Source organism: Pinus tabuliformis, chromosome 9, assembly GCF_031772625.1.
Source record: "Pinus tabuliformis cultivar Carrire ecotype Pingquan chromosome 9, CPIR1, whole genome shotgun sequence".
NCBI classification, from domain to species: Eukaryota; Viridiplantae; Streptophyta; class Pinopsida; order Pinales; family Pinaceae; genus Pinus; species Pinus tabuliformis.
Genome location: NC_142307.1, coordinates 481,973,876 through 482,118,054, shown reverse-complemented (window position 1 = coordinate 482,118,054; position 144,179 = coordinate 481,973,876). Strand labels below are relative to the sequence as shown.

At 38.3% G+C, this 144,179-nt stretch overlaps 3 pseudogenes across 2 annotated transcripts; 2 read left to right on the top strand and 1 right to left on the bottom strand.

Annotated features, from left to right (window-relative positions):
- The first annotated feature begins 81,997 nt into the window (after window positions 1–81,997).
- On the top strand, window positions 81,998–105,180 carry LOC149149313 (GDSL esterase/lipase At4g10955 pseudogene; annotated as a pseudogene). Its single transcript, XR_016263599.1, has 7 exons — window positions 81,998–82,498; window positions 82,829–83,942; window positions 89,627–89,705; window positions 93,919–94,047; window positions 94,228–94,328; window positions 103,579–103,662; window positions 103,763–105,180. The product of XR_016263599.1 is annotated as a GDSL esterase/lipase At4g10955 pseudogene (transcript).
- Window positions 105,181–105,338: 158 nt separating this feature from the next.
- LOC149149312 (GDSL esterase/lipase At4g10955 pseudogene) lies at window positions 105,339–106,725 on the bottom strand (annotated as a pseudogene).
- A 12,026-nt stretch (window positions 106,726–118,751) lies between these two features.
- LOC149149311 (uncharacterized) lies at window positions 118,752–128,304 on the top strand (annotated as a pseudogene). The gene is made up of 10 exons (XR_016263598.1): window positions 118,752–118,971; window positions 125,186–125,269; window positions 125,370–125,459; window positions 125,872–125,914; window positions 126,562–126,668; window positions 126,793–126,888; window positions 126,990–127,100; window positions 127,217–127,305; window positions 127,521–127,590; window positions 127,779–128,304. The product of XR_016263598.1 is annotated as an uncharacterized LOC149149311 (transcript).
- Window positions 128,305–144,179: the final 15,875 nt, after the last annotated feature.

Below are 144,179 nucleotides of genomic sequence, written 5' to 3'. Positions count from 1 at the left end.
GAATCATTCTTTGGCAACTTTGTTGCCCAATCTTCCCCTTTTTCAGTTAACCATTGTACATCTCAAGTAGAAAATTTTTCACAAACCAATTTATCCAAATGCTTCAACGCAAATCAAAAAGATGTAAATATTTTTGTTGATTCTCCTTTATTTTGGTCTTTGTATTTTGATGGCTCTAAGTCCAGTGAGGGGTCAGGAGCAGGTTGCATTTTGGTTAGTCCGCAAGGCGAAAAAACAATGCTATCCTGTCGATTAGAATTTGAATGCACCAATAACACGGCCGAATACGAAGCTCTAGTGCAGGGACTATATAAGGCAATTGACCTTAAAGTCCAATATATAAAAGTATTCGGTGATAGTGAGATCATTGTTAAACAGGTAAGAAATACAATTCATTGCCTTTCAAGCCACCTTAAGCATTATCAATCGCTTGTGCAAGATCTTACTTTGCATTTCTCAGCATTCAACATTTCTTCAATTCCAAGATCACAAAACTCGGCAGCTGATTTACTAGCCAACGTAGCTTCCAAACTCCTCCCTTCCGAAGACTATAGCCTTGATAGATTTTCTATAGAATTAATTTTCAGACCTTCAGTTCCCGATAACATCACTAACTGGAGGGTTTTCAACCATGACGAGGACATCTTGCAATTCTTAACCTCTGAAAAGTCTTATGACAATCAAATCATTGAAGAGCATGACCATGATTCTCAAATGAAAGAAACATCTCAAGATAACGCGATTCCTAAGCCTGTAGTAAAGCTCGAAGACCTTTATGACATTAAAGATAGGTTCAAACCTGTAATTAATGCAAAACTCCAAAGCTCTACTCTTAGGTTTGAATCGATCAATTTGGGAACAGATCAAGCTCCTCAAAATATCAATTTAGGACTAGGACTTTCTATAGAAGAAAAGGAAGCATTCATCAAACTCTTAAGGAAAAACAAACAAGTTTTTGCTTGGAAGTATGACGACCTCAAGACATATGATACATCTATCATACAACACACTATTCCTATGCTTCCCGATCAAAAACCGATCCAGCAGAAGTTAAGAAAAATACATCCAAATTTGGAGAGCCAGATAAAGTCGGAACTTAATAAGCTCTTAAAAGCTAAGATTATCTTCCCTGTCCGACACTCAAACTGGGTCTCCAATATGGTTCCAGTTAGGAAGAAAAACGGCGACATTCGAATCTGTATTGATTTCAGAAACTTGAATAGGGCAAGCTTGAAAGATAATTTCCCACTGCCTACCATGGAACAAATCCTCCAATCGGTAGCAGGATCTGAATTAATGTCCTTTCTCGACGGTTTCTCAGGATATAATCAAGTGTTGGTCCATCCTGACGACCAACTAAAGACTACATTCAGGACAAAATGGGGGACTTATGCATATCAAAAGATGCCTTTTGGACTCATAAATGCAGGAGCCACATTCCAAAGAGCCATGGATACAGCCTTTAGAGGGTTAATTAATCGCACAGTAGTCGTCTACCTCGATGATATTACTGTGTATTCTAAAAAGAGATATAACCACTTGCATGATTTAAAACAGATTTTTCAACGATGCAAAACATATGGTATCTCTCTCAACCCGAAAAAGTCTTTCTTTGCTCTCAACCAGGGTAAGCTTCTAGGGTTTATTGTATCTAAAGATGGCATTTATGTAGATCCTGATCGAATTAAGGAAATTTCTGAAATTCCTTTTCTGCACAACAAAAAATCGATGCAGTCGTTTCTAGGGCAGATTAATTTCGTTAAACGATTCGTTCCAGATTTTTCACAGATTGTACTACCACTACAAACGATGATTAAAAAGAATTCAACCTTCAGATGGGGAATAGAGGAAAAGCAAGCTTTTAATGATATTAAGCAATCAATAATCAATGTCCCAGCTCTGAATACTCCAAATCTTTCTAATCATTTTATATTATATACCATTGCATCCGACTTATCTTACGCAGCAGTGCTCACCCAGTTGAATGATGACAATTTGGAAGCGCCTATCTCGTTCTTCAGTTCAAACTTTCAAGGCGCCGAATTAAACTATTCCGATATTGAAAAACAAGCTTTTGCTGTCTTTAAAGCAGTCAAACATTATCGACCCTTTCTTTTAAAAACCCATACTAAAGTAATAGTTCCTTTCTCAGCAGTTAGGCAACTATTAATCCAAAAGGAATTGGGAGAAAAGAGGGCAAATTGGGTCGCAGCCCTCCAAGAATATGATCTAGAAATAAAGCCAGCAAAGTTTGTTAAAGGTCAAGGTTTTTGCAGGATATTAGCAGGAGCATCAAACATTCCTGAATCAAGTGATACAGAGCAAACCCAAGAAGTTAATCAGCTAAGTATACCGGATTCCGAATCTCAATATTCAGATCTGATCTTTTATTTAAAGAATGGTTATGCATCTACCAATTTGTCCTACAAGAACAAAAGAGCCATTAGATTGAAAGCTAAGAGTTTTTCCCTTATTAATGATGTGCTCTTCAGGAGAAACTATGATTCTGTCCTATTAAGATGCCTTGAGAAACCTGAAGCTCAAAAGGTTTTGCAGGAGCTACACGATGGACCGGCAGGAGGACATTTTGGAGCTGATACAACAGCTCATAAAGTCATTCATGCTGGATATTATTGGCCTACTTTGTTTAAGGACGCTCATGAATATGTAAGGAAATGCATCAAATGCCAAACTGCCAGTGGAAGACAACAAAAGCCAGCCTTCCCTTTGCAACCGATCAACATTGAACAACCTTTTGAACAATGGGGATTGGACATCATTGGAGAAATAAATCCTTCTTCTTCCAAGCAACACAAGTATATCCTTACAGCAACTGATTACTTTACAAAGTGGGTAGAAGCAGTTCCGTTAAAGACAACAAACTCTGAGGCGATCATTGAATTTATAGATCAGTTCATCATTACCAGGTTTGGTGTTCCAAACGCTCTCGTCTTTGATAATGCTTCTTACTTCTCAGGTAATACAATGATTGATTTCGCTATCAAAAGGGGATTTAAATTAAAGTATTCTGCTAATTACTATCCTCAGGGTAATGGCCTAGCAGAATCAACAAATAAAAACCTAATCAAGATCATTAAGCGAACAATCGAAGAGAATCATAAGAATTGGCATAAATCCTTGGTATTTGCATTATGGGCCGATAGGATAACACAGAAAGCTTCCATAGGGACCTCTCCGTTTAATCTCGTCTATGGAAAAGAAGCAATCGTACCAACCAACCTTCTTCTTCCATCTCTAGCCTTAGTGCAATTTATCGACGAAACTCCTTCTTCTTCTATACAGTATAGATATGATCAAATTCTTAAACTTGAAGAAGAAAGGGAAAAAGCCAAGGTTACACACGCTAAACATCAGCAAGTCATTAAAGCAGCTTTTGACCTGGCCTCATCTAGTCCTAAACAATTCCAAGTCGGAGATCTAGTCCTGAAATGGGACAAAGCCCATGAAGACAAAGGTAAACATACCAAATTTCAAAAACTGTGGCTAGGACCATTTCAGATCTGTGAAAAAGTAGGCCATTCCACGTTCATACTTCAAAATCTATCAGGGGTGAGGGATTCTCTCCCTGTCAATGGTCTAATCTTGAAGAAATTCTTTAATTGAGGAGGTAACCCCTTCTCTTTGTAGTTTGATAGTTTTTATATAGTTTGTAGGATTTGTAGAAATAAGAATGTGGGACATTTCCCATTGACCTTTCGCTGTAATTAAAAGCTGTCTCGCCATGACAATATTAGTATTTACTTTTGGATAATAGCGTCTTAAACCAAGAGAGATCATTTCTAGGAAATTAGATATCTTTTTATTCTGAACATCGCAGTCTAATCTTTGTAAACTTCACTCTGAACGAAGTTCTATGAGTTATCTTGGGTGTTCGAAATTAGTCACCAAAGGTTATCTATATGAAAATAGGAGCTAATTCATCTTCAGTATCTTTAACTCTTAAACCTGTCATCCATTTATTCTTAAGAAGATAGTTGTTCATCCCATTCACCAAAAAGTTTATGATTACTCAGAGTGTAATTCTAAAATATAGAAGATTAAAGATAAGAGGTCTTATTACAAGCCTGCTTACCATGTTCATAGGAAAATAATTTAACTGACATTACCAAAACTGCATATCAAACAGGGTAATGGCTTGAAATTTCAAGACAAGGGGTCTCATCACGAGCCAGCTTGTTCAGTTTAAATTACTACCCGTGAATGGCATTGTCATTTATCTGGCCACCAAACCAGGACAATGGCTTTTATCTTAAGCAAAGAAGAAAGTGAAATTCGAAAAATACGAAAATATCTTTTGAATTCATTCTGTTTAGTCACACTCTAAGGTGAATGGAACAATGGACAACAACATGGTTAAAAGGTAACCCTGCCGAGACTATGAATGTTTGCTGGCAGCAGAGGCTCTACCTGTGACAGAGGAGTTTATTTTAAAAAACTGATATGGAAAAGTTTTCTATTTTTACCTTTATAAACCAACAAGGACTTATTTTAATACTCAAAGTGCATTTATAAAAAGAGGAAGTCAAATGAAGAAACCTGTTTTATTCAGAATCAATAGACATCTAGTTATATTAGAAAGTTCCTTTCCTTTATAAAGACTCTATTTGAAAAGGTGTAAGTATATTTATTAGTCCAGAGATAACTGGTTCTGCCAGCGAATCGCCAATTGTTGTGCCCTACAACAACCCCCCATTTCATAACATTTTTATCACAAACAATTTACATATGAGATGGGTCCCTTTTAAAATTTTTAATTGGCATTAATAAACTTGTTCCGATAAGGTATGATAATCAAATGAATTTGTGCATAAAACCCTTGTTGAACAAATAATGAGCAATTTTTGAGGTTAATCGCAAAGTTGGTTACCATCTTGGTTCTTCCCGATGCGATATCACTATCGGCCATCGGCGATAGCCAATGCACACAAAGAAAAAGCACATACCTTTTCCCCGATGCGACACGATATCGGCGATCAACTATCGGCGCTATTTCTTGTGAAAAATGTTTTAAAGCTCCGACCCGATGCGATATCGCTATCGGCAGTCGGCAGAATCCTACGCAGTTTCATAAGGCGTTCATATCTTTTCCCGATGCGACATCGCTATCGGCATTCGGTAAATCAATTGATATACATTTCGGGATTATGTACGCGCGCTAATACAATGTCGCAATCGGCGTTCGCTAAAGATCTTTCCCAAATGATAATGTCATTCACACTTCCGATGCGATGCGATGACGCTTAATGATGACCTCAGTTTCCAAAAGGTGATTATTTCAAAGCATTAAAGTTATATTTAAATCCGATGTGACAAAAGCTCAGATTTCAAAATGCCGTTAAGTAAAGGGATAAGGTAATGCATGCGTATTTAAAGCTTTGCCCCTTCGAATTAACGAGCAATTACGATTAGACCTTTGAAAAAATCTATTGCACGCTTTAAGGGGTCATTCGGTTTAATAACTTAAGTAATGGTCATTTATGGAACTGCAGGCCGTAAAATCACCATCATTACGTCTACGGTGCCTTCTCAAATCATTAGATCCGCAGCCTCTTTTAGAAATAATCTCACCACGCTTCAAATAATATATCTATCCCGTTATGGATTGTCATTGTTATTTCTTTATTACGATTTCTCTTGCATTTGTGTAGAATTCAACTGTCGAGAGAAGTCTGAATATGATGGGAAAGAAGTTCAAGAAGGTGGCAGGTTCTACTGCGACACCTGCCTCAGGCCAAGCTGCTACAGTTTCAAAGAAAGGCTTAATCTCAGATACTACATGCACTGGTCTTACTGGTACTACATGGCAAGGGACATACAATTTGCTAGAAGCAGAACAACCAGAAACGACAGTAACGGAGGCAAGTGTAGATGAACTAAGAAAGTCTGAGGCAACTCTTAAAGATTTGGCTGACTCCTTTCTGCACAGAATAGCAGCCAGAGAACAAGTCTTGCCTTATACTGATGTGGTACGTTGGGCAATTGAAGAAATTACTCTCACTAATAGAACCTTCCATACTAAGGATGGAAGGATTTTCGGTTCCTTCAAGCCTGACGACTTGAGACGGATGTATCATTTGCCCAATCCCGAGCAAGTCTATAACAGAGCCTTTGTGGAGAAATTCGCCAGAGAGAATGAATCACCAGCCGAACCTCTCCGAGATTGGAGGCAAAATCCAGCAAAACACAAGCAGGATATGTCGGGTAAGTACTCCAATGCTTCTTTGGCTTCACCTTACTGTTATGCTGGAATTATGATGTGTAGATTGTGGGGATTTCATGATTCTGCAAATATCCATGTTGATATGGTTCCCTTAATGGAAGCGGCCGTCAATAGTATAATCATGGATTGGGCCACTATTCTGTCTGATAAGTTGGTCTTGGCTATTCGTGAGTTTAGGGCCAAAACCAGAGTCACCGAGAGAAAAATCCCACCCTTCTATTACTCTGCCTACATTATGGATACCCTTTGTTTTAATTCTGAGTTTCCTGTCCTTGGTTGGAGATGGACAACCCATGACCCAACACCTATTCATTTGTATCATCGTAAATTGTGGAAACCCTCTCACAAAGACCATTTGTATCAAATTTGCAATGGTTTTATGGTTCCCGTTCACTATTCTATTTTTGACAGACCTATCCCTAGAATTTCCTATGAAGCCTCTTTTGACCTACCAGCCGTAGCCCATTGGTTCGGCGAAGAATATTTTTCCTATGTCAGAGTTTTTGGAAGCAAGGCTAGGCCACATGTTCTTCCCTTGTACATCCCAGACAAATTGTTAGCCCGAGAAATCTCCTATCAGATCATGTCTGAGGGTGTCACACAAACTCTCAAAGAAGAGAAGAAGAGAGGATGGCCAGCTTTTCCTTTGAGAATTGGAGTTTACACGCTGCTAAATTATAAGCATGCAGAAAAGGAAGCAGCAAAACTCCAAATGGTATCTCTAGCTTCTATTCCCAACAGACTCTATGACCCGAAAAAGACTGCTTTCATTGCCTTGGAACAGGCTAAGCTGACAAAGGTTGTTCATCAAGAAGACCAGTTTGACGACCTGTTCATGGGCGCCGATTCAATAAGCCAAGTCAAACAACTTGCTGCAATGAGATATGAAGATGTGGAATTAACTGAATTTAATAAACTTAGAAAGCAAAGGTTGCAAACTTTGCCTCTAGATTTATTATCCACAACCCCAGCTTCATCCTCAAGCGAGCCTGATCAGCTGGAAATAAATTCACCTCCTGTTACAACTAGAGAACAGGAGGAAAGGCAAAACAAGCTGCAGGCAGAAAGGCAGCAAAAAGCTCAAATTGAACAAAAGCAAAGAAGGCAAAGGGAATTAGAAGAGCAAAGAAGGCAAAGGGAGCTAGAAGAACAGAGGAAAAGAGAGGAAGAAGAAAAAGCAAAGAAAGAACTGGAAGATAGGCAGAAAAAGGAATTGGAGGAACAGCAACGAAGAGCACAAGAGGAGCAACAGCGGGAGGCATTCGAGGAGCAGCAGAGGATTGAAAAAGAGAAAGAACAGAGTAAGCAAATCTCTGCTGATACTGAATTGATTAAAGAATGGAACCAATTCGATTCCATTATAAGTGGTAAGGAAGCCTCCAAAGACTCAGATGCCTCAAAGACTCCCGATACTATGTTTTCTCCGGTTCTTGAAGGAACCAGCGGCCCACCCATGGTACAGAATGTTGAGGAAATTACTCAAGAATCATCTGATCAAATTGATCTTCAGGTAGAGGAAATTCCTCCCTTAGACATTTTCTACAGCCCTAAGCATAAAGCCGTTGTAAGGCGCTCAAGGAAGAGACGAAGGATTGATCAACTTTCTGTTTCAACTGAGCAAACAGTCACGGGCAATGTCGTCCGGAAGGGAGAATTAGATCCCTCTGAAGATTTGACAAAGCTGTCGCAATTTGCGGGAGCTTATTCAGCGGCAACCATTGACAAAGCATCCGAGGTAAGTCTTCTTTTGAAGACTAAAGAGCATGAGGCATATGCATTGCAAGCAGAAGTGATAGAAGCAAGGAATAAGGCAGCACAGGCAGAAGAACAATTGCTGGCCCAACAACAAGAGAATCATTTGTTAACCCAGCAAATTGAAAAACTGAGGATAGACCAAAGTGACATTCAAAAAGCACAAGAATTGTCAGAAGCATTATCCCAGTTGGAGGCATCGAATGAGCTGTTGTTGAAATCTAAAGAGGAGCAAATAATTCAGCTGTCAACACAGCTTGAAAGTATCAAAGGTGCCAAGAGTATTGATGATTTCAGAACAGAGGCAACTCTCATAAACGGCGCATTGATATCTCAGACCAGACTCTTGTGCCAACAACTAGTTGAAGCTGAGATACTTTGTGACACATCTACAGCAGTATGTGAGCAAATCGAGAAAGCCAGGGGTAACTTGGATCAGGCCGAAGAAGATATAACAGAGTATATTGAATGGCAAGACACTCCAGAAGGGAAAGCGGCAAATTTTTCCCGAATCTGTGTAACATACAAAGACATACTTTTCATGGAATGGAACACACAGGTAATGAAGGCAGAAAGGGCAGCATCCAGATGCAAAACGATTGCCAGAAACATGATCGATCTAGTCAATGATACATTGTACCTAGCAAACATGATTTCACAATGTACACCTGGAAACATAACAACCGCCAACATGCTGGAGCACAGGAATTATCCTGAGCTGGAGACACAAGGGCGGTTAATTGCTGGAGTGAATACCTTGACTGCCGACGCATACTGGCTTTTCCTGATTAAACCACATTCTCAAAGGTCGGCTCTTAACTGCCTAACAGATGCTCTCCGATACCTGATTGCCGATTTCCGAGATGCCACATACGATGCACAGCTGACTTCACGCCTCAATACTCCACCAGAAGTAGAGCCAATGCTGGCGATATGTCAGCGAAGGAGTAAAGGCAAAGAGACCTCTGACTGAAGCATCGCCGCCGACTGCCGAATCACCCAAATGCACAATGATATTTGTTAATGCCGATTTAGTTGTTTTTCAGTTTTAGATATTTAGATATTTTTAGATTAGCATAGTATTTATAGACCCTTTCATTGTTTTGGAAAGGGTCGTAAAATTTTGTAAAAGACTTAAAGGCTGAAGTTTGCACTATTGTGCTTCAGTCTATATTCTTTTTGAAACTCGACCACTGGTCCTTAATTTTACTTGGAATGCTGTTTTAAGTAAATTGTGCACTATTGTCGTTTGCTTGGGATGCTTTCTGGTTAGAAGGAAGGACTGCGACATAGCGATTAATATATTGGATTGATCAAACAACTTGCATGGTACTATTATCTGTATCTGTTCTTTTTCTATTATATAAATTGTTGTGTTATTACTTTGCTATTATTGATTACATGTATGCGATATAACAGCAAATCTGCATTTCATATCACTATTGAATGTTTTGTGATTTGTTATCTCTTTTAATCATGCGTGTAACAATGATATAAATGACTGAGTGCAGTAATTCGCTATTATCGCTCTGCATAACTATTTATGCAGAGCAATCTTAAATGGTTTAAACATTTATGCTTACTGTTAGTGACATCTATATGCCTGCCATTAAGCATAGGTTATCAAACGCTGCATTATCTGAATTGATAAGTCCCGGGATTAGCTTATAGTTATTATATTTCTTTTATAGTTTAGTTATTTGTTTGTTATCACTTCATATCGTAAATCATTCATCCATCCCGTTTACTTATAATCTTTGGGAAACTGGTCCCATTATCCCCAGTCGGAGCCACTATTCCAAATGGAAAAGGAGCTGCACTAAGTTCCGGACCGGGTGGTTTCCCCGATGTTGTTGCAACGAATTTCGGGGCATCAACACTCCTCTGAGCTGATGTTGTAGTCTTCTACTTGATCATCTATCTCTGAGGCCATTGGTTTGGAGACTATGTCATCCTTATTAAGCCTTTCTAGTGGGACCAGTCCGCGAGGGATGGTATTCCCTTTCAATTGAAAAATTTTGTGCCCAACCACTGTGTCTTTCCATGAAGTGGCTTCTTGATTTGATTCTTATTCTTCTTGATCGATGGTGGAGTGGGTGAACTCCCCAACAAATTCTATGAATAATTTCACGTGCTCGTCATCCTCGAATACCTGCCAATGCTTGACATTATCAGGTATTGAGGGTCCGTATCTGACTTCTACCTCATACCTTAGGAGCAGATTTTGAGGGGGCCTGAAACTGCTTGCAACTATAATGAGGGAGTCAGCCATTTTGTTTCCTTCCTTGGGCAAAAATTGGATATTAAAAGCCAAAAATAAATTATCAAGTAGATCCCTTAGTTCATTTCGGTACATCCTCAGTCTAGGGTGTTTTGCCTGGCATTGATGCCTGATCTTCCTTATGACCAGCTCAGAGTCTCCATGGAACGTTAGGAATTCAATTTCATATTTTTTTCCATTTGTAACCCAAGGAGAAATGCTTCATACTCCGCCACGTTGTTGGTCGCCTCAAACTCCAGCTTGAAAGAGAGGGGTATCAGGCTGCCCTCCGGAGATACCAACAATATTCAAACTCCATTTCCCTTTTTTGAGTTTTCTCCGTCGAAGTATAATTTCCATACTTCCTTTTTATTTGCATGTTGGTGCTCTAACTACCTTGTTAGGCATAATTATGTTTCCTCTAAGAAGGTCTCATCTTCTTCTAGGAATAGGCAGGAGAGGTCACTTTCTTTCCCATGCATTAGGGAATTTTCTGAGCCTTTAGCTGGGGTCACGGTTTTTACAAACCTGGATTCTCTGTACAACCTCATTTGCTCACCTCCAAAAGTGGGAATAGTGGTGTAATTCAGGTCTAACTTGATAGAGCCCCCCACCTTGGAACCCCAAGATCTAGATAAGAGCATGCCGAACTGAGGAGGAATATTGACCACCACTATGTTCATTACGACACTCTTCATAGGGATTTGAACTAGGTTTATCACCAGATCATTTATCATCCCTCAATACTTGGCTCTATTAGAGTCAAAAGAGTATAGGTCCTTGTATGGTATGGTGATCTCCAAGCTCGGTTGTTCCATCATTATTAATGGCATGAGGTTGTGTGACACTCTGGAATCCAACATGCAATTATGTAGTAAGAGGTTGTGGATTACTAGGGTCATGTAGAAGGGTGTAGTAGAAGGATCCAAGTCTTACACGTGTGGCCCAAAAACAACCATTGGCCTCTCCTCTTGGAGGTTTAAACTATCATGGGTTGGTATTGAGGTAGATGGATGCATGAATTGAGAGTCTTGAGCTTTATAAGTAGGCTACTTTAGGAGCTTAGTTAGAGGAATAGGAATTTTTACCTTTTTAAGCTCCTTCTGGAGATTGAATGCAGGTTGGAATTTTTCTATGCCTCTTGGCTTTGTTCCTTCTTCCATACCACTGGAAGTTTTCATCAAAATAGGTGTCTCCTTTTGTCTAGGTCCCTTAGAACTATTGCCTTCATTATTGGAGGGGACTTTAATCTTAGAAGGGTTAGGATTTAGCTTGCCTTTCCCTTTATCTAGTACTGGAGGAATAACTTGGGGAGCAGTTCCCTCTTATTGCTCTGGTTCTCTTGGCCTCTTCTTTGAAGATCTTATATCATACTTATGTTGTGGCTATGTTTGCATGAAATCTGCAAACTGTTTGCAATAATAATCTATATCTTCCTCATCAGCTACTACTTCTCTATCATGACTGGCCTCTTGGTGATCCATATTCTCATGTTCTTCTCCAGAGAAAGAATAATACAAGTTTCCCTGCATCTCATGTGTATCTGACAATTGTTCATTGGGATCATCTTCTAAATATAGAGGATGAGGGATCTAGTCGATCTATTCCTTTCTCTCCCTTGGAAGTATTTGCAATGGAGGCCTTCTATACTGTGAGTTGTAACCCCGGTTGTTGACTTGAGAATTTTGTTTGGAGAGGCTCTTGTTCTCAATTTCAAGCTTTCCAACCTTCTATGATAAACTCCTAATGAGTTTTTCTAGTTCATCCAACTTCAAGTTTGGTGATTCTCTATCTCGACCAAAGGAGGATGCCTCTTCTTTCCCTCTTTTATTCTCAATAGGTTATTGCTTTCCTCTTGACTTTCCTGCTGAGGTGAAATTTGTTTCCACTTCAAGTGCATCGATTTGGAGTTGATATAGAGTGAGAGACTTCCTTTCCCTCAGATTAAAGCCAAAATAAGATTCAAAGGCTCCCAAAAAATCTACTGAAGCAGCAGTTGGAGGAGGCTTTATCTCAGCTAGCAGGTTATTGTACTGCTTGTTGAACCCTTTTATAAATTTCTAGATATCCTCTTTTTGCTTCTTTTTTATAGCATTAAACTTTGTGAGGAGGTACTCATGATTTCTCTTTTCACCCCATTTTTGTGTGAAAGAGTTTTCAAGTTCCTCCGAGGTAGTGATGGAGGCATTGGGTAGGGCTTTGAACCACTTTCTAGCCTCCTTTGAGGGATTGTACAAAAAGTCTCATGACCACATCCAGTTGTTCCACGTTTAGGTTCTCACCAAAGGCACAAAAGGTCTCAATGTGCCTCTGTGTAGTGTTGTCATCCTCCCCATCGAACCTAGTTAGAAGCTTTAGGTAGTCTTGGGGCATAACACTTAGGGGCTGAGGTAAATTAAGAGCGGCATATTTATTTAGAAAAAAACCCGGAAGATCCATCTGGATTAATGGAGGGGGATTGATGTTGGGCTGAGGAACTTGGGCCAAAAATACAGTGGTAGGAGTGGCTAGACTGAAAGCAGGGTATGTAAGGGTCTTAGGAGTAATCCCTAAGTAGTGAGTAATAGCGGGTTGAGATCTGGATGAGGAGGCCTCGAAGACTGATGAGATGGTAGTCCAGGAAGTAGGAGTTTTCAAATTCCAGACTTACTTGAAAATTATTTTCTCTAGGTCAGATACAAATGGTGATTTCTACTGAGCGAGTGCGAGGATTCTTAAAAGCTAGGATTATGAATGATGATGGGGTGTGTGTGTGGAGTTTCCAAGGTGATGTGGATGCAACCAGAGCTTTTTTTCTCACCTACACAAAGAGTGCTTAATTTGTCATATCCCAGGGGAAAAATCCTTCAATACGTTCCCCGACAACGGTGCCAAAAGTTGTTGTAGCTCCCAAAGACAACCTTGGATTACTTACAAGACTAGTCCCTGAGCACATATAGATTTTGAGTGTCTGAAATGATACTCAGTACGATGGAGACCTCACATATATTCTATATGTATATATAAGATAGAATGGGTTGGTTCATTCATCTAAAGGAATAAGACATGGATTTATGACACTCCTTCACATGTACAAATCTCATAGATATATGCATAAAATAGTGGAGGTCGAGTAGCTCGAGGACTTACAGTTTAATAAGCTTTAATATAGCAATGGGAGAGGACAAGAAGAAAAAACAACTCATCACATAGAGCTTAAAGCTTCAATAATTACACCTTTAACACATAGAGCTTGAAGCATTAAGGATTTCTACACTTGTTTGAGTTACAGGTAGAAATATGGATAAATGAGGGATTGAATGCTATGATTAATGGAGAGCAGCTTTTAAATATATAATTTCAATGATCCTTATAGGCACATGCATTAACATATCAATACAAATGAATCTGTGAGGCAGTTTGAATTATTTATAGAAGCCATGATTGCATGAATTCAGATAAGAACATGAATGTAATGGGTTTTCACAGAGGGATAACATGCTATAATACTTGAAGCGGGAATCACCACCATATGCTTGATATTCTGAAAAATCTGTATTATAAAGCCATAGAGTCTTAAAATAACATGTATATTTTTCTTTAGAATTTCGGAACCTTGGTTAAGTGTTGCTTCCCCCTATTTATCTAGAGAGGGGAGCAGGGACATTCATTATGATCCCAGACATATCATAAATTGGCAAGATGTACAAGTAAAATGTATGTTGAATTTTATGAATATATGTTTTAATTCAATGATTAAATAGAAATAATGACAGTGTTGTCATCGTAAAATAGGTTGAACCAGATGAAGAGTTTCTCGTAAAACCTCTGTATATTCTCAACCTAAGAAAAATAATGTTGCGGAGGCGAGGTATCACCCAAGTTAAAATGTAGTTGAGGAAATTTGGCTCAGAAGAGGCCACTTGGGAGGATGAAAGCTTTATGTGACAAGCATACCCTGACATGTTTCAAGGGCAAGAATAAAAACTGAGTATGGTGTTTCACACAAGGGGGGGGGATGTAACACCCCCAATTACTATAAATACTTTTCATTTACTTTTATTGTATGAAAATTTAGTAACTAAAGGCTTAGAGATACTTGTGGAACCTAAATATTTAAAGATGTATTTCTTATTTATTTTGTTAATAAAGGATTTTGATGAGTCTTGGAACTCTCAGAGAGAGCCTAAACAAATTCTTTTAACTTCTAAATAGTTGTGATAGTTATGATTCTCTCATTCCCTAGAGATAAAAAGATCTGAGTGGGAAAAAAAGGGGGTTGGAAAAAAATATAATAAGCTGAAGAAACCTTAAGAGAGAGAAAAAACTTGACCGATATGTTAGGAAGGTGTCGCAGGACGATGCTTGAGGAGTAATTCTTGGATGCCTATGAACTGACCTTGCTAAGTCATAGTTGAATTAATTGTTTTGGAAGTTAAGAAACTCGGGGAGAGAACTGAAGGTAATTTCCATTCTCATTGGAAGGGAGGAGGGAACTCTTCCATATGAGTTCCTCGACTATCTAAATCCACTTAGATAAGTGTGGATAAATTTCCTTGAACTTATGTTTTCTTGTAAACATTATAATCTTTGCAGAAATTGAAAGTTTGACTTTGTTTTAGATTTTGTGTTTGTGGCTATGAACATTGCATTACTAGAAATAGCTTTTTAAGAGATAAAGGAAAATAAAAGTTGAGTGGTACTTCTTTTATTTAAAGATGAATGAGGCCAAATGTTGTGTGTGAGTAAAAAACAAAAAAAAATGAAAAATCGAGTTGAGGTTGGTCATCTTGTGAAAAAAAATTGGGAACTTAGGAACATTCTAAATCTAGATGTAATAACTTGGATTCTGGTTAGTTCCGACTGATGGGTGGAAGCCCGTTGACCAGAACATAATTCTATCTGCAAGGAAAAGGAGATAAATCCCATGGGCTAGAGCAGATTCTGGAGGAATCAGATTCCACGAGACCCAGGATTGTCCAAAATAAAAATATGCATATACACAGAGAATACCAATAGAAACCCTTCAAGATGTTGTAATCAAAACATCCAACTGTGCTACAAGAGGTAGTTATAGAGAACAATGTTCCAATAATAAATCTCAATATACATACCATGTGAATAGTAACTAAAAATAAATTACCCCCGACAAGAACTCATGTTGAAACCATTTTATGAACATATAGATAACAAATATTGTGTAACAAATTATTAAGACAAAACCTCAAAAGGGAAGATATGGTTCATACCAAGATTTCAAGAAGAAAATACTTATATCCAAGTTGGAGCATAGGGGAGAAAAACTAGAAAACAATAGACAAATATAACAAGATTTAGGTTCATTTATTAACAATTCTACTAAAGTTAAAAGGAGCCATGGCATAACATCTATGAAAGAAGAGAATTTGAAATAAAACCTGAGATACATTATTTTAAAAAAATAAAAATAAAACAATCTTACATCCCACTTGAGGAGAGGGTTTGGAAACCCTTCATTCTCTAAATATTCAATTATACAAATATACAGAAAGACGGGAACCTCTGAATAATATCTCAAGGCTCATGCAATGACACTGGTTAGTAGCATGGGAAACTAAAAGAGCGCCTAGTTATGATAGAAGCAACAATAAAAATTTCTAAGTTGAGTTGGCCGGAAACCCACTTGTGGCCAAAATAAAGTTCAACCATAAGAAAACTATATATAACCCTAGAAAATACAAAGGTAGGGGAAATAAATATTCTAGTTAAGCGAGAGAAAGAAGAGTTACCTATAGATGAAGTCCTTTGAAATTGCCAAGGAAAACAAAAACCATGGTAGCCAAGAAAACCCAGTTAACCATGGAAAGGAAAGCTAAAAGAATAACCATTGAACCAAGGATAATTTTAGGGGCGAATGTTCGCCCTTTGGGGAAATTAAGAGGTTTTAAATTTTTAGTGGGCGAATATTTTGTATCATAGTACATTTTTACAAATCACCTCAAAATAGCCCACCTTATTTTAAGGGAGAGGGTAAAAAATGTAAATTTAGCCCCTGAAATTAGGACTTACAACTTACAACCTTCCATTCGCCCATTTTCAAGAATAGGTTTTATTTAAGTGAATCCATTCGCCCATTTTCAAGAATATGTTTTATTTAAGTAAATCTTATGGGCCAAATACCATATTTATAAAAGAGGTATGGTAAATTAATAAAAATATAAATAAATGAGAGGTATGGTAAATAAATAAAACATTTTTTATATTTACTCCATAAGTCACCTTATATACATGTAAGGGTGTAAACAAATAAAAATATAAGTAAAGTGGAGGTATGGTAAATAAATAAAACGTCTTTTTATACTTACTCAAAAGGTATGGTAAATAAATAAAAATATAAATAAACTAGACGTATCGTAAATAAATAAAACCTCTTTATATATTTAGTCCATAACCCTCGTTCTATTTATGAAGGCTCAAGAAAGAGGTTTTATTTAAGTGAATCCTATGGGCCAAATACCATATTTGTAAAAGAGCTATGGTAAATTAATAAAAACATAAATAAACCAGAGGTATGGTAAACAAATAAAACATTTTTTTATATTTACTCCATAAGTCACCTTATATTTACGAACACTTAAAAAATGGGTTATATTTAGGTGAAACCTATGGCCAAAATACTATGGGACAAATACCATGGACTAGATTGTTATTAATACCATGCAAAAAACCATTATTAACCCTAATATTAGAATTAATAAAAATAAAAATGGCACATGGTATTGACCCATGGTATTCACCAAAATGGCACATGGTATTGACCCATAGTATTCACCTGGAATGTAGCCTATTTAAATGGGGGAATTAAACCAGCATGTAGCCTATGCTAAGATTCACTAGGACTTTACAAAGTTTTATTATTTAGTGAAAGACTCGCCAAGATCTTACAAGATTTTATAATTGAGTAAAATATTCGCCATGCCTCGTGAGAGATTCGCCAAAAAAATTATATATAAATATTATATTATTGATAAAATCGCCTTCCATTTTTCCTATATACCATGGAGATTGGCCCATTTATTATACTTATTTCCCTGCATTGAACAAACAAACAATGAGGTGTTGGGGTCCTTGGTGCAATGAGCTAAGTCTCATCATATGAGTTCTTGAGCTGCCAATCCATAGCAAATATTTTCTGTAATAACAATAAATGGAGGAAAAATAAAATAAAATGAGTCTCTACTCGTGTGAAGGCACAAAGATCAACAATAGCTATCAGATAAAAAAAACATTTCTTTACATGAACAGACATGCCTGATAGCAAGCCTAATAGACCCATGATAACCTATGAATCATCTTGTTGTAGAGTTGCGCCTATTGAACTAGAAGGGTAGTGAATGACCTTCATCGGTGAGGGTTTGGGAGGGTTGTTAGCCTAACCACCCTCTGAGGAACCTGAGGATTGGATCCCCATTTGAAATCAACTTTGGAGATGTGGAAAAATGGCTAACAATCCCTCACCCTAGTACATAAGACATGTGATAGATGGAATTTGGGAAATGTCTGAAGTAAAATCCTAGACTTGATGGAGAAATATCTTAATTTTTCCTCTCACTCAAATGTACCAATGTGCAGTAGGGAGAACACCTTAATTCGTACTAAAGAGTACTAAGAATAAATCATAAAACAAATTTAAGTTTAAAGATTTATCCCTATGGGATTCCTAAGTATATGCTCGCACGTAGTCACATCATTGAACTTATGCAGGAATGAATCAAAATATAGATATAAACATAAACACAGAAATGCAGTAGAAATAAATCTTCATTTCAAAGAACTGAAAGATGCTTACATAAAAAATGGAAATAAACTAGCTCGGATGATGGTAGATTATCTATGAGAAGAGATATGGTGGCTAAATTATTATGAACTATGTTACAATGAGGCTCAAAGCCCTTTTTATTATTGAACAACAAAGGGAAAGACTAAACAACCAAAACCCTAACCCTAGGAGATGGAACAACAAGAGTTTGTGGGCCTCGTTGGGGTTAGTTGGGAAACCAAATTCTCAAGGTCATAACTTGGTCATATGATCTCCATTTGTCATTTATGATACCTCATTAGAAAGGTCTCTTTGAGCACTACAATATTTAGGGGGGTCAAAAAAACATTGGAAGTTCAAGGCCTAAACATTGCTAAAAATAATAAATTGTGTTGTAATCAGGAAAACTAATGAAACCAACTAGAGGTCTAGGTGGAATAGGTGTGTGGCCACCAATATACACCTAGATCAGTCCTCCACCCTTAGAAATAAATGGCCCCCATTTCGTTCATAACCTCCATGAGGTGAGGAAATTTCTATTGAACATGATCCCTTGTGAAGGAGTTGATCAACTCTGACAACTCGATATAACTCGATCATCTATTGATGAATGTTCTTGATCTATGTGCACATGATCCTGTCACTTGTGGCCTGTTCAATATATCTTGGGTTGAGCTATGTTGGTGTCATCTACTCAAAACCATCATATGTGTCCAGCAATGGGGGAAAGTATGTCCACAGTTTGTCCACATTGAATACTAGGTGCAAGCCAAGGAACATTGGAATGTTGAGCTCAAAAGTAGTGTCACCTATATCCTTAGTGATGGTGTAAGGCCCATATCAAAGCGGGGGGTACTTGTGGTGGGTCCCAATGAGGCACTCCTTTTGCAAATGTAACCAAAATTTGTTGCCCACCTGGAACTTGTATGGCACCCTGTTGTCGCTTTAAATGGAACCCACAGCACAAATGCTTCGGGAGACCTAGAAATATTCCTATAAAGATCCTCTAGGTCGATTTTAGTCCAGTGCCTAGGACATATTAAAGAGAGGAGTGCATTTGAGATTATTTGAGGGATTAGTTACACTCCAATTGTCATAAAGTTTTAAAAGCAGAATAAAAGGGGGGTTGGGTTCAATCGGCCTTCGTGAAGGTAGACTCAAGCCAATACATGGATCCAAATGTTGAGGGGGTAAATCGGGCCAACCTCAAAGAGAAATGTCTGGTTCTAGTGGCTGACACAAAAAAATGGGTAGCTTAGTAATGAAGTTGTAGTAAAGTGAAGAGGAGGAAAGGAAGGAGGGAATTCAATGCATAGGGTTGTAAGCAGGACAAAATCCTAAGCAGAAATGTTCTGGAAAAATGATGGAATTTGATAAGTAGGGCCATAAACAACACACAATCCTAAGCAATGATTTTCTAATAGAAATATGGAAGAGGCAAGAGATGAAAAAGCAGAAATAGTGGAGCACAAATTAAGGTTTCCAACAATAATCCTCATCGACACATTTCTCATCAAACAACATAAGTAAATCTGTGCACATTACAGGTACGTAAGTAAATTTGTAGCTAACATAGGTACTATTACTACTTTGTAAGAAATATACAATCATGAGCAAGGGTAGAACCTGCATCTTCATTTCACTATTTCAAAGGGAGAAAAACATACATGAAGTGATAAACAAATGGAGGAACATACTACGCATTACCATGATTGGAATCACCAAATAGTTCCATTAATCTTCAAAATGGGTCCAATTTCCAATCCATTACATTCATCAACATATCGCTCAAGTCCCTCATGCACAAGAAACTTAGAACAAAAAACGAAATCACAAAATTTGACCACTACAGGTGCAGAATTTTGGAACGCCTTTTAATTGTTTCTTCCCCCCTTTTATAAGAAGAGGGGGGAGCTTTGAATTAATAGTTACAAAATATTTGGAAAAGGACTAGCTATCCGATTGACCAGCTACCTAGGCCTGCGATGGTTTTGCTACCCAAAATGATTTCCAAGGATTTGATTCCTTTCTTGAAAACAAATAGAAATTACCGAAAATGAAAAGAAAAGGAAAAAGAACAGATGATGGAGGAAGTGTCCCTCTGTTGTTCCTGTGAAGGCCTCTGATCAAACCATGTCTCTGCCATGATGTGCCTTTCCTACTGCCCGACCAGTTACCATCACTTTAATCTTACTTTCCCGACTTCCCCACTCTCTGTAGCTGATAGTGATCAACTGTGGTTTCCAATTACAAAGTAGAGGTGGAGGTTGTCCTAGAAGTCCTTTGCTATGTATCTGAATGGAGCCCCATGTTGAGCCATTAAGTATTCTTGAGTCCCATACATCCATTTACTCTTTGAAGACGTGCAGTAAATAAAATCGAATTCATTTCTAAGGGGATTGTTGTCCTAGGTTTCTTGTTGCAGATGCTTCCACAGGATCGGTCCATATCGATTTGAAACTGCTCCATACCTCTATTCAAAGTATCGGTTTCCCACCCATCTAACTTTAAAGCATTGTACTACACTGTCAGAACATTACTGCATCGAGACTTTTCCTCTAGAGGACGTTACAAATAGCGAGTCTCGATGCTCCTTAGGCCCCCTTATGGTTTAGCCCCTTTCAGTATTTCTTCCTCATAGGACTGGAGACTATGACCAAGGCTCAGCCTTTCCATCGAAGGCTTCTTATTGGCATCCTACAATCAGGGACTTAACATGGAGTGCTGCGATATCATGTTTCATCGACTGTCAATCACTGACCAACCTCTATGCTTAGCCCTTTGTTTCTTTGACTCTTTATGTGACTGTGGGTCAACTCCCTGTATAGGAGATTGGAAATCGAGACTTTTCTAAACCATGCCTCTAGTTACACCCTCCTAACTCTTGCAATTGCGATATGTGATGAGCCGAGACCTCCGATTGTCGATTTGCGAGATGACGTCATACTTTTTCGTGTCACCTTGTGACTGGTGACATGTGTCACAATGTTTTGGCCCCTTATCACCCCTAAAAATGCCAAATATGCATGCCACATGTCCTCAGTACTCCCACATTATGATGACATCAACCACCACACAGTTTTATCACGACCAATAGTATTCAACCACATGGCCTATTGGAGGAGAGAGAAAGGCTTGCCCTTCTCTAGTTTTGCAACTGATTTCCTCTGTTAATCATAATCGACCCTCCCCAGCGCTTTAACACTAGAGGCTCGAATCTAGGGGATTTTTAATGTTATCATCCTTCACCAGTTTCATGATGCCGTATTAGGTTGTACCATCCAATACTTGCGATCGCTGATATTTTGATTCACCCCGAACCTCTAATTGCTTACTCATTTGTCGCTGCCAGGACCTCTGATCACCAATAGACCTTGGGCCATGGACCTACGGTTTGCGATTTATGATATCGGTGAATGACTGATCACAAATTTCACTATCTTCCCCTGTCGTTGTTTCAGAAAAACCCCATTACGGTTTGTGATGAGCCTTACCCTTAGTCACTTTTTCTTTATTTTCTAGCTTTCAAATGGTATCTTCAATATGTTCTAACTTCTGATCCAGAAGTCCATTTTTGGACATCCTCATACCATTGGAAATCTTATTCTGAGCACTATCCAATGGAGAGGGTCCAATTTAGCTTTGAGAGATTCTATGGCTTGAGAGATGACCTCAAAATTTTTGTTCTTTTGTGCTTTGGGCAACCTGAAAGCACTTTTTCCAATAAGTGACAACATTGGATCCAACTGGGGACAGTGCCTTGCTAGCAAGGTGCTGAGAACCTGAAGACTAGTAGCTTCCACCATTGGGAATGGATTTAAAATAATAATGTATCTTATATAACCATAAAATCTCCATGAAACTTTACTCTCAGAGAGTCCTTTCCTCGTCAAACTAAAATGCAGAAAATAAATTCTACCAACTAGAAAGTAAATGATCAGCTAGTGAGCTTATTTTTATACACTCCTACTTATGTATAGGGCTCAATTCACCTAAGTGAGTTCAACCCTCCAATGGAGCCAGGCCAACAATTGGGTGCTGGACCTAATGCCTCACTATTGCTGAAATTTAAAAATTAAAACAAGGATGCACCATGAAAAATCTTCAAACAAAAAACCTGGTACATGCTCTAGAAACAACCTCTGCTGCTGACTTAATAATGTCGTCATGTAGTCAACTACAGGGTTGTAGAACTGACAAGAGAAAATTGCAGTTGCCTCATTTTCTTGAAAAGTCCGTTGACCAATATCATCTTGGTTAGGGTAGCCACAAACATTACTTAGCTCTTTTCCTTTTTCACAGATGGGCCAGGAGGGGGAGGGTGACTTCTCTTCTTTGAGTACTTCAGGTTTAAATAACTTTGGATCTAAAAACCCCTTTCCCTTGTCATCTAGCTTGGGAGGCTCTTCAGAGGAAGTGCCTTTGTTTTGGTTGTGTCCCCTTGATCTCATTCTAGATGACCAAAGAAAATTCCTCTTGTGCAGTTGAGCCATCATGAAATCAAAGAACTACTTGCAGCAATCATCCATCCCATCATGATTTAGTGTTGCATAAATATCATCCTCCTCTTATTCATGCATCCTGGCTTCTTCTTCTTCAACAAAGAAAGAAGAATATTGTCATCGAAAGTTTATACTTTCTAACTCCAGTTTTATCGGGCTATATAAGGAGGTTTTTATTGAGTCATCCATCACTTCCATTGTCTCTAATGTAGTCACCTGAGTGTTTACAATTAGTATTCAGACAATGAAGTTGCTAGGGTGTTTATAATGAAATTGAGATAGTGGAGTCGCCAAGTTGAGAGATATTCAACCCATACTTCCCTTGCTCACCTAACAGAGGGAATGCAAAGATTTGTCGTACCTAGGGTAAAAATATTCTAATACATTCCTCGGAAATGGCACCAAAAAAGTTGTTGTCACTTTAAATGGCACCCGCAACATGAGCGCTTCGGGAGACATAGAAAGCTTCCTAGAGATAGCCTTTGGGTTAATTGTAGACCAGTGCCTAGGACATCTTAAAGAGAGGAGTGCATGTGAGATTATCTAAGGAATTAGTTACACTCCAATTGTCATGAAGTTTTAAAAGGAGAATAAAAGGGGGGTTTGGTTTAGTTGGTCTTCATGAAGGTAGACTCAAGCCAATACATGGATCAAAATGTCTAGGGGGGGAATCGAGCCAAACTCAAAGAGAAATTCCTAGTTCTAGTGGCCAACACACAACAACATTTAGCTTAGTATAGAAGTTGTAGCAAAGTGAAGTGGAGGAAAGGAAGGAGGGAATTCAATGCATAGAGTTGTAAATAGGACAGAATCCTAAGCAGTGCTGCTCTAGAAGAAGGATAGAATTTGATGCATAGGGTTGAAAACAACACAAAATCCTAAGCAACAGTTTTCCGATAGAAATGTGGAAGAGGGAGGAGATGAAAGAGTGGCAATAGTGGAGCGAAAATTAAGGTTCCTGCCATAATCCTCATGGGCACATTTCTCATCAAACAACATAAGTAAATCTATGCACATTATAGGTATGTAAGTAAATATGTAGCTAACACATGTATTGTTACTACTTTATAACAAATATACAATCATGAACAAGGGTGGAACCTACAACTTCATTTCACTATTTCATAGGGAGAAAAACATACATGAAGTGATAAAAAAAACGGGGGAACATACTGTGTGTTACCATGATTGGAATCACCAAATAGTTCCATTAATATTCAAAATGTATCCAACTACCAGTCCATTATATTCATCCGTATATCACTCAAGCCCCTCATGAACATGCAACTTAGAACCAAAAATGGAATCACATAATTTGACCACTGTGAATTCAGAATTCCATAACCCCTTTTAAGTGTTTCTTCCCCCCTTTTATAAGAAGAGGGGGGAGATTTGAATTAACATTTACAAAATATCCGGCCAAGGACCATCTACTTGGGCCTGCGATGGCTCTGTTGCCCAAAATAATTTCCAAGGATTTGATTCCTTTCTTGAAAACAAACAGAAATTATAGAAGAATGAAAAGAAAATGAAAATGGAAAGATGATGGAGGAAGTGTCCCTTTGTTGTTCCTGTGAAGGCCTATGATGAAGCCACTTCTTTTCCATGATGTGCCTTTCCTATTGCCCAACTGGTTCCAATCACTTTCATCTTACTTGCTCTACTGCCTCACTCTCTCTAGCTAATGGTGATCAACTGTGGTTGCCTATTACAAAGTAGAAGTGGAGGTTGTCCTCGCAATCCTTCAATTTGTATCTAAGTGGAGCTGCATACAGAGCCATTGAATCTTCATGAGTCCCATACCTTCATTTACTCTTTGAAGCCGTGCAATGAAGAAAATCGAATTAATTTCTGAGGGGATTGTTGTCCTTGGTTTCTTGTTGCAGAGGCTTCCACATGATCGGTCCATATCGATTTGCAACTACTCCATACCTCTATTCAAGGTCTTAGCTGCCGACCCATCCAAATTTAAATCACTATACTATGTTGTTGGAAAATTACTGCATCAAGACTTTTCTTCTAGAGGACATTACAAACAACGAGTCCCGATGCTCCTTAGGCCCCCTTATGGTTTAGCCCCTTTTAGTATTTCTTCCTCATAGGACCAGAGGCTATGACAGAGGCTTAGCCTTTCCATCGGAGGTTTTTTATTGGCATCCTACAATCGGGGACTTAACATGGAGTGCTGCGATATCTTGTTTCATTGATTGCCGATCACCGACCAACCTATGCGCTTAACCCTTGGTTTCATTGACTCTTTACATGATTGCAGACTAGCTCTCTGTATCGGAGATTGGCAATCAAGACTTTTCTAATCCATGCCTCTAGTTGCACCCTCCTAAATCTTGCGATTGTGATATGCGATGAGCTAGAACCTCTAATCGTTGATTTGCAAGATGACGTCACACTTCATTGCGTGTCACCTTGTGAGTGGTGACACGTGTCACCATGTTTTGACCCTTTATCACCCCTAAAAATTCCAAATATGCATGCCACATGTCCTCAGTACTACCACGTTATGAAGACGTCAGCTGCCACATGGGTTTATTAGGACCAATAGTATTATGCCACGTGGCCTATTGGAGGAGAGAGAAAAGGCCCACCCTTCTCTGGTTTTGCAACTACTTTCCTTTGTTAATTGCAATATACCTTCCCCGATGCTTTAACACTAGAGGCCCGAATTTTGGTGTTTTTTAATGTTATTAGCCTTCGGCGATTTCATGAAACCGTATTGGGTTGTACCCTCTGATACTTGTGATCACCGATATGCCGATTCACCCCAAACCTCCAAATGCTTAATCATTTGTCACTGCGAGGACCTCCGATTGCCAATAGATTGTGGGCCACGGACCTCCAATTTGCAATTTGCGATATTGACAATTGGCCAATCAAATATTTCACTATCTTCCCCTGTTGTTGTTTCAAAAAAAAACCCTAATTGCGATTTTCGAAGAGTCTTACCCTTAGTCATTTTTTCTTTGTTTTCCAGCTTTCAAAGGGTATCTTTAATCTGTTCTAACTTCTGGTCTAGAAGTCCATTTTTGGACTTCCTCATACCATTGGAAATCTTATTCCGAGCACTATCCAATGGAGAGGGTCTTATTTAGCTTTAAGAACTTCTATGGCTTGATAGATGGCCTCAAAAAATTTTGTTCTTTTGTGCTTTGGGCACCCTGAAAGCACTTTTTGCAGTGACTAACAACACACCCGATGTTGATCATGATGTTGTTTGTACTTAGCATTTACTCTATCCAATATGTCATGGACTTGCTAGCGGATGTGATGAATGCACTCAATGAAGTTGTCAGCTCTTTTAACTTTGGACTGTACATGACTAGAATCTTCCTAAGTAGTTGCAAGTGGTATGACAACATCAATGGGACATAGTGGTTGGAATCCCAATCCTATGTAAAAGGGGCTGTGGCCAGTTGAGCTATAGAGAGCTCTTTTGTAGCTGTGCTAGACATAGGGGACGCTTTCATCCCATGTGCATGGATACTTTGAGTTGTACACGTGCAGGATGTGCATGATCATCCTGTAGATGACCTTTGTTTGGCCATTAGTTTCGGGGTGGAAGGTCATGGACTTAGTGAGCTTGGTATCCAACAACAACCTAAGTCTTGACCAAAATGTACTTAGGAACCTACTATCCCAATCTGAGATAATGGACTGTGGGATCCCAAAGTGTACCCATAATCATTAAAAGAAGATTTTGGCAGTGGCTTCTGCTATGATTCTCTTCTTGCAGCCCACCAAAATGGTCATCTTAGAGGAATGGTCGATTACCATGAAAACACAGTTGTTTCCATACTCGGTAGAAGGAAGACCCAACATGTAATCCATGGATATGGATTCCCAAGGTTGACTAGGAGTAGGCAGAAGAGTACAGAGGCATTGCTTCTTGATTTTAGGTTTCGCCATGGTGCAGGAAGTGTGATATCTGATGCACTTCCAACATCCCGTCGAAGGTTCTGTTATCACTCAGGTTGTTCCCTTTGACTCCCAAGGGAATACGACCGAGGTAACCACTAACCAATCTTTTAGCTACAGGTCCTAGCCTACCTGCAACCAGAGAGGGCTCTCTCTTTATGTTTTAGCTTTGTTTTTGAAGTATTTTTTAGGCTAGTTATGATGTACAGGGTTTTGTTTTGAATTTGGTTGGATGATAATTTCAAATAGAACTGATATGCAGTTTTCAGAATAGCTTAGACCATTGGGAAATGGAGTCAATGATGGTGCACTGCTGAAAGTATTTCTTGGGAAAAAGGTAATGCTACAGAGCCAGACAGGCATCCATGGAACAATTCTTCAAATCTGGAATATGATGGCATGAAATCAGGGAATGAAAGGCAGCCAAGGATCTTTCACTATACTGATAGAGGGAAAATGTGGGAATATTATCTAGGAGAACTTAAGAATTCCTAAACAGCATTCATAATGAGAGAATCAATACAAACATGAGCAATTAAGAATTCATATTTATGATTAATTCTGAAGAAAACACAGTTAACAACAGAGATTGAGCAGGGGGTGCATTCAAGCAAGTCCTGAGCTATTCTTCTTCTCTATTGCTAAGATAATGAAACATATATGTGAATTAAGCAAACACAGAAAGACAAAACGTGGTTTACAATAACTTATTGTTCCATTAAACAACATAGGAATTCTGTAGCAGAATGCAGATCATCACTTTCACATCCAAACAGTGCAGAGACCATGAACTTTCCCAGCCATTTGTATTAGAGAGTCTGAAAATTTACAACGCAGTGTCTTAGAGAGAAAATCACCAACCCCAAATACGTTCTGTGGGGAGCTATATATACAAAAAATAAGATAGAAAATATCTAGTTGATGAGTTAATAGCTCATAACTTCTCTGCCAACTCTTAAGGAATAGTAGCTGAAAGAGTAAATGTTGCAGTAAATATTAATGTATTAGCTGTCCATTCTGTCAGAGAATTTTGACTTTTGTGACCAACTGAGTCGGCTGGGGCTGCGCTTTTAAATCTGCGTTTTTTCCTTTTCGGGCTTGTTGTCCTAGCATTTTGCTGAGTCACTGCTCCCACCTGCTCTACCTGTTGTCTTCATGTTGTGCCTGGTGCCTGCGTACTCAACTCTGTTGACCTGTAGATGACCTGAGGTTGACCAAAAAGAGAAAGGACCGAGATCACTTTGGCAAAATTTCCAGCATTGCTTGCCACCAATCTTCTTTAGGCAGTTGATGTCTTCGTATCTTTATCAATGTCTCATCTACCTCGGTATACCTGTAAAAATTGGGTGGGACCTCAAACAAGTGATTGATTTCATGCTCAATGTAAAATAAATTTTCCAGCTTATCATAAAGGCTCTGTCCTGATGGAGGTCCTGTTTCTTCTGAGGTACTTGTGGATGTTGTGATCTGATTTGAAATAAAGTTACTCATCCTGGTGGCATACTGCTCACGGGTCAGCAGTCTTCCAGTGCTGGTCAATAGGCTAGGCAATCCTTTGCCTTGCAATGCTCCCATCCTCAGCTTGTAATCATCTACCTCTGCTTGCATTTCCTGACACTTTCTCTCCAAACTTTGCACAAAATTTCTAAGGGTCAACACCTTTTTTGCTGTTAGAACAGTTTCTGTCCTGTTACTGATGTCTAAGGCTGCCAACTCCTCTTTGGTGTGAGTGTTCAGGAAATGAATCATTCTGCTAGCCTGCTCAGGCATATCTCCCAATGCTGCTCTAGCCTTTTGACTCTCAATTTGGGCTAGGCCTATTAATTCAATCTGTTCATGCACAGTTCGGATTGATTTCCATTGTCTAGTGATAGAGTGGTCAATTTTGTTCCACAAAATCATTTCTATTTCAGCTAGAGTCTTTTCTAAATTCAGCTCCTTCTCCAAGGCCTTTATTTTGTCGTTCAGGGCCTTAATTTCTCTTGTTTTTTCAGCTACTGTCACCTTGGACTTATCATATTTTCCTTCTAGATCGGCCAACTTTTCTTTGGCCTCTTTTATCTCTGTCGCTTGAAGCTCTAGCTCCTTGACAGCTTTCATCAATTCATCCATGCTCATGCTAGACTCAGGAGCTGTTGTTGTCGCTGTTGTAGCATCTGTAGCTGTTGTAGTCACTGGAATAATAGGTTGGGTTACTGCTGCTTGTGTAGGTGGAATAGCAACAACAGTTGGAACCATTTGAGGTGGCTGGGAGGTCGACTCTCCCTGCTTGCCCTGCAGTGCTCTCTCCAACTCTCCCTCCATTTGAATTATTCTCTGGTTCATTTGCATCAACAGGTCCATTGTATCCTCAGCTTCTTTCTCTTGCACCAGTTCTGCTGTTTGTGGGTGCATAGTCGAGGAGAGCCTCATTTGCTTTTTCAGAGCAGCAATATCATCCTCCTTTTTCTTCATTAGGGCCTTGATAGCTTTGGGATTCTTAGGATCATGCCCCAGGTCCACAATAATGTCCTCCAATGTTTTAATTCTGTTGTCTTTGGCTGTGGAGGACATTCTTTCCAAATCAAGTTGAGTATTTGTGTTCTTCAAAGATTCCTTCAATTCATGGGCCAGTGTGGCCTTGTCTGCCAGTGTGGCATAGAAAATTTCCCCTGTTTACTTATGTAACTCTATTTGATCCATGGGGTGAATGTCCTTGGCCAGGACCTCTAAATTTGTCTTGACATAGTCTGTAGTTGTCTGAGGCTGCTGAACCTTGGGCTTGAAGTGGCTGAGAATCATCTTTTCTTCTTTGATTGCATATGTTGCCATCAACCTTTCTTGCTTGGCAGGTGTTGCCTTAAGAAATTGGTCATACAATTGTACTCTTAATAGTTCATTTTGAGCCTTAATTTCTTTAAAGGTGGCTTTGATGCTAGCTGGCCTCTTACTTTGTTGTGTAGAGGAAGACACCTCCATGCCGTGTTGCCTGTCTTGCTCTTGTTGGAAAGAGCTTGTAGGTGTTTGTTGACTCCCTTCTCTGTCTCTCCTTGGACGTCCAAGGATTTCCTCACTGACTTCCTCCTCAAATGGAGGATTAACTCTTTGCCTTTTAGCTTCAGGCTGCTGTGTAGACCCACTAGCAAGTGTGGAGTCTTCTCGGTCTCGTTTTCTGCCTCTTTCCTCATGGGCAGGAGTCTGTAAAGCAAGCACTTGTGGTGCCTCTGTTTGCTGTGGAGGAGCCTGTCCTTGAGATCGTTCCATTGAAGTAGCAGGCTGCTCTGCGATCACTTCTTGCTCTGCATCCATTACCTCTTTCCCTTTTGTTGTACCTATTGCTCATGTAGATGGTCCCTGGGTGGCTTGTGTGGTTGCAGCAACAGATGTGCCTTCTCCAATTTTGTGTGGCAACTTGAATGTTACCTGCTGCAAAGAATCCAAGTCAAGAGTTTTTCTAAATCCTTGACATTTTTCTCCATTATTTCCTCTTGGGTCAATTCCTCAACTAATGTGTCTTGCAGCCACTCATCTTGGTTGGCATATTGTTCAATTTGTGGAAATTTACAATGGTCATAAGCCAGCAGCCTATATTTAACTCTTCTGGCACTAATAAAACCCTCTGGGTCATAAGGGACCCACTAGAAGCTCCTCTTTAACTTATATTTGTCCCTCAATATTTGATCAGCATCTTGCCAACCTTCTTTCTTGTTCATAATGAAGGGGCCTAGATGGTCTTTGAATTTCAGGTGAGCTTTCTTTTTGGCACTATGAAAATGAGTGAGATCAGAATTAATGAGTTGCCTATAGTACTCCAAGGCAAACAATCTCATTGGTACATATCTTGGGAGCCTGTAAGGACAGAGCTCACAGCCATAGATTCTAATGACAGTGTGATTTTGATAGAGATACCAATCACCTATTTTGTAACTCTTGGACAGCTGCAAGGTCTTATGTATGTCATATGACAATCTAGGAGGAGGGGATCTCATTAGGAGACAAGAGACTGGGTATACAAATTGGTCAATGAACTCACAGTAGGAAAATGGAGAGTTTTGAACCTCATGGAAAACTGATGACCAAAAGATGACAGACCTCCTTTCACCCTTAGAATCCAACTTCTTGATGGGGCATTGGAAGCATTCAGACTGGTAATACATGAACAAATGATAGATATATGATGAATATTTAAAGACTCCCTCCCTATCCAGTTTTACTAGCTGGTCATGTATTTTGTTGGCTATGAACTTGGCATAATTATACTTGAAAGCAGGAGGTTGTCCTGGACTGTATGCAGATAATAAGACCAACACTGTTTCATCAATGTGCTCACTTGTTTTGAAACCTAGCACATAGGAGATCATATCAACTAGCAGCTTGCCCACCTCATTGAAATGGACATAAAGGAATGGAGATGGTCCTGTAGGTTGGCAGTCTGCCCTCATGAATTTCTTGCCAACCCTTACAATTTCAGAGCTGGAGAGTTTAGAGCCTGCATCAAGCAAGTAGTTCATAGAGAAAGGGAACAACAGCTAAGTCTGTTTGAAGTTAAGCATCTGGTTGATGGAGTCAGGAGTAATATAAAAAAGTATGCTCCCAGATGGAGATTTAACAGCTCTCTGAGTTGGCTCATAGTTCTCAGCACATAGGTGGATGATCTCCAGAAAAATATTAACAGAGGGAAGAAAGTAAACAAGAAAATTAGATTCCCATATGCCATACATGTCACAGTTGTTTAGAAAGCTGTTTCTCAACTGGCAGAAGGTCCGCAAGTGATTTTTGTCCCCAACTAAATCTTTAATGAGGTAATCCTTATCAGCAAGAGGCATGGCTTCAAGCTCTCTGTTTGGTGGGTTCATAGGAGTGATACTTAGAGCTGTTGGAGTGGCCATTTTGAGACTTTCTGAGCTTATATTGGAAATGAGGTGTAGGATAGTAACGGACTGAGGATAACTGCTTTTGAGATTTTGCAAATGAGTTTGAAACTGAGTTAAGTGAAGCAGTAGTCTTGACTATCTGAAATTATGATGAAAGAGGTAAATTTCTGTAGAGTATAGATAGGTTTCTCTTCTCTTGAATGAATTCTATGGGTTAAGGGACTGTGGGAAAAATGCAGAGGGGAAAGGGGATTATTTTATCCGAAGGAGTGAAGTTTTTTGCAGAGGATTTGGCAAAAGGGGTGAATGCACGGTAAACACAAAAATTTGCCGGCAATACAAACTTAAAAACCGTTTTTTGATGGTGAAATTGCAGGTGGGCGTGGGTTCACCAGGTACTTTTTAGCTAGCGGTTTATCAAATGGATTTTAAGCAGCATTTAGGTGCATGAGGTGTCTTTAATTTGGGTACTTGCAGGTATTCAAGCAGCTAAAAAGGAGAAAATGGTGAAAAACAGGGCTGATGGGTGAAATTTGGCAAATACCTGGTTAAAGTTGCCGCGGGGAATTGAGCCGGTTCAATGGCGAGCAATGGCGTCGAATCTGCAGGTGGCGGCGGCTCAATTGTTTGAATTCGAATTCTGGAGGTAAAATGGCACAAAACAGGGTGCGTAGCTCTCCAACACGACCAATAACAATGAGTTAAAACGGTCGAAACATACGTTTTTTTAACAAAAATTTGGACTTTTAGCGCTTTTGGCGCTTTTCTGCGATGACATCAGCATGACGTCATTGGCGGGTCCCGGGTACGACAAGGTTATGTGGCATCTGACACGGGTGCCGACGTGGGGGTGACACAGTGGCAAGGTGTGGACGCAGGCGGACGAAGTGGCAATGACGTGGAGCAGTAGCGGGGACGCGGTGGTGACATCACAGATGATGTGGTTGCTGACGACAGGGGACGGAGGGTGGTATCTGGTTTTCCCCGCACCACCTTTGAACATAGGCAGTATTTGGGGAGGGGCCTTCGAACACGCCGGGAGGCCAACACGTGGCGGGGGTACGGCAGGGAAACCGCCCGTCCCCCGGACGTTAACCTCCGGCAGATCAGGGTTTCAAATTGACCGCCCACCCTTGGATCTGGAGTGCTGGCCATTAGACAGTTGGCGGGGTGATCGGGTGGCGTGCAGTTAGGCGCGGGACCCTCCCGCTATATTAAAATAATTATGCGCCAAAGGGGTCAAAAAAATTTGGAAATGTGGGTTTTGTGGGTTGGGTTTGTGCGGGGGGAACTAATAATTTAATGTTCAATGAAAACATTTAAACATTAACCTTGGGATAATGACTGCGGAGGGGTAAAATTGTAAAGTTTTGATGGGTAGAGGAGTGGGGAAAGAGGTTATTAACTTAACCAAATGTTAAGTTAACTCCGGAGTTAGGACGCGGAAGGGTTGATAATAGTCCCAAATGGATTATTATTTCCCAAAACTATATATACATAGCTATAATGTTATAGGGTGGGATTTTTAATATATTTTGGGGTTTTTTACATAGTTTTTGTAGAAAATAGGGGTGGGAAAGTAGTTAGGGAGCTATACAATAGAATTAGAAGTTAATATGAGTTTGTGAGGTGAAGGAGTAGGGCAGAGGCTAAGTTTATGAACTGAAACTTAGACATAGGGATGAATGGAATATGGAGAAATGACTTTTACACAAGAAATGTGGCTTCTCTTCATTGAGGAAAGCCAAAACTTGACTTGATTTTCTCAAGAATGAAGTGCAAGTAGGACTGGTTGGGCAGATCCCAAAGTCCTCAAGGGGGTGTTAGTGAGAAACTTTTAGGGGGAGTGAAGGGGAATTAGACATGCTTCCACAGTTCTACCATTAAACATCTGCTTTGAGATTTCTATTCCTTGATGAGATGGACCTTGTTTGACAATACAAATGTGATCCAAATCCTACTTCCGCAACCTCAAACTACCTACCCAGCCTAATACACCTAACATTTTTTCTTCCTTTTGAATGGGTGCACTTAGCCTTGCAAACCCTGATTATCCACTTTTCTTTTGACTGACCTCCTATCTAAATCTACCCTTATCTCTTCCAAGGGCCCGGATTAAGTAGTTGGGCTCCTTAATTTCTCTACCTAGCTAGTGATCTGCCAAGCTTGAACTGTTTGGACAAATATTTTTTCTCTATTCTACAACATCAATTTAAACATGGCATGGTCCAGATTGAACTGTTGGGCCATCCATGAAGCTAGAAGTGGCATCTTGGCTAGCCACTTTCCTGGTCATTCTTTGGGGTTCATTTTTATCTTTTTTTCTGACCAATTTACTCATTTTTCCCTTTGATAATTCTTTTAGGGCATACCCTCTTCACATTTTTTAACTTTCCTCTAATGCCTTTTTACAAAATATGGAACCTTTGCAGCATGAAAAGATGAACATATTTGGCACTTCCACTGTCAATCATGAAAAATGAAACCTATTGGTATAGGAACCTAACAGGTTCAACCAATAAAAAGACTTATGTTGGAAATTTGGCATTGTCTATATGTCTAATGGCCTAGTGAATATATCTGCAAGTGTGTTGGAATTTATTTCAGCAATCATTTTGGGGAGATGTGTTGGGAAGTTGGCATTGCATAACTGCTGGAATTCATGTCAACCAGACTAGCATGGATACTTGTCATAGAAGATGTTGGCAGTGATGGCCCAGGAGGAATCCCATGGTGCTATAATGCTCTGTAGAGAATCATCACAGTAGCAGGCTTATTGGAAAAGCCATAAAATGATGACTACTATGTTGGTCAAGATGGAATCCCATTGTAGCTACACTTCTCTGTAGAGAATCATCACAGTAGCAGGCTTATTGGAAAAGCCATAAAATGATGACTATTGTGTTGGTTAGGATGGAATCCCATGGTAGCTGTAGGCTTCATGTAGAGAATCATCATAGTAGCAGGCTTACTAGAGAATCCATAAAATGATGAATATGGTGGTTGGGAGTTCAGGATTCCAGGCACAAGAAAGAGAGTGAAGGAGAAAAGAGTGGCAGAGAGTTTTTTGCCATACTAAAGGTAGCAGGTGTACTCAAAGCTTATATTGAACCTTGTTCATTGAGAATTTCTTTGAAAGAGCTTTCCAATGGTGTGTGGAAGTCTGAAAATGGCCTCCTAGATCAAAACTTATGGTCTGTCGAAGTTAGGGTCTTGAAGTCCTAAGCAAGCCATACCAAAGCATTAGAGCATGTTGTATCGACGATATGAGCATATCGAGATGTCAAAACCTAAAGGTAATCAGAACATTGGAGGTCAGTGCATATCAGATATCAGGACCTCAAATATTAGAATATCAGAAGCTGGAGGTTATCGAAATATCAAAAATTTGAGGCCATCAGAACCTCAGAACTTTGTAACACTTGAAGTTATGATATATGGAGCTGTCGATATTGAAAAAATCATTGAAGGATGTGTAGCAAGATTAAGAAAGGATTTTTTTTCAAAACCAAAGTTTGTTGGAACCCCCTTTTCTCTCCTCTGGTAGGACACATGACAACATGAGTTTGGCTTCGAGAAGCTGCACTAGCATCTGAAGTCGGCATGATTTGGCAGTAAGGTGGACATGTGGCAACCTTATTTGGCATTTTTGGTGGCCCAATGGGGAAAATCAGAGTGACACTTGTCACCACTCAAAAGGTGCCATGTAGATAAGTGATGAGATCATGACATCATCTCGGAGGTAAGTATATCAAAGGTTGAGGACCTTGTAACTCCTGTGCATATGGTACTCAAGAAAGTTATGATAAAGGGGATTCCAATATCAACTAGGACATGGTCATGTGGAGACATAAAACACTGAGGGTACAAAGAGGGGCTACCACCTAAGTGATATGGAGTATATCGGAGGATGGACATCTTGTAGCTCCTGTGTAGATGCATATTTAAAGAGTTACAATCCTTAGAGAGTGCCTATATTACCTAGCACATGGTCATATGAAGCTCAAAGGGACCAAGGGTTGATCAAGTGGAGCTAAGGATACCAAGACTGAGTAATATTGTAACATCTTGTTTGCTGAAATTATGATAAATAAGGGCTCTGATATAGCCCTAAGCCGACTGTCACAGGTCTCAGTCCTATGAGAAAGAAAATGCCAAAGAAGTTAAGTGCCAAGGGGCTAAGGGTATCATAACTAAGTGACATCGTAACAACCCTCTTGTATGAGTTATGATATGTTGTGATTTCGATATGATAGTGCAAAGGTATATGGAAGATGAATGAGTCGATAGCAAGTACCATGATCATGTAGAGGATTTGGTCCGAGGAGTAATTGTGATTGTTAAAGATCACTGGGTCAAGGCAACAAGGACCACAATTTTTAGAAAAGAGTGTTGGGTTTGCCTTGATGTGAGACAAGCCATATCTATGCTCTAATGCATGCCTTAGTGAGTTAAATGGATGAATGTGTTGGAAGATGAAGAGCGAATGCAAATCAACAGAGTTGGTTCATGGAGTCAAATGGATCTACAAAAAGCTCTGAGACAAGGCAATGAGGACAACTGTCCACAAAAAATCCATGCCAAGGTACAACTAAGATGTGTGAAACCATGAATAATCTTGGAGAGCCTCAGTAATAGGAGTTTTGTTCATAGAGAGAATTGTGCTTGGTTGGAGTGTGTAGGTGGACTGAGAACTAATTCCTAGTATGGAGAAACAGTCAAGTCCACGTTTTCATGTTTAATGCAATGGTAGAGACAAAGTAAGATGAAACAACATAATGGAAGATCCATGTTGAGGTACACTCGAGGCAGTGTGAATGACAAAGATGATGTTCAGTAGGGGTCACATTGTGCAGTGTGCAGCAGAGGAACAAAACAACAGAGCCTAGTTGAGTAATTGGGGATATACAACATAGTAAAATGTGATGGGTTGAGAGCTCATTACTGAGAGAGCACTGCTATGTGTAAGGTTGAGAGAGCTAGATCTGCAAAGAAAGGTTGGAGAGTGCCTATGTAGAGGAAAGACCCCAAGAGAGTCAGTGTCATTATGAGAAAGCTCGAAGGTGCTTGTATAGTATGAAGAAGAGTGAGTTAGCCAATGCTATGGTGTATAAGGCCGAAGGTGGTTGTGTTGTGTGAAGAAGACCGAGTGAGCCAGTGCTATGGTGTGTAAGGTTGAGAGGTCCTAGTGAATAAAAGAGGCGGAGAGCTTACTGTATGCATTTGAAGAGTAGAGTGTAGAGAGGACTGTGTGGCTAGTGTGTGTTGGTGAGTGTTGTGAATGGAACAACAAGTTTCTGCAAATTGTACAGAGGATCGAGAACAATAGTGATGAGAGGGGCTGTCATGAGTGATTGTTGTTGATAAGAAAAATGAGCTACTATAGAGCAAGGAGAGTGTAAACAGTGTTGCGTGGGCCAAGGGATGTGAATAACAAAGATGATATCAAGCAGAGTGGCTTCCAAATTATAGAGAACATAGAGTTCCTTACTGAGTTTGGGTTGGAGCCCGCATACAGGAAGTTGGTGCTTCCATCTCCAGTGGGTGCTTGAGAAGGCTTGGGGGTTGGTGCCTCCTACAAGTTGGTTCTTACATAAATCCAAGGAGATGAAAGTTGGTGCTTCACATGGTTCTTCTAGTAAGCTGGATAGGTGTCTACAAAAGAGGAATTTGGTGCTTCCTGCTAATGGCTGCTAGCAAATAATAGAGTGGTGGATCACAAAACACATTGATGTAATAGAGTAGGTTCTCTTATTTTACATCAATCACAACAACAAGCTTTGGTGATTTTTTCCCAAAATGGTTTCCATGTAAAACCTCGTGTCTCATGTGTATGATGGTCATGGTGTGTGCTTGTATGTTGATTTCATATTTCTCCCATATTATATGTTGTTTTTGATTATATGGATGGTTGCCAGGTTTGAATAAGAAAATTAAATTGGCATAAAGTGTTTACAAATTAGCCTTAATACTGATTCATCCCCCCTCTCAGTATTAACATTGTTCCCAATAATTGGTATCAGAGCCAAGTTCCTTCAGAAATAGCTTATTCGCTAGAAGGTAGATCAGAGGGAAACAATGGTTAATCAAGTTTGGATAACATTAGAAGAAGTTCCATTTTTAAATGGATCATAGTATAAACTTTTGAAGGTTATAATGGTAGCCTACTTAATGGCCTTGGATGTTGATATGTAGCTCTCCATATTGAATGGAGAAAAGAGTGAGCAGAATGAAGAAGCCTAGAAGATTATCATAAAAGGGCTATCTAAGTCAGATGCTGATAAAGTGAGGCATTGTGAGTCAACAAAGGAAGTGTTGGATAGATTGTAATGTCTGTATGAAGGAGATAGACATGTGGCTCAAGAGAAGGATGAAGAACCTTGTTGCTCTAACAATGAATCAAAACATGCAAAAGTTATTTCTCATCACATTCGGGTTGATGATGAAGAAGTCTTGAAATGGAGATCATGCGACTCAGAAGGTAAGCTATTGTTGTGTGATAAATGCAAAGAGATAGGTCCTTCATTATCTATGTGTATCACTTGAAGATAGAGATATTTATGCATCTAGTAATTGTAATGAAGATAGAACCACTTTAGTAGCAATAACAAATGAGTAATCCTCAGAGGAAGAAGAGTGAAACCAGTGTTCCCATCCATAGGAGAAAATGTGAATACCCCAGGTAGTGATGAAGAAGGGATAAGCCTTAGACCTGTGGAAGACACCATGGATAAAAATATGGCTTTAGATCTCAGTGGTAACTCATCTAACACCTCTGATAGTGAAGAAAATGATCTAAATGAAAGTATATTTTTTAGAAAGAGGTTGATCTTGGCTCTAAAGGATATCAAGGACATATTAGATGAAAATATCAAGCGAGAGGAGAAACTGAAAATATATGAGCTTGAGAATGATAAGTTGAGCAAAACAATAGTAAATCTTAATGTTCAACAAGAGGAGGCTAGCAGGCTAAGTAGAATTTTGACCAATCAACTGAGTGAGAAGGAAGTTTACTGTGAGAGACTAGAAAATGAAGTAGTCTCATTGAGACATGACTTAGAAAATTCAAATAAAGAGTTGCCTCAATATCATAAGCTTGAGGAGTGAAAGAAATTATTGGATGAGAAGCTTGGCAAGAAAGTATTCCCTCTCATTAAGACTGGTTTTGGTTTCAAGGAAAACCTAAGCTCCAACATTGTGAAGGTTGAAGGGTCAAATTTTTGGCTTGAGGGGCCCTGACCCAGGTTCAGAGTTATTTCGCCAAACAAATCCCTATACTATTGGGCCTTTCAGCAATAGCTCGTGGAGCGTGCACTGAGGTCTCACCTGAAACAGTATGGGGGGATGTTGGAACCAAGTTTCCGCACCCTTGAGATGTCTAAGGGGTTGATTTAGTACAATTGTGGATACCTTCACACAGGTCACTTCGTGCACTTTCCTGACCTAGGAGGCCTTCGTGCTTTGTTATACTCACCTTCGCACACCCCTAACGAGGGGCTGAGGTGCTTTCGCACTGCCAAAGCAGCGATTTGCGCTATTTCCCCAAGTTACACCACGAATCTTACTTATCTTCTTATAACTATTAGTTAACTTCACGTAAATAGATACTTATCTTATATTTGCTTATTCAACACATTCACATAAGTTCACTCAAAAAATAAACAGTAAACTTGCAATTCATACCCAACATACTTCAATGCATAAAACAAGAAAAGATACACAGAAATAATGTAAAACTTCTCTTTATTAATGCTTCAATCAGTTACAGACTCAACCTGCCTTGTGCACTTAGCTGCAGGGGTCCACGCACTCAACTGCGGACTACTAGGCCTCTATGCACTCAGCTACAGAGCCTTCTCCTACTCTACTACCCACAGACATGACTCAATGCTTCAACTAAGACTCAATTCATCATCATTAGGTCTTATAGACTTCTTCTATTCCTTACACGTCTCTTTACACTTAGAGCCTCCTTTATTTATACAATCCCATGGTCCATGAACCATGGGTATATCTTTCAAGCCGACATTAGATTACAAAAGTAAGGATGGACAACCCTATGACTCAATTACAACTTCACACTCCGCGCCCACAAATTGCGAAGTCTTTACATCGAACTTAGTCAAAACTTTGGCTTTAAGCCCCAAAAATTGCTTTGGGGGATCCCGCACCCAACACAACTATACAAGTAAGTGTAGTTGAAGGTTCCAACAATAACAAAGTAAGAGAGGTGGTTGGACAATAGCAACAACAAGTAGTGCAGTAGAACAGAGATAGGTAATTGCAAGAAAGAGTGCAAGGCATCAATGCAAGCTATCATGGAAGGCAAATGAAGAATTAGCAAAGGTCCTTTCCTCCTCAAGCACAAAATCTTCAAAGAAAAGGTAAACTTTGTCATCAGAAGCCTTTTTATGGGTATTGTTATTCTTACAATAAATTTGGATATAAAGCCATAGGTTTTAGATGGCATGCAAGAAAACAAGATGTGCTAGGAAGAAGAAACCTAAGGATGAAAACAAAGCGTAGGAGAAGGCATGTTGGTCACGATAGGAGTTTTGAAAAAAACATTGTCAAGAAAAGTAACTCCTCTACCCCATTCTTAAGCCATGTTGAAAGCTACAACTATGGCAATTTTGGGCACAAGAGAGCCAACTATATAAATGAGAAGAAATGGCATGCTCCTCAGCATACACATGCAGATGTAGCATCTCAGTATTTGAAGACAGAAAATGAAGAAAAGAGAAGATTAATACAAGTTTTGCTTCAGTTCTCAACATCAAAAGAGAAAGCTAGAAAGAGGAGGAAGAAATCAAAAGAATGATCCTCCTACTCATATAACAGACCCACTTTTAAGGAAGAGAAGAAAAAAGAGAATTTGGATCAATAAAGAGGAGTTGAAAGAGAAGGTTCCTCTATCCATGTGTAGCCAACAGAAAGCCAAAATATGGGAAAAGAAGAAGTTGAAGAGTAATTCTTATGTCAGGATTCGACCATTGAAGGTATGGAAGAAAAAAAAGGATGATCTTCTCAGGGGGAGTAGATTCTTTGTTTCTCTTTAGTGAAGGAAGAGAATGGCATCAAAGGAGGCCTAGTAAGTCAGATGAAGGAAGAAAAAATAATGAACAGAAAGGTGCATATGATTGATGAAGGCATGGTCATGTTGTCTTACTGATTACAAGAATTAATTGGTTTATTTCAGCGTTGAAAATTAGAGGAGGAGTGCAACCAGCATGAGTCTAGGGAGAGTAAACAACAATATATTATGTTGTGAGAAGTAGAAAAGGTGTTGCAGTAGAAGTGTGGAATGAAAAGAGGGCCACAGTCCAGTTGAGCCCATAGGATTAGTAGCCATGTAGATGAAAGAAAGTAGTTGCAAGATATCAGAGATCATTGACTCAGGTTGAGTTGCTTTGATAAGCAGTGGCAGGCAACAATTTTCAGCCTCAGAAAGGAAGATTACTGAGAAAATGAAAGGTTTGAATCTTGGGTGAAATACCCTTATTTCATTTAATTTGTGACTTTTATTATTCTCAGAGGTCGTGTGTTCATGAAACACAATTGGTGCAATCTTTGCATGTCCCTTAACCCTGAGTTGGTATCACTATGTCAGTTGGTAGTGTTGGGTTCAGGTGGACAAACATTTTGTGCATTTGGAAATTTATTTTAGAAAAGGAAGTATTCCTAGTATTGTATCCAATTTGTATAATTTCTTTTGGTGAGATTGGTATTAGTTGAGAAACAGTCCCTAATGTAGAAGTATGATCTCAAGGGAAGAAGTGGAGATGCTCAAATGAAGTGAGAACAGTCTCGGAAGTAGCAACAATAGTGAAGTGCAAGATGAAATGCATCATAATTAATTGGTATTCATAGCAACAATAATACCATGAGCAGTTTAATTAGTATCAATTTATTTTAATTGGTATAAAAGATGCATTAGTGGAGAGAGAACTTAGCTAACAACCATAAGGTGTGCAAAATTGGAGGCATTCAAATTAGATGCAGTATATGTTCAGGGGAAGCATATCACATATGCCTAATTTTTGGAGCAGCAACAATGATGGGTCCTTGAAGATATGTCTACAGAGTAGAATGCACATCAGTAGTTAGATCCTTGGCCAATGACAACCAATGATTGCATGGGGGAGAAGAAGCATCTTGTAGCCCTTTTCCATTGATGAAAAAGAGGGAGGGAATTATTGGTGGAGATGTGGTGGCCCATGCAGAGGAGAGAAAGCCATTGGTGGATCATGTCAAAAGATGTGTGGAAGAATCATGAGGTTTGGCCATCAAAGTGAAGATAAGGATGAAGTGTTTCCACTGATGCCATAGTGGGAGATTGTTGAATAGTTGGAATTGTCTGGATGGCCAGTTTCCTAGTGAAGATATCTGTCAGTGTATTGGCATTGATGTCAAAAGTCATTCTAAGGATATGTGTTGGAAAGTTGGAATTGCCTAATTGTTGGCATTGATGTCAACCAGACTAGCATGGATACTTTTCACAGCAGATGTTGGTAGTGATGGCCCAGGAGGAATCCCATGGGTGTGGCAGTGTTCTGTAGAGAATCATCGTAGAAGTAGGCTTATTGGAAAATCCATAAAATGATGACTACTGTGTTGGTCAGGATGGAATCCCATGGTAGCTACAGTGCTTTGTAAAGAATCATCACAATAGCCAGCTTATTATAAAATCCATAAAATGATGATTACTGTGTTGGTAAGGATGGAATCCCATGGCAGCTATAGGCTCCATGTAGAGAATCATAATAATAGAAAGCCTACTAGAGAAGCCATAAAATTATGACTATTGTGGTTGGGAGTTCAATATTACAAGTACAAGAACTAGAGTCAAGGAAAAAACAGTGGTAGAGAGTTTTCTTCCATCCTAAAGGTAGCAAGTGAGCTCAAAGCCTACATCATACCTTCTCCATTGGGAAGTTCTCTGAAAGAGCTTTCCAACGACGTGTGGAAGTCTAAAAATGGCCTCCTGGATCAAAATGTATGGTCCGTTGAAGTCAGGGTCTTGAAGTCCTAAGTAAGCCATATCGGAGCAAGATATATCAGAGGTCTGTGAATATCAAGATATCGGAACTTGAAGGTCACCGGAACATCGAAGATCAGTGCATATCGGATATCAGGACCTCAAATATTGGAATATCAGAAGATGTAAGTTATCGAAATATCGAAAAGTTGAGGCCATTAGAACCTCAGAACTTTTTGACACTTGAAGTTACGATATATGGAAATGCCCATACTGATAAAATCATCGAGGGATGTGTAGCAGGATTAACAAAAGACTTTGTTGTAAAACCAAGGTGTTTCGAATCCCCCTTCTCTCTCCTTTGGTAGAACACATGGTAGCATGAGATTGAATCTGAGAAGCTGCAGTGACATTTGAAGTCAGCATGACATGGTAGTCATGTGGACATGTACCATCCTACTTTGGCATTTTTGGTGGCCCAATGGGGCAACTCAAAGTGACACGTGTCACCATTCAGAAAGGGCCACATAAATAAGTGATGAGAGCATGACATCATCTCAGAGGTTAGTATATAAGAGGTAAGTATATCATGGGCTGAGGACCTCATAACTCTTGTGCAGATGGCACACGAGAAAGTTACGATAAAGGGGGCTCTGATACCAAATAACACATGGATGTGTGGAGACCCAAAGAACCAAGGGCACAAAATGGGGTTAGCACCTAAGTGCTATGGAGTATATCGAAGGATGAAAATCTCGTAAATCCTATGTAAATGCATATTTAAAGAGTCATTATGCCTACAGAGCTCCAATATTACCTAGCACATGGTCATATGAAGCTCAAAGTGACCAAGAGCTAAACAAAGGGAGCTAACAATACTAGGACTGAGTAATATTATAACATCTTGTTTGTTGAAGTTACGATACATAAGGGCCCTGATATAGCTCTAAGCCGATGGTCACAGGCCTCAGTCCTATGAGAAAGAAAATGCTAAATGAGCTAAGTGATAAGGGGCTAAGGGTATCAGGAATAAGTGATATTGTAACATCCCCCTTGTATGAGTTACACTATGTTGTTACTCTGATATGATAGTGAAAAGGTATATGGAAGATGGATGAGTTGGCAGCAAGGACCACGATCATGTAGGGGAGTTGGTCTTAGGAGTAATGGTGATTGTCAAATATCATTGGGTTAAGGCAGCAAGGACCACAATTTTCAGAAAAGAGTGTTGGGTCTGCCTTGAGGTGAGACAAGCCATCTTTGTCATACCAGAAAGAAAGAGTGGCTGCCAAATAAAAGGGTTGATATCAGAAAGAGTGGCTGTAAATAAAAGGGTTGATATCAGAAAGAGTGGCTGCCAAATTACAGAGAACATTTAGTTCCTTACTAAGTGTGGGTTGGAGCTTGCATACAGAAAGTTGGTGCTTCCATCTCTAGTGGGTGCTTGAGAAGGTTTGGGGGTTGTTGCCTCCTACAAGTTGGTGCTTGCATAAATACAAGGAGCTGCAAGTTGGGGCTTGCAACAAGTCCATGAAGTTGGTGCTTCACATGGTGCTTCTAGTAAGCTAGATAGGTGTCTACAAAAATAGGAGGTTGGTGCTTCTAGTAAGCTAGATAGGTGTCTACAAAAAGAGGAGGTTGGTGCTTCCTGCCAGCGAGTGCTAGCAAACAATTAAAGGGAGTTGATGCTTCCTGCGAGTGGTGGCTCACAAAACAAATTGATGTAATAGAGTAGGTGCTCTTATTTTACATCAATCACAACAACAAGTTTTGGTGGTTTTTTCCCAAAAGGGCTTCCACGTAAAACCTTGTGTCTCACGTCTATGACGCTCTTGGTGTGCGTTTGTATGCTAATTTCATATTGTTGCCATATTATATGTTGCTGCTGATTATATGGATGGTTGCCAAGTTTGAATAAGAAAAGTAAATTAGCATCAAGAGTTTAAAAATTATCCTTAATATCGATTCGCCCCCCCTCTTAGTGTTAACATTGTTTCCAACAACTTCTGTAGCATTGCCACAATATTTTCTACCCCAAAATGTCCAACGACCCAACTTTTCATGCCTCCAAAATCATCTTGGCATGCTCGCATGAAGGAACACAGAGGTGTCCTAGGTGGAATAATAGTGCATCCTAGAGGTGAAAGTCTATAACTTTCTTACCTTCCACAAGCATTTGGTATGTGGTGTCGAATTCTAGATCACTCTTGTAAAGATCTAGCCATCCCGAAGTCTCTTGTCCACAAGAGTCAAGAACAATAGTTAGTGTCGTAACTGATGGTCAGCTGAGGTACTCTACAAAATTATTCATGCTACACTTCTTGTACTTAATTTTCAAATGGAATTGTTGCAGATATGTGGAAAATTTCTAATGGTGATCATTCTGCAACTTTCCTTGTGTCTATATGAACTGTAAGGGTCAGTGATCTATGTGGATGATCGTTTCCTTCCCTAGAATGTAATGCTTCTATTGTTGGCATGTCTACATAATGGAATACATATCTTTTTTATAGGTGGGATAATTGTGTACTGTATTTGAAAGTGTCTCACTATGGTATGCCATTGGATGCCCCTGCTAGGTAAGAACTGCACCAACAACATAGTCAAAGGCATCTATCTCAATTTCAAATGGTTGTTGCAAGTTTAGTAATGTGAGCACTAGTGCAGATCATAGGAGATTATTCAACTCAAAAAAACACCTTCTATTGGGATTTAGACAAAAAAATCTTTTCTTTCGCTCCTCCCTTGATGACTTGAATCAAAGGTCAAGTGATATGAGATAATCCCAACATGAACTTACGATAGAAATTTGCAAGACCCACAAAGTTGTGGAGCTCTGTTAGAGTGGTTAGGGCTAGCCAATCGTGAATAATTTATAATATGTCCACATGAACACCTCGCTCATCAATGATGTACCCTAGATATTGAACCTGGGTCATACCAAAAGGACGTTTCTCAAAATGGGCACACAATTTTTGTTGTCATAGGGTTTGGAGGACCTATCAAATGTGGTGTATGTTCTCTTCCCAATTTTGGCTGAATATTAGGATGTCATCTGGATATACTACCACAAATGAGTTGGTGAAGCGCTACAATATGTCATCCATCAGCTGCATTAATTTTGTAGGGTAATTCGTCAACCTAAAAGGCATGACCATCCATTTGAAAAGGCCCTCCTTGGATTTGAAGATAGTCTTCCACATATCGGAGGGTTCGATTGGTATGTGGTCATAACGAAACTTCAAGTCAATCTTGCTAAAATATTTGTCCCCCTTGAGCTGGTCCATAAGGTCATAAATCCATGGGATTGGATACTTATTTCAGAAAGTGATCTTATTCAACACCCAGTAGTCAATACAGATCCTCTAGGTTCCGTCATTCTTCTGTACTAACACGATCGGGCTCCCACAGGGTGCTGAACTTGCCCTGATGTTCCCTTTCTGCAACAACTCTTGAATCTACCTCTTGATTTCACCGTTCTCTAGAATGGAGCATCAGTAGATTGGTCCATTGGGTAGCGATCTGCCCAGGGTTATATCGATGGAGTGCTTGACCTGATAGTGTAGGCGTACCCCTATGGGTGAGGTGAAGATGTCCACGTACTACTCCACGACCTTGTCCATCTGCTTCTATCGTGCAGAGGATTTCTGTCTGGAGGCTATGGATGTGGCCACAATATTTATCTTACTCCAAATAAAAATCATAAGGAAGACACATTTCCCGATCTGGGAAATGATCTTACTACATTATTTAGCAAAGATCAAAGAAAAGGTGATATGCAATGTTACCTTTGGTATCATGTGTTTAAGGAAATGTGACTAGTTTTGGTCTTCATAAATGTACTTTTGATATTTTTATTTATTTAAGAAAACAAATATTATTTGTATAATATATGTCAATGAGTTTCTTGCTCATTGAAGTAGATCTAACACATGTTAAAGTGCTATAGGTGAGTCAGAGAGTCAAAATAATTATGTTGAAGACCTTAAGGTAATGTTACACCATGTATAGTTATGTATGAGAGTCAAAGAATACACCTCCAAGCAAAGTCAAGCCTCCTCCTAGTAATGGAACCATTAAATGAAGCAAATTAGAGCAAAGAAGACAAGCTGGCCAAGAGTCTTCAAGTGGCCTACAAGTTAGCCTAAACGAGGGACAATCCTCTATATATAGAGGTTGTCCACTCCTCCAACGTCCCATTCATCTATCTTTGAAATCAATGAAGTACAGGAGCTGATAAAAGGTGAGTGAAGGATGAAGAAGGAGCCTCCAAGTGCAATGAAGAATATATAAGGGACAATGTAGGTTTTGGGACTATTCTGGGGCCAATACCAGTCACACGTGAAAAGGAAAAAGAGGGTTGCATGTGGTCATGAGAAAAACAACTTACAGTTAAGCATATCTCACTGTTTGGGCTTGAATCTAGGCCTACAAGGCCTCCTATCAACACATGCAAGAACTAGGGTTGTAGAATAGTCCTACCATGTCTGTATCTACACCTCAAGGAAGAGCTCATTTGGTCAAGGAGGTAGGTAGCGATCATCACAAGGGAAGGGACTCATCACAAGTGTCTCTTCTAGAGCAAGTGCAACAAGGTACATCAATAGTTGGAGGAGGAACAAAGTGCCAGAAGAAGGAGGACGAAGTGCCGGGGAATGAAGTGCTAGAAGGAGGAAGACAAAGTGCCATAGAAACCAAGTGTAGAGAGGAGGAATGGCTTTACTTGTGCTTGGAGGATATTCTATTCAAGGGTCTAGGGTTTAGCATTGATCAATAAGAAGCTTCAATAAGAGAAAACTTACTGAAGGGTTTTCGTCTCAAGAGAAGAGAGGTTTTTGCCTTGGCAGAGAGCCAACATATTGTGTTCTTGTTCTTATGTTTTGGTAGAAGTTTGATGAAGCACACACACGTGCATTAATAAGAAGAACAAGAAGATTAAGCTAACAAGACAAATTGTAAAAATACTTCACAAATTTTTATCAAGTCAAGAAGAATCATACTAAACCTATTTTCCCTATATTCTTTAACATGTTACCAGAGGTTAGGTGACACATCAATTGAAGGGCATCTCAAGAACACTCATAAGGTGACTCATCAAGGAAGAACATCTACAAAATTTGAAGAATCTAGCCAAGAAGTCTTAATCACTTCAAGGACAAGAAGGCCTACCATCTATCATTCATCAAGGAAGACTACAAAGCAAGAAGAATATCCTTACATAAAGTCACCTACAAAGAAGAGCAGATCAAAGAGGGACCTACATCATCTACAACTCATCAAGTAATTATCATCAACAAGCAAGTCCACTTAGAGAAAACAACTTTAAAAACATCAAGATCTAAGGAAGGAAAGCCATCAAGTCTTCAAGGATAAATCAAGTCCACTACATCTCAAAATCTATCAGTATGTATATGTCCCCTTCTGAATATACATCAATGCCTTTTTGCAAGGAAAGAAACATATTAGTAAGTACCAATAAATTTCTTACATGGAAGAAGATGATTGATTTACTTCTCAAGGAGAATGAACTTCTAGAACACATCAAGGGGAATGTTACTATTCTTGCTAAGGAACAAACTCAAGCCTTAGCCAAGTACAATAAGGATGAGACAAGATCTCAAAGGATTCTAATAGAATCCATCAAGGAGACTCTCATTCCTTATGTCTCCAAACTTGAAACATCAAAACAAATCTATGATAAATTAGTAGAGTTATTCTCAGTAAGCATAGCTCGAGAAGTGATATATCTACGAAATGAATTGTACAATATGAAGATATCAAATGAAGGAATAGCTCCTTACTTCATGAATATCTCTGAGATGAGGGATCAACTTCAAGAGCTAGGGGAAGTCATTTCTGACAGAGAAATGACAACTGTAATACTCAATTCTCTACCTGAGGATTGGGGCAACTTCACATCAAGCATATATGCAAAGAAGGAAGCCACCCCACTAAGTGAAATGTGGTCTCTATGCAAGATAGAGGAAACAAGAATCAAAGAAAAATAGGATGTGGGATCAAAGGAGAAAACATTTTCTACCTTGGCCAAGAAAAAGGGAAAATTTGGAAAATTTGGTCGAGAAGAACAAACAACAAAGATATGTCCAAAATCCAATACTATGGATGCTAAGAATATGGACACTACAAAAGGAATTTTCCTAAGCTAAAAAAGGAAAACAACAACAAAACAAAAATGGAAGAAGCTCATATGACTCAAGAAATGAAAGAAGAAGACAAGAAGCAAAATAAGGAAGATCCTCCAGATCTCTACTATGAATAAGTCTACTTCTTTACTTAAGGTCTTATTTCAAAGTTTTGAGTATTATAGGAGCATGTAGGAATAGAATAAAATTGCATGGCTAGAAACATTTTCTGGAATCTAGAAGCATGATATACATAGAGTTCAAAATACTCATGTAGAAGGAGTATTTATAATAGACCTAAATCCATGGTTATAAATATCTTCTAGAATATGGGAGCATGGTAGATATAGCTCAATATATTCATGTAGAAGAAGCATACCTAGAATAGGACCTCATCCACAATGAAAGAAAATTGATCATGATTAAGAATCTTAGAAGACCTCGATCATCAAAAGGAAAGAAACATTTGTAGGGTAAAGGTATTTAAGATCCTATAATGGAATCTTCAAAATAAGATTCATAAACAAAGGCAGATGTCTCATTGGGAATCCCATTCATGGGATTCAAGAAAAGGATGATATGCAAGAAATCTAAGATGAAGCAAGAAGGGCCACACCAAGGATAACCAAATGAAGCTAAGATGATCAAAGGAGAATCAAGATGAGGTATGTATGAATCAAATTTTAGTCATGTTATCATTTGTATATTATTGAGTCATGACATGATCAAGTATGAAATAATCTCTTTCACCAACGGCATGCTCAAAGGCATGCACTACAATGCAATGAAGGTCAACAAAAGGAAATACTCACATAAGGAGTATAATTTTGCTAACTAAGAAGCAAAGGAATGTTGACTCGTCCTAGAAGCAATTAATGAAGGTGCTCTCACAAGAAGCATAAGGTGGTTGACCAATATATCCAAAAAGAAGCAAGTGAGGAAAGAGATCAAGCATGTGAAAAACACCATGATCACAAAGAATCGCTATCTGAAAAAGATCCATTGAAGACATCTCCCAAAAGAAGGTATGACAACTCTGACTAAGAAAGGAAAAGATCAAATGATCCTTGACACCTATGAAGGCCTTGGAGATATGAAAGGTGAAGATAATTGATTCTACTCTATGAAGATGTCATGATGAAGAAGCCATCCAACAAAATCACCAATTAATGTTGAAGAAATATCATGATGAAGTCATGAAGGGCTACTAGATCAAATCATGGGAACAAGTAAGTACAAAGAAGCATCCATGTGAAGAGTAGTCTGAGGCATAGACACAATGACAAGGAATAACCAGATGATAAGAGAACCTGAAATATGACAAGAAGGCCACTTTCCACGAAATAAGCAATGACATGACTAGCTAGGAAGGAAAGTAATCGATGGATGGTGCCCTACCAAGAAGAATTTAAAACAAAGACTTCATAACATCAAAGGAATGAAGGAGATCAAGCAGCTGGAGGACCCGTGAAGAAGAAGTTGTTGATAAATGGACAAGTTCCTAGCTAAGAGGGAGTTATAACAAGTCCCCAATTTTAAAGGAACTTAGACAAGTACCTTGTGAGAGGATACTTGGGCATGTATTCCTCAATTGAAAGGAAGTGATAGACATAACATTATTGTCTTCAATTGGGAAGAAAGAATGGGAGGATTAGGGAATCATCTGGCATCTGATACTCTTTGAGGATGTGTAGGGCATCCAAGGCAAGAGTTGGCAAGAGGGCCGATATTCTTTGAGGTCTGGGAATCCAATATATGAATAGTCTTAGAAGGTCATACTCAGTGAACACCCGGGTGGGTATGTACCTTGAGAGACAATGCCTATGGTTTCTATAAGTCATTAGTCTCACCAACATTGTGCTATGATCCATTGAGAGATAGATCTATTAGTCAATGCCTTATTTTGGATACAATGTTGGTTACTATGATCCTATAACAGATGGATTGCCAATCTAGTTTCTTTTATGTGAATTCTTCAAGATTGATAATAGAAAAGCACCTTGTAATGTTGTATGAATACCTCCCTAGTTAAGAGGGTTTGTTGAAGGAAATGTAACTAGGTTCGGTCTCCATAAATGTACTTTTCATATTTGTATTTATTCAAGAAAATAACTATTATTTTTATAATATATGTCAATGAGTTTCTTGATCTTTGAAGTAGATCTAGCACATGTTAAAGTGTTTAGGTGAGTCAAAGATTCAAAAGAATTAAGTTGAAGACCTTAAGGGAATGTTACACCATGTATATCTATGTATGAGAGTCAAATAATACACCTCCAATCAAATTCAAGCCTCCTTCTAGTAATGGCACCATTGAATGAAGAAAATTGAAGCAAAGAAGACAAGTCTTCCAACAGTCTTCAAGTCAGCCTAAAGGATGGACAATCCTCTATATATAGAGGTTGTCCACTCCTCCAACATCCCATTCATCTACCTCTGAAATTAGCAAAGTAAAGGAACTGAGAAAAGTTGAGAGAAGGACTAAGAAGGAGCCTCTAAGTGCAGCAAAGAAGATAAAAGGGACAACGAAGGTTTTGGGACTATTCTAGGGCCAATACCAGTCACACGTGTGAAGGAAAAAGAGGGCTACCTATGGTTATGACAGCAACAACTTACACTCAAGCATATCTCATTATTTGGGCTTGAATCTAGGCCTACAAGGCCTCCTATCCAAGTGAAGAAGGAGGGTCCTCAAGCGAAGGAGAGAGGAACCATATTACATCAAGCAAGCCTCCCACACGTGCAAGAATTAGGGCTGCATAATAGTCCTACCAAGTCTGCATCTATACCTCAAGCAAGAGCTCTTTGGTCAAGGAGGAGGTAGGGATCATCACAAGGGAAGGGACTCATCACAAGTGTCTCTTCTAGAGCAAGTGAAACAATGTACATCAACAATTGAAGGAAGAAAAAAGTTTCAGAAGAAGGAGGTTGAAGTGTCGAGGAACGAAATGCTGGAAGGAGGAAGACAAAGTGCCAAGGAAACCAAGTGAAGAGAGGAGGAAGGACTTGACTTGTGCTTGGAGGATAATCTAGTCAAGGGTCTATGGTTTGGCGTTGATCAATAAGAATATTCAATAAGAGAAAACTTACCGAAGGGTTCTCCTCTCAAGAGAAGAGAGTTTTTGGCCCTAAAAGAGAGCCAACATCTTGTGTTCTTATTCTTATTTTTGGTAGCAATTTGATGAAGCACACACAAATTCATTAATAAAAAGAACAAGAAGATTAAGCTAACAAGACAAATTGTAAAAAGACTTCACAAATAGTTATCAAGTCAAGAAGAATCATACTAAACCTAATTTCCCTAGATTCTTCAACATCGTGTACAATTTTTGACCCAAAGTAATAATAACATAATGAGGTCTAGATTCATATATAACATGATGTTTCCATAGGTATTTGTAACAACCCTGGTTAAAAATTCATGTAAAATAAATAAGACCAAGGTCATGGGACATGTATACCAAGCTAAATGGTGGGTAAAACATCCTAGAGGGTTTTCTTTTTGGTTTGATATGGCTAAGGAAATTGGCAAAGGCAATGGAAAAGGCTTTGGAAAGGCAAAGTGGCATTAATTGGCATTTTATTATGAAAATAATGGAAAATAGGAAAAAAGGAAGGTGAAAGGTCATAGGTTGTATGTGAGGAATAAAATGAAGGAAAATACAGGAAAATGAAGAAAATAGAGGCCTCGTGGATAAAAAGGCTTCCAAGAATCGATTGGATAGATTTTTCTCACCTTTTATTAGTTTAGCTTTGGATCTCTCTCTCTATTCTCTCTCTCTCTCTCTCTCACTCTTGGACACTTATAGTTTTCTTGGAGAACTCTTGGAGGAGTGTGGCATACTTGGAGTTTTGGAACAAGAAGGAAAAGGAATAACAAGAGAGTGTAAGAGGACATTGGGATCAGCAACTACAATGGGTTTTTCTTGCAGGTACCGAGTTGCATGTAGGTTTGCCTCACTAGTTTTGGCATGCATGGAATACGCATGTAGTTTCCTGGTTATGTTCTATCATTGGCATGAAGGATTTGTTGGATTTAGAGTGGATTTTCCTAGCCTTGCCATTTCCTAGATAACTATGGTGTTGTGGGTTTTACTTTTATTTTCTGGTTGGTTTTCTTGTTCCTTTAGCTGTGGGTTGAGTTACTAGTTCTTGGAGCCTTGGTTGGACAAACACTTCGGAGCCCTGTAACAACTTGGGTTGATTTACTATTCCTAGAGCCTTGGTTGGAAAAATGATTTGGAGCCCTTGGTGGGTTGAGCTACTAGTCTTGGAGCCTTGGTTGGAGCAAATGCTTTGGAGCCTTGGAAAACTTGGATAGAGACCAATCTATTGATGGTTAGTGATGTCCAACCATGAGGTGGAATCACTGGTTGAGGGTTGAGGTGGTTTGGCATCTGGAAGCCTTGGATGGTTTGATTGATTTGTTTCTTGAGATCCCACATTCATGCTTAGAATATGGCATAGTGGTGATTAGCTAAAAGAAATATTTGGTTCAGCCTAGTCTACGGTCAGGTGGTTTGTGGAAGTCCCATACCTGGTCAGCCTATGAAATCATCAGTAAGAGATCTCTTTCTCCTTGGTAATTTATGGGTAAATATACTTGTTTATATGTTGTTTATATGGATTTTATACCCTTGATATTTACGTTGGTTATATGATGGTTATGAATTAGTTTTATGACAGTAGAAATATATGTCTCTCATCATGTTTTGGTTAATCACTAATTGTAAAATGAATATATGGATTAATAGATGGTAATGCAGTTATTTTGATGGGGCATCAATGCTTCTTAGTGATTCTCAAATACGTATGAGACCCCTATGCTCATATCTATTGTTTAAACTTGTAGATTACATCTTTGTGACATGTTTGATGAAAGGCCAGTCATGGCTAGTAGGGGTCGTGTCAAGTCCTTGTTCAAGTAATTGCATTTTTACCATTGTTCTAATGTTATCTTTCATTTCTAGAAGTTTCATGGAGTTATTGGCAGTGACCTAAGCCTTCGCCCTAAAAAGTGGCACATAATTCAGAGTTGCAGGCACAAAAATACCTAGGAAAGTTCCCAGTCGCATGCATGCCCATGATTTGGGAGAGACTATAGGATCCCAATCACACTCATGAACATGTTATGGGAGCGAAAGAGGGTTTAATGCAGTAAAATGTTAGTTTGTCTTAGGGGCTAGTCACTTGGGAGGTTTGGATGGCTCCTGGGGGTTCTGTTGTATATTTGGAAAGGCTATGTAGTGTGTTCCGTCAGTTCCATTTCCTTAACTGACACATGGGGAGTTGAATCATATCATAGTAACTATTCGTCACATGTTTACTCCGGTTGGATAGTTGCTTGGGTAGATGTGGGAGGAGAGTGTTACAAAGTAGTATGAGAGCACGGTTTAACACTTGGACTGGATGGGTGGAATGTGTTTTTCATACATGCATGCAGGTTGTATATGTCCTTGTTATGTATGCATGATGGTAGTCATTGTAACAATTGTGTTTGCATGTAGGATTTCATGACATTGTTGTGAGGATGTGTTTGTCATGAATTCATGTCAATTGTATATACATTTACTATGCATGACAATGTTTGTAAGTTGTTGTGCATGCATTGTTATGGTTATGGTTATGCCTGCATAATAGGTTAGATATGCACAGTGATGTCATTGTATGTATTTATATCATCATGATGTTGTTGCATGGTGTTATGATTCTAATGTGTTGACTGAGATAGAGAAGGCAATAGAGTGAGGTTGCGGCACGAGACATTAGGGTAAGAGAAGATCGTCATACATGTATTGTATGTTTGGCATGCAGGTATGTTGGTTAATGGATTTTTATATGTATTAGGGTTATAAACATGTTTGTTGTTCTATTATTATTATGGTTACATGTATGATAAGAAATGCTAGTTGATTAGTGTAGTCATATGCACATGTGTTGGATAGTCATGAAGGATAGTAGCTTGTTGTTATATGCATGATGGTTGTGGTTATTTCATTTAAGATCTTGGTGTTATTATGTATCATGATAATTTGGATTGGCCTATGCAGATGGTTACAGTTATGATATTCAAGTATGATTCTATATATTTAGGATATTGTGTCATACTAATCTAGACTGACTATGCATATGTGATTGTTATGTATGAATGAAAATTGTTTATGAGTTTATGATGTGAACATGTTAGCTAGTTATTGTTATGGATATCATGACCTTATTTATGTTTGACTTGACGTGGTGTGAAGTTATATCGCGCTAATCAAGATTGATTGTGCAAACAGGATATCCTCCCTTAAGATTCATTAAGGTATGAGTTTTCTTATGTTGTCTATTTGGTTTATCTAACATGTTATGTTAACAAGTTATCTCAATGTTTGATTAATTACATGCTATGAGTATGTGTCTGAAAGATTTCACAAATGAATGGTCTTGTTTTAAGATGGTTGTACTAACGCATTATGTGTTGAGACAACTCATATGTACTTGAGTGTAAGTGTATTCTAGTTGTAGTATGGTTTTGACTATTATTTGATTATGACATGGTTGTTATTCTTGGAAAAGGTTGATTTCAAATTGATAGACATGATGCCTTTATTTATGGAACATGTGACTAACATATGTAAACAGTTGCGATGAAACATACTTGGTATTAGCATGACAAGGTAATAGTTGATGTGTTTATATAACTAACAGTTGGGTGATGTGATAGTACATAATATGACTTGATTGGAGCAAGGTAAAAGGTAAAAGGAAGGAATTGGGTAATAATTCCTTTGGAAATGTTTGGAAACCACAATTCCAAACGAATGAGTGCTTTGCATACACGAAGTCTTCTTAACTCTAATATTGTCTGACATTATGTGGGATATGTGCTAGATTCATGAACGTGTATTTGATAGGTATATTAGCTAGTTTTTAGTTATAGATGGATCTATCAAAGGGAAGCATAGTCCCCTAAGAAATTGCATGGATGTGTCTAGTTATAAGGCAATGTGCTTAGCACAACAAGGTAAGATAACTAGTGTGTTGTTATGTTTATTTATGCACTAACAATTATGTGTTTGTGGAAATATGATGTAGGGAATTGCATGGCAAAAGAGCCTATCATGAAATCTTGAAGAAGGCTCAGGTTGAATTTTCCATTGGAAGCATTGGGAACCATGGGGATTGAGTCATGGTGTTTGTTGATAGTTTTGTGCTTTTAGTATTTTGTTCTTTGCTTGTGCTTTATTTGTAGTTTTGTTTATGTCTAGTGTATGGACATACCACTTTGTTTTTGGTGTTGTATTGTTATTGGTTTTGATGGTTTTCTTCTGGTTTGTTTCTAGTTCTTGCCTTTTATGTTTGAGGGTATTGGGAATTGGTTGGGAAGGAGGAAGTTAATGGAGCTTGGGGAGAGCTGTGTGATACCCGACAGGTAATGCAAGGATCAGATGAAGCTCGGTGCATGAGTAAGGGAAGTTGAAGGTAAGAATATCATAGTCGATTGGACTAGTTGTGTCCATTGTGGTAAATGGGTGGTGGCAGTACAAACATGAGAAAGGTAACCAAAAAGATAAAGTAAATGGACTTGAGGCGTCAAATACCTTGGCTACATTGGGAACTATTGTTCTCAATGTTGTGCATGGATAAAGGAAGTTATCTTAACCTTAATCTTATGATATATGGTAATTATGTTGTGATCATGATTATGTTGATGTTTATACATGCATACATGTATGTATGCATGCATGTCGTGTCTGACAAGGTCATGATGTATCATTATTGTTTTATGTTAATGTTTATATATATAGATAGATAGATATAGATATAGATATATGTATGTATGCATGTATATTGCTGTCTGACAGGGTTGTTAGGAATCATTCTTGTGGAGGAATGATTTCTTATGCAGGTGAAGGGTATGAAGAGGTTCCTAGTCTTATGAGGAATAAAACGGGAAGAGTAGCCCTTACATATTCATGAGGTCAATATCATATGGATACGAATTGATATTATATGATTGTATTATGCCTATGTTTATGTTATGGACAGATAATGTTGAAGGGTACATTAGCAGAATGGAAGCAGTATCTGTGGCATGCTAGGACAAGCATGGATGGTGGAAAGAAACTGGAAGCAAGGTTTCTAGAAATAGTGTGGTCTATGGATGTGCAGTGCTACTGTTGTATATATGGTGTTCTGTGTATCTTACATACGCAGTTCTGCGTATAGATTGTACTGTGTACATGTTGGATATGCGGTGATGTGTACATGTTGTATTGTGCACATGATGGATATGTGGTGTTGTGTGCATATGGTGTTCTGCACATGTCGGATATGCAGTGGTGTGTACATATGGTGCTATGTACATGTTGTATATGCAGTGTTATGTACATATGGTGTTCTTTTCATGTTGTACATGTGGTGTTATGTACATATGTTGTTGAGTTCATGATTATACAAGTGGTGATGTGTGCATGTGGTGTTGTGTACATGTCGTACATGTGGTACTATGTGCAGGTGGTGTTGTGTACATGTCGTGCATGTGTCGTTGTGTACATGTGGTGTCATGTACATGTTGTGAATGTGGTGTTGTGTACATGTGGTATTATGTACACATTATATAGGTGGTGCGGTGTACGTGTGGCATTGTGTACATGTTGTGCAGGTGGTGCCATGTACATGTGATGTTGTGCACACGTCGTGCAGATGGTGTTGTGTACATGTGGTTCCATGTACATGTTGCACATATGGTACTGGTGTACATGTGGTATTGTGTGCATGTAGTACATATTGTGTTGTGGGCATGTGGTACTATGCATGTGCATTGTGTAGTTGTGGTATAGTGACATGTGTACTCATTTTGTTGTAATCTGTGTAGTACATGTATTGTGTTGTGTTGTATACTAGATGTAGGTACCTGTATTGTGTGGTGTTTTACACAGGTATAGATGTATTGTGTTGTGTTATACACGAAGTGTAGGTACATGTATTGTGTGGTGTTGTACATTGGGTATATATGTATGTGTTGTTTTGTACAACGGGTGTAGGTGTATGTATTGTATGGTGTCGTACTATCTGTGTAGGTGTATGTGTTATATTGCGTGTCGGGTTTGGATGTACATGTTTTGATGTACAATCTGTGTATGTGTATGCTATTGAAGAGAAACAAAGGCACTTGGTGCTTGCTGAGTGTGGAAACCAATCTAGTGTGTGTACACAAGGAAAAAGGACTAATTAAAGGATAAGTATCAATATTTTATTTTAGTTTTATTATTCATGTGATCTATGATTCTAACTTATGATGGTTACATGTGATCTCTGATTTCAATTTATGATGCTTACATTTGATTCATGATTTTGATCTATGTTGGTTTTGTTTTGAGCTAATTGGATGTGATATGTGTCTAGTCAATTTAACGTCTTAAATTGCTCTACATAAATTATCAATCCGGGTATCGTAAACTGATGAAGTGTGGTGCACCATATGTGCTTAGTTAACCTTTTTCTTACTTCGTTGTTTTATAGATTTTATTTTGTTTTGGGGTCTTGTTTTTGTTGGTTTCCTAAAGTATCTAATGCAAATGGAAATCCTATTCTAAGGTCTTAAGAATACTTTTAAAGGTCAAGTATGGATGTAGATTTCAAGACAAAGTCTATGTCCCTAATAGTAACTTCCAAAACTTAGCACTTCAAAAGATCTCAAAACATGTTATTGATGGAATTAATACTTAAAAAAAAGTGTAAATATGCAGCTACTTCAATCAAACAAAAGATGAAATACTGATCATGAAATCACTGTCTCCACTGCTTGTCTAAATACAAAAGAAATGAACTAAGCTATTGCACTCAAAGAAATCAAAAAATTGCAAGTAAAGTAAAGCTAAAATCAAATTACATCAACTCATATTCTGACCCCTCACCATTTGTCTCACTCTGGCTTTAGGAGGTAATCATAAACAAATTGAGCAATCTGATATCTAATTTGCAGAAAATGAAACTAATATTAAACTACACACTCATACTCCAATCCCTCACCATTCGTCTCGCTCTGGCTTTAGGAGGTAACTGAAAATGACATGAGCAATTCAATAACTAACTTGCAGAAAAATAAACTAATATCAAACTACGCACTCATACTTCAATCCCTCACCATTCGTCTCGCTCTGGCTTTAGGAGGTAACTGAAAATGACATGATCAATTCAATAACTAACTTGCAGAAAAATAAACTAATATCAAACTATGCACTCATACTTCAATCCCTCACCATTCGTCTCGCTCTGGCTTTAGGAGGTAACTGAAAATGACATGAGCAATTTAATATCTAAACTAACTAACAAAACAAATGAATAAGACTGAAATCAAAACATAATTGAAATTGAAAAGCTAAAAAAAAACAAAGTCAGCAGAGAGGTAAATCTCATGCCAATATTTGATGCAAAAACATGTAAAGAAAAAACTAATCTACAATCAACCGGTTGAACACACTTACATGAATTACAATTGCATGAATGGAAAATCTAATCTATCAAACTTGAAAGCAATCAAATGAAATAATGAAATCAAAGCAAAATTACAAAATGAAATCTACTCTACCTTACATTCTAATGTGCTCCATGACATCTACTTCACATCTCCTTCCATGTTGAGAACATCAAAGCTTTATTCAAATTCTTCAAAATTACAAAGTACAAAGCTCTCCAAAGCTTTCAAAAGCCATCAAGGAAGAACTACAAACTCCAAGCTAAAGAACTCTAAACTGAGACTTAAGAACTAACAAATGAGGGAGAGAGATCTCCTATTTATACAAAAATATGAGAAGCCATCTCATTAATGAGAGTCCATGAATCTCTCCCTCTACCTCTAGAGTCCTAATCAAAATAGGAACTGATAAGACACATGTCTTCTTAGAGTTACAATATAATTAGTAGATGTGACACATATCCTCTTGATCCCATGATTCTTTCCACTCAAATTCGAATTTGGCCTTAGAGTGCCACATAAGGATCTTTTAGAAGCCTCCTTTCAACCTACACATGTCAACAATCTCAACCCATTTGTTAGGTATAAGCATTTGCACATTGTTTTCTAGTTTTTAACCACAAATTCACTTAAAAGGCTTAGAATTAATAAAGTTTGGAAAAACATAAATGTGGCCCAATGATAATAAAAGTGGGATGAATGTGGTGACATAGTAGTGAAATGGAGGTGATATAATGGACATAATAGAGAAAGTGTAATGGAAATGAATGACATTTTCAAGACTCAACATACCCCCCAACTGAAGCTATTGCATGTCCTCATGCAATATATATTACATTAACTCTTTTGATCCTTGAGCTTTAGCTTAACTTTGCATGATATCATTTGATAACTTCATATTTCTGCAAAGTGTTTTACTTGAATTGCAAAATGGTTGGTTCTTGTGTTACAGCCAATTTTTTTGTTGTTGCATTCTATTTTGATCTTTGAACTTTGCATAATGATATTTTAATTATTTTTTTTCAAAGTATATCTTTATTGGATTGCATGATGGTCGGTTCTTGTGTGACAACCATGATTTTGTTTGTATCCAATTTGTCCTTTAAGCACTTTTTTTTTTGAAAAGCCATTGTATGCTCATAATAACAATGTAATAGTTAATATATGTTGGAAGTATGTGGGCTCATGAGTATGATATGGACATGGCAAGATATGAAGATCAATGTATTCCCCCCCCCCCCAACTGATGGTATTGGCAATTTTATGAAAGGAGGAAGAGAAATGTTTTTCCAACAATTATCATTCTAGCTTTTTGTGGAGTTCTATGGTCAAAAGTTAGAAAATGACGTACCTTCACTTACCCCTTTGGAATGTATGAGTTGTATATGTGGTGGCAGAAAAGTTCTGATCATATTCTTCTTCAAGTGGCTGAACAAGAGGAGTCATGGATAGAGAGATAAGATGACTTTTTATTGCTTCTACTAAAACTTGCTGAATCAGCTCCAAAATGTTGAAAATAATAGTCTTCACGTCTTCAAAACTTATTGGCACAATTCCTACTATGTGAAAAGATGTTTTGATGTCGAACATAGTAGGAAATTTTTGACTTAGTGACCATTAATGGATGCCACTAGTCAACATGAGAACTCTCACCATTAATGACAATGAGAGTCAAGATGCCCAAACACATCTTGCTAGGTACGAATGAATTTGCCGATGTCGAGTCACCTAGAAGATCTAACGAACAAGGGACATTAATGTATTCCCATTTTTTGTTAGCATGAGGACTTGCCATTAAGGCATGCAAGCCTCAAGGTGTTTTTACAAAGAACTTAGACTCTAAGGACTATGGACTCAATAATTTGCATTGAAGCAGAGCTTATTTGCGGAATGAAAATGACAGGAAATGGAAGATGAAAATGGAAAATGGCAATGGAGAACAGAAATGGCAATGGGCAATAAGCATGTGAATGAGCCTCTTGCTTTTATCTGTGGGTTATGAATGGAGAAAAAGAGATGGAAAGTGTATGTGAATGTAAATGGAAAATATGGAGTGCAATGAGGTGAATGGTTTATTATGAAGTATGGATGTGATGGATGGATGTGATGGAAACAATAGTATCTGAAAGTTTTTCAAGTGTTTGGATCTGATTTTGCATCAGCATATTTCCTCTTTGTTGTTGATCATCCTCTTATGAAACAAATTGGTCTCTTAGAGAGACACCATTCTCTTGTAGTCATTTGTCCTTCCTCCTCGAACCTGCAAAAAAACTAATATTTCTTCTGCAATGGAATGTAAGATTATCAAAGGAGAGAGATGGCCAATCTCTCTAGTTATGATATTTATACACAAAACTAAGAATTTGTATTAATGAAACAAGTTTTCAAAGAAAAAATCAAAAGAATTTATACCTGATTTGGAATTAGTGCCTCAAGTTGATGTTGCTTCTTTTCAGCAATTTATTTCATTATTTGCCATTTCAAACTCTAATGATGGATTTCTCATTGTGTAGATCTTGTTGAGATATTCCCAATGGTACTTAAATCATGAAAATCTGATTTTGTATGAAAAAGTTAGGCTGATTTGAACAATGAGGTTTTTCTGGCTGCGGAATTAGAGAATAGCTGCGGAATTGGACTTTAGCTGCGGAATGTGCACAGTTTATGTAGCTAAAAATCTTGAATAAAAAGTTAGCCATTTATCTTTCATCATCAGTCCAAAATTAATCAATACCTTCAGAAAAGTGAGCAAATAATTTATTCATTTCATTGATTCAAAATTATTATTTTTTCTTGACATGCAGTGACTTAGTGTGGCAACTTAGTGTGACGACTCAGTGTGGCGACTTAGTGATAACACACAACTTGACTTCCCTTTGACCGGGGTCTTTTTCATTGAATTGGATCAAATGAATAGGACACCATCCATGTACAAACATTCCCCCAGCTACCCATGTGGCTTGTTTTGCTTGATGACACCTGCAACCTAGAGTTTAACAAAACAGCTGCGGAAAGTGGCTGAAATAGTCAACCATCAGTTTTTTGATTTAAGTTATTTTCTTCATTGCCTGCATGTAGGAACTCTGTGAATGGTAATGGCATATGGAGCAAAACAGTTTGAGCGATGGAAATGGAATACCAGGGTACCTACTCTTGTGCTGCTCATTTTTTTTTTTTTTTTTTTTTTATTTTTTTTTTTAATTTTTTTTTTAAATATACCCGAAGTGTCACTCTCCTACTGCCTTCTGAATCATAAACCTTGAAGATGAATTTAATCTTTTGGTTACTTAGCAATTAGGCATGGGAACAATTTTAGAGCACTTCGACTATCAAAAAGATGCTTATGCAAGAGTGCAAATATGCAAGAGCTAGTATGCAGAAATGATAGATTATTTTCAAGATCAAACGAAAACCAATGATTTCAAGAATACCATTATAATGCACCAGACTTTGATATGATTCAGATCAGCCCACAATTAGCATGCAAACAGTCCCAAAATCTCACTTGAAAAACAAACAAGATAATACTTATTGAGCCTTTAAGTGTATTAGGATTGTCATAACTTATTTTCAGGACCAAACTTCGAAGATTACCCTGTTGTAGCAATTATATCAGACTTCTGAAATACACAAGACTGCTAAGGAAAATGAGCAGCAAAGCTTCAACTTATAGTTTTTATAAACAACTGAAGGCACATCATGATAAAACCTCCACTCCTTCCAGTTTCTAAATCGTAAAACAACCCATTTCCTTTTGCTGTCATGCTTCTATTTTCTATTGTCTGTGCCCTGTCCATTGTAAAATATGGACGATCATCCGAATTGGTCAATTTTCTCTACCTCACTCACGTTTTCACCATCGAGAAATCATACGGAGCTGGGGAAATAAGGTGGTTCCAAGTATATCTAGTTGAGTCCGTTGGGTCTGTAAGAGGATCTCTTCATCTCCACGCTGCCCATTACCGTAATCACCAATTGAAAACAGAATGACGTTGAATGAATAAATCAAGCAATATGGATGTAAAATGGTCGTATTCGACTTGGTCAAGTTCTGTTAAACAGGTGGAGTGGAGAAAAATGACAGATCAGCTTGGAAGAGGCGTACTCAACTGTTCACGTACTAGCAGAGCCGTCTTCAATTGAGATTGCTTGTTAACAGGTGTTAATGAATTGCAAACAGGTGACATTAAGGCAGAAGACGTGGTAGATTAAGTGCCAGCACGTAATCAAATTGGAATTCCCCTTTCTCAGGCACGCCGAATTAAATCACACCCTGTTCATTTAATTGAAATTCCGTTTTTTTTACACGCGGCAGGCAAAAATGGGTTCCAAAGAACCGAGGATTTCTCCCAGACCACCACAAATTTCTTAAAACGGTTTCTGAGTTATCTAATTGACCCTGCTGGCGAAAAAACCCATGTTTTCTTTTTTTCAAATTCGTCTCCGTTTGGCCAAATCGTGCGTTTGAAGTTAGACATTTTTCTCTGTTTTACGTTTTTCTGAGTTAATGTTTTTACTGTTCTGCTTCTTATGAATTGTTGTGGCATTCGGCCCTCTGGATTTCATTTGCTGTGTAATGGCTCTTGACCAGATTGTGGACTGATATAAATTGGCACTAATCCTTCCACCTTTGGGAGAGTCTTAAAGTGTTCAAGCACCTTCATTGCCGCTTTGCCATATTTTGGATCACCAGAAATTTTACTAAGGTACCAAAATTCTAGTTGTACAGAAGTGACTTCTGAAGCGCTACTTAACCCATCTGGTGCTGGATGTGCAGCTCTTTCATGAAGAATAACATCTGAGAACGGAATAGCAGTTTGACTAGATGTAAAAGCAGACAATAAGCGATCTGCGAGGTCCTTAGCTCTTTCTAAGTATACCGTAGGTTTGGGTCCATGAAGCACAGATCTAGAACCCCATTCTCTAACCATTTCATTTTCTCCACCACTAAGATGATAGGCACTAAGAAGACCACCCAAGATACGAATTGTAGTTTTAAACAAACCTATATTATGATCCTGAGATTGTATGGCTCGCATCTCATTGGGAAGTTACTGATTTCCTTATAAATTTGGCAGACATCCCCATATAGTTATGGTCTCAGTTGGGATGTTCCAGCAAGACAGAGAAATGGAAGAAATGATTGAGATGAGAAATAGCAGCTGTAACAATGTTGATGATACTTCAACAATGGATGGAATATGGATGAGTGTTGAAGATTTTTACTAACATTGACCTGTTATTGTTGATTACAAAAGTCAGGGAAACAACTAGAGGAGGCTATTGCAAGTTCTTCTTTCTTTTTAATTGGCCTCATCTTATTTTCTTTACAACATTCCATGCAATTTGATATGTCTAATTTGCACTCTTTTTTTTTTTGAATCAATTGAAATGATGAAGTTTATTTTGTCTCCTTTTTTTTTTCTTTTTTTTCTTTTTTACATAACAATTCTTTTTATGATCCTCCAGATCACACAAAGTGCAGGAGGAGAGCATACTCAAGAATTATTAATTTTTTTTTTTTTACATAACAATCCTTTTTCTGATCCTTTAGATCACACAAAGTGCAGGAGGAGAGCATACTCAAGAATTATTAATTTTTTTTTTTAGATGTAAGAAATAAGGTTTCCTAATTACACTTCCCCGACAACGGCACCAAAATGTCTAGTCAATTTAACGTCTTAAATTGCTCTACATAAATTATCAATCTGGGTATCGTAAACTGATGAAGTGTGGTGCACCATATGTGCTTAGTTAACCTTTTTCTTACTTCGTTGTTTTATAGATTTTATTTTGTTTTTGGGTTTTGTTTTTGTTGGTTTCCTAAAGTATCTAATGCAAATGGAAATCCTATTCTAAGGTCTTAAGAATACTTTTAAAGGTCAAGTATGGATGTAGATTTCAAGACAAAGTCTATGATCCTAATAGTAACTTCCAAAACTTAGTGCTTCAAAAGATCTCAAAACATGTTATTGATGGAATTAGTACTTAAACAAAAGTGTAAATATGCAGCTACTTCAATCAAACAAAAGATGAAATATTGATCATGAAATCATTGTCTCTGTTGCTTGTCTAAATACAAAAGAAATGAACTAAGCTACTGCACTCAAAGAAATCCAAAAATTGCAAGTAAAGTAAAGCTAAAATCAAATTACATAAACTCATATTCTGACCCCTCACCATTTGTCTTGCTCTGGCTTTAGGAGGTAACTGAAAATGACATGAGCAATTCAATAACTAACTTGCAGAAAAATAAACTAATATCAAACTACGCACTCATACTTCAATCCCTCACCATTCGTCTCGCTCTGGCTTTAGGAGGTAACTGAAAATGACATGAGCAATTCAATAACTAACTTGCAGAAAAATAAACTAATATCAAACTACGCACTCATACTTCAATCCCTCACCATTCGTCTCACTCTGGCTTTAGGAGGTAACTGAAAATGACATGAGCAATTTAATATCTAAACTAACTAACAAAGCAAATGAATAAGACTGAAATCAAAACATCACTAAAATTGAAAAGCTAAAAAAAAAACAAAGTCAACAGAGAGGTAAATCTCATGTCAGTATTTGATGCAAAAACATATAAAGAAAAAACTAATCTACAATCAACCGGTTGAACACACTTACATGAATTAAAATTGCATGAATGGAAAATCTAATCTATCAAACTTGAAAGTAATCAAATGACATAATGAAATCAAAGCAAAATTACAAAATGAAATCTACTCTACCTTACATTCTAATGTGCTCCATGACATCTACTTCACATCTCCTTCCATGTTGAGAACATCAAAGCTTTATTCAAATTCTTCAAAATTACAAAGTACAACAAAGCTCTCCAAAGCTTTCAAAAGCCATCAACGAAGAACTACAAACTCCAAGCTAAAGAACTCTAAACTGAGACTTAAGAACTAACAAATGAAGGAGAGAGATATCCTATTTATACAAAAAGATGAGAAGCCATCTCATTAATGAGAGTCCATGAATCTCTCCCTCTACCTCTAGAGTCCTAATCAAAATAGGAACTAATAAGACACATGTCTTATTAGAGTTACAATATAATTAGGAGATGTGACACATATCCTTATGATCTCATGATTCTTTTCACTCAAATTCGAATTTGGCCTTAGAGTGCCACATTAGGGTCTTCTAGAAGCCTCCTTTTAACCTACACATTTCAACAATCTCAACCCATTTGTTAGGTATAAGCATATGCACATTATTTTCTAATTTTTAACCACAAATTCACTTAAAAGGCTTATAATTAATAAAGTTTGGAAAAACATAAATGTGGCCCAATGATAATGAAAGTGGGATGAATGTGGTGACATAGTAGTGAAATGGAGGTGATATAATGGACATAATAGTGAAAGTGTAATGGAAATGAATGACATCTTCAAGACTCAACAATATGTTTATTCATGATGATTTGATCAAATAGTTAGTTTGACTTGGTGTGATAGGAAGTAAAAGGAGTTGAAAGTGTACCTTGTTGATGGGCTACCAATGAGGTATGATGTGAATTTATCTCAATTTATTTTGACTCTAATGAGAATTATGTGCTTGGTACAGGAAGCATGGAAATGCTTGGTTTTGTGGTTGAAAATGACTGCAAGAATTAGCAACAACAAAAGGAATTGGAAAATTCAATAATATGTTGGTAAAGCATTGCAGGAGTAGGGCCATTATGGGACACTTGTACCCAATAGTGTCCATTGGTTTCCATGAGCATGCTATGATAGGTATTATGGTTCTGAGGTAGGGATATGCCTTGGTTTTTGGACCTTCCGAAACAAGGAAACATTGCCAAGGGATGGAATTCGCAGGATGCGACTGCCAGCGAAACTTGGAAGGACTACACGAAAGGGGGTGACCAGATTTCTCGAGGGACGGTGTAACAGAGAAGGGAAGGCCGGGGATTTTTTTTTTGGTCATTAGCATTGCTAGATGGAATCAAATGCACATTGGTAGTGTTCCCTAGAATAATGAGTCGATAATTGTTCACTGAGAGGACACGTGGTGTAGGATTGTAGAGCTGGACATTGGATGTAGTTTTGACTTTGGTAGTGGATTCTGGACTTCCTGGGAAGGAGGTGAATCCTATTATTACTTTCAGGGTGGAGGTGTGGGCCTTTGGATTCCATTTTTGCGGATGCATGCATTGTATCCTTTTATTTGTTTGTTGAGTAAATGTGCATATGTGTATATTATTGTAAATATTATATCAAGCTCGATTTATAAAGCTCCAAAGAGAGTATGAATATTTGTTGGTTGAGGAAAATGTGCATGAGTATGGATGTGGTTGTTATTGTAAATACCAGAATGAGATATGTTATAAAGCTCCAGTAAGCGGTATGCTTGTCATGTTTTCGGTAGTGGTCATTGTAAATATTGCAACAAGATGTGTTATAAATCTCCATAGGTAGTAGGTTTTTCTTTCAAAAGTCTTTTTGATTGTAGGTGTCATTGATCACTGCATATAGTGTTCCTCTAGGGGGGTTCAGTAACAACCTTGCTTAAAAATTCATGTAAAAAATATAAGACCAAGGTCATGGGACACGTATTCCAAGCTAAATGGAAGGAAAAACATCCTAGAGGGGTGTTCATTTCGGTTTAGTATGACTAAGGAAATTGGCAAAGGAAATGGAAAAGGATTTGGAAAGGAAAAGTGGCATTAATTGGCATTGTGTTTATGAAAATAATGGAAAATAGGAGAAAAGGAAGGTGAAAGGTCACAGGTTGCACGTGAGGAGGAAAATGAAGCAAAATAATAGAAAATGAAGAAAATAGAGGCCTTGTTGATAAAAAGGCTTCTAAGGATCAGTTGGCAAGATTTTTCTCACCTTTTTTCAGTTCAGTTTTGGAGCATTCTCTCTATTCTCTCTCTCTCTCATACTCTTGGATGCTGAGAGTTTTTTTGGAGAACTCTTGGAGGAGTGTGGCATACTTGGAGTTTTGGAGGAAGAAGGCAAAGGAAGAGTAGAAAATCATAAGTGGACATCGGGATCAACAACTGTAGTGGGTTTTGCTTGCAGGTATCGAGTTGCATGTATATTTTCCTCACTAGTTTTGGCATGTATGGCATATGCATGTGGTTTCTTGGTTATGATCTGTTGTTAGCATGGAGGATTGCCTCGATTGATAGTGGATTTTCCTAATCTTTTGATTTCCTCGATAGCCATGGTGTTGTGAGTTTTACTTTTGTTTTCTTGTTGGTTGTCTTGTTCCTTTAGCTGTGGGTTGAGTTACTAGTTCTTGCAACCTTGTTTAGAAAAATGCTCTAGAGCCTTGTACTAACTTGGGTTGAGTTACTAGTCCTGGAGCCTTGGTTGGAACAAACATTATGGAGCCTTGGATAACTTGGGTAGAGACTGATCTGGTGATGGTTAGTGATGTCCAACTGTGAGGTGGAATCACTGGTTCAGGGTTTAGGTGGTTTGGCCTCTGGAAGCCCTGGATGGTTTAATTGATTTTTTTTATAAGATCCCACATTCATGCTTGGAATATGACATAGCGGTGATAGGCTGAAAGAAATATTTGGTTTAGCCTAGTCTACAGTTGAGTGGTTCATGGAAGTACCATACCTAGTTGACCTATGCAATCATCAATAAGAGCTCTCTTTCTCCTGGGCATTTTATGGGAAAATATACTTGTTTATATGTGTTTTATATGGTTGCTATACCCTTGATATTTTTGTTGGTTATGAATGAGTTTTATGACAGTGGAAATGTATGGCGCTCATCATGTTTTTGGTTAATCACTGAATGTACAATGAATATATGGCTTAATAGATGGTAATGTAGTTATTGTGATGAGGCATTAATAATTCTTAGTGATTCTTAGATAAGTATGAGACCCCTATGCGATGATCTATTGTTTAAACCTGTAGATTACATCTTTGTGACATGTTTGACAAAAGTCTAGTCATGGTTAGTAGGAGTCCAATCAATTCCTTGTTTAAGTAATTGCATTTGTACCATTGTTATGATGTTATCTTTCATTTCTGTAAGTTTAATGGAGTTATGGGTAGTGACCTAAGCCTTGGCCCTTAAAAAGTGGCACAAAATTTAGAGTTGTAGGCACAAAACTACCTGGGAAAGTCCCCAACCACATGCATGTCCATGTTGTGGGAGAAACTATAGGGTCCCAATTGCACTCATGACCATGTTATGGGAGCAACTTAGGGTTTAATGCAGTAAAAGGTTATTTTGTCTTAGGGGTTAGTCACCTGGGAGGTTTGGATGGCTCTTGGGGGTTCTGTTGTATGTCTGAAAGGTCTGTGTAGTGTGTTCCATCAGTTTCACTTCCTTAACTGACACATGGGGACTTGAATAATATCATATTAACTCTTCATCACATGTTTACCCTAGTTGGCCAGTTACTTAGGTAAAAGTGGGAGGAGGGTGTTACAATATGGATGACCTACTAAAACATTACAAACTTTGAGAGGGGAAACATTTCACAATACCTAGTCTACAAAGGGCTTGATGATATAAGGAAGGTGACAGTAATGGTTGACATGAAGATCTTGCCCTTTATGGAGCCACCTGATGGTGTACGATTCTGGGTGTGGCTTCATTGGCAACTTCAATCTCCTAATGATCTCGACTGAGATTAGGTTCTTCTGGTTCCTGGTTTCAATGATAAAATGCATCGGTGAACCTTTCACCCACATCTGTGAGAGGAAGAGGTGTTCCTCCCCTCTAGATCCTTAGGTTCTGCCTTTTGGAGCTTGGTGGTTGCTATCATCGTAGTGGGTTCGACGTTAATGATATGCTTTACCTTGTCAGTTCCCTTGTTAGGTTCTGGCTCAAATCAGAGCGTGCATCTGTCTCTAAGTATTTTAGTTCAACCACTAGTGTCTGCCTCACGTGACATTCATTTGCGTTGTGAGTGGGATTTTTATGGAACTCACACCAATTTCTGGTGTCCTTTTTCACCTTCCCATTATTCTTGGCTTGCGACTTCAAGGAGTTTTTATGGGGGGTCACAACCTAACTCTTCCCTTTTCTATGTGGCTTAGGGGCGCCTTTGCTCTACTTTAGGTTCGTAGATCCAAAGTCTCGCTTCTTCTGCTTGAATTTTTTCTCAATCTTGGAAGCATATTTGTATGCTGCACCAAGTGAGGAGATGTACAAAAACTCCATTTCCTCTTGAATGTATTTGTGCAAATAAATGTGGTACTTGAGCACTAGATGTTTCTTAGAATCTTTGATATCCAACTTTGTGCGCAGGGTATGGAAAAGATTCATCAACTCATGCACATATTGATCCCTTTGTTCTCTCAGCGTAGTCCATTGTATGTACTTGTCCTCATAGCTCCCCATGGGGTAACATTATTCCGTTTCCCACTAGTGCTTGACATGGGGGCCAACTTTGAGGAGTGAAAAAGTAATATTTTCCCTATTGGAAAAATTATGAATCGAAAAATATCCTTCAAACATATTTAACCATCTATCTACGATGTCTCCATCTATCTGGCCTTCAAATATGGGAATGTCAAAGTTGACCTTTATCTTGAAGGGAGTGGAACCTCCAGAGTGGTTGTTGGATGAAGATGTGCCACCTATGTGCATCCACTAAAGGATCTAGGCCAAGTTTCCCATCATCGAATTCCTTTGTTTCTCGAGGGCTTCTTCGAGCAATATTTTGAAAGGATCTCCTGCTCCCTCCTCTTTCTTTTCTTCCGCAGTGAGAGGTCGTTGGGGTTTGCGAGGGTAGTCTTGCAAATGTTCAACTAGTTCGAGCCCTAACTCCTTATACCCCGACCACATTGGGTACATACAAAGAAAAACAGAGAAATACTAGACCGCTCTGATACCACTGATACAAACTTATGTAGGAAGAGAACATAATATAGATATAAATGTAAACACATAGATGCAACAAAAATAAATCTTCATTTCAAACAACTAAAAAATGCTTACATACAAAATGGAAATAAACTAGCTTGGGCGATGGTAGCTTATCTCTGCGTCTAAACTATGTTACTATGAGGCTCAAGGTTCTTTGTATTATTGAAAAACAAAGAAAAACCCTAAAAAACCAAAATCCTAGCCCTAGGAGATGGGACAACAAGAGTTTGTGGGCCCCACTGGGGTTAGTTGGGCATCCTGCGTCTAAACTATGTTACTATGAGGCTCAAGGTTCTTTGTATTATTGAAAAACAAAGAGAAACCCTAAACAACCAAAATCTTAGCCCTATGAGATGGGACAACAAGAGTTTGTGGGCCCCACTGGGGTTAGTTGGGCATCCAACTTCCCTGGGTCGTAACTTGGTCATATGATCTCTATTTGGCGCGTATGATTCCTCGTTAGAAAAGTATTTCCAATTATTACAAGATTTGTGGCAAGTCAGCCCCTGCCTATGGCCATGGGCTTGCTGTAGACCTCAAAAAAGAATCGTTTAGGGGGTTAAAACATCTATGGAAGTTCAAGACCTAAAAAAAATACTACAAATAGTAAATTGTGTTATAATCAAGGAAACTAATGAAATTGTCTGGAGATCCAAGTGGAATAGGCGTGTGGCCACCACTATCCACTTGGATCATCACATGAAATCATATTTTAATCATGAACTTTTTTTTTTTAACAAGATCAGATAGTTGTTATATTATCCAAAAAGTTTTTGGAGCAAGCTCCTTTTACATTCCGTTGTTCTGATATCATAGACTGAGTGATTAAATAGGCACACAAACCTTTCTTCTGTGCTTGGTATCAAAACTTCAGAAGGTTTTTTAGCTATTCTAGAGTACTGTTTTACATATTGACTCGCTAAGAAAACAAATTTACATAGCATATTTCACAAAAATTTATGGTTTGTAAACTGTGAGAGTATATTCTATGGCCTTTTCCATATGTTTTGCATTTTGCTATTCCTTAAGTTTGCTATTCCTTGTGTTGTTATTCGTTCTGTTTGTTGTCCCTTGCTACTGTTCCATCGACCTACTATTCCTTTGGTCTGTTTTTCTTTCGTCTGTTGTTCCTTATGTTGCTGTTCCTTTTTCTGGTTGCTGTTCCTTCTTTTGTTGTTCGTTCTTCTTGTTGTTCCTTCGGCCTGTTGTTCCTTTGGCTGTTGTTCTTTCTGTTACTGTTCCTTTTGGTTGCTATTCCTTCTGGTGTTGTTCCTTCTATTGTTGTTCCTTCTAGTTGTTGTTCCTTCTACTATTGTTCCTTCATCTTCCTGTTGTTCCTTCTGTTGCTGTTCGTTCGGCCTACTGCTCCTTCGACCTACTGTTCCTTCGACCTGCTGTTCCTTCAGCTGTTGTTCCTTCTGTTGCTGTTCCTTTTGGTTGTTGTTCCTTCTGGTGTTGTTCCTTCTGCTGTTGTTCCTTCTGGTTGTTGTTCCTTCTACTACTATTCCTTCGTCTTTTTGTTGTTCCTTCTTCTGCTGTTCCTTCAGTCTGCCCCGATTTTCCCTAGTGCCTTTGCTTTTCTCCTGAAATTTGTGATCCGAGTTGCCATCACTGGCATCTTTCATGTACTATTCCTCGCTGTCCTAATTTTTCCTTTGACTATTCGAGTTTTTTTTTTAAATTTCCCGATGCCTACGGATTCCTTGTTGCGCTGTACATTCTCTTCCTTGATGTTTCTCTTTGCTTCTTCTGCGTTGTCCTATTGTATACCAAAACTTCATTCTTGTCATTTTTCGATGGGAGTTATGGCACACTGAGATAGTATTCCTCCTAATTCTCTCTGACGATTCCTTCTTCCTTCTCCACAGCCTGATTTGCATGATGATCCGCTTGCTTATTATGCATCCTCAAGATGTGTTTGAAGGTTGCATTTCAGGATTCTGCTAAATTCCTTCTAGTTCTTTGAATGGTTCAGCTCATAAACTTGTTGTTGGGTTCCTGTTTCGAGCCATATTCTCGATTATGATGGCTGAGTCTCCTATGATGATAGGATTTTGAATTCCTTTTTTTTGAATTAGCCTTGTTCCCATCAGTGAACTGTATGCTTCCGCCTAATTATTTGACATTTGTCCCAATCCCCACTCGGTGGTGGTTATTTTTCTCCATTTGGATCATAAATTATTCCACCCACTCCTGCTTTTCCGGGATTATTCTTTGAGGCTCTGTCAAAGTACATACAGTGTCTATTCTGATTTTTCTTCCAACTTTCCAACTCCTCTTCCGTCATTCTTAATTTCCATTTTCCTTTTGTATTTTCTTTTCTCTGACCATTCTGCCCATTATTGTCTATTATGGCCTTGCTGAGCTAATCCCTTTCCTCTTGTTGGAGAATGCTATAGTCCGTTGGTGCGGTTCCTTTTGTGTTGAGAATTTCGGAAGTCATTCCCCAAGTTTTGGATAGTGTTTTCCCAATTCTTGGGTTTTGATTTTTGAAAATGCTCTTGTTTCGAACCAACCAGATTTGCCAACATAATACTATTGGTATACATTTCCATATTCTTATAATCATGGCTTTCTTCTTTGTTTCATAAGGGTAAGCTTTCTCCAAATTTCCGAGAAATTCTAGCAATGGTTTTTCAAAGCTTAAGTTAATTTCCAATGGCTGCTATATTAGTTGCTTCCAACATTCCTCTGAGAATTCACACTCTTGGAATAAATGTTGTATGTTTTATTCCGCTTGCCTGCATAAAGGGCATCTTGATGGCCCTTGAATGCCTCTTTTTTTTTAAATTTTCTGCAGTCAAAATCTTCCCTGTTAACAAGGTCCATATGAAAATTTTTATTTTTGGCAGGCTTTATAACTTCTAGGCTAGTTTCTAGGGGTCCCATTCCTGGTGATCAATCTGCTCTTGGAGGATATTATATCCAGATTTAACTGTGCACTGCCCATTGTTTGGATCCCATAGGTAGCTATCTTCCTCATCATAGTGGGTAGGAGATGCCCCTTTTAAATGTTGTTTGAATTTTTTCCATTGTCTTTCTGGGTTTACTGGAATGGCTGGAATTTTCCACTCCTACCACTCCTTCTGGTTCCATAGAGAGATTGAATGGATAGTGTTGTATCCATTTTCTTTTAGCCATTCTTGAATGCCTTCAACTTCCGAGAGATTTTGGATTTGATCTTTCCCCATGACCTTGTCCTCCCATATCGAAATGGTTTTCCCATTACCTGGAATTTTTGAGATGTGGCTTCTCATTAATGGAATTACTTTTTTGACTAGCTTCCATACTTGGGAGCTTTGTCTAATTGGGTTGATTCCTTTCAACAACTTTTCTTTGGACCCATCCATGTATTTGTTAATTAGGATTTTTTTCCACTAGCTTTCTTTTCTTGTTATGAGTCTCCACACTATTTTCATACCCAGAGCTGCATTCATTAGTCTAGGCAGTCAAATAGATAGCCCTCCCTTTTCATATGGTAACATTACTTGATCCCACTTGACCAGGCTGAATTTCTTATTTTCCTGCTTCCCACCTTGCCATAGAAAGCTTCTTATAATTAACTCCATCTATTTATGGGCGCTTGCTAGTGCCATGATTATATCATATTGATAAATCGGAAGTGCTGCAAGAAGAGCTTTAGTTAGAGACACCCTTCCAGCCATATTTAACCATATCATTCCCAATTTTTTTTATCTTAGCTTGCATTTTTTCAATTTGTTTTGTCCATGTTTCGGCTTTCATGCTCTCTTTGGAGATTGGGAGTCCCAGGTAGAGGAAATGGCTCCATCTTTCTTGTGTTGGGATTTCCATGATTTGGGATATCCTTTGCATAATTCTAGGCAGAACATTCCAACCATAAATCCTGCATTTAGTGTTGTTTAATAGCCCACCTGACACTTGTAGAAATTTATCCAATGTTTTTTTAAATCTTCTGGCTATTATTGTTGATGCTTCTCCCAGCAACAGAGTATCGTCAACAAACAAGGAGTGATTTATGGTTTTTATTCCTTTCGCTATTCTTATCCCTGTTATAGCTCTTTCTTTCCTCTGGGCTTCCATAGCTCTGCTTAAAGTCTCTGCCATTATTATGTAAAGAAAAGGGGAGAGAGGGTAGCCTTTCCTGAGACCTCTTGTGCTTTGGAAGAAATCGTTGGGTCTTCCATTTATGAGAGGGGCTATCGATGGAGTGGAGATGCATGCCTGAATCACACCTGTTATTTCTTCTGAGAAGCCAAGTTTCTGGAAGACAACCATGAGATAAGGGTGGTTGACCCTATCAAAGGCATTTGCCATGTCTAGTTTAACTATCATGCCTTTCTCTTGCTTCTGGATACTAGAATGGAAAGCTTCCTGGACAATTACGACATTATCAATGATTTGTTGGTTTGGCACAAACCCTCTTTGGTTTTGAGATATGATTTGAGGCAACACTTTCTTGATTCTGTTTACCACTAATTTGATTATTATCTTATAAGATGAATTACATAGAGAGATGGGTCTGAATCTATTGAAAGTAATGGGATTTTCCTCTTTCGGGACAAGCGCCAGATAGGAGGATTTTGTATTGCCTCCCATCTTTTTTTTTGAAGGTGTTTTTCACCATTCTTATGAAGTCCTTTCTTATTGTATACCAGTGATTTCTGAAGAAAGCTATGGTGAAACTGTCTGGTCCTGGTGCTTTATCCAGGTGTAGACTCCATATGGCCTCCACTATCTCTTCCTCTGTTGGCTTTTTACACAAATCTGCATTTTGTTCTCTCTTTATTTTCTTTTTTGTGTGCTCCAAAATTTCTTCATACTCAGTCGTTTCATCTGTAGCTGACAGTAGATCTTTGAAATTCTTGTGGGCTACTTTTTTTATTTCTTCCGCTCCTTTAATTTCTTGATTTTCCACTTGGATCTTTGCTATTTGATTTATGGCTCTTCTAATCTTCATAGAATTATGGAAAAAAGATGTGTTCCTGTCACCTGCCTTGAGCCATAAACTCCTAGACTTCAATCTGGCCTCTTCTTCGTCTTTCCTGTTTTCCCTATAGATTTTCCAAAAGATTTCTCTCTCTTTTAAATAGTCCTACCTGCTTTCCTATTTGCCCTCTTTCTCCATTTGCATGTTGTCCATTTTCCGCTGGAGCTCTTTTTTCTTTTCTCTTTTTTTTTGTTCCTCTGTTCTTTCCCATTCTTTTAACTTGACTCTTAAATTTTTAATTTTTGTCTCCCATATGTAGTGGGGTGAACCTTTTACTCTTGGTTCCCAAACTATTTTAACTAACTTTCTTATTTCTATGTTGTTGTCCCAGATTGAGCTGTATCTGAAGGGGAGTGGGCCCTAGTTCTCTAGCTTACCCAGAGCTATTAAAACTGGTTTATGATCTAAAGCAGAGGTGTGGATGATTTTTGATTTTATAGAGATGTATTCTGCTACTATACTTTCTTGAATTAATATCCTATCCAACCTTTCTTTGACATTACTTTTACCTACTCTTTTGTTGTTCTAGGTGTATTTCTCGTTATCTGGGGGAATGTCAAGAAGGTTATGCTGTTCCATAATTTCTTCTAGAGAGTTCCTAGAGGGGTCCATTTGATAATTTCCTCCAAATTTTTCCTCAATATTTCTTACCAGATTTAAATCTCCTCCTAAAATTGCCTTCCCTGCTTGATTTTCCCGTAAAATTTCCTTCAAAGAAGCCTAGCACTATTCTTTGTCCTTATAGTGATTAGGGGCATAGATGTTTATGACCCTATACCTCTCCCTTGTACTGATTTTCTTGAGGTCCGTTATTATCCAATGCTGATTTGTTTTCTTTTGAATCAATTCCCATATTCCTTTCTTCCATATTGTGCATATGCCTCCAGATGCTCGTATTGCCTGCATGGCTTCCCCTTCATACTTCCTAAACCTTTTTTTGAGATTTTCAGTGTCTTGATTGCTTGCCTTTGTCTCCTGGATCATTAGAATATTTGGGTTTTCATTTATTAATATATCTCTTGCTGCATTTTCCTTAATGGTTGACCCCATTCCTCTACAATTCCAGGAGACTATTATCATTATTTACCTGCTTGGTGGTACACGATGCCCTTCCCCTTGGGTTGACTTCTCCCATTGTTCCCTGTACTCTTCCCTAGGAAAGTGTCCATAGGTTGTTGCGTTCCTAGAGCCATTTCTTTTACTGCTGCTTCATCCCTTAGTTCCTTGTTTGTCTTCCTTCCCACTTTTTTTTGATTTTTAGTATTAGGGAGTGCTTCCTTTGCTTGCTTTTTGGTTAAGATTCTGTCTACTAAGGGGGGTGGAGAGAGGTGGGGATTTGAGATTCTAGGGGAGTGGGGAGAAGGGTTAGGGGAATGAGGAGATCTAGATCTAGATTTGGAATGAGGAGATGGGGAAGCAGAGAAATCCAATGGATCAAATGGGTTTGCAGTTGCAAGGTCTACATTCGGCGAGATAGGTTGGGCTTCTGTGGATGTTGAGGGCTACAAAGAAGAGTGGTTTGGATGCTTGATTGCAGTTTTTTTCTTCTTAACTTGTTCCCATTTATTTTCCAGATCCTCAGTTTTTTCACTTTCATTTTTTTTTTTTACATCTATTTGTGAAATGATCATATTCATGACATACCTTGCATTTGAAGGGAATCTGCTCATATTCCAACTACTGTATGTGCGTCCACTTTGAGTTTGATAGCTTCCGAGAGGCCTCTCCCTAGATCCACTTCGACACATATTCGGGTGCATGCATGCATATTTTCCTTTGGCTCGCATCGATTGATGTACTTCCTCACTGCATTTCCTATGGCTTTAATTGAGTCATCTCCCCAGCAGTGGAGAGGGAGGTGCGGAAATCTAACCCAGACATGTACAGCACTTGGGACATCCATTTTTGGATCAAATTCTGGGGTCCATCTGTTCAGATACAGTCCCATCGTATCCATGAAATACAGACCGTTCCTAAAAATCAAGTCTCGATCCTCCTTGGTCTCGAAGTGAAAGTTATAATATCCTCTACCACAAAACCTAATCGAGATATTCCCATTTATTGGAGTCAACTAGTTTCTTTCTACCCATTTTTGGACAGTCCTCGGTGATGGCCATAGCCTCGTGAACTGCCCTACTAATCCTCGTTCTGCCAGGGAAAGAGCTACTTTTCGTGGGAGGGCCGGAGGAAGAGATATCTCTGGTATTTCTTCCATTCTTTTAACAAACTTTGAGACTGCTAGCCTATTCTTTGCCGGTCCCATTTCCGAAATGAGGGAGGCAAATTCTTTGGTTGTTTCTTCTGATTCCTGATGGAGGACTGAATGATGATCTTCCTTCTTTGGTGGATCCATTTTCTCGAGCCTCAACAGCAAGAGGCCGCTGAGGGCAACAGCGAATTGCTTGCTGCAGGGAGGTGGGCGATATCTCTAGTCCAGAAGAAGTCAATCCTCAGCAGCTGAAGGCCACTGAAGAGAAGTAGGCCTATGTCTCTGAGAGATGCAACAACAGCTAGGGCTGCGCGTGGGCGGCCTCAGGAGCTCTCATCTCTTCGCTATGAAGAACATGAAGTTTTTAATCATGAACATTAGTTAATAAAGAATTATGTGCAATATGTCTCCTTAGTTACAAAATCAAAATATTATAACCCTGGATAGAAAGGTTTTGGATGGCAAAAGAGTAAATTGTAGTAGATTTTTTTTTTTTGGAATTGCGTTCTATTCATGTTACATGAGTATTTGAAGAAAAGTGGGCATGTGTCTCTGCAATGTCTATTATAATGCAGACAGAGTATGCATCCTATCCCAATTTTATAATGATTGATACCCCTGATTCATTCTTAAGGTCTCGAGTGCGGAAACCAATATTTATGGTGCTATTGACCCATTAATGCACGGGGGTTGTATATGCCCACCACTGGATAATGTACTTGCTTAAATCCAAGTAGACTGAAAAAAATACTAGAAATTTTAACTCACATTTTAGGATGTCCCCTTATGTCAAAATTGAAGATTCATTGACTAGTTTCATATTTTGTATTATTTTATTCTGTTAAATTATTTTTTCTCCTGCATAAAAAAATTGAATGTGCTATGAAAGTTAACAACTAAAATTATACATACATGTATTTTGTGGTTGTATTTTGGTGCAATATATGCAAATGTTTGAAACAAAGCTCAAATTGTTATAGGAAAGTGGAAATTCTATTTTGGAAATAAAGAAATACTATAATTTAATATTTTATTGGGATTTAAAAAATAAATTATTATTATTAAATGTTCGCTAAACTAGTTATCTAGATTATCAAGAGTGCTTGATAGTTTATTTTAACTTAGCTATATGATGTGATTTTGGATTGCAAGAAAATCTAAATTTGTTATGTTAGTTAAGGTAAACTTGATTAGGTCATAAAGTCAATTTATAGTTGTTGGTTTAGGTCTCAAAATAAGTGATAGTTTTTCCCATGATATCCTTGTTTCCTATCTAAATGCTTGATGACCCCATTGCTAATATCTTTGAGCAATATAATTATAGATCTATTAAGAGTTGTTTTCCTGCTAGGGTTTCTAGTATATTTTATGGTATTAATTATTATTGTTGTTATGTGTTTATTTATTTATTTCTTTATCAAAGCCAAATGAAACTTTAAAAGGAGAAGCTATTACTTGGTGAAAAATGAATTGTAGCGTTTTGTCAAGGGGGGAAGGGGTTGAGAACAGTAAATGGATGACCGACTTGGAGATGACATGAGGTCATTGGTTCAACAAGCAGATGCACCTTGTGTGAGCAAGCATGGGGAAGCAAGAGGACGAAACCATAAATGTCAGGATAGCAATAAACAAAATAATTACTTTGGAGATGGAAATTTGTAAACTACATGGAGCCCTAGTTAGATATGCTTAACCTATCCATAAAGTCTTTATTGGAGGAGAGCATGCAAATTTTCCAAATTGGAGTAGAAGAATTTAAAAGGAGGATTTTTTTGCACTAAATTAAATTGATGTGAGAAGAAACATAATTAGAAAACAGGTATACACATAGCCACAACACATATCATATGACATGGAAAATCAGCCAACAATAAATATATTAATATTATATAGTTTGAATGAAACTATTATTTGACTTAAAGGTAGGCAAGCTATCACATACCATGACACTGGTTAGTTGAGTCTTCTACTCCACTCTAGAGCGTTACAATAGAGAATCCCCAATCTTTTAAAGTCTTTAACTACATATATATCAGGGGCTTAATACTAAAGGCTTGATATTGCCTAACTTGACCTTTTCACCTAGTCAAATTCACCTAACAAAATTATTTGATTATACAACTTTTTTATTTCGGAAAAATCCCAAATTATGATACCTTAGTATCAACTGTTACTATCTTCTAAATCACAACTCAAAATAGATAATGTTAAAAATTGGTAAATGAATCTACAAAAAAATGTGTATTTTAAAGAATACTTTATTTATTTATTATTACCTTGTTTTATCCTTTTTTATATATATATTATACTTTTAAATAATGATAGTATTTTTTTTTTTACTTGTATGTTAAGTAATATCCGGCCATATTTTATCATATTTTTCTTAGAAACCAACATTATTGTTGATTTTACTTATTTTTACTTTTATAAATAAGAAAATAAATTAGTATTTTCAATTCATATATAATATACAATTACTCTTGTAATTTTCTTAAAATTTATTAAACACTTTTAAGATTAATTTAAAAACAATTAGACCATTATAGATTCCATATATCCAATGTTATAACAAAATCACCAATTAATTTTGTTAAATTTACCCTATATTCATTATTCAGTAGATATAAAAAATCTACACCTTTTTTAATACTTTTACTCTAAGTTATTTGATTTGTGTTTGTGTTCTAATGTTAATTTAAAAAGATTTAAAAAGACTTAAACTATATAGACATATATTATAGATTCCATATATCCAATATCATAGCAAAATCTCCCATTAATTTGGTTAACTTTATTCTATATTCATCATTTAGTAAATATAAAAATTCTACACCTTTCTTAATACTTTTACTCTAAATTATTTTAGTTTTGTTTTAGTTTTGTTGAGAGACTTTAAAGTTCTATAAAATTTTGATAGTTAAAATTTTAAAAATAAAATTCCATAATAAATTTGATATTTGAAATTTCTATATATATATATATAATTTTTATATTTTATTGAACTCTAACATTTTTATTATAATGGTTTATAAATATATAATTATTTATGAATATATAAATTTATATAATTTAGGCGTATATTATAAATAAAAAATTATATATATAATTTATATGTGTTTCCTTTATATATTTAATTTTTATGTTTTATTGAAATATTATCTATATTGTATTTATTTATAACTATATAAATTTATATAATTTAAGTGTGTGATATAAATAAAAAAATTAATATATCGAAATTATAGAAACAAAAATAAACCAATAGAAATGAAAAACAATATTAAAAAATATTCATGTTTTATGTACAATAACAACAAATATCCTCCCAAAACTAACTTAATCTGTATAGGTCACTCTTTTGTCACCATTTTTTTTAAGCAAGTAGTTTTAGCCTTTAGGATTTTATTGTTTTATTTTTTTATTTTTATTACAAATCTTTTTAAATTTCCAATAGTTTCATAACAAACTTGAAACAATTTTCAATAAAATTTTAGATGAATTCCCTTGTTAGTGTTTCCCTTGAGGAATAAATTTATTCGCCCAACAATGAAATTCGAAGAAATTCGAATTTAATCAATTTTGTTCACTGAACCTGGTCACTTAATTTGACATGGGGTTGATTCAATCTATTATCACTCTAATCTCTACGCTGACTAGTTCCCACTACTACCACTATTTCCTACTACTACCACTATAATCTCTAAGGAGATTCTTCTCACGTGACATGGACTTCTACTCACATGAGATCTACTACTACAACCTCTAAGTGAACCCATATACTCCCTATCCCAATCCATACACGTTCCACAATGTAAATCAAAATATTTGAACCTCAATTTTACATAACATCTTCAAATCACAGTGATACAACTAAACTAAACAACTACTTTTACCATTAACTTAAAATACACCCAAATTATAAAATTGCAAATTCCTTAAACCTGACCTGCTAACTTTACTCCATATTCATTATTAAGTGGATACCAAAAATCTACACACTAATATTTTTTATATATTTAGGGCGATAGGCCTTCCAATGCATCAACAATAATCAACACTTTTACCCTACTCTGTTGGATCAGGTGAGACACTCAACCGTTGATTTGAAATTTGCTTTCTGCGGCCGATTTTACAGCGTACCATTTAACGCTGTGCCCTATTTCATACTTGGAAAAAGACACAACTTTCTATTTGTCACACTGTTTGCACGAAAAGATAGGGAATTCCTGATAAAATATCGAGCTATCCATCCTTAAAGGGGCTCTGTGCCCCTGAGCTAACGCAGGAATTCCCTCATTCTCAAGTGATCGGCCCTAATTCAGTTGTATCTGCTACTGGCCTTAGCTTCCTGCGTCAATTGTGGAGGTTTCCTTGTTTCTCACCTTCATATTTCAAAGACGCGCAGACCGATTCCATACATGGAAGCCTGCAGATTCTTCTTCCGATGTTTAATAGCTCGCTGTTAAAAGCTCTGGTGGCCTTTTACAACTGAAATTGTGGCAATGGCTGATCGTCCGACCGGGAGAAACCTCGGGATGTGCGAGGGGCTAAGAAGGTATTCGTGCGACCTTTAATGCTTTTCCCTCTATCACTAATTAAAAATTAGCTGATCTTGATCAGCCATATCTTTTCTGCCTGCGAAATTATGTATTTGCTTTTCTTGTTTATGGGCGCTACCTTTTGGCTTTTGGAAAAGAATTCATAATCCAAAGATTTTACGCCGATGTCATTGATATTATTGACTGTATTTCGTTATTTTTTTGTTCTTTGAAGCTTTTCTTCATGCACTTATATCTTTTCAAAATTTACGTAGAAGTCTGATGTAGTGCAAATGTGCGGCTTCCCTTATTATTACTTATTGAGTGTGTTCTGCCTGGTTGTTCAGGAGGCAGGTTCTGCCTGACTGTTTAGGATGGTGGGTTTTACCTGGTTGTTTGGGACAGTTCTATTTCGTATGTTTTCTATAACTTGTGAATATATCTAACACGGCAAGGCTATATGGGCTGTAATGTTATGGATGGAGAGCACAATGTGGAACGTGAGGCTCTGTTGGTTTGCTGTTGAAAGCAAACTACCTTTGCTTTCCTATTGTGGGGATGCGGCAACCCTTGTTGGATAAATGTATCACAATATGGAACTCAAGGCTCTATTTCATTGTCGTTGAAAGCAATTTGTCTCTGGTTTCCTGTTGTGGGGATAAAGTGGTCCTTGTCTGATATATCCATTGTTCCTAATCTGTTCTTACAAGGGTTCACATTGTTGCCCATCAGAATGTTACAGAGGTCTATTCTGCTCGTGGATGTTTTTAATTCTGAATGGGACTGGAATCACCCAGGTAAATGGTAAACACCAAAATTACCTTTGCTTTCTGGACAGTATCCAAAAGTTCCAAGTATTTTTCCTTATTGTTAGAGGAACTTTAAGCAATCAAGACCTTAAATGTATGAAGCAATTTTAATTAGGTCGATAGGCCTTCCTATGCATCAACAATCGTCAACACTTTTACCCTACTCTGTTGGATCAGGTGAGACACTCTCAACCGTTGATTTGAAATTTGCTTTCTGCTGCCGATTTTACAGCGTACCATTTAACGCTGTGCCCTATTTCACACTTGGAAAAAGACACAACTTTCTATTTGTCACATTGTTTGCACGAAAAGATAGGGAATTCCTGAGAAAATATCGAGCTATCCATCCTTAAAGGGGCTCTGTGCCCCTGAGCTAACGCAAGAATTCCCTCATTCTCAAGTGATCGGCCCTAATTCAGTTGTATCTGCTATTGGCCTTAGCTTCCTGCGTCAATTGTGGAGGTTTCCTTGTTTCTCAGCTTCATATTTCAAAGACGCGCAGACCGATTCCATACATGGAAGCCTGCAGATTCTTCTTCCGATGTTTAATAGCTCGCTGTTAAAAGCTCTGGTGGCCTTTTACAACTGAAATTGTGGCAATGGCTGATCGTCCGACCGGGAGAAACCTCGGGATGTGCGAGGGGCTAAGAAGGTATTCGTGCGACCTTTAATGCTTTTCCCTCTATCACTAATTAAAAATTAGCTGATCTTGATCAGCCATATCTTTTCTGCCTGCGAAATTATGTATTTGCTTTTCTTGTTTATGGGCTCTACCTTTTGGCTTTTGGAAAAGAATTCATAATCCAAAGATTTTACGCCGATGTCATTGATATTACTGACTGTATTTCGTTATTTTTTTGTTCTTTGAAGCTTTTCTTCATGCACTTATATCTTTTCAAAATTTACGTAGAAGTCTGATGTAGTGCAAATGTGCGGCTTCCCTTATTGTTACTTATTGAGTGTGTTCTGCCTGGTTGTTCAGGAGGTAGGTTCTGCCTGACTGTTTAGGATGGTGGGTTTTACCTGGTTGTTTGGGACAGTTCTATTTCGTATGTTTTCTATAACTTGTGAATATATCTAACACGGCAAGGCTATATGGGCTGTAATGTTATGGATGGAGAGCACAATGTGGAACATGAGGCTCTGTTAGTTTGCTGTGGAAAGCAAACTACCTTTGCTTTCCTATTGTGAGGATGCGGCAACCCTTGTTGGATAAATGTATCACAATATGGAACTCAAGGCTCTGTTACATTGTCGTTGAAAGCAATTTGTCTGTGGTTTCCTGTTGTGGGGATAAAGTGGTCCTTGTCTGATATATCCATTGTTCCTAATCTGTTCTTACAAGGGTTCACATTGTTGCCCATCAGAATGTTACAGAGGTCTATTCTGCTCGTGGATGTTTTTAATTCTGAATGGGACTGGAATCACCCAGGTAAATGGTAAGCACCAAAATTACCTTTGCTTTCTGGACAGTATCCAAAAGTTCCAAGTATTTTTCCTTATTGTTAGAGGAACTTTAAGCAATCAAGACCTTAAATGTATGAAGCAATTTTAAATTGTATTTTGAAAGAATTTATTTGTATTAAGCGATTTTACTTTGTATTTTGAATTAGTGGGCTTAAGCGCTGGTTCAAATGTACTTCATCACAGATAACTATTTAAGCTAGAAACCATATTCTTTTGAATAGGGTAAGAGACGGTACTGGTCTGTAAGGGTTTTTGAATTGATGGAAGTATATTGCTTGTCATATGATAAATAGAAGAAGATATACGTCATTTGACTATTTGACTCCTGCATTTTTTTGGATGAATGGATATTTGACTGCTGCAATTTTTTTGGATGAATGGATATTTGCTGTCCTTTACCTTCTGGTGTTATGGATACATGTTTTATTCTGTTTGTTCCTTTTATGCTGTTATGGAGCAAACTGTGAATGCCTTACTTATGGGAGCTAACACTTAGCACTGTTAGCTTTTATCTTTTCTGCTCTGAAAGCATGCTTTATACCTCTCTTCCTATGATTAATGGAAGAAGATATATATTGTTTGGCTATTTCCCTGCTGCAATTTTTTGGATGAATGCATGTTTGCTGCTCTTTTACCTTTGCTGTTATGGATGCGTGTTTTATATTGTTAGTTCCTTTTATGCTGTCATGGGGCAATCTATGAAGGCCTTGCATATGGAAATTAAAACACTGTTATCTTTTGCCTTTTCTGTTCATAAGGCATGCTTTCCTGCATAGTATCCTAATCCGTATACTGCAACTCTTATTTGGAGTGGAGTAAGGATTATGCTTGTCCCAAGCAGGTCCTATTATTGAAAAATTTTCAGGTTTATGGCTCTGCTTGTTTAGATCTAGTAGCATTTTTTGGGGCAGAACCCATTGCAATCTTGCATACACACTGTAAGGTACCCTTCAAATTCAAGCTTTTGAAAGTAAAACCAATGAATTATCAATATAATTTTACCATAATAAAAAACAATTAGAAAGCCTTTAGCCAACTCAAATTGCAGGTTTGAACCAACATCTCTTCTAGAAAAATTCAACAATTCCAATTTAATAATCCTATCGGCTTTTCTTTGTACCTTTTGGGACAAATGCTAGTTTTACCATTAACTTAAAAGATACTCCAACTATGTAATTTACATATTTCATATACACACAGCAAAGTCAACAATTAACTTTGCTAACTTCACTCCATATGCGTTATTAGTCCCTGCCTCCGGCATAGCAGGGACTATAACATTCGATAGGCCGTTGACTGGCTATTAAAATGCGCGTTGACCATCAATTTCTGCCGGTTATTCACTGGTTAACCAAACTTTATGTTGGGCACTTTGTTCGCCAGAAAACTTTATCCAAAGTTTTCAGTTTACCCTCTTATTGCCCACCTCACTTGGCCCGATGTGCGGACAACTTCATTTATCCTAAGTTGTTTTTTACCTGTTTTGCGTGTCCTGCATGCTGCATGTGCCAGTTGTTATATTGCCCTATTCTGTTTACATAACGCTGTTCTTTGCGTATATACTGAGAGCTTCTGATTCTCCAGATTTTAGAATTGGTATGGGTACTCCATGTGAATCCAAAAAGCAGATGGTAGTCCATATTTGCTCTTAAAACGCAAAATTTGTGAACATCAGAGTCTGTTGGCGTAGCGTTGACAGAAAAAAATTGCTTGCAGAGATAAAAATATGGAGCAACAAGAAGGAGAAGGCGGAGATGGGTTTGCACCTGGTCGTAAGAAAATCAGCTTACGGACTCCCCACCGCATGCCCAGTTTGCCTACCTGCCTACATATATCTCAGACTCGCCAATATCTCCTTCAGTACCCATTATAATCTCCTCAATCCCGACTCACGACTCAGGTAAGCTTTTGTTATATTCATCTCATTATTCTTCCCAACAGAAATATATATTGGGACCATAAGCTTTTTCCTGTGATGATGGTTTTTAGCTTTTAGGGCAACCGAACTGCCCTCATCTGACAAATCTCTTGGGGAGGCCTCTTCAGAGGTAGTGAAACCCCGAGGGACCACATACCCTATTTGATTGAGACCCCGAGGGAGAAGCGAAAGATGGATCGACTCTAAAGTAGAGTAGCTATACTTGCCTTTTTCTTAGAGTGGATTGAGGAAGAAGTGGAACTCGTTCGCTATAGATTCGCCCCTCGACCATGAACCATTCTGGGAGCTTTCTGTCCGCATGATGTACGCTTTCTATATGCTTCCTGTCTCGGTATGATGTCCCCTTTAAGTCCGTGTACGCTTCCTGTATGCTTTATGCCTGTTTTAAGTCCGTATGATGCCCGCTATTGTACGCTTTCTGTTGTCCGCTACAGACCTCTGTATGAGGGCCCCTCGATCCGTTTTCATTTGCTTGGATAGACCGAAGCAACCCAAGCAAGACCTCAGGATGCAGCTCAACCCATCCATAAGCAGCATCAGATTCCAATCACATTCGTGCGAAGCGCCTGCTTCCTGAGTTCATCAATTGCTGTTAACCCGACCTTTGATTTCTACAGCGAAGAGAATGAAATTCTCTGAGAGCTAGCCATGGCTCGAGAAGCCTCTGTTTAGTTTTTGAATTTAATGTCGGGTCCTTTCTCCTTTCCCTTATTTCCCCTTCTTTATCCTTTTTCCTTTTCTCCTTTCTCTTATTCCCCTCTCCTTTCTCCCCTCTCCCTCCCCGTACCCTGCCCTGTTAGCTTATTACCGGGTAGTGGGGCTTGTTTGCAGTCGCTGGTAGAAAGACACGCCCCTGTGGGAATATATATTGCGAAAACAGAATGCCGTGATGGTTACGCAATGACTGGTTCGACTCCAGTGTGTTCCCGTCCCTAGACCTCAAGTTAGGTCAGCCCTCCCCCAACCGGGGTATGAATGAAAGGGGTAATGAATGAAATATACCGGGTATGCGATTATGGGGTCTTCTCTTTCGGCGGCGGTAAGGACTGACTTCTCTGTGGTAAGTACTTCCCTTTTGTTGTCTGATGGGAACATGCAATCATCGTTTCTCACGTATGGCAAATTGGCTCTCTCTTCTGGTGGGAATGGTGGTAGGGTTCAGGGTTAAGCCTTGTAGTATCCAGTGGTGAACCCGGAACTCCTGCTTTCACGTTGGTTAGCTAGGAGGTAGACACGTTGGACATTCAAACGAGACAGAGGTAAAGTTGTGGGCCCCACGGTATTTTAAGTGTTTGAAATATGTTTTTGTATTATACATTTCTTTTTGCATGTGTGACAAGTGTCTATTTAAAAGCTTTGTCTTTAACTTGTTTAAAAGCTCTGTCTTTACCTTGTTACGATAGAGTTTGTCTTTGCTTTTATACATTACGGTTTCAGACCAGTGAATTGCTATAACGTTTGAGGTCCAGTTCAATTTGACTGCCTTTGCACTTCAATTGGCGATCTGTTGCAAACCGCAGTATTCTGGTATGCGTTATTCTTTCACAATATTCACGTATAAAGAAAATGCTTGAATCAATTTGATGGACAGAACTGATATCCTTTCTTTACATATGCAACATATGGTTCTTAATGCCTTCCAATTGATTGCATGGTTTCAAAGTAAAACACTGCCCTTTCAACAATGAAAGTAGAATATCAGCTCTAGCAATCAGCATGAAAGTTATTAGGGTGGTGTCATCATCAAATATACTCTTTCAAACCACATCAGAATGAATGTTTACAAATATCGACCCTCCAAATCCTCTGAAAATAACATCATTACCCGTGCCGTCATCGGTTGGCTCTGGGTCAAACTCAGGTTGGCTCAGCATAAGTCATTTTAGCATCCTAAACATATGTACACACACACATACAATCCTCAAAGCACATGACCAGCTGAGGTTCAGGCCAGTTTATATTTTATTTCCAAATAGGCTGCATGTTGAGCTATCACATCTTGCAGCACTTGGTTATGCAGGAATACTTTTGTTGTACTCTCTCATTGGTTAGTGGACTTTTGGGCTAAGCAGTGTCCACAGGTCTGTTGTCCTGTAAGGGAAAAAACTCCTGGCCTGATCATGCAATTTAGTTCATTCCTTTATATCAAAATTATCTGGGCAACTAAATCTGCCATCAACCTAGAAGCTTCTCAAAACCTCTTCCTCAAGGGATTCCAATCAACGATAAGTGATTATTCCTATATTTAAAATGAGAAATTTGGAAGAATATTTAATACTTGAGGCATCTTCACAGTCATTTTGTTAGGAAAGAGTTTAGACATCTATGCAGTAGCATGCAAGCCCATAAATTTGGCTTTTCTGTTTATCAAGGTGCGATTCGCTGAATTTGTAGACGGAGAAAAGTTTTTCACAACTAAGCACTCAAATTCTTGTTCCTGGATATTCAAAATCACTGTCATCAAGGAGACCGCATTTAACATTGGCCTTTTGCCTTAAATGCTTGTTTGGATAGTAGCTTTAAGGTTTTGGTAAAAAAAATTCTCCTGCTGAACTTTGTTCATAGGATGCTCACTCTCAAGTTGCAAGATTAAAGCACATCTCTGGTTTGCTTAGTTAAAATGCCATGAATTGTTTTGTTTTTATTTTTATTTTTAACTTTGCATTTCCCTTATTATGCTGCCATTTACAGTCCATATGTAATCAAGGTTGATCCTGCTTATAGTAAAGAAGTGGTTTAAGTGTTCTGTTTCTAACCTCAATTATGGCTCCAATTCTCCATTTGGAGTGTTGAATAATAGGAATTCAAATGCAAACCTTGGTCAGCTACATAAATGGTCAACACGGCTTCTTTGGAACCTTTTATCAGCATTATATTTATTTGTCCTAGTTTATAGTTTTTGGAACGTACTGATTTTAATGAAACGACAGTGCACATGGCAATGTCCTGCGGGAGTACGCGGCTATACATACTTATATGAGCCACTTTGGTGGGCTGGCATGATTACTAGTAAGTGCATATTTTCTGCTTGATTCTTACACTTTTCCTATGCTTTCAGTTGTGTAACTGGAGACCAGGTATGAACAATTGCTTTATTCCATGCATAACATAGCGGTTTTGTGTTTCAGACATCGATTCTTGTTCCGGCTATGTAATTCTTTTTGAAAAATCATTGTTCAAGTTTTGAACATTTGCCAGAGTCAATAATTATTGTTTTTAAAACTTCTCAATTTGCCCAGTGTTTTAGCCCTTTTCTTCTCATTTGGTGTTGGGCCAAAGAGTGAAGACTTACGAATTGTTAAAATAGATCACAGCAAATTCTAAGTGGGATCTGTTATTTAAAGCCTCAGTTTGAACTGCAAGTTTTATTTTCCTTCTATAGCTAGTTTGGATACGCAAACACTTCTTTTGCCATCTCAGAAGGAGGAGATTCCTGCTTTTGCTGATATGGCAAAAATGCCAAAAGAACAAAACGCTTTGCCAAACCCTTTTGCTATGGATTCCAGAATGTTCATTTCTTGTCTGAGTGGTTCTTAAGTTGTAACTTGTAATAATATTTAGCTCTACTTAGAATTGTGGATTGTTACAGCTCGTTATATTAAATTGTTTTCCATAAAATTATTACTCATATTCTCTATTGAATATGATCAGTTAGAATGACAAGAATCTTATTTGAGTTCATTTACTTCAATCTGTATGTGGAAATGGTTTCCCTGATCATACTGTATTTCTTGGATAACACACAATCAGACCACTAACTTCTGATTCATAGAAATAATTTTTGATTCTTAGAAGTGACAGTTAGCAATGGACTGCCCTGGTCCAGTCTGCTTTTACATTCATAGAAATAATTTTTGATTCTTAGAAGTGACAGTTAGCAATTAACTGCCCTGGTCCAGTCTGCTTTTACAGTACTGGAAATTAATCTGACCAGGAAAAAATACATGCTGAAAATTAAATTATTGTTTTCAGTGCTTACTGCCCAAGTTGAGCGTGAATCTGATTTAATGTTTCAGCTCGTTTTCCTTTAAATTTTCATCTTTTTTATTTGTTTACTTGTTTTTATGGTGCATCACTTTTTGTGCTTTATAGCATAAAGAGTTGTGTGATTGGACTACAGCATATCAGTCTGTAAGTATCTTTTGGTTCTCATCCACTAGAATAAGTGACATAACTATTGAAGAAAAAATAAATCTGCCAATAATTAACACATATTAGGGCTTTTATTACATGGAGACAAAGAAATATAACTTTTATGCTCCTTGTTTGTCCCTTTTAAGATATAGATGAAAATGATCTATTAATTCAAGCAGTGACAAATGAAACAAGTTATTGGTTTGATCATATAGTTTGGTGTTTGGCATTCTGCTCTCCTAGCAATATCTAGAGACAGGAAGCAATTCTTTGCCTCAAATCTAATTGCCTTATGGACCATATTGATATGCACTTGCTTATCAATATTTGTAGGTTAACTGTCTATCAAATATGTGTTCAAAGTTCAAACATCTGCAGCTTTCTTCCAATGCACAGTAATCTATATATAAGGGTCTCAACTTTGCAAATGTTGAGATTTTGAAGTTTAAAACACAACTCAACTGTACTGTTTCTGAAGCTAAAGAAAAAATATGAATGTTGAGAAACGATGAAGTAGAACTTGGAACCCTGTAGAATTAAATTTAGGAATAAAGATCTCCTTCAATAAATAAGGAAAAGCAATTTTATAAGTTTGAAAAATGTAAAAACCTTTGAAGAAACAACAAAAACAGAACCTGGCACCCTTGACATCTCAAACCTAACCTAGTTTGTCAATTGCATAACTAGGTTTTTAGATCCTATTACCCTTTCGAGTATATTTCCATCTTGGTATGGACACTTAAGATTTCTCCCATGCAGACAGGAATATTATGCTTGTCCAATCTGAATGAGATTTTATTGTATGGTATGTGAAAAGGTCAATTGTTTCACCTCTAAGTTGACCTCTTTTCTGACCAGATTGTGAGATATTTTTGAAATAGTGCATTAACATTAATGCATGAGCATGGAGTACCCTTCCATCAAAGTCAGCCAGGATTTCACGTGGCCCCTATTGCTTTTTCATGTCTCTTCACAAAATGACAATAACACATAAAACCACAGCTTAGCCATTTTATGTAAATTCTACTTTCCATCTATAGAACCCTATGCTTATGCAGAGTGGAGTTATGGGTATGTATCTTCCCCTCATTACTTCCACTCTTTCCCTTTATAGATTGTCATATCGCTGACTGTCATATCCTTTCTTCTGTGCAACGAGAAGTTCGAGCCTGTCGCACTCAACTGCCAAAACCCCACTTGCAATCTAACACCAAGATTTTATTTGAGATTTGCTTCTGATGTCAGATACATCACTTAATTTCCGATTTACTTTTGCTGTCACATACATCATTTCATATGCCATCTGCCTCCGATGTCAGATAGATCACTTAATTGCACCGATTGCTCACTTAACTGCACCGATTGCATATCAAATTCCGCACCTTGCATCTTGCAACATTGAAATGGTAAGTTTTTTGTTTTATGGCGATCATTAAACACCGGTTTGCTCCAATAAATGCTCTTCATATTGGATTATATCCTCTCCAATCTGATCTTGAAGTATTTCAACTCCATTTCAAATCAGTCCGTATATGTATTTATTTCTGCACCTGTCAGAAATTTATCCAGTATTGAAGTGTTGCGATCTTGCACGGGTCTCCCTATTTGGTTGTACAGAACTTTTCGGTTGCATCTCTTTTAGCACACAGGTTCCAAAAATGCTCATTCCACGAGGTTGAACAAGCCTATACAAACATCCATTACCCACTGTTTCAATCTTTTCAAATGATTACCTCTTGCTTGCAGTAAAATATTCCCAAAAGCTCAATTCCATTCACACTTAAAACCAGCTTGCAAACACGTTGAACTCTTTTATAAATTGGCAAAAGCAATTCCTAATTTCTCGTCTACAAAACATAACTACCTTCTGCACTTACATATTGACATACATCTCTCTGCTTCACTTAACATGGAATCCATTAGCATAAGCCAACTTACTCAACTGGCAGCATTGTTTCTCTTAGCACTTGTTCTCATGACTGCTTTTTCCAAATATCAGTTGAGTTGCCTTCTTGACATGGCAAGATATTTTTACTGCTTTTTCCAAATATCAGTAAAATTGCCTTCTTGACATGGCAAGATATTTTCACTGCTTTTTCTATCTTCGCTGGCTTTTGGCAAGCACTAGCTTATCATTAATTAGGCCGGCTGTTTAACATTTTTTTATTTTCTATTAGCCATATTGCTTAACTGTCTTGCTTTCCCTAATAGGAATGAAACTGCTTCCATAATAGAAATGAAAAGGTTGTTGCAGGTTTGTGCACTTGTACTTAGGCATTTTTAGCCTCGTCGTCATGAAGAATAGCATCTTCATCAATTTCCTTCAATTCAGGCTTCTTCTTGAAGCATTTGGAAGCTCGGAACCAAAATTGAGAATCTTGAAGTCAAGTTGGCAACCATTATTAGAAAGCTTGAGGTCATCAGATCTAGGATCCTCGACGTTTACGTTAACCTCGAATCCTGGGTTATGAGCAGTGTTTATTCCACCTCCAAGCATTACAGGGCGCATTGACATGCCCTTTCTCATTAACATGGATTGCATATCATTTTCCCTGGTCTTGGTCTCTGGGATCTTCATTTTTACGCCTTTTTGGTCTCTAGCATTTTTGTTTTTTAATCAAATCTGCTTGAATTTCCAAGTGGATTGATCGATATCAATCAATCCCATTCTTATCGTCATTCTCATGTATTCCTAATCTTCTTCTTATTCATTTTTGTGAGATTCTCGTTTCTCGTGACCACTATCTTGATAGGTTTAGAGTGGCCTGGCAGGTGACCAACAAACCATTCCCAGAACCGAACCAAAGGGTTTGAAGTGGAGTAGTCCCGCTCTGCTCACTGCATATTCTGTGAGATGACTCAGATAAACAGCAATAGAGCTCATTATCGTGGAAAGTGTTCAACACGCGGGCTTTACACTTTGTCTCGCCTTTGAACCTCAAATCAATGGCCGTTTTTCAAGCAGCATCAGATCTGTCCTTTTTGGCTAGATACTTTTCATTTTGGTTTGATCTGTTAAAATTTTTAACATGTAATCAGAATTTTCCACAGTAATATTGAAGGTTTTCGTGATTGATTTGTAATGCAGAGTAGAGGTAGCTGAGAAAACCTCTTTAAGTATTTGGTGGCTCCCGCTCATGCTCCAATTCTCGCTGAGAATTTCCACGATAATAATGGAAGCTTTTTATGATTGATTCGGATGCAGAGAATAATTGAGGTAGCCTAGAAACCCTTTATAAATGTTTGTTAACTCCCGTTTATGCTTCAATTCCTTTTCTCAGGAAAATTCACTTCACATTCTCATTTCCCGATAGTTTTCGGGGTTGTCTATTGAACGCTCCTATGAAAATCATAATAAAAGCGATTGTGACATGCAATTAGTGTTTTATTTTTACAGCGGAGAGAGCATTGAATAGGCAATAAGTATTCCGAGATGTCTTATTCGTACGTGTTTACTTGTATGTGCAGTTGTCAGAGGCATTCATCGAATTTTTCCAGGTAAGTACAAAACCTATAACCCTCTTTGCTGATAAATCATAATTAGCGTTAAAATTAGGGTATCATCAATTTAGATTAAAATTTATATAATTTTTAATTTAAAATGAAATTATAACATGATTGATTTTAGTTATATTTTAATTTTTTAATTTTTATTATATTAAAAAAATTGAGTCCATGTACATGTTTATATAATATTAGTTTTATCTCCTTCTGACATGCCATATTTATGAATTCGGGAGCAGTGTATTTAAATGTAAAGAAATAATCATTCCAGTTGAATTTAATTCGAATTTCCATTTTTAGAAATGTTTTGGAATATTTGGGAATGAGATGGACCCATAGGAATGAAGTTAGATTAGTTTGGTGATTAGTAAGGTTATTTTATTTGTTACTAATCACTTTAACTCTTCTAGAAAAATTAATAAGGTTATTTTATTTGTTATTAATCACCTTAATTTTTCTAGAACAATTCGATTTAATAATCCTATCGGCCTCTCTTTGTCCCGATTTGTTCAAAAGCCAATTTTGTACTGATTTAAGGTTAACACATTTCAAGACCCTTTTCTACGAGTCATGACCAATAAATAATCATATTATTACATATATCATGTAGATTGATAGAGGAGAGTGATATGAGTTTTGACACTTTCAGGTTTTCGATGTCTCTAACTCTCGTTCTTCTCCTTTATTTTCTGTGCTTTGTCTGTGACACGTCTATTTTTGGTTGTGATAGGGTTTGCAGTCCTGAGCCTTTAGAATTTTTGAATGGATTCAAACTTCAAAGACATTAGTAGAATAGTTGGCCACCCTTGCTAAGGAAAAGGGAGGGAGGAAATTTTCCTTGACTGCCAAGCAAAACACAGTTTTTGAAGTCACAGCAACCCGTGATCATCCTTAAGCCTCAACCTCTTGCAAGCCTAATTGAAATTTGAAATCCTACTGCACTCAGATCTGACTTGTTGATTCATGGGCATTTGGTCCTCAACAGACACAATAGCCAGTCGAGCCAGGTAAAATTGGAAGCTGCAAATGATAGAGCCATCAGACTGTTGTCAAGAGGCTACTTCTTGGTCTTTTCTCCAACCCTGTTGACAAATCTCCAGCGTTTGAAGGAGGCCCTTTGATGATGAGAAGGGCAGATCTTTTTTATGAAACTTTGGTTGGTGGGCTTTGATCCTTCAAAGAAACTTGAGCCTCAATCACTGTAAAGGTGAAGCCACATAAGCTCCCTATGGAATTCTGGCATGACACAGTCTTTACACAACTAATGCACACCCCAGGAACTTTACTGATGTTTCCAAAATAACAGCTGAGGCATTGACCTATAACTCAGCAAACTGCTGCCACCCTCAATAATTTTTTCGCTGTCAGATTACACTTAAAGAAACCATTAGAATAGAAAATATCCCTTTCAACTGCACGATCTGCTTCAAAACTGGTCACTTGGCATGCCTCATCAACGACAGAGAGAAGCCCAAAAAATCCTGCAATAGAGTCCCTTAAACCAAGCTCCTCCATCTTCACAACCTGAATCCCGTACATGTTAGCAAACCGTGAAGAAGAAAGCTTCTGGAAGGACAAGGTCTAAAAGCAAAAAAGCTATCGCAAGGACAAGTGTATGGGTTTGAACTAGATGACATTAATCCATGTGATCTCAAGTGGGTTGAAGCTGCAAAGATGATAGCAACAATGGCTCCTAAATATCAAGATCCAGAAGAACTAGCACAAGAACAAATCCTAGGCAAACATCCCACTAAATGGACTTCAAGTGAGGTCCAAGACCAAATCTTGCAGGACAATGCAGGGGATTGTTGAGGCTCTGAATGCCAACTTTACAGTTAGACTTTCATCTATCCCCTGCTGATGGGGTCCTAGAGCATACTGAGAACTCTTCTGGAAGGCCTATCGACCTAAATATGGATCAAGTGAGACACTTTTACCCTGCTCCGTTGGATCAAGTGAGACACTTTCAACCATTGATTTGAAGTGTCACTGCTTTTTCCAAATACACATTAAGTTTCTTACTGCTTTTTTCCATTGCTTTTTCCAAATACACATTAAGTTTCTTACTGCTTTTTTCCATTTTTTTTATGTGACTCTTGAAGATATTTTTACTGCTTTTTCCCTGTCATTGTGCTGTTCTTCTTCCCTGAGTTTGATAACTAAACCAAACCAGCAGCGATAGAAGGAGGAGCAGCAGCAGATGATGGAGGAGCAGCAGCAGATGATCGATCGATGTATCCACTAAATTAACTAATATCCATTTCCATCCGTATATTCATATCCATGGACGATTGAATAATTGTAGGGAAGCCAACCTTATTATCTGGAGCGATACCAGAGCCGAGAGAGTGGCGCAACGTATGCTCGTCTCCTGCTTGAAGAGCGTCCACTGCGGATGCTGAGGATGCGGGGCGAACGAACATTTCTCGTCCACCTCGATGAAATTCTTCAGAGTAACATTCCGCGTCACCATCTCCATCGATCGATCCTTTATGTCCACTACCGACGACTCAACGGAGTGGCACACGTTTTGACCGATTACCTTCTGCACCCACCACGGGCCGGGGGTATTCACCGTTATCAGGCGAGTGCTGTACAGTCTTCCCGAGCCAAGGTCAAGGGTTCGATTCACGGTGTCCACCTCCACGATGTGGGAAAGCGTGGATCTGCCTTCTGTTGTAATTGTTGTAGTGGGCTGACATGTTAATAGATCTGCAGAAAGCTTTGATGCGGTTGGAGGTGAAGAATTGTGGTAAATTCAAGCAGGTCATTTTTTCTTTTGCATCACGAGAAACAGCCATGTTAGTTTTATTTTGATCCAGAGGTCTGTTTGTTTACAGGCCCTTGGCAGCAGTCGACAGCCCTGGAGATCCTTTTCTCTTTCATTTCAACTCAAGAGTTGTTTTCGCAACTGCCCGCATGACCTAAACGCAGATTAAATCTGCCTCCACCCAATTGTTTGCAGGCGAGCCGTTGTAAAAGAGCAAAGCGGGAGGAGAAGGGAGGGGGCGACCTTCTTCTTCTTTGTTTTTATGCTGCGAGGAATCGAACCCGCGACCGCCTGTTTATTCTTCTTTTCTGAATCGGCAGAGGTGCTTTAAATTCTTCTTCTTCTTCTAAGCTCTACTGCTATTGTGATCCTATGATGATGGCCATTCTTCGTCTGCTTATTCTTCTTATGTGTTTTGTTAATGAATTATTGATGAAGATGATGCACAGCTGAATGAGGGTATGATGGAGTTTGTTGCTCTGCTGTCCACTTCTTCATTCGAATCCTCGAGTCATATCATACCATGGAATGTAGTGATGACATGACCCCAGGCTATGCATGGAGATTTTGACAAGCACATTACTTACTCAAACTACCCCTTTCCGGATCACGCCAAGACAGTGGATGACTTTAAAGTTTATTTTAATCAATGTTCTGTTTTTCATATTGCGCGAATTTTTGTATATGTGAATAGAATACTTTTTGATTTTAGAATAACATTAGCGTTGCAAAATTCTAGTTTAAAATAACTCTAATTCGCAACTGTATTTTTCAACTGTACTGAAAAGTGTAGGGTTTTTATCTTATATACCCTTAATATAGAAAGCATTGCCTTCGTTTCGAAATTTGAGCAATTCTTTTGTCGGGTATCATTAGGTATCCTTTTCTAGCAAGATTGCACCGCCTTGGTTGCTCAACGCTGGTTTTTGGACAGTTCTGTTTTCTATTTCTATTTTTGGTCTTTATTCTGTCTTCGTCCCCATCCTCTGTCTAATAACTGTTATAGGATTTCTCAACTGCAATTATGTATCCAATTTTGAGAATAACTGACTGAAATTTAATATTTACCTTTTATCGTAACTCGCAATGAATGATATCGTTCTAAACCACTCAATGTTCCGCAAGCAACACACTGACCGAGAGCAGAGTATGATTTCATCCAATAGACACTTACTGAGTCTTCTTGTTGAAAGAGCTGACTATTTCTATTTCTTTTTAGAAGAAACTTCGAGAAACACACCCTGAGGTCTAGGGATGCACTACATAACACGAACTTGCCGGTACTTATCTACTCTGCTAAAATGGCCCGGGATTTGCTGCCTGCCTCATCACTTTTCGATGTGCTATTCATTTGGCACATACAACAGCAGGGATAGAACCCTGATGTATGGCTTAAAACTTTGTTGACCTCACAACTTACAAGTGAACCAAGTGCCTGCTTGCAAGAGCTGAATAGTTCTATTCTTGCTATTCTGAGGTTTTGTGTCATTACAAGCATGTTGAGATTATTTTTTGATGCATAGGATTGACGTCTTGCAATATCTGTCTGACCAAATGCAAAAACCCTATGTGATTTGTGGACTTTGGACTCTGTGTCCAAGGATGTCCCCTTTACGAAATAAATATAGGCATTATAGACTTACAAAAAGATAAATAGGTACAATGGTTGTTCTAATTCCTTAGAGAACCTTTTAACAATTCCAGAGCCCTGTAATTTGCTTGTGGTTTCAGCGTTATTAATGACCTGCTTGTAATTGCCCTTGTTCAGCACGGGCTTCGCCATTTTCGTTTTAGTTCTGTTGTGGATCTTGAATGATTCTTATTTGCCTAGTTAACTGTTTGTAGGCAACCTAACTGTTTTTGACATTTCTTATTGGTAGGTTAATTGTCTTTATCCAAATCAGTTACTGTAGTTGTAAGGGGTTCAGGGTTGAATGTGTTCTGTTTGACCTTGCAATAAGAATTTTGGGAAATATTTTGAATGCTTGCTGTTTGATGCCATTTCCATTCAACTGTACTGAGTTTTCAAACCATTTATTGCTATCTGTTTGGCATTGTCACCTCCAATTATGTTTTGATTTGGCAGCAGAAATATCTCTCCTGTATGTTTGATAAAACATTTAGTATTTCGTGGCTGTCATTATTTGTAAACTCAATGTTTATGTTAATCATTAAACCACTGGAATATATTAAGCCGGGTCTATGTTATGGTCTTCTAGCAAATATAAGGGTCACTTGTATAAGCAAAGGGTAGATATCCTTGGGAATTTGATCTACATGAGTAATGGCTGGGAATTGGTATATATAGGTGATTATTATAGTCAATTCATATTTATTGTTCTATACCATCATATAAAATTATGATATTTTGGGTTATAACTTATTAGGGGTTATATTCTCTTAGTATCTTAGAAATTGTTCTGTAAGTTATCATTATTATTATTCTTGGGCGCTGTACTGTCCATCTATATTTGTCTGTCAATCCTTGTCATACTTTTTTCAGTAATTTGGATCTTATGCTTTTGGAATGAAGCATTCCTAGAAGGGAGGTAATTGTTATGGCCCTCCAGTGAATTTAAGGAGTCCTGGAACTGGGACTACACTAGTAATGGCTGAGAATTAGTCTATATTTGGTGTAAATATACGATATTATTATGATCATTGACATGCACAATTGTCTATGATCATTTGATATTGCAATCTTTTGGGTATCAAGAGTATTCTCCTAGTCTCTGAGGAGTCACAGTACAACTTATCATTATTCTTCTTAGGAATTGTGCTCCTCATTTATATTTGACGTGTTCAGGGTTTATTATGTTCTTTTGGGTGTTTTGGATCAAAGTAGTCTACTCTGATGAAAATTCTATTAATTCCATATTAACAAAGGATCAAAGAGTATAACCAGAAAGTACTTGAACCAACATCTTTTCTAGAAAAATTCAACAATTCCAATGTAATAATCCTATCGGCCTCTCTTTGTACCTTTTGGGACAATTGCTAGTTAGTAGAAGCATTAGAACTTTCATCTTTTAGCAACATACTAAAAGCATTCCATTGGCAAGAAATATCTAGAATGCGGAACCTACATTGACAGAAAACGTACTGACGTTAATAAAAGTAAGAACCCAGTTTTTACTTTAAGGCTGAACTCTTCTCATTCACATTCAGTGTCATATCTGAATTTTTATAAAAGCCCTTACCATATTATCATTGCCCGTCTGGGTGCATGTTATTTTCATGTTCACAAAGCACGTTCCTTGCATCACAATTTCCCATCCCAGGAATCCACAGTGATAAAGACCATAACAACCATTGCATATGAACATAACCAAAAAAAAAATTCAGCATATGGCCATGCCAATGATGGTAATCACGAGTGTAGCGTCAGAACTGTCATCTTTTAGCAACATACCGAAAACATGGCGTTGGCAAGAAATATCTAGATTGCTGAACTTACATTGACAGGTAACACATGGTACTGACCTTGATAAAAGTAAGAACCCAGTTTTTACTCAAAGGTTGATTTCTTCTCATTCATATTCACAGTGATATCTGAATTTTCATAAAAGCCCTTACCATATTATCATTTTCTGACTAAAAGCGTGTCATTTTCATGTTCACGAAGCACTTTTCTTGCACCACAATTTACCATCCCAGGAATCCATAGTGATAAAGACCATAACAACCATCACACATGAACATAACCAAACAAATTTGCAGCATATGGCCATGCCAATGATGGTAATCGCACAGCATGGTATCGATTTTTTGCTCCTAACTCCTGACTCCTGAGCAAGCCTTGTACCTAGATATTTTGAAGCGATATTTTCCAAAAGAGATATTAGTTTTAGGTTCCATTTTATGGAATCTATACTCCAAAGAACATTTGCTTAAAAACCTCATATGATCCCTTCCATTTTCCACCTTCTGTTTTGCTTCACCAATGCTTACAATTCCATATTCTTATTTTAGTTAGAGGCGTATTGTTCTTCCATTTGCAGTCTTTGCACAAGTCTTCACTGAAATTACCGACCATCTGCAGCTTAACTATAATGTTTCATTAGCTCTTTGTTTAGGTTCGTTTTTAACTTTTTCAATTTGGTATTCCAGTATTCTTCAGACTACAAACTCTGTAATGCCCTTCATATGTTCTCTAATAGCAGGAAGGCAAATGCTTCCTTACAATAGCTGTCCTGTTATTACTTATTAGAGAATCAACAGATGGACCTGTAGTAAGTAGAAGATCGAAGTCTCCAATTATCTAGGTTTGGGGTATTTAAATAGGATTAATTCTTCCAAGATTTGAAAGATAAATTAACATCAGATCCTCTATTATAAGAGATAAATGAGCTACACTTGTGTTTCCATGCAAGTTTCTGATTAACACGATCTTCCCTGATATTTTTCCTTGTTAGTGGTTACCAACTTACCAAGGCTCATGTCCAGAAATGTTTGTAATCAACCACTTCACAGATAAGGCTGACCCAATATCATGACAATCTTCATTCCGAATCCTCACTCTTCTCTCTCATACAAAAAATGTCCAACTTATACCATTTTATTTCCTGTTGCCTTTGCCTTCTAACCACAAATAATTCTTTAACAACTTTACCTGCAATCCTAAATCATTCTTTCATAGGCTGTAGCAAGATGACTAATACATATGATTGCAAAGAAGACCTTAGGGCAGACTTATAAAATCAATCCAATTCCATCCTATAAACATCATACACATTGTTACACAGGGACATGCTCTTGAGTTCCCCGCACCACAAGACTGCGGCATGCCCTACAAAACATTTCCTGATATCCCCCAATTTGTGAAGCCCAAAGCAAAACGTTTGCCAAGAATGAGGGATGTTTCACATATGGGGGTGCCCAGGTGTCCACACACGAAAAACGTAAGGCCTCAACCTACTATTATAATGAACTTAACAAATAATCAGTGGCACCTACCATGACATACAAGGCTTAAGCGATAGGGCATCCTTAATAGAACTAAACAGGTAATTTCAATCTTAAACATGTCTAGCGGGCCATGCAAAAGCCTGGAGTATTCAAAAAATTGGAATTGCTTGGTGAAAATAGTGTCAAACCCTTAAAAATGTGTCAAGATCTTGACGGAATCCCAATCAAAGAAGACCCTTTTGCAGACACCTAGCCTTCCACAAATAAAAAATCACCAATCACATCACTTATTCCCATCCTATTCCACCTACATCATGTGATCTAGACTTGGCTTAGTCTTAAACCAATAACGAACACAGTCCCTCAAAGGTTTGACCCAATAACATCCTAAATCCTCCAACTATGGCCCTTTATCAGTATTTCTATCGGAAGTGTTTTAGTCTTATTTAAACTAACCTTGGCTCTTGAAGCATTAAACACTGCGTAATGTTTGGGTTGCATCAACATGCCATTCCCAAGCTGTGGAAACAGTACTCATCTGAAAAATGATTACTTCCTAACTGCTGTTTTCCAAAGAAATTGGAACCTCCACTACTAAGCTTTGTTACCTAACCTGATAACACAACTAATAGCATTCATAATTATCACATGTAGGGCCTGAGCAATAGGGCACTCTTTTCTAATGAAGATAGCAAGATATATCTTTTTGGATACGTGTACTTAAGGTCATACAATTTAACAGAGTTAAAATTATTTGCATAAAATAGGATCAAACTATCAAAGAAGGCATCAGAATCTTGACCAAATATCCCTCCGTTTTGTCATGCCTTCACAAATTCAAACGTTTGCATCAAATATTTTTTATTAAACCTTGCTCGCTTTTCTTACCAGAAACATATCAGATCTGCCAAGTCATATCTCCCTTTTACAAGATCATTTTGCTTCTTATTTACTGGAGTATCCAATGAAATAAATTGTCAGCTACAAACATAGGTAATATTTTGTGCGAGACAATGAATAAATTCATCAGCATTCAGTTATTGAATAATCCTTCATTTCCCACTTTGAAATTATTTGTTATTCCTAACTTAATCTTAAGGCCAAGATTACCTCTCTCTACAACTTCTACAACTTCCTTCAAGGCTGTAAATATATTGCATTCTACTTCATGTCAATTCTTAAACATACAGTATCCCCTGTAAGCAAGCAGAATAATCTAACAGTTAGATGGTCAACCTACAAATCAAAGCCAAGTTATGAGAATTGTATCTTAACCTTCAGTTCTCCAACTGATATGTGAACGATCTGGCAAAGTGATTAAATGAGCCTAAAATGAGCTAGTTTCATCCCTGCATCTCTAGAAATCGTCACTCTTCCTAATTTACGCTGAATCTTTTACCACCTTGTAGAAGTTATTCCATCACAAAAGTTGCTCATATCCCAAAGAATCCTTTCACCATTTCTTGGAAAGCCTTTGTCCTAATTGGCCACTTCATATATGTGATTATTATAAACAAAAAATTTCATTTGATATCATACTTTAATTGAGTCTTTAAATTTTTGCAGAGGAGAGAGCTAGAACCTGAGAAGTACAGCAAAGCAGGATTCTTTGTTTTTCATGCCTGTGGTATCATGGCAATTTTGTTACAGGTACGAGTCATTCAAAACCTCTGTAGGAAAGTACAAAGATTATATCTTCTCAACTTCAATAACTTCTAATGGCAAAAAATTCTTTTAATGGTTTTTGCAGGAAGTACTGAGTGCATATCAGAAAATGGAGACAGGCAATCTGAACATCAGAAGTTCCAAAAGGCAATCCTGACATTCCCTGCCATTCCCTGACAAAAAAATCCGATGGCAGCGGGAGGGCCTGGCATCCCCTGACAGATCGGGGACGAGCTGGAATTGCAGCCGTGGAGTATTATTGCCGGTTCAAATTAGAATTGAGGAAATGGTCACCCGTGCTGCCCACTCACATTCCTCTTCGACTCGGCCTAGGTAGACTACTCCATTCTCTCAGTTGATCCGGGGGCGAAGAAAATGGCGAGCGAGCGTGAGATCCTCGAGCTTTCAGGGCCTTGCCATCTCACTACTATCGACTGTTAAATTGCAGGTCGGATTCGAATCACAGGCGATGCATAGCTGCCAGTCTGGTGCAGGGTGTGTACATCCTGGAACGAGATCGGCAGGACCGCGGGTTCGGCCGCGATGCTTTGGCCAAGAAGTGGTGGAGCTTCTTCAACTTCAAGCTTCTTCACCGCTGGTCGACCTAACTGAGGGTGGCTGTGTTTTCGGCGCCGTATACAAGTGGAGCAAGAAGGCGGCGGGCTTCCAGTTCCGGCCGCCGGGCGCGCCCAAGATCGTGGTGGCCTTTAGAGGAACGATTACCAAACCGGGTTCCTTCGCCGGAGACCTAAGGCTGGATCTCCAGATCCTCAGAAACGGACTCCACACGACTGCCCGGTTCCGGACGGCATTCGACGCGGTGAAGAAATACGTTTGCGATCGCGGGCGGGAGAACGTGTGGATCGTCGGGCATTCCCTCGGGGCGGCCATGGCAATGCTCGCGGGCAGGCGGATGGCCGAGGAGGGGCATTTCCTGGAAGCCCATCTCTTCAATCCGCCCTTCGTGTCGGCTCCGGTGGACAGAATAAGGGACAAAAAGGTCAAGCGCGGTCTCCACATCGCAACCACCCTGGTGGCTGTCGGGCTGGCCTTGGCGCTCAAGGACAAGTCCAGCCTCTCAGAGTCCCACAACGCCTTCTTCGCCCTGCGCCCGTGGGTTCCTTGCCTCTATGTCAATCCGAGGGACGATCTCTGTTCAGGTTATGTGGGGTATTTCGGCAACTACCAGGCGATGCAGCAAATCGGCGCCGGAAGCATTGCGAGCTTCGCGGCGCGTCATTCGATCAGTGATTGCGTTATGTCCGCGTTTGGGGTGGAGTCGAAGGCGCTGCATCTCATTCCCTCCGCGAGGCTTGCGGTCAGTTTGGTCCCGGCGCCGGATCTCAGGAGCGCACACGGGATCCATCAATGGTGGGCGCCGGATCTCAGGATCCGGTGCAGCGAATGCAGGATTCCAGAAGGATTTTAGCAGGGCCAATTGTGATTGCAATTAATGTAATTCCTATTACATAGATGGAATGGCCTGCGATGCCAAAGATTTGATTGCTTGCTAAACGATTTAGACTTTTCCAAAGATGTATGTTCAAGACTAAATCTTTGGAAAAGTCTAAATCGTTTAACAAGCAATCAAATCTTTGGCATCGCAGGCCATTCCATCTATGTAATAGGAATTACATTAATTGCAATCACAATTGGCCCTGCTAAAATCCTTCTGGAATCCTGCATTCGTTGCACCGGATCCTGAGATCCGACGCCCACCATTGATGGATCCCGTGTGCGCTCCTGAGATACGGCGCCGGGACCAAACTGACCGCAAGCCTCGCGGAGGGAATGAGATGCAGCGCCTTCGACTCCACCCCAAACGCGGACATAACGCAATCACTGATCGAATGACGCGTCGCGAAGGTCGCAATGCTTCTGGCGCTGATTTGTTGCATCCCCTGGTAGTTGCCGAAATACCCCACATACCCTGAACAGAGATCGTCCCTCGGATTGACATAGAGGCAAGGAACCCACGGGCGCAGGGCGAAGAAGGCGTTGTGGGACTCTGAGAGGCTGGACTTGTCCTTGAGCGCCAAGGCCAGCCCGGCAGCCACCAGGGTGGTTGCGATGTGGAGACCGCGCTTGAACTTTTTGTCCCTTATTCCGTCCACCGGAGTCGACACGAAGGGCGGATTGAAGAGATGGGCTTCCAGGAAATGCCCCTCCTCGGCCATCCACCTGCCCGCGAGCATTGCCATGGCCGCCCCGAGGGAATGCCCGGCGATCCACACGTTCTCCCGCCCGCGATTGCAAACGTATTTCTGCACCGCGTTGAATGCCGTCCGGAACCGGGCAGTCGTGTGGAGTCCATTTCTGAGGATTTGGAGATCTAGCCTTAGGTCTCCGGCGAAGGAACCCGGTTTGGTAATCGTTCCTCTAAAGGCCACCACGATCTTGGGCGTGCCCGGCGGCCGGAACTGGAAGCCCGCCGCCTTCTTGCTCCACTTGTATACGGCGCCGAAAACACAACCACCCTCAGTTAGGTCGACCAGCGGGTGAAGAAGCTTGAAGTTGAAGAAGCTCCACCACTTCTCGGCCAAAGCATCGCGGCCGAACCCGCGGTCCTGCCGATCTCGTTCCAGGATGTACACACCCTGCACCAGACTTGCAGCTATGCATCGCCTGTGATTCGAATCCGACCTGCATTTTAACAGTCGATAGTAGTGAGATGGCAAGGCCCTGAAAGTTCGAGGATCTCGCGCTCGCTCGCCATTTTCTTAACCCTCGGATCAACTGAGAGAATGGAGTAGTCTACCTAGGCGGAGTCGAAGAGGATTGTGAGTGAGCAGCGCGGGTGACCATTTCCTCAATTCTAATTGGAACCGGCAATAATACTCCGCGGCTGCAATTCCAGCTCGTCCCCGATCTGTCAGGGGATGTCAGGCCCTCCCGCTGCCATTGGATTTTTTTGTCAGGGAATGGCAGGGAATGTCAGGATTGCCAGGGGAGGGTGGCGGAGAAGGAGGGTGGCGAAGGGTGGAGGGATTGCCGGTGGCCGGAGCTGGACGATTTTCCGGCCGGTGACGGAAAACGGGCCATTCTACCGCCTAGGTAGACTACTCCTATTTATTTCTCTTGAACCCTAAGATATATTTTCTTCCTTTCAGGACTCTTATTTCCCTGCTTAAAAGATCTAGGGTTAAGAGAGATCATGCTAGTCTATAATTTATTTAAGAGATCTAAGGTTAAGAAAGATCATACTAGTCTATAATTTATTTAAGTTAGTTTTATTTTACTACAAATCGAGAATTAAGAGAAATCATGCTAATCTATAATTTATTTAAGTCGATTTTATATTAATATAAATATTGTATCTCAATTTTTCATTTCAATCTAGGCACATACCTTACCCACCTTACACACCAATCTCATTTACACAGATCTCATCCACCCTGCGCTGTGAGAGCACCTTGCTACTCTTACTGCAACAATCAATGTAGCCAATCTACAAACGCCAAAGTCACGAGCTATAAGAGCAGCTTGCTTCTCTTGAATAAAATATCAATATAACCTGCTTATAAACACCAAAGTCACCAAGTACTTACCTAGTCCTGACAGCGTAAAAGAACCTTATGCAAGACAAATCCCCAAGGGGCAAAACATGTCTTTAGGGTGATTTGAAGTTTGGTGGGTCTGAAACACCCCTCTTTACCATCTAACCAAGCCTACATTGACATGTCTTTGCCATTTGTATCATTATTACAGATATAATTATCTTTACCATTTGGCTTAATTGTCTTCTTTCCACAATAACATAATTTCTTGGATTTGTACACCATACAAAAAAATTCCAACACACCAACGCAAGATCAAATCCAGTCAATATAAAAGCCTATGGATGCCAAGCTAAAGCCAAATAAATGAGTATGGCGGAGATCTTGAATAATTTTCAGCTCACAATCCTAAACTAGATTCCTGGATTTCTCAGTTAGTCTGTGTATTTTAAGAAAAAAGCGATTGAAACAGCATAGCTTAGATACCTTTCAATAAACTACAAGCAAAACGACTGGGAAAGAAAAAAAAAATATCTGCAAAGACACAAACAAGGCAAGCAGGAGCAAAAGGAGAAGATGAGAGATGCAATAGAAACGGCCAAGGGTTTAGTTTCCGTAATTACCCAATAGACCTTGTCAAAGAGTTACACTTCTTCCCTGGAACTTTTAAAACTTGGCTTTAGTCAAAAAGAATTTTATGTATCCTATGAAATAAATCCAATATCTACCAAACGCACACGATTGTTATTGTATTTTCAAAACAGACACTCAATTACCCTGGGCCTATCACAGGCCCTTCACCTGAGCATTTCATTAAGGATACAGCCTCTGTGAAAAACAAGAAATTCTCCTCTTCAATCTAATGCATATGCGAAAGTCAGTGAAAAACAGATTTCAAACATTCAATCAAATGTGATTTAACATGCCAGAATTTAACTGGAAATGTTAAATATTGACTGTCTAAAACTTTGACCATATTATTTTGAAATTTTCTATGTCGTACAAACCTTGGTAGCCTCTCACTTTGACCTCTACCATGATTTTTTTAACAACTTTAAAAACACCAGGCTTATGTTAGCAAATTTAACGTGGCTGTATGAATATTTCAACAGATTTTGCATGTTTTGTAGAGAAAAACTTAATTCACTCTATCATTCGTAGTGCCTCACCGCTACTTTAGCATTGTATATTTCAGTTTTGCATCCCACAGAGTGTTTGAAATTAGTTGTGCATTTCATTAATCTCCCACTGTAGTGAACTCTCATTGTCTCACGCTGTACTGTAGTAAAAGGTGGGCATCTTTCACAGCAACTACCCCATCTCTTCTTGATGCAGACAATTCCTTCATGGATTCCGTCTCTTCAACTCCAAAAGAGTCTTCCGCAGTTTTTGTATTCCCAGAAAGTTTAAACCGCTCTCGTCTCCACATGCCTTCACTTCTTTGTTCCATATCTCTTTGCAGCCACGCACACATCGCTTCACAATAGTCATCGACTCATTAGGAGGCAATACTCCAATAAAATCCCTTTGCTAACAAAGCACATCCAAACGCTGCATTGTGGGGTGTATAATGCTGGCTCTGTATTACCATGATATAGTCGACAACACGATACAATTGGTCAATACAAGACATTATGACATGCTACAATCCATTGCTTAGATGGGCATTTGGGATGGAATAAATATCAACCACCCTTGGGGATAGGGAGGTATGATATGAAGATTAAGACATTATGACATACAATCCATTACTTAGTTGTCATTGTCCTTAGATGGGCCACTCGGGATAGAATAAATATCATCAACCCTTGAGGATGGCGATGTACGATATGAAGATGTGCTTGATATGGATGCGGAGTCATTTCTTTGATGTGAATGTCTTAAAATGGGCATGAGAGAGGAGGATAAGTATCATTCTCCTTAAAACAATGAGGTAGGTTAGGAAGATGTGCTTGATGTGGATGTAGATTCATGCTTACAATGAGGTAGGTTAGGAAGATGTGCTTGATGTGGATGTGGATTCATGCTTTTAGATGGGCATAAGGGAGAGGATAAATATCTTTCATTTTGGAGGAAAGTGAAGTGTATTAAGAGAATATGGTTGACATGGATGTATATTTTTTAGAGATGCAGTGGGAGCATACGTGGTTGTTGCATATTGTGAGTATTTTGGTTATGGAAGAGTGGTAGGTGTTAAATATTTGATATGGGATTGTTTTTGGGTTTGTGTTCACATTGAGATATAAAAATTGAATTTGAATAGGTTTTTGTAGTTATAGTATAATTCAACTAAATTTGAAAGGGAAAATAATATGTTATTTACAAGGGGAAGTTTAGATAAGGATTTAGGTTGTGTTCACATTGGGATACAAGTATTGAATGATCCAAAAATGGATCCTAGATAAACCTCTAAGTCTAAAAAACTTCATGCAAGAGGTGAAAGGTGCCAAATGGCACAAATCCTTTGTAAATTAGAGGAAAATGAAAATCGCAAGATGCCCTCAGAAATAATCTCATTGCAGAGATCTCCTCATTTTGAATCCAACGCGACTTGAATGGGCGAAAACGGATTTCAGATGAAGAAGTTATCATGAAAAGAAGCTCCCCTTGTTCCTTTGAAAATGAGGCAAATTCTTTGAATAATGGGTCTAAAAACCCTCTAAGTCTTCCAAATCTCCCTAAAGGGCAAGACCATCGAAAAAGGAGAAGTTATGGAGAAGGTGGATACACTATCGGGCCTTAAAAACCTGAAGAAAACCTTAAAAACAAGGCAAGCGGAGGCTTTAATAATGGTTGCATAGGGGCCGTCGGATCTGGCCGATCAACGGTCTAGATCCGATCAGCAATCGCAATCGGCGGCGGCAGTCGAGGACAGTCGGAGGCATATAGTGCGATGGGCCGATGCGACTGCAATCGCCGATATCAATGGATCGCTGTCGGCGATCCCAAAAGGAAAGGCCCCGGGGCGGTGCGACTTGCGACTGCGATCGCCGATATCGGCGGATCGCTGTCGATGATCCCAAAAGGGAAGGACCCCAGGCCTAGAGACATGCGATATGCGATGGCCGGACCCGATGGGGGTGATAAGCCCGATTTGATATAATTTCAAATCCAAGAAGCGAGATTTTGCCATGTTTTTAATGTATTTTTAATACAAAGGGGAAAACCTTGGAACCAGGCCATTTGCGATATGCGATGCGACTTGCAAGCGGACCCGATAGGAGAATAAGGTGGATTTCAGGACTTTTGAAGTCCGATATATTGTGTTTTATGCGGATTTCCCATGTTTTCACAACGTTCTTTGTGTAAACAGAGAACGATTGTTACTAAGGACTCAAGTGTCGATTGCCCTCACCCGTTGCAGAAACAGGTGGCCGCTTCCCCTGAGTGTGTTATACAATGATTATTGAACGCCAAAGGAGGGATTCAAGCAGACATGGCCGGAAGTTGCAGAGCTTGAAAGGGAGAACCAACAAGCAGCGCGTTTTGGCTTTTAAGCCATGAATGCCAAAGAAAGAGGGCTGCTGGGTTGTTGAACGGTGGCCAAGTTCTTGTTTGCTGTTGAGTTATTGTTGGTGGCCAAATTGTTGTTTGTTGCTGAATGCTAAAAGTAATAGCAACAGAGAAGCGAAAAGCAGCTGAGGGAGCCTTTGGGGTCGCTTGAAGTTCAAGTGAAAAGCCAAATAGCGTGAAGGTTGTAGAAGGCAGAAAGAAGCCAGAGAATGATAGCCAAAGAGCCAAGAGCTGAGCCAAAGAGCCAAGAGCCAGAACCAGAGCCAAAGAGCCAGAGTCAGAGCCAAGAGCCAGAACCAAGAGCCAAACAGCCAGAGCCAAGAGCCAAAATCCAGAGCTTCAAGAGCTAGAAGGGATAAAATGGTATCTGAACCCACTGTTTTTGTACAGAACAACAGGAGTTGAGTCAAAGACTTGTAAAAGACTTACACCATAATCCCAAAGAGCTTAGTTGAATTAACTAGAGCTCACGGAGATGTAGCCCAAGAGTTGTGGGTGAACTCCAAATTAATTTGTTGTCTTATATGTCTATTGTTACTGCTACTCTATTTACTGTTATATGCATTTATATATCAGTTTAAGCACATTCACATATCAGTGCAAACGACAGATTTTAAAGCAAATAATCAGCTGAAACAACTACAAACATACACCTATATTTTCAAGCATTTCTTAATTCCGCATTGGTTAATCATTAAGACTTGGGAAAATTCAAGCTTTGGAAGTGGGAGAGGTTCTTGTAAGCTAGACAAGAAGCCTAAGAGCCCCATTTTTAGATCAGGTGGTATGAGAGCTTAAAATCGGTTAACCACACCTTTAAGAAGGTTATAACAAAATGCTTGATTGACAGAGTAAAGACTGCTTGTCTGAAAGGTGTTTGAACAGCAAGAGACTGATTGTATGCTTGTTTTTAGACTGACTATTTGCTGAGTTTGCAGAAAGAAGAAGAGCTGAAGGCATTCTTCTATCCCAAGGACCTCAAGGCAATCCAAAGCACAAGACGTTTGTTGCAAGAGGTTGCTTAAATAAGCTCTTTATTTATCTTGTTGAGTTTTTTTGTTCATTGGCATAATGACAATTTCTACAAGTGGGTCCTCAAATTCTGCGTTCTTCACAAGATTCCTTGATGAAGACATGAGGAAAGAATTGTCCACCATGATGGATATGGTGAGAGAAATGTATGAGAATGGAAGGAAGAGCAGTATGCTTAGAAAGTAGCTGAATTCCATGAAGGAAGAGAAGCAGTTGCTTGCTGACAAATTGCAGGAAATGGAGAGGCAACTTCATATTGCAAATATGAACCTGAAAAGGATGCATGAGTTGGAAACACAACTCTTTGTTACCCAAGAAGCCTTAGTCAAGTACGAGCTTGAAGAAGAGGTAAGCCATTCCAGTTTGTCTTCAAATTCCTCTAAGAATGCTTGTATTGGTTCTTTTGAAAAACATACTAAAGGCATAGGTTTCAAGCTAATGTCCAAGATGGGCTATGAAGGAAAGGGCTTGGGAAAGCATGCACAAGGTATTGTTGAACCAATAATGGTTGAGGAAAGGCCTAAATATTTTGGTCTTAGCTATGGATAGTCTTATGGAGAGAATTCCAAAGCTGCCATGAAAGCCATTGAAACAGTCCCAAGAAGAAGTTTCATTTCATGTCCTCTCTCTCAGAAGTGTTAGTTTGACAACGAATTAGTAATTTTGGGTAAAATGTAATTAGTCAGTTTTATACCGAATTGCCAGTTATGTAATGGTGGTCGATCATATAAAACTGGTGAATGCCCATGGAATGTATATGAGTGGAGAATCATTGTTGAATAATATATTCCAATCCCTTGTCCCGTGGATGTTTCCTTGACACATTGTCGAGTTTTTACCACGTAAATCCTGAGTATCTATTTGTGTGTGTGAATTCGGTTTCTTTTCTTGGTCAATGTATACCGATTAAGTTTAGTTTCTTTTCTTCATTATTTCCATGTTCTTTCAACAATTGGTATCAGAGCGTGAGGTTGAAGACTAGAGGGCTGTGGAAAATCCTGTCAGAAAGCTGAGGAGCATACTGGAACCTGCATACTGTCCAGAATCTGCCTGAAGAAGAGGCAAACCAGAACCGGCGTGAATTTGCCTGCGTGAGAGTCCAGAACCGGCGTGAGTCTGCTTATTGTAGCTGCGTGTTTTCTGTGTGAGAAGAAACAATAGTCTGCGTGAAGTATACGCTGGGAAGGTGTGACTGCTCTGTATACGCTGGGAAGGTGTGACTGCTCTGCGTGCAAAGAAAACCCCTGCCTGCGTATTGCTAGAAATTCGCTGACTGCTCTGCGTGCAAAGAACACCCCTGCCAGACATTTGCTGACTGCTCTGCGTGCAAAGAAAACCCTGCCTGCGTATTGCCAGAAATTCGCTAACTGCTCTGCGTGCAAAGAACACCCCTGCCAGACATTCGCTGACTGCTCTGCGTGCAAAGAAAACCCCTGCTTGCGTATTTTCCAGACATTTGCTGACTGTTGTGCCCGTGGCTGAGCGTGGAAGTGTGGAAAAGCATTGAACAAATTCGCTGGGTGGTTTGGAGCATGAAGCTGTTCTCTGCGTGGTTGAGGAAGCTGTCTTGCAGAACCGGCAAAACTGTTCTCTGCGTGCTGTCAGCGCTGGTTGCTTGAAGAAAACCAGAAAAGAGGATTTCGATCAGCAAAAGAAATCCGGGTATTTTTTTTTTGAAAGAAATTTTGTTTCAGAAATTTTTTGAATAAAGGGGTGAATGTGAGAAATTGAAGAAAAAGAAGACAGTTTTTTTTGAAGGAAAGGAGAAAAGAAGTTAAAAAAAAGAAGAAGGTTTTTTTCTATTTAAATTGATTTTTTTTTTTGGAGAAATAAGGAAATATACACCTTAGTTGAAGGAAAAACTTTCATTGGAAAATAAGGAAATATAAACCTTTGCTGAAAAGACTGAAACCCTAGGTAGGAGAAGAACAAAGACTGAAATCCTAGGAGAAGAACAAAATGGCCAAGATGTCGAATGCGAAATTCGAGGTGGAGAAATTCACCGGAAAGAGAAATTTTTCTCTTTGGAAACTGAAGGTTAGGGATTTGCTTGTGCAACAAGGATTGCACAAGGCATTGGATGGGACAACTAAGAAACCTGCTACCATGACTACTTCAGACTGGGAGGACTTGGATGCCCGAGCTCTCAGTACCATCCGGTTATGCCTAGCGGATGAAGTTCTCTTCAATATTGTTGAAGAGACTATAGCGTCAGGATTGTGGGAAAAACTTGAAAACCTCTATATGAAAAAGTCATTAACCAACAGAATTTATCTGAAAAGACAGTTATACAGTCTTCAAATGAAAGAAGGTTCAAACGTTGCAGAACATTTGAATGTTTTTAATATACTAATATGTCAATTAACAGATATGGAAGTTAAAATACAGGAAGAAGATAAAGCCATAACCTTGTTGTGTTCTCTGCTTGAGTCATGGGATCACTTCGTAACTTCAATCAGCTTGAGCACTGCTGATTTTTTGAAGTTTGAATCAGTCGTGGGAGCTCTCCTGTCTGAAGAAGTATGAAGGAAATCCAGCACTGAAACAGCTGCATCAGAAGCCATGGTCGTTAGAGGACGCTCAAAGGAAAGAGGGGAAAAACCTAAGTTACCGGATCCGGCCCTCTGGGGTACAGGATCCACGGATCCACGGATCTGATCCGGATTCGGATCCGGATCCGCGTAAATACGCCCAAGAACCGGGAACATGTGCGCATACATCGCATATATCCGCGTCATTCGAATCCGCGTAAAATGTGCGCATACATCTAAGCCAGTTTCAGAAGCCATCGGGCGGTTTTCCCAAAAAACTCCGGCAGTTTCAGAAGCCATCGGGCGGTTTTCCCAAAAAATGCTGGCTATCATAAGAGAGCCTTCAATGTATTGGCCTTTGACGATTTGTAGATCAAAAATGTAAAAACTATGATTGACGGAACTACAGTCGCATAGAGACGCCACTGCAAACTTCGGTAGGTTATGCCCTCGAAAGACACGATGGTAATTCAGTCAACAAGCTTTTAACTTTTTCATTTTTACCCCTTTTTTTTAATTTGAATTCATATGGTTTTATAATTTTCTTTTAATTCATATGGTTTTATAATTTTCTTTGAGATACATATTCTTTTATACATATTAAAAACAATAATATATTCATAATAACGAATTATATATTAAATTTTATTTGAATATATTTTCTCATTAAAATTGTTTTATAAATAATTTATTTTCTTTATTTATATATATTAAAAAATATCATATTAATATGCATATTAAGTTCAATTAAATTTTATGTTAAATATAATAATGTTTATGTGTATATAAAGGATTACAAATTTAATAATTATAATTATATATATATTTGAATTTAATGGCTCTTGTATGGTGTGTGGGCATAAACTAATGATGGTGTTTTATGAATGCAAACTTAAAAAACAACAATTTGTTAATTTGAAGAGATAATTAAAGATGAACTTGAATATATGGTAAAAGCACAAAATGAATGACAATGATTTAGCTTTAATATATATATATAAATGGATGATTTTGTGTCTATTATTAATTTTATTATATTTTTAATATTATTATATTTTTTTTACTTGCCGTATCCTTGCCGTATCCGGATCCTGGATTTTCAAAAAACTAGCGAATCCGGATCCGGATCCGTATCCGTATCCGAATCCTGGTAACTTAGGGAAAAACCAAGGGGGTCTTCCAGATCGAAATCGAAGGGAAAGAAGTGTAAGGCAAAATGTTGGAACTGCGGTAAAATTGGACACTTGAAGAAGGACTATTGGAAACGAAAGGAATCAGACAACCTGAAGAAGGAAGCGAATCAGGTTGATTCAGGTATGATAGACGAAGTTTTATCTGCTGAAGAATTATGTATGATAGATGAAACTTCACCTAAATTTAATGTCTCTCAGGGTTTAGATAGCTGGCTGTTAGACTCTGGTGCTTCGCATCACATGTGCCCACATAGAAATTGGTTTACTTCATATAAAAATGTAAACAGAGGTTCTGTGTTTATGGGTAACAATGTGTCATGTCAGACTGTTGGGATGGGAGATATCAGGATTAAGATGTATGATAACACAGTTAGGACATTAACTAGTGTTAGACATGTACCTGATTTGAAGAAAAATTTGATTTCTTGGGGAGTGTTGGATTTAGATGGTTATAAGTTTACAGGTCAGGATGGTGTCTTGAAAGTCTTTAAAGGAGCCCTTGTGGTTATGAAGGCAGAAAAGGTCGGAAATCTTTACAGGTTAAAAGGAAGTACTCAGGTCAGTGAAGCAGCGGTTGCATCAGAAAAGGAAGAAGCAGGTACTCGTCTATGGCATCAGCGATTGGGTCATATGAGCGAGAAAGGTCTTCAGATACTGATGAAATGTAAATCTCTTCCCGATCTGAAATCCTTGAAGTTAGATTTATGTAAACATTGTGTGTATGGAAAACAGTGTAAACAGAGATTTAAAGTTGGAAATCATAATAGTAAAGATGTTTTAGACTATATTCATTCTGATCTGTGGGGACCATCCCCTGTTGTGTCATATGGAGGTGCATTGTATTTTTTAACGTTTATTGATGATTACTCTCGTAAAGTTTGGGTCTATATGCTAAAAAGGAAAGCTGATGTATTAAATGTCTTTAAACAATTTAAAGTAATGGTAGAGAAAAGAACAGGGAAATCTATTAAATGTCTAAGAATTGACAATGGTGGTGAGTTCACTTCAGTTGAATTTGAACAATACTGTAAGGACGAGGGAATTGTTAGACACAAAACTGCTGTTTATACTCCTCAGCAAAATGGTGTTGCTGAGCGTATGAATCAGACTCTTATGGAAAGAGCCAGAAGCATGATTAGCAATGCTAACTTGCAAAAGGAGTTGTGGGCAGAAGCGGTATCTACTGCTTGTTATTTAGTTAACAGATCACCTTCAGTAGCAATTGATTGTAAAATTCCTGAAGAAGTTTGGACAGGTCAGTCTTGTGACTATTCACATTTGAGGATATTTGGCTGTGATGCTTATTCTCTCATTCCGAAAAATCAGCGTTCAAAATTAGATCCAAAGTCGAAATGTTATGTCTTTGTTGGGTATGACTATGCAGTGAAAGGATATAGGTTGTGGGATCCTACATTGCGGAAGATAGTCATTAGTAGAGATGTAACATTTGATGAATTTTCTCTGTTAAAATCAAATGTTGAAAGAATTGAACAGAAACAGGTATCGCCGAATCAACAAGTTCAGTTGGAGGCTAGACCTTTCGGTGGCAGTCGAAAGGAAGGAGAGACTTCTGGAGAAAAAGGTGTTGACGACACAAAGGAAGCCGTTGAAGCTTCTGAACCAGTGCAAGTTTCTGAACCAGTTCAGCAACCAGTCGCTCTAAGAAGGTCTACAAGGGAAAGGAAAACTCCCAAAAGGTATGAAGATTCTGCTTCATCTTTTGCTTTGATTACTGAAGATGGGGAACCTTCTTGTTATCAGGAAGCAGTAGATGATACAGATAGCGAGAAATGGAAAATGGCTATGGAAGAAGAAATGGACTCCTTAGCCAAGAACAATACCTGGGATCTTGTAGAGCTTCCTGAAGGGAGAAGTGTTGTTGGATGCAAATGGGTCTTCAAACTGAAACGGAAAGTTGATGGAAGTATCGAAAGGTATAAGGCGAGACTGGTAGCAAAAGGGTATTCTCAGGTTGAAGGTATATACTTTCATGAGATTTTTTCTCGAGTTGTAAAACTTGTTTCTATACGTACTGTGTTGGCACTAACTGCATTGCTTAATCTTGAGTTAGAACAGTTAGATGTTAAAACAACTTTTCTACATGGTGATTTGAACGAAGAGATATATATGGAACAACTAGAAGGTTTTGTACGAGGTCGTAGCAGAAGATTAGTTTGCAAGCTCAGGAAATCATTGTATGGTCTGAGGCAGTCTCCCAGACAATGGTACAAGAAGTTTGATTCCTTCATGGTGAGCCAGATCTTTATAAGAAGTGAGTATGATCATTGTGTGTACTTCAAAAGTTTCAATGGCATATTCATTATCTTAGCTTTGTATGTTGACGATATGCTTATTGCAAGCAAAAGCATGGAAGAGATCAATAGGTTAAAGGCTCAACTCTCTAGGACTTTTGATATGAAGGATCTTGGAGCAGCAAAACATATATTGGGCATGGAGATACACAGAGACAGGAAAAATGGTAAGCTTTGGTTATCACAGCAGAAGTATGTGGAGAAAGTACTTGAAAAGTTCCCTATGAATAATGTGAAATTTGTTAATGTTCCACTAGCTTCCCATTTTAAGCTTTCTTCGGTTTTGAGTCCTAGAGCTGATGAAGAAAAGCAATATATGTCTCATGTACCATATGCAAATGCTGTAGGCAACTTAATGTATGCGATGGTATCTACAAGACCTTACATTTCACATGCAGTTGGAGTTGTCAGTAGGTTCATGGAAAATCCAGGTAAAGAACGTTGGCAAGCAGTGAAATGGGTGCTTCGATATCTAAGAAGCACAAGTGACCATTGCATCGTCTTTAATGGTAGTGAAGGATCAGTGTGCGGATATGTAGATGCTGACTGTGCAGGTGATTTGGACAAAAGAAGATCTACTATAGGTTATGTCTTTACTCTTGCAGGTGGAGCAATTAGTTGGATGTCAGAGCTTCAAGAAACAGTTGCGTTGTCCACTACCGAAGCTGAATATATAGCTGCTTTAGATGCTAGTAAAGAAGCAATCTGGTTAAAGGGTCTGCTCGATGAAATTGGAAGAACGCAGGAGAAAGTGAATGTACTATGTGACAGTCAAAGTGCTATTCACTTGGCTACAAACCCTGCCTATCACAGCAGAACCAAGCACATTGATGTAAGGTATCATTTTCTGAGACATGTGATCGATGGCGGAAAAATAGCTCTTCAAAAGGTCCATACACGAGAGAATTGTGCAGACATGTTCATAAAGCCAGTTACAGTAGAGAAGCTGCGGTGGTGTTTAGCTTCTCTTGGCTTGCAGAAAAGATGATGAATGGGCATGGGCAATGGATTAGGAAAATTGTTGTCAAGGTGGAGTTTGTTAAACTATGAACTGGATGCAGCGATTGGAGAGCAAAAAGCGAGGAAGAGAGGAGGACGTAAGCATAAGGCACAGTGGATGAAAAAACCGATGGCCTTATCAGAGGTCATTCTTGAGCTATACGAAGAGGACTTAAGAGAAAATGCGCTCAGATGCCTGAGCAATTACCTCGATGACGTATGTTCATTATCCATATTGATTCCGTACAACTTCCTCGTGTTTCTTGATTCAAGAAATCGTTGTAGTAGCATAAGACTTACAGACAGACATAAGGTTCGGTGGCAAATTCCCTGCGAGCCCATCAATGGATTCTGGAGCATAGGAGAAAATAAATCCACATTCCCAGAGATACAAACAATCTGGGAGACCACCAAAAGCAAAGAGCACTAAGCAACAGCCCAATTAAACCCAGATCATACAAATTCATCATTCTGAATGCTCTGAAGAAGTGGAAGACGCTGGATTAGGCAACCCTCCCTCAATATCTTTTGACTTTTTAGCTTTAACGCTATAGTGGCAGCCAAATTTGGCAAATCTTGTCAATTATCTCTGACGTATTTCAGACCCATTTTGGTAATTGGCACTATGTTATGTACTTCTTGGCTCCAGCTAATACCGTTCTTGATTACCCTGTTCTTGCATTAGTATAGAAAAATAACACTTCTGAATGCTCTGAAGAAGTGGAAGACGCTAGATTGGGCAACCCTCCCTCAATCTCTTTTAATTTTTTAGATTTGAGGCTATAGTGGCAGCCAAATTTGGCAAACCTTGTCAATTATCTCTGACGTGTTTCAGAGCCATTTTTATAATTGGCAGTGGGTTATGTACTTCTTGGCTCCAGCTGATACCGTTCTTGATTACCCTGTTCTTGCATTAGTGTAGAAAAAGAACACTTCTGGATGCTCTGAAGAAGTGGAAGACGCTGGATTAGGCAACCCTCCCTAAATCTCTTTTAATTTTTTAGATTTGAGGCTATAGTGGCAACCAGATTTGGCAAACGTTGTCAATTATCTCTGATGTGTTTCAAAGCCATTTTGATAAGTGGCAGTGGGTTATGTACTTCTTGGTTCCAGTTGATACCGTTCTTGATTACCCTCTTCTTGCATTAGTATAGACAAAGATCACTTCCGAATGCTCTGAAGAATTGGAAGACACCGGATTAGGCAACCCTCCCTCTTCTTTAATTTTTTAGATTTGAGGCTATAGTGGCAGCCACATTTGGCAAACCTTGTCAATTATCTCTGATGTGTTTCAGAGCCATTTTGATAATTGCGGGTGGGTTATGTACTTCTTGGTTCCAGCTGATACCGTTCTTGATTACCCCGTTCTTGCATTAGTATAGAAAAGGAGCACTGCTCTTCATTCGGGTGATTTGTGGGTTCGGTTTCTTTTGATTATTATCTTTGTGATGACTTTTTAATTGCGAGCTTCCTAAAATTAAAATCATATTGGCTAAGTTCCAGAATTGGATGCGTTGACAGATTATTAATTCCGCAGGTGTGGACTTTTGAGGCAAGCTATCATCACTCGATGATGGATTTGCAAAACCCATGTGTATAAATTGTCCTTTGAGATCGTGTCAGCCCCTACCCGACTTCCAAATTATCTCCATGTACCTGATGTTGTCGGTCTTGGCCCGAGATATGCTTGCCTTCTTGGTTACCTGATTTCAAGAATGTCGTTCCAGCCTAATTAGTAGAAGCATTAGAACTTTCATCTTTTAGCAACATACTAAAAGCATTCCATTGGCAAGAAATATCTAGAATGTGGAACCTACATTGACAGAAAACGTACTGACGTTAATAAAAGTAAGAACCCAGTTTTTACTTTAAGGCTGAACTCTTCTCATTCACATTCACTGTCATATCTGAATTTTTATAAAAGCCCTTACCATATTATCATTGTCCGTCTGGGTGCATGTTATTTTCATGTTCACAAAGCACGTTCCTTGCATCACAATTTCCCATCCCAGGAATCCACAGTGATAAAGACCATAACAACCATTGCATATGAACATAACCAAAAAAAAAATTCAGCATATGGCCATGCCAATGATGGTAATCACGAGTGTAGCGTCAGAACTGTCATCTTTTAGCAACATACCGAAAACATGGCGTTGGCAAGAAATATCTAGATTGCTGAACTTACATTGACAGGTAACACATGGTACTGACCTTGATAAAAGTAAGAACCCAGTTTTTACTCAAAGGTTGATTTCTTCTCATTCATATTCACAGTGATATCTGAATTTTCATAAAAGCCCTTACCATATTATCATTTTCTGACTAAAAGCGTGTCATTTTCATGTTCACGAAGCACTTTTCTTGCACCACAATTTACCATCCCAGGAATCCATAGTGATAAAGACCATAACAACCATCACACATGAACATAACCAAACAAATTTGCAGCATATGGCCATGCCAATGATGGTAATCGCACAGCATGGTATCGATTGTTTGCTCCTAACTCCTGACTCCTGAGCAAGCCTTGTACCTAGATATTTTGAAGCGATATTTTCCAAAAGAGATATTAGTTTTAGGTTCCATTTTATGGAATCTATACTCCAAAAAACATTTGCTTAAAAACCTCATATGATCCCTTCCATTTTCCACCTTCTGTTTTGCTTCACCAATGCTTACAATTCCATATTCTTATTTTAGTTAGAGGCGTATTGTTCTTCCATTTGCAGTCTTTGCACAAGTCTTCACTGAAATTACCGACCATCTGCAGCTTAACTATAATGTTTCATTAGCTCTTTGTTTAGGTTCGTTTTTAACTTTTTCAATTTGGTATTCCAGTATTCTTCAGACTACAAACTCTGTAATGCCCTTCATATGTTCTCTAATAGCAGGAAGGCAAATGCTTCCTCACAATAGCTGTCCTGTTATTAGCAGTGTTCCACCAAGGTTCCGGGACGAGGGGGCGAGGGGGCGCGGGAGTGGCCTATGCAAAAGCTCCCTACCATTTTTTAGGAAACGTGGGGGAGCGTCAGGGTCTTAAAAATTTATAAATATAAAATATAATTTATTAATTGAGTCCACTATGACAATTTGCCAATTTGGTTTGAATTGAAAAGCTGCAAAGCATAGCGTAGGTCTGTTCATGGTGAGATATGCATTAAACTGTTCATGGTTGTTCATGGTGAGATATGTATTAGACGCTGTTCATGAGGCTGTTCATGGTGAGATATGTATTAGACGTTGTTCATATTATAAACGATGTTCATGAGGCTGTTCATGGTGGATATGTATACAAACGATGTTCATATATTAGACGCTATTCACATGTCAAATGCTGTTCATGTCATATGAATATGGAACCACGTTAATGCAATATGGAGTCCATACATGGCATATACGCTGGAAATATATACATTGAATATATATGCTGGGCATTCATATAATACACCACGCAGTCATACACAGTCATGAGGATATCCATGCTGCTGATGAGGATGAGCCACACAATAGATCCATTGACATGATACAGCCGCAGGCATAGATGGCAGCCACGCAGATCCGTTGTCATATAGCCGCAGTAAGGAAAGAAATTTAAAACACAATCATGAAGGGAAATTACATGTAGATCAGGGAAACTTCTACACAATCTAAGAGACATGTAACTTACAGCCAAAAGAAGAACTGTTCACGCTGAAAAATGACAGGTGTGGCAGCCGCAGTCAAAGCTATAAACTCAGGTACAAGGTCCCACATTAATGGCACGTAGCTGTCGATGACATCGTGGTAAATCCAAGGCTGTCTATAACAGTCTTGACATCTGATCTCGGTGGTTCTTCTGTAGCAATTTAAGCATGTTGGACAACATAATATAACAGTGATTAGAAGATGAAAATCTCGGACGAAGGGACTGTGTTATACACAGCAATCCTGGGATATCTCGGTAAAATCTCAGTGCCAGTACAAACATCTTGTACAGCAAGGAAACGCCCCCTCAGGGAAGGGAAACACCCCCTGGCACGTCCCCCTGAGTTTTCTCATTTTTGGGAGCGTGGGGAAACGTCCCTTTCTAGTCCCCAAGTCCCCGGAGCGCAGGGGAGCGAGGAAACTAGACCCCTAGAGGGGGGGGGGGGGGGGGCGAGTCCCCGTGGAACACTGGTTATTAGAGAATCAACAGATGGACCTGTAGTAAGTAGAAGATCGAAGTCTCCAATTATCTAGGTTTGGGGTATTTAAATAGGATTAATTCTTCCAAGATTTGAAAGATAAATTAACATCAGATCCTCTATTATAAGAGATAAATGAGCTACACTTGTGTTTCCATGCAAGTTTCTGATTAACACAATCTTCCCTGATGTTTTTCCTTGTTAGTGGTTACCAACTTACCAAGGCTCATGTCCAGAAATGTTTGTAATCAACCACTTCACAGATAAGGCTGACCCAATATCATGACAATCTTCATTCCGAATCCTCACTCTTCTCTCTCATACAAAAAATGTCCAACTTATACCATTTTTTTCCTGTTGCCTTTGCCTTCTAACCACAAATAATTCTTTAACAACTTTACCTGCAATCCTAAATCATTCTTTCATAGGCTGTAGCAAGATGACTAATACATATGATTGCAAAGAAGACCTTAGGGCAGACTTATAAAATCAATCCAATTCCATCCTATAAACATCATACACATTGTTACACAGGGACATGCTCTTGAGTTCCCCGCACCCCAAGACTGCGGCATGCCCTACAAAACATTTCCTGATATCCCCCAATTTGTGAAGCCCAAAGCAAAACGTTTGCCAAGAATGAGGGATGTTTCACATATGGGGCGCCCAGGTGTCCACACACGAAAAATGTAAGGCCTCAACCTACTATTATAATGAACTTAACAAATAATCAGTGGCACCTACCATGACATACAAGGCTTAAGCGATAGGGCATCCTTAATAGAACTAAACAGGTAATTTCAATCTTAAACATGTCTAGCGGGCCATGCAAAAGCCTGGAGTATTCAAAAAATTGGAATTGCTTGGTGAAAATAGTGTCAAACCCTTAAAAATGTGTCAAGATCTTGACGGAATCCCAATCAAAGAAGACCCTTTTGCAGGCACCTAGCCTTCCACAAATAAAAAATCACCAATCACATCACTTATTCCCATCCTATTCCACCTACATCATGTGATCTAGACTTGGCTTAGTCTTAAACCAATAACGAACACAGTCCCTCAAAGGCTTGACCCAATAACATCCTAAATCCTCCAACTATGGCCCTTTATCAGTATTTCTATCGGAAGTGTTTTAGTCTTACTTAAACTAACCTTGGCTCTTGAAGCATTAAACACAGTGTAATGTTTGGGTTGCATCAACATGCCATTCCCAAGCTGTGGAAACAGTACTGTATCATCTGAAAAATGATTACTTCCTAACTGCTGTTTTCCAAAGAAATTGGAACCTCCACTACTAAGCTTTGTTACCTAACCTGATAACACAACTAATAGCATTCATAATTATCACATGTAGGGCCTGAGCAATAGGGCACTCTTTTCTAATGAAGATAGCAAGATATATTTTTTTGGATACGTGTACTTAAGGTCATACAATTTAACAGAGTTAAAATTATTTGCATAAAATAGGATCAAACTATCAAAGAAGGCATCAGAATCTTGACCAAATATCCCTCCGTTTTGTCATGCCTTCACAAATTCAAACGTTTGCATCAAATATTTTTTATTAAACCTTGCTCGCTTTTCTTTCCAGAAACATATCAGATCTGCCAAGTCATATCTCCCTTTTACAAGATCATTTTGCTTCTTATTTACTTGAGTATCCAATGAAATAAATTGTCAGCTACAAACATAGGTAATATTTTGTGCGAGACAATGAATAAATTCATCAGCATTCAATTAGTGAATAATCCTTCATTTCCCACTTTGAAATTATTTGTTATTCCTAACTTAATCTTAAAGCCAAGATTACCTCTCTCTACAACTTCTACAACTTCCTTCAAGGCTGTAAATATATTGCATTCTACTTCATGTCAATTCTTAAACATACAGTATCCCCTGTAAGCAAGCAGAATAGTCTAACAGTTAGATGGTCAACCTACAAACCAAGCCAAGTTATGAGAATTGTATCTTAACCTTCAGTTCTCCAACTGATATGTGAACGATCTGGCAAAGTGATTAAATGAGCCTAAAATGAGCTAGTTTCATCCCTGCATCTCTAGAAATCGTCACTCTTCCTAATTTACACTGAATCTTTTACCACCTTGTAGAAGTTATTTCATCACAAAAGTTGCTCATATCCCAAAGAATCCTTTCACCATTTCTTGGAAAGCCTTTGTCCTAACTGGCCACTTCATATATGTGATTATTATAAACAAAAAATTTCATTTGATATCATACTTTAATTGAGTCTTTAAATTTTTGCAGAGGAGAGAGCTAGAACCTGAGAAGTACAGCAAAGCAGGATTCTTTGTTTTTCATGCCTGTGGTATCATGGCAATTTTGTTACAGGTACGAGTCATTCAAAACCTCTGTAGGAAAGTACAAAGATTATATCTTCTCAACTTCAATAACTTCTAATGGCAAAAAATTCTTTTAATGGTTTTTGCAGGAAGTACTGAGTGCATATCAGAAAATGGAGACAGGCAATCTGAACATCAGAAGTTCCAAAAGGCTTGCAAATGTCTTGACTTTGTTTCAGGTGATCTTTTCGTTCCCTTTACTACGCTTCAAATTCTCCATATATGTGAATAGTAGAGAAATACATATTTAGTTTCATATACGAAGTTATTTGGCTGTTTTTCAATTGTTTGGTCACCCAGCATTGGCCATGTATAAGATGTCCTGTCCATGTTTTAGCTTTTATATGTTTTTCGTCCTAGATTCTTTCACCAATTCTTGTATTTCCAGTGCTATTTGTCAATTTATGTATGGCATATTCTTCCTGTAATGATATCCTTTTCTTTTGAAAGCATTTGGTCTTTTTCTTTCTATGGCCTGGCATTAATATAAAAAACTTGCCGTTTATTTTGCACTACTTTATTGTACCGTTTAGTGAAGTTGTCTTCAGCTTTAAAATGGCTGACCATTTATGAGTTGTTGGCTGTTCTCAGAGTATTGCTGCCAACAAAGAAACAAGAGGCAAGCTCGTGGATGGTGAGATTCATGGATTTCCATATTCGGAGGTTTAAGTATTGTCAGTGTTTGATATAATTTTGCAGTGAAACAATTTAAGTACAAAATGAAGTCTTGACATTACCTTAATATCTGTTGCATCCAAAACAAAAAGAATGAAGTACATCCTTGTGAAATTTTCGTATGTGGAATGAGGTTCCTTCAAACAAGTCAAAATAAAGATCTACTGGATCAGTATTATCCTTCTTCTAACCTTAGTATTCTGAAACATTATTTCCATACTTAACGCACAATTTATTGGGGCAACCATTTTTAATTCTATTCAACATAGATAAAAAACAAACCACCTCTCATCTCGCTGGCCTATCCCCATAGCAAACCATTATACATTTTCAGTTGACAAAAATGATTCGTGAGAGATGTTTCCATGAATTTTAAGTCTCTAATTCTCCCCGGCCCACAGTAGTAACGGAGTGTCCATTAACAATATAAATATGCCCACTGGAAGAAGAAAATAAGGAAAAGCACATCCTCTTCTTGAAAGCATATGCATTCTTTAGCTGTGGGTTGTGTCCAGTTTAAAGTATTTTGCAGTGGTAGTTTTCAGCAATGTCAATTTTGCCCCTGTTTTAAGGTGAAGCTAATCATGTTTCCTTTGTTGGTACCAGCGCATATTCCAAACTACTTGATCCCTTTTATATTGTTTGAGAACATCGAGGATTACATCGAGAATGTGAGAGCTATCTGCCTCTCTGTCTTTGGAATCATCGTTCAGGTTCAATTCTTAGAGCTTATGTTCTTACTACTTAGTAATGTATTTATCAAGTTAATGTTTTGAACTATTAATAATATCAATAATTTGTGACCAACCACAAACAAACATTGTCATCGACATGAAGGCTAGAGAGGCGGAAATTATTCAATGGGCTCTCAAAAGCAACATCGTGGATGTTTGTCTGCATGCAATTGAAATTGGGAATGAACTTTCCAAAGTGGTACTTGATATCTAAAACTATTTAGCTTTTTCCTTCCGATTTCAGCTTTTCCCTAAATTTGTGTGTTTCGTTGATTGGATAATATTAAAGTTGTTTGGCAGATTGCCATGCACATCATAGAGTCAATTTTACAAGACAATTGTGGAATTTCTTATGTTTGAGAATCAACCAGATCTGTGCTTGGTAATCTTTTGGAAATTTGCAAGCGATTGGTAAGTTACTCCATGGAGCAGTATCTTTATCAATGGAAGTCAAATTAGGTTCCCTTCTTTCCGTTTTAATTTTCCCATGAATTTTACCTCTATGGATATATTGTTTTCATTTGCAGGTTTTGGTTTCAGTTGGTGAACAAGACCTTTCTCCTCGTCTTCTATTTCATATTATCAGATTTTACATTCTGCTTTGTAATAATTCCCGGTAATTTGTTTATGCAATTTGTGTACATATTCCTTATGTTACTTGCTATTTGGAATTTGGACATGAAAACACTGGATAGCCTAAGCATTTATTTATGCAATTTGTAATTTTGTACACATATTCACCTTAAGTTAATCTCTATTTGCACTTTTCACATGAAAAAAGCTGGATAGCTTAAGCATTGAGAACCACTTTTGTTGGTTTATGTATGTCAGGGCTTTGGACTTGATAAAGGACAATCTGCCACCACCTCTCCTTGATAACACATTTCATGAGATCACAGAGGTAATTCAAAGTACTATCCATCTGCTCCATCGTCTATAAATCTATCATCACAGAGTCACACGAGGACCAGGTCTATTGCAGGATGTATGCATTCACATAATGGGGACCATAAAATAAGAAAATCAGCTTCTTTGGGGGGGCCATTAATGTCATGTAATTATTGCTGGCTGTTTTATTTGTGGTTGCAGGAGTTTCCTGTTATTAACCAGTTACTTAATCAACTTTTATTGAACGTGGGTAAGGTGGAGGAAGTTGATATCAAGGACAGAACCGCAACTGTATACAGACATGCTTACTGTCAGTCCAAATCCATGTCACTTTGTCCTTCAACTCCCCTGAAACCAATAAATATGAACAGAGAATACTGGTCTTCAGCTGTTTCTCACAGCCCCATCTCAACCTTCAGCGGGAAGGAGAATTAACCTTTTTTGATGCCTCTACACTTTTGCTCCATGCAACATGCGATTTTCTGTTGACATGAGCTTATGTAAAGAATCCATTTGTCTTGTTTAAGACACCATGCATAAAGCCATCTGCTGATTGTAATCTACCAGTGTGTGGCCAAAGAATTTTCTGAAAATGACAATTAAAAGTTCAAAGGCCCTAACAATAAAGATGAGTATTCAAATATTTCTGTTCTGCTATTTTTTGTCTCCATGCAACATGCAAATTGCTGTTGACATTATATAAGGAATTCATTTGTAATTTGTTTAAGACCTTGGATAAACTCATCTATTGATTGTAATCTACTAATGCTTTTGTACTGCAAAAGAACTTTGTAAAAATGATGTTCAAAGGCCCTTCCAAAAAGGAATGATTCAATTGATTGTTCTTGGTACAATTTCGAAAATTGCAATAAGTAAATAGCTGGTGAATTACAGAAATTGATCTTGAATTGTTAAAGAGATTGTTAATGGTAAACACCAAATTAGCATAAAGGTATCATATATTATGGTTTAGACTTACTGTACTAGGCATTGCAAAAGAATTCTTTCTGCTAATACTCTAAAATGGTTATATGGTGCTAATGATAACTTAAGGGCCATAAGTGGTACCACACACAAGAAAAATAGATATTTGCAATTTCGTTCTCAAATACCAATATCTCTTACAACAATGATGATATTTAGTTGTGTAGCAGTGCCATAAATAGACTAGAGAGGATGGGTAATGATATTCGCAGTGATCATTCTTTACATGTAATATATTATTATTTATTTATTACATAGAATATGTAATCACTAATAATATTTTTTGCTCGGTAAGAAAACTTTCTATGTGCTCAGAGAAAATTTATCAAACTAACTGAATAGAATATAAGAAATCATACATGGAACCAGCGTTAAAAACTAACAGGCTCAACATAATTGTCCATTGGGCTGTGGTCTAGTTGGTGAGACGGGGGTGTTGCCATGTTAATTACCCAAGTTCAAAGCCAGGTGGGCATAGAGCCTTGGATTATAAGTGTGTGAAGTTTGATGGGTGTTATATGTAGCATTAATTCAAAAAAGAAAGAGGCTTAAATTTTTTGTTTATTCTACTACTTATTATTCTCCCATCTGTGCAATGGCATCTTTTGATTTACGTCCACTTGTTTTTCTTGTAGAGATTATCATCGGACTGGGGTTCATGGGATTTAACCTCAATTTGGGTTTTGAAGGTGGGTGCTTTCCTTGTGTGCAGACAATTATTGACTGGCTTTTGGCCTTTTGGCCAGAAGAGTTCTCAGTATGCTCTAGGACCCCATCAGCAGGGGATAGATGAAAGTCTAACTGTAAAGTTGGCATTCAGAGCCTCAACAATCCCCTGCATTGTCCTGGAAGATTTGGTCTTGGACCTCACTTGAAGTCCATTTAGTGGGATGTTTGCCTAGGATTTGTTCTTGTGCTAGTTCTTCTGGATCTTGATATTTAGGAGCCATTGTTGCTATCATCTTTGCAGCTTCAACCCACTTGAGATCACATGGATTAATGTCATCTAGTTCAAACCCATACACTTGTCCTTGCGATAGCTTTTTTGCTTTTAGACCTTGTCCTTCCAGAAGCTTTCTTCTTCACGGTTTGCTAACATGTACGGGATTCAGGTTGTGAAGATGGAGGAGCTTGGTTTAAGGGACTCTATTGCAGGATTTTTTGGGCTTCTCTCTGTCGTTGATGAGGCATGCCAAGTGACCAGTTTTGAAGCAGATCGTGCAGTTGAAAGGGATATTTTCTATTCTAATGGTTTCTTTAAGTGTAATCTGACAGCTAAAAAATTATTGAGGGTGGCAGCAGTTTGCTGAGTTATAGTCAATGCCTCAGCTGTTATTTTGGAAACATCAGTAAAGTTCCTGGGGTGTGCATTAGTTGTGTGAAGACTGTGTCATGCCAGAATTCCATAGGGAGCTTATGTGGCTTCACCTTTACAGTGATTGAGGCTCAAGTTTCTTTGAAGGATCAAAGCCCACCAACCAAAGTTTCATAAAAAAGATCTGCCCTTCTCATCATCAAAGGGCCTCCTTCAAACGCTGGAGATTTGTCAACAGGGTTGGAGAAAAGACCAAGAAGTAGCCTCTTGACAACAGTCTGATGGCTCTATCATTTGCAGCTTCCAATTTTACCTGGCTCGACTGGCTATTGTGTCTGTTGAGGACCAAATGCCCATGAATCAACAAGTCAGATCTGAGTGCAGTAGGATTTCAAATTTCAATTAGGCTTGCAAGAGGTTGAGGCTTAAGGATGATCACGGGTTGCTGTGACTTCAAAAACTGTGTTTTGCTTGGCAGTCAAGGAAAATTTCCTCCCTCCCTTTTCCTTAGCAAGGGTGGCCAACTGTTCTACTAATGTCTTTGAAGTTTGAATCCATTCAAAAATTCTAAAGGCTCAGGACTGCAAACCCTATCACAACCAAAAATAGACGTGTCACAGACAAAGCACAGAAAATAAAGGAGAAGAACGAGAGTTAGAGACATCGAAAACCTGAAAGTGTCAAAACTCATATCACTCTCCTCTATCAATCTACATGATATATGTAATAATATGATTATTTATTGGTCATGACTCGTAGAAAAGGGTCTTGAAATGTGTTAACCTTAAATCAGTACAAAATTGGCTTTTGAACAAATCGGGACAAAGAGAGGCCGATAGGATTATTAAATCGGAATTGTTAAATTTTTCTAGAAAAATTAAGGTGATTAATAACAAATAAAATAACCTTATTAATTTTTCTAGAAGAGTTAAAGTGATTAGTAACAAATAAAATAACCTTACTAATCACCAAACTAATCTAACTTCATTCCTATGGGTCCATCTCATTCCCAAATATTCCAAAACATTTCTAAAAATGGAAATTCGAATTAAATTCAACTGGAATGATTATTTCTTTACGTTTAAATACACTGCTCCCGAATTCATAAATATGGCATGTCAGAAGGAGATAAAACTAATATTATATAAACATGTACATGGACTCAATTTTTTTAATACAATAAAAATTAAAAAATTAAAATATAACTAAAATCAATCATGTTATAATTTCATTTTAAATTAAAAATTATATAAATTTAATCTAAATTGATGATACCCTAATTTTAACGCTAATTATGATTTATCAGCAAAGAGGGTTATAGGTTTTGTACTTACCTGGAAAAATTCGATGAATGCCTCTGACAAGTGCACATACAAGTAAACACGTACGAATAAGACATCTCCGAATACTTATTGCCTATTCAATGCTCTCTCCGCTGTAAAAATAAAACACTAATTGCATGTCACAATCGCTTTTATTATGATTTTCATAGGAGCGTTCAATAGACAACCCCGAAAACTGTCGGGAAATGAGAATGTGAAGTGAATTTTCCTGAGAAAAAGAATTGAAGCATAAACGGGAGTTAACAAACATTTATAAAGGGTTTCTAGGCTACCTCAATTATTCTCTGCATCGGAATCAATCATAAAAAGCTTCCATTATTATCCTGGAAATTCTCAGCGAGAATTGGAGCATGAGCGGGAGCCACCAAATACTTAAAGAGGTTTTCTCAGCTACCTCTACTCTGCATTACAAATCAATCACGAAAACCTTCAATATTACTGTGGAAAATTCTGATGACATGTTAAAAATTTTAACAGATCAAACCAGAATGAAAAGTATCTAGCCAAAAAGGACAGATCTGATGCTGCTTGAAAAACGGCCATTGATTTGAGGTTCAAAGGCGAGGTGAGACACTCTCAACCGTTGATTTGAAATTTGCTTTCTGCTGCCGATTTTACAGCGTACCATTTAACGCTGTGCCCTATTTCACACTTGGAAAAAGACACAACTTTCTATTTGTCACACTGTTTGCACGAAAAGATAGGGAATTCCTGAGAAAATATCGAGCTATCCATCCTTAAAGGGGCTCTGTGCCCCTGAGCTAACGCAGGAATTCCCTCATTCTCAAGTGATCGGCCCTAATTCAGTTGTATCTGCTACTGGCCTTAGCTTCCTGCGTCAATTGTGGAGGTTTCCTTGTTTCTCAGCTTCATATTTCAAAGACGCGCAGACCGATTCCATACATGGAAGCCTGCAGATTCTTCTTCCGATGTTTAATAGCTCGCTGTTAAAAGCTCTGGTGGCCTTTTACAACTGAAATTGTGGCAATGGCTGATTGTCCGACCGGGAGAAACCTCGGGATGTGCGAGGGGCTAAGAAGGTATTCGTGCGACCTTTAATGCTTTTCCCTCTATCACTAATTAAAAATTAGCTGATCTTGATCAGCCATATCTTTTCTGCCTGCGAAATTATGTATTTGCTTTTCTTGTTTATGGGCACTACCTTTTGGCTTTTGGAAAAGAATTCATAATCCAAAGATTTTACGCCGATGTCATTGATATTACTGACTGTATTTCGTTATTTTTTTGTTCTTTGAAGCTTTTCTTCATGCACTTATATCTTTTCAAAATTTACGTAGAAGTCTGATGTAGTGCAAATGTGCGGCTTCCCTTATTGTTACTTATTGAGTGTGTTCTGCCTGGTTGTTCAGGAGGCAGGTTCTGCCTGACTGTTTAGGATGGTGGGTTTTACCTGGTTGTTTGGGACAGTTCTATTTCGTATGTTTTCTATAACTTGTGAATATATCTAACACGGCAAGGCTATATGGGCTGTAATGTTATGGATGGAGAGCACAATGTGGAACGTGAGGCTCTGTTAGTTTGCTGTTGAAAGCAAACTACCTTTGCTTTCCTATTGTGAGGATGTGGCAACCCTTGTTGGATAAATGTATCACAATATGGAACTCAAGGCTCTGTTACATTGTCGTTGAAAGCAATTTGTCTGTGGTTTCCTGTTGTGAGGATAAAGTGGTCCTTGTCTGATATATCCATTGTTCCTAATCTGTTCTTACAAGGGTTCACATTGTTGCCCATCAGAATGTTACAGAGGTCTATTCTGCTCGTGGATGTTTTTAATTCTGAATGGGACTGGAATCACCCAGGTAAATGGTAAGCACCAAAATTACCTTTGCTTTCTGGACAGTATCCAAAAGTTCCAAGTATTTTTCCTTATTGTTAGAGGAACTTTAAGCAATCAAGACCTTAAATGTATGAAGCAATTTTAAATTGTATTTTGAAAGAATTTATTTGTATTAAGCGATTTTACTTTGTATTTTGAATTAGTGGGCTTAAGCGCTGGTTCAAATGTACTTCATCACAGATAACTATTTAAGCTAGAAACCATATTCTTTCGAATAGGGTAAGAGACGGTACTGGTCTGTAAGGGTTTTTGAATTGATGGAAGTATATTGCTTGTCATATGATAAATAGAAGAACATATACGCCATTTGACTATTTGACTCCTGCATTTTTTTGGATGAATGGATATTTGACTGCTGCAATTTTTTTGGATGAATGGATATTTGCTGTCCTTTACCTTCTGGTGTTATGGATACATGTTTTATTCTGTTTGTTCCTTTTATGCTGTTATAGCAAACTGTGAATGCCTTACTTATGGGAGCTAACACTTAGCACTGTTAGCTTTTATCTTTTCTGCTCTGAAAGCATGCTTTATACTTCTCTTCCTATGATTAATGGAAGAAGATATATACTGTTTGGCTATTTCCCTGCTGCAATTTTTTGGATGAATGCATGTTTGCTGCTCTTTTACCTTTGCTGTTATGGATGCGTGTTTTATATTGTTAGTTCCTTTTATGCTGTCATGGGGCAATCTATGAAGGCCTTGCATATGGAAATTAAAACACTGTTATCTTTTGTCTTTTCTGTTCATAAGGCATGCTTTCCTGCATTGTATCCTAATCCGTATACTGCAACTCTTATTTGGAGTGGAGTAAGGATTATGCTTGTCCCAAGTAGGTCCTATTATTGAAAAATTTTCAGGTTTATGGCTCTGCTTGTTTAGATCTAGTAGCATTTTTTGGGGGCAGAACCCATTGCAGTCTTGCATACAAGCTATAAGGTACCCTTCAAATTCAAGCTTTTGAAAGTAAAACCAATGAATTATCAATATAATTTTACCATAATAAAAAACAATTAGAAAGCCTTTAGCCAGCTCAAATTGCAGGTTTGAACCAACATCTCTTCTAGAAAAATTCAACAATTCCAATTTAATAATCCTATCGGCCTTTCTTTGTACCTTTTGGGACAAATGCTAGTTTTACCATTAACTTAAAAGATACTCCAACTATGTAATTTACATATTTCATATACACACAGCAACTATGTAATTTGGGACAAATGCTAGTTTTACCATTAACTTAAAAGATACTCCAACTATGTAATTTACATATTTCATATTTCAGCTATTTTACGCTTTCTGTTGTCCGCTACAGACCTCTGTATGAGGGCCCCTCGATCCGTTTTCATTTGCTTGGATAGACCGAAGCAACCCAAGCAAGACCTCAGGATGCAGCTCAACCCATCCATAAGCAGCATCATATTCCAATCACATTCGTGCGAAGCGCCTGCTTCCTGAGTTCATCAATTGCTGTTACCCCGACCTTTGATTTCTACAGTGAAGAGAATGAAATTCTCTGAGAGCTAGCCATGGCTCGAGAAGCCTCTGTTTAGTTTTTGAATTTAATGTCGGGTCCTTTCTCCTTTCCCTTATTTCCCCTTCTTTATCCTTTATCCTTTTCTCCTTTCTCTTATTCCCCTCTCCTTTCTCCCCTCTCCCTCCCCGTACCCTGCCTTGTTAGCTCATTACCGGGTAGTGGGGCTTGTTTGCAGTCGCTGGTAGAAAGACACGCCCCTGTGGGAATATATATTGCGAAAACAGAATGCCGTGATGGTTACGCAATGACTGGTTCGACTCCAGTGTGTTCCCGTCCCTAGACCTCAAGTTAGGTCAGCCCTCCCCCAACCGGGGTATGAATGAAAGGGGTAATGAATGAAATATACCGGGTATGCGGTTATGGGGTCTTCTCTTTCGGCGGCGGTAAGGACTGACTTCTCTGTGGTAAGTACTTCCCTTCTGTTGTCTGATGGGAACATGCAATCATCGTTTCTCACGTATGGCAAATTGGCTCTCTCTTCTGGTGGGAATGGTGGTAGGGTTCAGGGTTAAGCCTTGTAGTATCCAGTGGTGAACCCGGAACTCCTGCTTTCGCGTTGGTTAGCTAGGAGGTAGACACGTTGGACATTCAAACGAGACAGAGGTAAAGTTGTGGGCCCCACGGTATTTTAAGTGTTTGAAATATGTTTTTGTATTATACATTTCTTTTTGCATGTGTGACAAGTGTCTATTTAAAAGCTTTGTCTTTAACTTGTTTAAAAGCTCTGTCTTTACCTTGTTACGATAGAGTTTGTCTTTGCTTTTATACATTACGGTTTCAGACCAGTGAATTGCTACAACGTTTGAGGTCCAGTTCAATTTGACTGCCTTTGCACTTCAATTGGCGATCTGTTGCAAACCGCAGTATTCTGGTATGCGTTATTCTTTCACAATATTCACGTATAAAGAAAATGCTTGAATCAATTTGATGGACAGAACTGATATCCTTTCTTTACATATGCAACATATGGTTCTTAATGCCTTCCAATCGATTGCATGGTTTCAAAGTAAAACACTGCCCTTTCAACAATGAAAGTAGAATATCAGCTCTAGCAATCAGCATGAAAGTTATTAGGGTGGTGTCATCATCAAATATACTCTTTCAAACCACATCAGAATGAATGTTTACAAATATCGACCCTCCAAATCCTCTGAAAATAACATCATTACCCGTGCCGTCATCTGTTGGCTCTGGGTCAAACTCAGGTTGGCTCAGCATAAGTCATTTTAGCATCCTAAACATATGTACACACACACATACAATCCTCAAAGCACATGACCAGCTGAGGTTCAGGCCAGTTTATATTTTATTTCCAAATAGGCTGCATGTTGAGCTATCACATCTTGCAGCACTTGGTTATGCAGGAATACTTTTGTTGTACTCTCTCATTGGTTAGTGGACTTTTGGGCGAAGCAGTGTCCACAGGTCTGTTGTCCTGTAAGGGAAAAAACTCCTGGCCTGATCATGCAATTTAGTTCATTCCTTTATATCAAAATTATCTGGGCAACTAAATCTGCCATCAACCTAGAAGCTTCTCAAAACCTCCTCCTCAAGGGATTCCAATCAACAATAAGTGATTATTCCTATATTTAAAATGAGAAATTTGGAAGAATATTTAATACTTGAGGCATCTTCACAGTCATTTTGTTAGGAAAGAGTTTAGACATCTATGCTGTAGCATGCAAGCCCATAAATTTGGCTTTTCTGTTTATCAAGGTGCGATTCCCTGAATTTGTAGACGGAGAAAAGTTTTTCACAACTAAGCACTCAAATTCTTGTTCCTGGATATTCAAAATCACTGTCATCAAGGAGACCGCATTTAACATTGGCCTTGTGCCTTAAATGCTTGTTTGGATAGTAGCTTTAAGGTTTTGGTAAAAAAAATTCTCCTGCTGAACTTTGTTCATAGGATGCTCACTCTCAAGTTGCAAGATTAAAGCACATCTCTGGTTTGCTTAGTTAAAATGCCATGAATTGTTTTGTTTTTATTTTTATTTTTAACTTTGCATTTCCCTTATTATGCTGCCATTTACAGTCCATATGTAATCAAGGTTGATCCTGCTTATAGTAAAGAAGTGGTTTAAGTGTTCTGTTTCTAACCTCAATTATGGCTCCAATTCTCCATTTGGAGTGTTGAATAATAGGAATTCAAATGCAAACCCTGGTCAGCTACATAAATGGTCAACACGGCTTCTTTGGAACCTTTTATCAGCATTATATTTATTTGTCCTAGTTTATAGTTTTTGGAACGTACTGCTTTTAATGAAATGACAGTGCACATGGCAATGTCCTGCGGGAGTACGCGGCTATACATACTTATATGAGCCACTTTGGTGGGCTGGCATGATTACTAGTAAGTGCATATTTTCTGCTTGATTCTTACACTTTTCCTATGCTTTCAGTTGTGTAACTGGAGACCAGGTATGAACAATTGCTTTATTCCATGCATAACATAGCGGTTTTGTGTTTCAGACATCGATTCTTGTTCCGGCTATGTAATTCTTTTTGCAAAATCATTGTTCAAGTTTTGAACATTTGCCAGAGTCAATAATTATTGTTTTTAAAACTTCTCAATTTGCCCAGTGTTTTAGCCCTTTTCTTCTCATTTGGTGTTGGGCCAAAGAGTGAAGACTTACGAATTGTTAAAATAGATCACAGCAAATTCTAAGTGGGATCTGTTATTTAAAGCCTCAGTTTGAACTGCAAGTTTTATTTTCCTTCTATAGCTAGTTTGGATACGCAAACACTTCTTTTGCCATCTCAGAAGGAGGAGATTCCTGCTTTTGCTGATATGGCAAAAATGCCAAAAGAACAAAACGCTTTGCCAAACCCTTTTGCTATGGATTCCAGAATGTTCATTTCTTGTCTGAGTGGTTCTTAAGTTGTAACTTGTAATAATATTTAGCTCTACTTAGAATTGTGGATTGTTACAGCTCGTTATATTAAATTGTTTTCCATAAAATTATTACTCATATTCTCTATTGAATATGATCAGTTAGAATGACAAGAATCTTATTTGAGTTCATTTACTTCAATCTGTATGTGGAAATGGTTTCCCTGATCATACTGTATTTCTTGGATAACACACAATCAGACCACTAACTTCTGATTCATAGAAATAATTTTTGATTCTTAGAAGTGACAGTTAGCAATGGACTGCCCTGGTCCAGTCTGCTTTTACATTCATAGAAATAATTTTTGATTCTTAGAAGTGACAGTTAGCAATTAACTGCCCTGGTCCAGTCTGCTTTTACAGTACTGGAAATTAATCTGACCAGGAAAAAATACATGCTGAAAATTAAATTATTGTTTTCAGTGCTTACTGCCCAAGTTGAGCGTGAATCTGATTTAATGTTTCAGCTCGTTTTCCTTTAAATTTTCATCTTTTTTATTTGTTTACTTGTTTTTATGGTGCATCACTTTTTGTGCTTTATAGCATAAAGAGTTGTGTGATTGGACTACAGCATATCAGTCTGTAAGTATCTTTTGGTTCTCATCCACTAGAATAAGTGACATAACTATTGAAGAAAAAATAAATCTGCCAATAATTAACACATATTAGGGCTTTTATTACATGGAGACAAAGAAATATAACTTTTATGCTCCTTGTTTGTCCCTTTTAAGATATAGATGAAAATGATCTATTAATTCAAGCAGTGACAAATGAAACAAGTTATTGGTTTGATCATATAGTTTGGTGTTTGGCATTCTGCTCTCCTAGCAATATCTAGAGACAGGAAGCAATTCTTTGCCTCAAATCTAATTGCCTTATGGACCATATTGATATGCACTTGCTTATCAATATTTGTAGGTTCACTGTCTATCAAATATGTGTTCAAACATCTGCAGCTTTCTTCCAATGCACAGTAATCTATATATAGGGGTCTCAACTTTGCAAATGTTGAGATTTTGAAGTTTAAAACACAACTCAACTGTACTGTTTCTGAAGTTAAAGAAAAAATATGAATGTTGAGAAACGATGAAGTAGAACTTGGAACCCTGTAGAATTAAATTTATAAGTTTAACTTATAGGAATAAAGATTTCCTTCAATAAATAAGGAAAAGCAATTTTATAAGTTTGAAAAATGTAAAAACCTTTGAAGAAACAACAAGAACAGAACCTGGCACCCTTGACATCTCAAACCTAACCTAGTTTGTCAATTGCATAACTAGGTTTTTAGATCCTATTACCCTTTCGAGTATATTTCCATCTTGGTATGGACACTTAAGATTTCTCCCATGCAGACAGGAATATTATGCTTGTCCAATCTGAATGAGATTTTATTGTATGGTATGTGAAAAGGTCAATTGTTTCACCTCTCAGTTGACCTCTTTTCTGACCAGATTGTGAGATATTTTTGAAATAGTGCATTAACATTAATGCATGAGCATGGAGTACCCTTCCATCAAAGTCAACCAGGATTTAACGTGGCCCCTATTGCTTTTTCATGTCTCTTCACAAAATGACAATAACACATAAAACCACAGCTTAGCCATTTTATGTAAATTCTACTTTCCATCTATAGAACCCTATGCTTATGCAGAGTGGAGTTATGGGTATGTATCTTCCCCTCATTACTTCCACTCTTCCCTTTATAGATTGTCATATCGCTGACTGTCATATCCTTTCTTCTGTGCAACGAGAAGTTCGAGCCTGTCGCACTCAACTGCCAAAACCCCACTTGCAATCTAACACCAAGATTTTATTTGAGATTTGCTTCTGATGTCAGATACATCACTTAATTTCTGATTTACTTTTGCTGTCACATACATCATTTCATATGCCATCTGCCTCCGATGTCAGATAGATCACTTAATTGCACCGGTTGCATATCAAATTCCGCACCTTGCATCTTGCAACATTGAAATGGTAAGTTTTTTGTTTTATGGCGATCATTAAACACCGGTTGCTCCAATAAATGCTCTTCATATTGGATTATATCCTCTCCAATCTGATCTTGAAGTATTTCAACTCCATTTCAAATCAGTCCGTATATGTATTTATTTCTGCACCTGTCAGAAATTTATCCAGTATTGAAGTGTTGCGATCTTGCACGGGTCTCCCTATTTGGTTGTACAGAACTTTTCGGTTGCATCTCTTTCAGCACACAGGTTCCAAAAACGCTCATTCCACGAGGTTGAACAAGCCTATACAAACATCCATTACCCACTGTCTTTCAATCTTTTCAAATGATTACCTCTTGCTTGCAGTAAAATATTCCCAAAAACTCAATTCCATTCACACTTAAAACCAGCTTGCAAACACGTTGAACTCTTTTATAAATTGGCAAAAGCAATGCCTAATTTCTCGCCTACAAAACATAACTACCTTCTGCACTTACATATTGACATACATCTATCTGCTTCACATAACATGGAATCCATTAGCATAAGCCAACTTACTCAACTGGCAGCATTGTTTCTCTTAGCACTTGTTCTCATGACTCTTCTGATTATGGACATCGTAAAAGTAGAAGCACAAAGAAAAAAGAAACCTTGAAACAACCACTAACAATAACATCTCGAACGAGGAGCATAGGAATCTACGGCAAGTACTCGGCTATTAGACTATCAAGAGGAGCATACGAATCTACAACAAGTACTTGGTTATGGAGTATATTTGAGTTACAACTCACATTTTTAGGAGAGATTGTCAAAATTCTGAATCTCAGGCCTATTTTTGCATTATTTTACGCGTTGTCTTTGTTCTGATTTTGAGCCTAATCCAAGTATCTATGGCATTCTAGTTTCATGGCAATATTATCATTTCTGTGGGAGAATTTATGAGGCAATTTCATTTTTTAAGTTGTTTCTAAGGCATATCTAATACATATTATGCAGCATTTTCATGGATTGATTTCGGTCACTTTCGACGCATATTTATTTGAGTCTGTTTGGTTGTCCTAAAGCACCCTATTCATGGTTCCCTAAGGAAATTTGAGCCCTAATGTGAGTTGGCCTAATTTTTTTTATTTTCAAGCCCTAATCTGAATTTTTGTAACGAATTACACATTGAATTTGCAACCCCATGCAGGGAGCAAGATCTTTCAGGGAAGGTAGCAAGTTTGTTCGACAAAGGCAGATTGAAGCTTTGTTGTTCTGTTTACTTCAGCAAAACAGAATGGGTCTTCGTTAGAGGTCAGTTGTTCTCCATGCATTCAAGATATAAGTGGAGCTCCTTGCCCAGTCAGAAAGCTAGGCTCCATCTTTCAAAGAGAAAGCATGGTACCTCAGTGGAGGTTTGCAACGCCATCATGTTGGCTGCATGAATTACTAAAATTTCTACATAGGAAGTATTGTTGGTAATCTAATTTTGATGAATAAGGTTAATAACTAGATATATTTTACGGCTTGTCTCTGTTGTGATTTTGAGCCTAATCCAAGTATCTATGGCATTCTAGTTTCGTTGCAATATTAATATTTCTGTGGGAAAATTTATGAGGTAGTTTCATTTTTTAAGTTCATTCTGAAGCATATCTAATACATATTATGCAGCATTTTCATGGTTTGATTTCAGTCACTTTCGACGCATATTTATTTGAGTCTGTTTGCTTCACCTAATGCACCCTATTCATGGTTCCCTAAGGAAATTTGAGCCCTAATATGAGTTGGCCTAATTTTTTTTATTTTTAAGCCCTAATCTGAATTTGTGTAACAAATTACACACTGAATTTGTCAACTTTACTACTTCTAAGTATGTTTAATGGTTTATAATGCATGAATAGTGGTACTGCCCAGTCACTCCATGAAGTCTACATCTAAGTTGTTGTATTTAGAAATAATACAACCCCACAAGAAATGCAAACAGGCCCTTCAGGTTTCCATTGAAGTGAACGTCAAGTGCAGCCCCTTGGATCAATTTGATGGACAGAACTGATATCCTTTCTTTACATATGCAACATATGGTTCTTAATGCCTTCCAATTGATTGCATGGTTTCAAAGTAAAACACTGCCCTTTCAACAATGAAAGTAGAATATCAGCTCTAGCAATCAGCATCAAAGTTATTAGGGTGGTGTCATCATAAAATATACTCTTTCAAACCACATCAGAATGAATGTTTACAAATATCGACCCTCCAAATCCTCTGAAAATAACACCATTACCCCTGCCGTCATCAGTTGGCTTTGGGTCAAACTTAGGTTGGCTCAGCATAAGTCATTAGGGATGAGGTTCTGTTGATAGATCTTCCTGAATTACTCCACTTCAGTGCTGGTATTATCTCTCTTTTCTCTGGACCCAAAGGGTCTAGAAAAGCAGAACTTCACATTATGGATGTCAACATTTAGTTGCTGTTAGCTGACTTGTAATTTCTACTCATAATAACTAGGAAACCTGCTAATTCAAGGACTGATACCTCTTCCATATTGCACTGTCTCTATGTGGTTATTACACCAAATTTCCACAAATGTTTAGTACTTACAGCTTTACAGCAACAACCACGCTCTAGTTATGTCTGAAATATGCCCTTTCTACGGCCATCTATATTCTGAACAGAGTACCTCCTGTTTAATAGATGGTTGAGCTTGTACAGCAGAAAAAACAAAAGCTCCAAATGCTGAATGAGAAATGATTGATCTATTCTGTCCTATGGGAGTACGCGGCTATACATACTTATATGAGCCACTTTGGTCGGCTGGCATGATTACTAGTAAGTGCATATTTTCTGCATAAGTCATTAGCACTGAGGTTCTGTTGATAGATCTTCCTGAATTGCTCCACTTCAGTGCTGGTATTATATCTCTTTTCTCTGGCCCCAAAGTTTCTAGAAAAGCAGAACTTCAACATATGGATGTCAACATTTAGTTGTTGTTAGCTGACTTGTAATTTCTACTCATAATAACTAGGAAACCTGCTAATTCAAGGACTGATGCCTCTTCCATATTGCACTGTCTCTATGTGGTTATTACACCAAATTTCCACAAATGTTTAGTACTTACAGTTTTACAGCAACAACCACGCTTTAGTTATGTCTGAAATATGCCCTTTCTATGGCCATCTATATTCTGAACAGAGTACCTCCTGTTTAATAGATGGTTGAGCTTGTACAACAGGAAAAACAAAAGCTCCAAATGCTGAATGAGAAATGATTGATATATTCTGTGTTGGAAATAATACTGAGAGGGGGGGGTGAATCAGTATTATTAAGTCAAATGTTCCTTTTTCAAAATCAAATGATATACGCTACTTCAGTTAATTGAACCCGCATATATACGCAACTATGCAGAAGAAAACCCGCGTATATAATGCAAACTTTTTAATTTACTTTATCTTTCTGATGTTGATTGTTAATCTGTGATTCATAAGAAAATAACCAGTAACCAAAACCAGTAAAACAGAGCAAAAGGACAATCGCACACAAGAACACAAGATATAAGGTGGAAACCCAATGTGGGTGAAAACCACCTGCTGCAATTCGTCTCTATCTTTTCTTTAATTAGAAACTTCTTTTTACAAATGTACTGGTGCAGTCCTTTACCAATACGCAGGTTGCAACCTGCAGAGAGCTACAACCCTCTCTTGTTTTCCAGCTTCTCCTGGAAGGGAGCTCCAACCCCCTTAGTTCTTGTACTAGCTTGAGATACTAGTACGCAGGCTTCTACCTGCAGAAGGCTGCAACCTTCTCTTTGCTTTCAGGGACCTCGTTTCATTAATTTTCAGACTGGATCCACAGATAACATCAATCAAACATCAAGAATTTCTGCATCAACCAAACTTCTTTTCACCAATCAAAACTGAATCAAATAAACACTTCTCTGACCGCTGTACCCAGAACACAGTAACTGTAATCAAACACCAATTCTGAACCCAGAACACTGCAGCAATAAAACAAAAGCAGCTAGAACATAAATCAAGATATGTACGCTACTTCACTATTCAGCAACCTGCGTGCATACACTTCTGTACCACAACCAACCTACGTATACGCTTCTTTCATTCACAGAAAAGGCGTGTATACGCACCTGCACTTCACTGAACCTGCGTACAGATCTATAAAGGATAATTTATTCTTTTAAAACATTCAGTCATCAGTTAACCCAGATTATCAGATTTATAGATCAAGAGAGCGCCACATATAACAGATCAAAATCATACAGAGATACCAATGTTCAAGCCTTGAGATTTTGATCCATCAATTGTCCTTATCCTTCTTGCGCTCAGGTTCCTCCTTCATTCAGATTTAGATCTGCACCATAACCCAATCACCAGTATTCCAGATCTAGAACAATATCAGATATTCAATAAATCAGATGGTATCTTGCCACATGATCTCCTTCCTCTTTTATAGTTCTAGGCCTTCCACAATACCACGGTCCAAAACCATAATAAACAATACCAAGGGCCCAATACCTGGGGTCAACACTTCTGACGAGATACCATGGTTTAAAACCATAGGTTCAAATTCCATGGACTAACGACCACGGACCAAAAAATAAGTTTCCCACCATGTACGCGCTTTTATGTGCGTGAAAGTGCATGTATACACATACGCGACTTTTGAACGTCTAACCCGCGTGTATACGTGTCTTCGGCAAGGTAAACCTGCGTATACAAGATTTCCTTCATCC